Source organism: Lytechinus variegatus, chromosome 15, assembly GCF_018143015.1.
Source record: "Lytechinus variegatus isolate NC3 chromosome 15, Lvar_3.0, whole genome shotgun sequence".
In the NCBI taxonomy this organism is placed as follows: domain Eukaryota; kingdom Metazoa; phylum Echinodermata; class Echinoidea; order Temnopleuroida; family Toxopneustidae; genus Lytechinus; species Lytechinus variegatus.
In genome coordinates, this window is record NC_054754.1 from 8,747,497 (window position 1) to 8,857,916 (window position 110,420).

General features: G+C 36.8%; 3 protein-coding genes across 3 annotated transcripts; 1 reads left to right on the forward strand and 2 right to left on the reverse strand.

Moving 5' to 3' along the window:
• The first annotated feature begins 15,914 nt into the window (after positions 1-15,914).
• LOC121428792 (GTPase-activating protein and VPS9 domain-containing protein 1-like) lies at positions 15,915-78,552 on the forward strand. The gene is made up of 19 exons (XM_041625628.1): positions 15,915-16,094; positions 29,591-31,090; positions 33,496-33,627; positions 41,131-41,374; positions 43,172-43,365; positions 45,584-45,752; positions 56,470-56,697; positions 57,143-57,375; positions 58,506-58,682; positions 59,370-60,464; positions 61,438-61,519; positions 62,107-62,268; positions 63,187-63,309; positions 63,854-64,247; positions 65,442-65,576; positions 73,978-74,101; positions 74,731-74,797; positions 76,344-76,597; positions 77,283-78,552. The coding sequence occupies exons 2-19, from the start codon at positions 29,951-29,953 to the stop codon at positions 77,583-77,585; spliced, it is 5,256 nt and encodes a 1,751-aa protein (XP_041481562.1). The 5' UTR covers positions 15,915-16,094; positions 29,591-29,950; the 3' UTR covers positions 77,586-78,552.
• Positions 78,553-84,537: 5,985 nt separating this feature from the next.
• On the reverse strand, positions 84,538-95,813 carry LOC121429004 (brain-specific homeobox protein homolog). The gene is made up of 3 exons (XM_041625900.1): positions 95,759-95,813; positions 89,609-90,026; positions 84,538-85,896 (listed from the first exon to the last, which is right to left on the reverse strand). The coding sequence occupies exons 1-3, from the start codon at positions 95,811-95,813 to the stop codon at positions 85,614-85,616; spliced, it is 756 nt and encodes a 251-aa protein (XP_041481834.1). The 3' UTR covers positions 84,538-85,613.
• Positions 95,814-104,900: 9,087 nt separating this feature from the next.
• Positions 104,901-107,768, reverse strand: LOC121429005 (uncharacterized protein K02A2.6-like). Its single transcript, XM_041625901.1, has one exon. The coding sequence runs from the start codon at positions 107,766-107,768 to the stop codon at positions 104,901-104,903; it is 2,868 nt and encodes a 955-aa protein (XP_041481835.1).
• Between the last annotated feature and the right edge of the window lie 2,652 nt (positions 107,769-110,420).

Below are 110,420 nucleotides of genomic sequence, written 5' to 3' on the forward strand. Positions count from 1 at the left end.
TTGGGAGCCTAGGCAGCTAAAGCCGTGGTATAATAATAGCAGGGCCCACTAGGAGAACAGTTTTCAGAACTGAAGTGGTAAATAATAACATTATTATTATTATCATCATCATTATTATTATTATTATTATTATTATCATGTCTTATTAGGCCTTCATGTGGAGCGTTGTGGCCCAGTGGATAAGTCTTCTGACTTAGAAACAGAGGGTCGTGGGTTCGAATCCCAGCAATGGCGTAATTTCCTTCAGCAAGAAATTTATCCACATTGTGCTGCACTCGACCCGGCAGGATTAATTCCTTGAATGCATGAGCGCTGAAAGGCAGCTCGAGCTAAAGCCGGGGTAATAATAATAATAACAACGCGCCTCGGAATAGAATATTTCTAGATAAATGGCGCTATATAAATGCCTATTATTATTATTATTATCATTATTATTATTGTTATTATTATCATTATTACATGAAATTTCCAAAGTTTGAGCTCGTGATTCGCTCGCAATATCTCACAAGGATGCTCTTTTAACAGTAATTAGGTCCATAATTGACCCAAAATCGAGTTTTTTCCATACCACTTGCTCGCTACGCTTGATCGCAAAAATAAAACCTTAATATATATTTTATCGGTCAAAAATATATTAAAAAACTTTGCTCAACTTAATTACTACAAAACACACAACTTTACACAGATGATAATCTCATGGTGAAAAAATCCGTTTGCACCAAAATGCCCGTTTTGGCATATAAGTGCACCTTTTTTTTGCCCCCCCCCCCACAGGAAAATACGTTCCGCCGCCCTTGGTTGAAACATGTATCGTCTTCATGGCTAACTGTTGCTAACTGCGAAAATCCCTTAACATGTCCCTTTTGGATCAGGTCAGAGCTTATAATTAAAAATTCTGCTCGCGCTTCTTGCTCGCAGCTGTTATCTAGTTACATAGCCATCTTGTTTTGAAGATCACAAACATATTGCCCATCATATTTAAAAAAATAAAATATAGCTCGCGCTTCGCTCTCGCATTATTTAAAAAGTGCTTATGATATTATTAAACATTTACTTTATTTTATAAGAATAAAGCTGATTATTGGCTATTAGGACTACCCTTTCAAAGAAACAAACAAACAAATATCAATTTAGGTTGCTGATCGTGGAAATTATGGGTGAAAAAATTTGCCCCTCCCCCTATTGGCGAAAGTTGGATCCACCTGGGGGGGGGGGTTACAGCAGGGGGCACTCGCACCCCCAAAATGAATAACAACCAAAATGGTAAATTCCTTTTTTTTTCAAAATAAATACTCTTTTTAAAGTATACATTTTAGACTAATTTTCAGGAGCTCTTAATAAAAATGACATCCCCTCCAATACAAATCCTATTATCTGGAGGTTACTCGCACGCGACCAACACACTTAATCCCCTGCATCTTTAAACCATTTGCTTGGGCAGCGATTGATCAGATAAAATCGAAATTAAGCGTATGCTTGATCCGGGCGCCTATTCTTAAATCAATATATGCTTTGGCCACAACACACACAATGTATCATCGTTCGTTATTACTTTTATTGCATAATATCATGTTATTTTGCAAGGACAACACCGTTTTTGTTCCCAAAATGAATTAATTTCATTTTCGGAAATACGAACCTTATTCAATTTTCGGATTAACGAACCTTATTTCGTTTTCGGATTAACGAACCTTCGGAATTACGAACCTCATTTCGTTTTCGGATTAACGAACCTTCGGAACAACGAACCTTATTTCGTTTTCGGATTAACGAACCTTCGGAACAACGAACCTTATTTCGTTTTCGGAATAACGCCACAAATGCTCGGATTAACGAACCCTTTTTCGTTTTCGGATTAACGAACATCGAGGTATAGGGAATTTATGTCTTTCGGAATTACGAAGTGTAACCCTCGTTATTTTTTATCACCGGACTCTTTGCTAATTATGCAACCATATTGTGCAATCTCTTTAGTCATTGTCTTTATGTTGCATGCAGTGGTGTACCTAGGATTTTCCACAGGCACAGGGGGGGGGCAAAAACCGTCCGCCAAAAAATTTGACAAGCAAAAAAAAAAAAAAAAAAGGTCTTCAATCACAAATAAAGGATATTGTACCAGGAAAAAAAAGTGACAAGCAAAAAAAAAAAGGGTCTTCAAGCTCGTCAGGGGGGGGGGGGGGCAAAAAAAGGTCTTTCAAGCTCGTCAGGTGGGGGGCAGGGATACGTCCTCGGCATGGGTTTTGACTCGTCAAGGGGGGGGGGCAGACTGCCCCCCGTAGGTACGCTAGTGGTTGCATGTAGTTTATCATGAATAACTGCAGCAGCTATTATCCGAATGTCAACGATATATACAGGTCCAGCTTCTAAGCGTTTATTTTTTTAATTTTACGCGAAACGTTATTAATTTCACCATAGATTTTAGATTGCTATGAGTAAACCATTACATGCTGGACCCGGTCGCCCCCTTTACAAGTCCTATAGGAATTACAGATGTCAGCAGTCAACAAGTTTAATTTTTGTTTGAAATATATTTAAACTGCAAGTATTCTACTTTAATTGTTCATTTCCATAATACTTTTATATGAAGTTCATTGGGGCAGATGCCCCCCCCCCCCCGTTGTGTACAGCCATGGAAGTGGGTGTATATACAAGTAGTAAGTTACCCAAAGGGTCCCAATATTCCCACTTCACTCCCGGACTTCACTATAATTATGAATGATTGTGCATTGTAAGAAATAACTTACCCAGATAGCAAAATACAAAACAAAGCGAGCAACTCCAATTCATGATGAGAAAAGGATACACAAAATTATCAACCGAAAGATACCATTCCTGAAATAGAGAATCTATAACTATAAGAATGCGTGACGTGAATGTTTTCCCTTAAGAAAAACCTCGCCTACTACGAAGGGAGAGAGAAAGGGGAGATGTTCCTGAAATATATCATACTTTATAACTACACGATGAAATAAAATTCAATGACAATTAAATACCTTATGTATAAGAAGCATATCAGAAACTCAGATATTTTATATAGGCATGATAAGGCGTTTTAATGCTACAATCATGACCATTGTTAGGTTGTAAACTCTAGACTGTCGCCAGAAGCAAATTCATGAAGTCGAAATTTGTTGGATCGTAAACACGGCAAATAGGGTTAAATACATTTTATTATCAAATTCTGATGGTGCTGACAAGTTCCTGCTGGGAATAAAAACGTTGCTTACAGTGTGTTCGTAGTGTGGCACGCAATGTATTCAAAGTGTGTTCAAGGTGTGTTCGCAGTGCGAAACAATAATAATAATGATAAAAATAACGTAGGATTTATATTATACAAATATATCAGGATTTTGGAAAGTTAAGTCGGAATTATTTATCCGAGGTTGGACTGACAATCACTATTTTCTCCGATGGGCAAAGCCCCGAAGAAAAATAGTTTAATATTGCCAGTCCAACCGAGGATTAATAATTCCCACTATGCTTTCAAAGGAAACGCCTGATATATTTGTTTTATATCCCGCTTTGATTTGTAGATCTACGTATAGTACTTTCAAAATTTAATCACATTTTTACATATTTTCATTTATTCGACTATGCGAACACACTGTGCGTACTCACACTGCAGATGTATTTACAGTGTGACATTTCCTACACGCTGTTATATTTGAGCATTTTAGCAATGTGAACCACCTCTTCAAAAAGGGCTCTTTACATATCGAGGTGCACACAGTATGAAATTATCTTTCCACTGTTACATCTAGGTATTTTACCATAGTATCCCGTAATTAGTAACCATCTGGAATAAAATTATTGGAAATTGTTTTTTGACTGATTTGAGTAGGCATGGGTGTCAGCATTTACCAAAAAAAAAAGTTAGGAAGAATACGGGGTGGGGAAAGTGCTTTTTTTCAAGGTCAAAGGTCAATGACCTTTTTAAATATACTGTATCATGGTATCTCCCAGATAAAATACTGCAAGTTGGTGATCATGGTGTCAAAATGCACAGATTCTTACAAGAAGATAAAATAAAATAAAATCAAGTACCTACAATCCTCATTCACCGATGAAATTCAAGGTCAAAGCCTTTCAAAGGTCAATGACCTTTTTTACACTATATACCATATACGATATAGTGGTATCTCTGAGATGAAAAGGCACAGGTTGGTGATCTTGGTGTCAAAATGCAGAGGTTCTTACAGGAAGATCAAATAAAATGAAATTAAGTCCCCAGAATGCACATTAACCAAAAACATTCAAGGTCAAAGCCTTTCAAAGGTCATTGACCTTTTTAAAAATATATACCATATACGGTATAATGGTATATCTGGGATGAAAAGGTGCAGGTTGGTGATCTTGGTGTCAAAATGCACAGATTCTTAAATGAAGATCAAATCAAGTACCTACAATGCTTATTCACCCATGAAATTCAAGGCCAAAGCCTTTCAATGGTCAATGACCCTTTTTACATTATATGCCATATACGGTACAATGGTATCTCTGAGATAAAAAGGCACAGGTTGGTGATCTTGGTGTCAAAATGCACATATTCTTACAAGAATATCAAATAAAATCAAGTAAAGTACCTACAGTGCTCATTTACCAATGAAATTCAAGGTCAAAGCCTTTCAAAGGTCAATGACCTTTTTACATTATATACGGTGTAATGGTATATCTGAGATGAAAAGGCGCAGGTTGGTGATCTTGGTGTCAAAATGCAGAGGTTCTTACAGGAAGATCAAATGAAATAAAATCAAGTACCCAGAATGCATATTAATCCATTAAGTTCAAGGTCAAAGGCCTATTTCCATAGGCTATATATTGTATAATGGTATCTCTGAAATAAAATGCTGCATGTTGGTGATTTGGTGTCAAAAAGCAATTTTTGCAAGAAGATGAAAAGGCACAAAATAATCATAAAGAATTAACCTTCACCTTTGATATCCAAAGTCAAAGGTCAAAAGTTAATAAATATTAATATACATGTATAAGGCAATCATTAGAGCTGCAGCTTTTGTCATAGTAAATGAAGTTAAGTATCTCAACTTCAGCAAAGAGTAATTAAACTCTTGAAAACCTTCTGACATTTTCAGGACTTTGATCTGGCTGGCCCATTCAATGAAAGCCTAATAACGTTCTGTCAAGGGATGTCAGACCAGGGTCTCTATTATTACTGATATGTTGCATAGCTTGATTTTCAAGAACTGGACGTGGTGCTGTAGGTGTTTTGTTAGGTCAATGGATGTGCACTTTTAAGCTATTATCTCCTTTTGAATTTCTTTATCATATCATATGCCTAATTTGTGCATGATAACACTCAGTGATTCTGGACCAAATAATGATCCTTGTACAAACTGATACCTAGTAGAAATAGCATCATGGGTGACGTACGGTAGAGAGCAGATATGAAGTTTTGTCCTGCAACATTAGCATCTCAAGAGATTCTGGCAGCTCGCAATGAGAGGTAATTAATAATAATACGGGAATTCATCTTTGTTGAAGCTGATATACATGCAGCTCTAATGATGGCCTTCACTTCATCATCATCCCTCTGCTATTTGGAAATGCTCTCAGATGATGCTAGCTGTGACATGAGAGTTAGACCTATCCTACCCATTTTCAGAAGATTCTTGTGCAAATCTTTGCATTTTGGCACCAAGATCACTAACCTGCGGTGTTTTATCTCAGAGATACCATTATTATTATCTAATGTCAAAAAGGACATTGACCTTTGTCTTTGAATTTTAAGGGTGAATGTGCATTGTCGATACTTAATTTCATTTTATTTGATCTTCCTGTAAGAACACCAACCTGCGCCGTTTTATCTTCGAGATACCATGATATAGTATGGTATAAATGTATAAAATGTCATTGACCTTTGGCCTTAAATTTTATGGGTGAATATGCATTCTATGTGCTTAATTTTATTTTATTTGATCTTCTGATCAGAATCTGTGCATTTTGACACCATGATCACCAACCTGCGCCTTTTCATCTCAGAGATACCATTATACAGTATGATGTATATAATGTAAAAAGGTCATTGACCTTTTGAAAGTTTTGACCTTGAATTTTATTGGTGAATGTCCATTGTAGGTACTCACATTTATTCTATTTTACCTTCTTGTAAGAATCTGTACATTTTGACACCATGATCACTAGCATGTACCTTATCATCTCAGAGATACCATTATACAGTATGGTATATAATGTAAAAAAGGTCATTGACCTTTGAAAGGCTTTGACCTTGAATTTTATCGGTGAATGTGCATGCTAGGTACTTAATTTTATTTTATTTGATATTCTGGTAAAAATTTGTGCATTTTGACACCATTATCACCAACCTGCGGCTTTCCATCTCAGAGATATTGAGGCCGTCGTCAACATCAATCAGGTCGCTCATGACGACGGTCTCCTGCGTTCTGAAATTTAGTTAAATAATATTTTTCATATACTTTTTTATATTCAGAAAGAGATTGTAAATGATAGGTGCGTCTAAAATGTATATATATATATGTAAAATCTATGTAATTGATTATGTTGTATTATGTTGAACATGTGGAACGCAGAAATAAATTTCAAGCAAACAAACAAGCAAAAGATATCATTATACAGTATATATGAAAAGGTCATTGACCTTTGACCTTGAAAAAACCGCTTTCCTCAACCCGTATTCCTCCAAACTTTTTTTTGGGTAAATGTTGACACCCATACCTACTCAAATCAGTTGAAAAACCATTTCCAATAATTTCATTCCAGATTGGCTATTTTGAGGTCTAATTTAGGGATACTACCAGTGTGAATAAGATATTCACACATAGACCACTCTCTCCGTGTCTTGACTGCCGAGGTGGAGGTGACCATAGTGTGAAATTATCTACACACTGTTAAGTTTGAGCAAATTAACAGTATGAATGATTTCTTCAGAAGACTGTGTAGATCCGCCACTGGTTATGTGGTTCTTTACTTGCCCTGGAGGCACGCGATGGGTGTCCAAGAGATCAATAGAAGATTACCATGAAATGTGATTGCATGACCATTGCATGTTGTACAACGCCTACTTAGCTTGTTGTACGCGATCAAATGGGAGGCTGAATGTCACACATTCGTACCGTTGCACACAAAGACGTACCATCCAAAATGTACCGTCCAAAATGTACCATTGCACGGCTTTAGGAGGTGACGTCACAATGCGATTTCATTGAATAAGGTAACAATGCGCGTACAGCCCGCTGGCTAAATGCGCAATGCTGTCCAAGATCATGTGCGCTTGTGGGCCCGGCTTGTGGGATTTTGCTTTTCGCTTTCAATATTTTTGCTCCCTTTTCATAGATTACTGGAGGGAAAAACTTTTGTTTTTTTTCATATTTTCGCTAGATTCCGAGGCGTTGTACAACACAAATAGCGAATATTCTAATTCGTGCAATGGTGCGAGATTTCGCATTCGGTGAAAGAAAGAAATGCTCTATTCAACTCGGCTAACGCCTCGTTGAATAGAGCATCTTTCTTTCACCTCATGCGAAATCTCGCACCATCGCACTCATGCCTATTCGCTATTTGTATATTGTAGGGGCATTACCATTAGCGTACCTACGGGGGGGGCAGACTGCCTCCCTGACAAGTCACAGCCCATGAAGGAGACGTATCCCTACCCCCCCCCCCCCGACGAGTTACAACTGATCCCTGACGAGCCACAAGTGGCCCGCTCCTTTGAACTTTTGTTGCTTGTACGAAATCCTTTATTTGTGGTTGAAGATTTTTTTTCCTTGTCCGACCTGATTTTAGCGCCCCTGTGAACTTTTGGAAGATGGCGCCCCCCCCCCTCCCGTCAGGCAGTGGCGTGCCGTGGGTTACGGCATGGAGGGTGGGGCGGGGTACGAGCAAATTTTTTTAGTCACCTAGTGGGCGCGCAAAGCGCTCTTGATAGCCAGATATACCGACCTAATAGAGACAAATAAATTCATAAAAAATAAAGGACCGTGCCATTAAAACGATGTCTCACTGATCAAATAACGCATGCGCGAAGCTGAATTTTGTTTTTACATTCAGACTTAAAAAGGGGAAATTGTAAGCAATTTTTTTAATCATTCGTATCTGTCTAACTAAACATAAAATGCGAGCGCGAAGCACGAGCAGGCATTTTTGTATATATTGACCCCAATCATGCCAATCAGGGACATTTTAAGGACTCTTTTTATGAATTTATAAAGAGGATACATAGGCCTATCTCTCCATTGTCGTCTACTGCGAGCGCCAAGCGCTCTTTTGTTAGAATTACACCTTAACACGTGAAGAATCTTTCGTAGTCATTGTAATCATGAACATGGTACGTATCTCACTAGTCAAATATTACGAGCGCAAAGCGCGAGCTGAATTTTTTTTTAAATTCAGACCCGAAGATTGCCATTACAAGGTTTAACCTTAGGAATCCAGCAAGGCCATATTAACCAAAATGATGCGAGCGCGAAGCGCGAGCTGAAAATTCTTGATATTTTGATATTCAGACCAGAAAAGGGGACATTTTAAGGACTGTTTGTTGGAATTCATAAAGAGCAGACATATCTCACTAATGCGAAGGTAAATACGGACTGGAAATGATCCATATTTAGACCTTCAAAGGGGGCGATCACTTTAAACAGTCATGAAAAGGAAGCATATGTCACTACATAAAACAATGATAACTGGAAGTGCGAGGAAATATATTTGGTGCATATGGACTTGAAAATGGGATGATCGATGTTTTAGTAAAACAGGATTAATAAAAAATGATATATTGATACAATTTTTTCTCCCCACTACGTTTCTATTTCTTTCTTCCTCTTTTTATCCTTGTCCCCGTTTTTTGTCAACCGATTAGGGGCACGTGCCCCCCCCCCGCCGGTAGTTACACCACTGCCGCCAGGGCAATTGAAGACCACTTTTTTTTAATGTTTTCATGAAAAAAGTATCCATGAATGGCCTCAAATTTGGAAAGTATGTAAGCACGTTTGGTAATCAGGAAGGGGGGTTATCTCAACATTTTATGCGAGCGCCAAGCGCGAGCTGATCATGAATTTGAACATAAGATTGAACATGAATTTGGCGCCTCAGGACAAACATCAAATTGGTGCTCCTAAATATCGAACATCAATTCGGCGCCCCTATGCTATGTCGAACATCAATCAGGCGCGCCCCTATAGGTCGGACATCAAATCAGCGCCTCCCTATGTCGAACATCAATTCGGCATCCCTACTAAAACATCAATTCAGCGCGCCCCTAAAGTCGGACATCAATTCGGTGCCCCCCCCTATGTCGAACATCAATTCGGCACATCCCTACTAGGTTGAAGATCAATTCGGTGCCCCTATAAGTAAAACATCAATTCGGCGCCCCTAAGTCAAACATCAATTCGGAGTCCCCTTCCCTCTTCTTATTTTTTTTCTCTTTCTTTCCTTTTTTTTCTTTTTATCTTCTTCTTTCCCTCCTCTTTTCTCCCCCTCTTATTTTCCTCACATTCTTCTTCTTTTTGGCGCCCCCTTTTCGCCTACCCGGGGGGGGGGGGGGGCTGAAAGCACCTAGAATACGCGCATTTTATTATCACCCCTACCCCTCCCCATAGTCCTCTTTCAGAGTAGGCCTATGTGTATCACCACCCAAGTTGCTGGAGTAAAGGCTACTCTAAGGCCGGCGTCGGAGGCGGCCTCAAACCCGACGCACGTGTATCAGGGGCCCTGAATTTCAGAGGCCTTATACTAGTACTCGGTCTATAGTTTGCCTCCTTTTCCAGAGTTGTCTCTAACGGGATGGTTCTCATAGAATGTCATTGTATTTGGTTACTTTTATTTTTAATTGTCCTGGGGCCTGTTGCAGAAAGAGTTGCGTTTAAACGCAAGTCAAAAAATCAAACGCAAGTCCCAAATGCGCGCTGTTGATTGGTTGAAAATCAAGTTGCGCATGATTTTTAGAGTTGCAATCGATTGCAACTCTTTCTGCAACGGGCCCCTGGAGGCAAGCGGTGGTTGTCCAATTAGAGATCAATAGAACCATGAATCAGTAAAATGCGACCTGTGATCATTTCCATGAAACTCTTTATCAGATGGCATAAAAAAATTACACGTTTATTGACACCCTACCCCATTTCCCCCCCCCCCACCCAAACATACTTTCAAAATTTAAGACGGTGAAATCATTTTTTTTCGGGGGGGGGGGGCTCAATACCTTCCATCTGTATGCCAGCGCTATGCTGGAGGGGTGCTGGCGGAGCCGGTGCCCAGAACCTCTCGTGGCTGAACGTCAACGATTTAAAACCTTTTACTCCTGGTTGAGATCTATCTGTATAAATAAATATCCGGATAAATAGAGTAAAATTTTCCGGGCAATCCTCTGTAAATCTCATCAAAATCTGATAACAGATAACAAAGCTATGAATTTTAAAGTTATGCAGTATTTTGTGAAAATTGATATACATTATAATGAGTGTGACAACATGATGTTTTTATTACGATTTTTTCACCTTTTTTAATCATTTTTTTCGTGAAACGTTAATTTACTATGACTACATCAGTTTTAATTTCAGTTTCATGTATTTCTCCTCAAGAAATCAGATAAAACAAAAAAATACATAACATAGACAATAAATGACGATGTAAAAATAGCAAATGTTCATCAAACAATAAATGAAAATAAGGAGGAAAATGACCGAAAATGAATAATACCTTGTGATAGGTCAACCCGTAACAAAAAATTATAGACATAAAATACAAGAAAATCACAAATACAGGTAACCCCTCCCCCAACAAAAAAAAACCTACACTAAAAACTAGAGTGGATGGGATGGAGTGAGAGAGTCAAAAATAAGTCTAAAAATTTGACGATTAAAATGTTTTGTATTTCGTTTTCAAAACAGATACCGAAAGGCTAAATTGAATATGGGAAGGGATTGATTTCCAAATAACCGGTCCTTAATAAAAAATATGATGTTTTTAAAAGGCAAGTATATGTTACTGTCACAGTGGGATGTGAATATTTCGAGCATTTCTTATGGAATAATGTGTTTAATAGAAAATAACAATTTTCTTAGGGAAATCGGCAAGAGATTTTGTTTATAAGAAAACATGAAAGTGCAATATTCAATTTCTTCAAATCCATCATATTTAGAATTTTCACAATTTTGTTTAAAGCAATGGTCCAGAATGACATGAGGAATAATACATCATTGTTTTTTTTTTGTAAAGGAAATATTGACTGTTCAATATCACGGTGAGTTTTTCACCGTTTCTGTTCTAATTTTTATTTCCCCTCTCCCTTACAGGTCAATTCCACCCCAGAAAAATGTTAATTTAAATCAATAGAGAAAAATCCAACAAGCATAATGTTAAAAATTTCATCAAAATCGGATGTAGAATGAGAAAGTTATGACATTGCAAAGTTTTACTTTATTTTTCACAAAATAGTTATAGGCAGAACTCCGTGACATGCTAATGAAAGAGTTGGTGACGGTCCCTTTCTTTCACTTTCTTTTGTGTGTTTTTTTTTTATTGTTTTAATTATACAATATTGAAATTTTTATAAATTTGACAATAAGGATCAACTTGATTTAACCATAAAATGTTAAAACAATGCGCAATTCCATATATTCAGGGAAGTATAAATCTTTTTTCACATTAAAATGAGAAGAAAATTATAATAATATTTCATATTTCGTTTAATAAAATACAAAAGAAATAATGAGTGGGTGACGGCATCAGCCTCCTCATTTGCATAGAGACCCTGCAGGATGTGCTGATAAACTGTTGTGTAAAATTAAGCTAAACATTAAAATAACATAACTTTCTTATTTTTCATCCGATTTGATTAAATTTTCATTGGTATGCTTGTTGGATTTTTCTCTTTTTTTATTTAAATCAACTTTTTGTTGGGTAAGACTATCCTTTATTTTGTCTTTTGTATTGTGTTCTTTTTATTCTAATGATATTCTTATTTTGTTTGTTTGTTGTCTTAAGTGATGCAAATTTAGGTTAATAGTCAGGTCCAGATTTGAGAAAAGTAGACTGCCTTAGGCAAATCGTGTTAATGCTGAATTGAGAAGTGTTTTAACATAATTTGAGGGCGCTGAGTCCAAATTTGCTGTTTGCCAACCTTGATTTTGATGTTAAAATCCTCAAATTGGCAAAAACAAAATGGCCGCCATTCTACACCCATTTTTACTCTATTCTGACCCCCAAAATTTGTAACAAAAATGTTTGTCAACGGTTTTTGGTACTATTTGATCTCAAAAATAACATACTAAAAATCCACCATAATCCGTATCCGGGAAAGTGGTTATTTTCAAGATGGCGTCTAAGATGGCCGCCATCAACTGAAAATTAAAATAACAAGCGCTTTATCTACCCTAGACACCTTTTCCGGTGCATACATGTATTCAATGGAGGAAGGCGAAAAGGGAAAGAGGGAACATAAGCACTCCAGGGTACCTGAAAATCCAAGATTGCGTAAAAATGGCTGCCATGGTCTAAAAATTCATATTTCATCTTTTACGTATTTTAGTGTCTTTTATTTGGGTTGTATTCATTGGTAATTTCAAGGGTCAAGAAGTATACCGGGACAAGTTACAAGGACAGTCGACAGCCCACTATGTCAAAAAATCCAAGATTTCTTTCAGAATTGGAGTCTAAAATAGCTGTTGTTATCTATAAAAAACCCAAATCCGACATATAGTTTAATTAATACCTGCCTTGGGCATATGATGTTGGTGTCTAACCCATAGTTTAATGGGTCAATAAATACGTTGGAACAATTAAGTAAAAAGACAGTCTATGGTCCTCCATGTTAAAAAATCCAGGATGGTTTGCAAATTTAAAATGGAGTATAGAATGTCTGTCGTTAATTGAAAACCGACAGTTTGTTTAATAACCGCCTGGAGAATATGATTTTTTAGTATGACGCATGGATTAAAAGGTCAAGTATTAGATTGGGACAAGATACAAGGACAGTTAGTAGTTCCATTATGTCCAAAAATCCATAATGGCTTCCAAAAATCGTCGGCCTTATGCCAAAAGGGCCTTAACTGCTTTTGGCCATTCCGAGATAATGGCGTTTATAAAGGTTTTGGCCTTTCTAATAATCAAAAGTTTGTGGTCGTTTTTTTGCTTTTGAAGCCAATTTCGATAAACGTGTTAAGTTATTAAGTTTTACATGAAATGTGTTAAATTTATTATAAAATATTCAGAACCCCTAAAATCGGGTTAAGGACCTTTTGGCATAAGGCCGACGAAATGGAGTCTATATAGGCCGTTCTCACCAGAAAACTGACATAGTTTGTTTATTATCAGCCCGGGTTATAATTATGATTATGGTGTTATACCCATGGTTTAAAGGGTCAAGTAATAAATAAGGACAAGTTACAAGGACAGTCAGAGATCCAGCATGTCCAAGAATCCAAAAAAGGCTTCCAAAATTGGGGGTCTAAAATGGCTATTGTTACATAAAAACTGTCATAGTTTGTTTTAATAATATCCGCCTGAGGTATATGATTACATGTAGGTTGTCTAACCCGTGGTTTTAATAGTCAAGTAATACATTAGAATAAGTTACAAGGGCAATCAATGGTCCTGTAGGTCTAAAAATCCAAAATGGCTTCCAATTAAGGAGACTAATACTCAATAATTGACATAATCTATTTAAAATCCATTTGGGAAATATGATGTTGGTGTCTACACTACACTCTAAAAAATGAAGTGCTAATTCAGCTCTTAAAAAGCGTGTATAGTGACTGCACTTCGGAGTGGTGATTTTTCTCGTTCAAATTTGAATTAGACAAATCAGCACTCCGAAGTGCAGCCACTATACACGCTCTTTAACAGCTGAATTAGCACTTCATTTTTTAGAGTGTATGGTTTCAAGGGTTGAATAATACTTTTGGATTAGTTACAATGGTATGAAGCGGTCCATTTTTCCTATTATTTAAAGTTGGCTTTCAAAGTGAGTCTTAAAAGACTTCCATCGGCTAAACATAGTCATAATTAGGTGAACAAAATCTACACTACATGTATTGTGGTTTGAAGGCTGAAATAATAAATCGGAACTAATAAAAAAGATGGTCAGTTTCCTTTTCGTCGTAAAAAGTCCAAAGCGACTTCTAAAATTGCGTGAAAATGACTGTTGTCCTCTCATCATGAAACCATATAGGATAGTCCTGAGCACAAAAATGACGTGTCTTGAAATACTTATCTGTGAATTATGGAAATTTTTAGGTGAAAGTGAACCTTATTTTTCAAAGTTTGTTTTTGGATGTTTACTTATTGGTGCACCACCACCTAATTATTCACTAATTCTTGTAAAACATATTTTCATGAGTCTTAGAAACACAGACACCAAAACAGTGGCAATAGATGGAATATGAAGTATTGTCATTTTTGTAATAATGGTGGCCAATTTGAATGTAATTTTTGGAGCGTTCTTCAATCTTTTGACAAAATGGACATCTGTCTTCACCTATATCGACCCTTGAAATCATGAGAAAGGCCCAGAAATGTCTTTACATTGTAGGTAGATAGTATGTATATGAACTTTGCAGCCAGATTTTTAAGAAATAGCAACTATTTTTTAAGCCATCATTATTTTTGGGAGGCAAAACTGCACCACTGATAAACCTTGAAATGTTTCCAATGTACATGTAATTTTCCCTTTGGATTCATGATGTTTTTATATGTTTTATTTTATTCTCGGTAGACCCCAAATTTATTTCTACCAGGTGGATATTATATGAATTTGGACCATTTCAAAGTAACAACGTCCATTAGACGCCATTTTTGGAAGGTAATCTTGGATTCTCTGACACACTCACTGACTTTCTTTCTTGTAAACATGTCCTGATTCATTATTTGCGTTGAAAGCTTTTTGATTATTTTGATTTTGAGGATTTACTTGATTTTTGGAATTGATGGTACAACGACTGCCGTTGTGGACGCTATGTTAGATTTCCAGGTAACCTTGACAACGTTTTGTAACTATAACCTGTGTCAATAGACTTTGTTTATTCCTAATATGCCTAAGTTTCATGAACTAAACATCTAAACCCTAAAAGTTATAAAATTTCAAAAACTTAACCTCGGTTAAGATTTGATGTTGACTTCGCCGCCGCCGTCGGAAAAGCGGGGTCCATGTCTTGCTTCTGCTATGCAGGCTAGGAAAAAAATGGCGTACACGTTAAAGATATCCAATGTGAATATGCCAGCATCGCCCCAAATTATCAAACATTTTGCCATAATATTTATCAATCATAAGCAGCTGTGAATCATAGCAGCCATCTTGGAATTAAAGATGACTGACGAATCAATCGGACACATTATGTTTGCAACCCTGGGTATAAAAAATAACGCATAGATCCCAATTTTTAGATATAATCACCCATAAAAATCGTTTAATATGGGAAACTGCATTAAAAATGCCGTCATTTTGTTTTTTGCCGATTTGAGGATGAAAACGTCGGAATCAAGTTTGGCAAACAGCATTTTTGGGTTCAGCACCCCTGAATTACCTTAAAGCAATTGATAAATCAGCATTAACACAAAATGCCTAAAGCACTTTTTCTGAGCACATTTTCTAAAATCTGGACCTGACTATAAGGTGTTTCAACTAATCATAGTTCTATATCTATAGGCCGATGTTATCGCACCTATGTATGTACATTGGATACTTTACGTATTATATACTTTATTATCAATGTAATCTCAAACATTTTATTCATTTTGTAATAAATAATTGAATAGATATATAGATAGATAGATAGATAAAAAATGAATAAATAAATGGAAAGATAGATAGATAGATAGATATTGAGCCCATCGATACCCAAAAGCCTCAATATTTAACTACCGCCGTCTACGACGAATTACTTATAGCAATGGGAGGGGATATCGCAGCGCAGCAATTATTTACAAACACAAATTAAATGCAATTGGGACTAAGGGAGACATATGGCATAGGACTAGTATCAACATCAACAACGTATGTGACGTGAAGAGGATTCTTGTTCATTTGCATCAGAGTGAAGAGTTACCTGATAAGCTACTATGACAGCAGTGGTACACGGCAGTCAATTTGTCTTTAAATGAATGTAAGTACTAGAAGAGTCTAAATTAAATTAGGAACATAATTTCGTAAAGCCAAGCCCAAGCAGGCCCAGGCGGGGAGCATGGGGAGGGATAGGCATTGACATGATTGAATTTTGGGAAGAAGTTTTGCAACAACACCAACAAATCCATACATGAACACACAGTCAGGTCATGCAGGGATGTCAGTTTTCCGTCTTTTTAATTTTACGGAATTCTGTATTTTTCTTTCAATCTTTGATCCTTATTTTTTACCTCTTTTTTTTCATTTTGTGTAACGTAAACATTTCCGGTTTTCCCCTTTTTCTCCGTCTCTCATCTTTCATTTTTATAAAGTGCTCGCAAAACGCATTGCATTGAAGTTAATAGCGCTCGCATTCTGTTTTGTAACACATGCGATCCGCGCGCTAGGATTTTGCAGCTGTTTTTGAGCGGAAATTGCTGTGTCTATGTATGCGGGGAAGCCTTTTAGCCTGTATCCGCTTGGACCGCTTGTCAGTTGTGCGGCGTGGTTTCTTACTTGCGATCGTGAGATTTCTTTCTCGCTGTTCGTTTAATTTTCTGCATTTATTTTTTTATAAAAGGACTTAGATTTATGTGGATATGTCATGCATCTGGAAGTTGTGAACTGCAAACTTGATACAAAGTCAAAGACTTGAATTTGTGTGGATGCAAGCCTAACATGCAAAGGCCAAGAGAATGAAAGTTTTAGATTTGCTCCAAAACTGCCCGCATGAAAATTTTATTCTATTCAGGTCAGTGTTCACATGCATGCAGGGATATGAATGGAAATGACCTTAAGATGATATTCCATAATTACAGGTCAACTAGCAGAAAATATGTAGGCTATTATCTTTTAATTTTGTGAAAAGGTAGAGGGATATTTTCTTTATTTAGTCCTAAATCACATCTCTTAGTATTGAAATGTCTGTATCTTGTACCATACAAATGGGCACCCTACAATGTTAACGCATCAAGCGAACCGCAAATGATTCATGGGTCAGCGTGCCAAGCTTTTACTTTCCTTATTTTTTAATTTATTTTTTTTCCTTATTTTTTTCTCTACCCACTGGCATCTCTCGTCACATCACTGAATCACACAAAAAGACAGCTAAAATCCATCTGTTGCATTTTTTTTTCTCTTTCCCAAGTTTAGCATCCAGAATAAGCTGCGAAAGGGATTAGATCTAACAGACCAAGCCTTGAAATAAGCACCTGTGAGCCGGGGGCAATTCTTTTTTTAAATTGCCCCCGGCTCACAGGTTTTTTACAGGAACCGGGGGCAATTAAAAATATATATATATATATATATATAACGGTGAACCACACCGCAAATTTGTTTATAGTAAGCACAGCTCCTGTAATTTTTTAATTCGTACATGAATAGCATATGCTAAGTATTAGGCTTATTCAAACATTTAAGAAATCAGATTTAAATGTTTAAGTGTGTTTTGACACTCTCACTCCACATCCCCTTTACAACCACACACACATGGGCTAATTTATTTTCATCTTTAATGAACCACGATCAACGAACCCCCCCCAAAAAAAAAAAAAAAAATCTAAATAAATGAATAAAATGAAAATATAGAGAGATGGAGAAAGAGAGAATTCAGATCAAATAATAAATTTAGAAAAAAATAAATAATTTTTAAGGTTTTTTCATGGTTAGAATCATGGGTGTGGGTGAGTGTTTGTGTGTGATTGTGAGGTGCACTTGGATTGCATATAAATTATGCTAAAGAAATGAAGAAATGAAATCAATATCTAACTCAGTCTATTCAAATTCCAGCACATATAAATGTAGCAACAGGCTATGTAGGCCTACATGTATCTTGAGTATTGTAGGTTCATGTACAAGTGTACCTTAAGTTTTTCACAAGTTATTTGAAAACGCAGATCTCCACAGAAAATGCCTTTCACTCTTGGAGAGTCTAAATTTGGTGAAAATGTATTCATTAATAACTTAAATATTCATCACAATGAAGAAATCATAAAGTTTTTTGACAGCTTTCAAAAATTAACATGAAATCTAAACTCTATCTGAAACAGAAAATCACCATCACTTAGGCCATTACTGATAGAATTCTCACCCAGAGCTCTGGCAGAGATTATGAGCTCAAACAGGCTAGCTAACACCACACTCAAGTGCACGGCGGCGTCCTATTTTTTTTTTTTAGATGGAGCCTTGTTTGATGATTTATTGTCTGATATTTACCCCTCTCCAAGAAAGAAATTAAAAAGCTACAATTCACAACTATAAGCTAAGTGATTTTTTATTATTAAGGCTCCGTTTTAACAAGCAAAGTCGGCGACTGTGAGGATAAAAGACTCGCACATCTAATGCTGTGAACAGGGATTTATCTCCTGTGCAATTCGAATTACTTTATCGCAGAATTGTGATATCCCAATTGGAAATGTGTGCATTAGAAATTGCACATGGTGAAGTATGGAAAAACCGCTACCGGAAGCACGCGCGCACATGTATTACAGGAAAAAAAGACGGACGTAGCTCACTTTTTATGGTACAGAAAAAAACACGCACTTGGCAATTTTAAACTGTGTTTATCGTAAATTGAAAGTTACTTGATTTTGGCTTTTCAGATATTTAAATTACATGTACATGTATGATATGGCTTCACTGCTCACGGCGGGCGCAATTACCTGGAAAATATTTGCGCCCGGTCGTCAAAATTTTGATGATTTTGGGGCTTTATGGGCGCAACTGATGGCTTTATGAGCGCGAATTTGCGCTCAGCGCCCGCTTATTTCAAGGCTTGTAACAGACTGTTTTCAAGCAAGGTTAAAAAATCTGTGACTAGTGTGATTAATTTGATCTGCCTGTGACTTAGACAGCTGGCAGCCGTCTATTTCGAGGAGTTTTTTAACATTTTTATTTTTTTATATTTCTCCTCTCGTACACAGACAGCTCACAATCGTGCAGCCGCCATCAGGAGATTGGCAATGGAAAATCCCCCTGACAGGTCTCATTGATTTTTGTCTTTATTTCATAAAAATATATAAAAAAAACTGGACCAAAATAAAGAATATTATTCCATGTTGGCCTGAAATGCACCAAAACAGGAAAATGATAAACTTAAAAGGACAAAAACAGTGATTTACTTCGGCTGTCGCGCAGCTCCCACTTTCTTGGTTTATCTGAACTTATTACATAAACATATGCCATTGAGTCCCTGTACAGATCGAGTTAGAACTTCGGTCTCTGTATTTGGTGAGTGGAGCCTACGCAGTTCATTGGAACAACCAATTTAACAGAGACCGAAGCTCTTAGGGTTAGGGTCCGGATACTGCCTTAGATTTGGAAGCCTTCTTTTTTGTCTTTGGATTACACCAAAGAAATATGAATTCAAAGGTTGTAATCTTCTTCAATTTTGTTCTCTATGATATTGTCAACTTTTCGTATGGCAAGTTCCCCCAGTCTGCGCATTCTCACTTGTCCGCGCACATGTGTATCTGGCAACAAACACAAACTTTACAAATGCAATACATGGACAGATATTCATTAAAAAATCTGATTCAAAATGGTGGAAAAATAATGAACTTTGTGGAAAAATAATGAACCATCTTGTGACGGCCTCAAAAATGCAGCCTTTGTCATCAAAATCCCTGATTTGCGTGCAAAGTAAATGGGTGCACAGACATGGGGCACCATTTTATTGTTCAATCTGGAAAAGACTGCCCGAGGTTTTTTCCAAGAAAATAATATATTTGGTTCAAATTTTCATGAGATATTTGGCACACTAACTCATAATGATGTAAGGAACTTTATCAACTAAAAGATTTTGTGAAATAAAAAGAAATTCATGTTTAATCTTAACTCAAATCGTTAGGTAGGGACCACCATCATACTAAATGTTGATGAAACTCTGCTTGCTTTCCAAGTAGTTGTTTAACTTTAAAACCAATCGTCTGGACACACAACCTGTCTGTCCGGACACAAAACTACTCACTGGGTATACCAGACTAAAGCAGTGCGCCCAGAATTCCATATTTGTCTCCATTCGACATGTCATGGCAAACTCATTTCATAGGCCAGTATATAGCTTACTCTCCATGGAGCCATGGAGTGTGCCTATGTATCATGTGAGTATAGGCTGGACGAAATTGAAAATTTTGCAGCTTTAATTTCCACTTTCAGTACAAGTGATGCTGCTCCAAAACATGAAGCAAATGGGCGATCACGCATTTCGTTAAAGACCCTACTTTAATTGGGATAAGTTGATTTTTTGCTAGATAAACATAAATATTGATTGATTTTCGCATAAATGATTAGTTAGAAAATGCGATTTCACTCACCACTACTTACATGGTCATGTTGTTTGAGCTGATTTTCGCAACCACTGAAATGGGAGACCAATTACGGCATCGTCAAAATTCATAAGGGAAACTTTTTTTACAAAAGTATTTCAAAATTTTGACTATTTTTTTACAATGAACTCAGAAATTGTTATTTTCAAAAGAATGATTTTAATTTGAATGACATTTTAATCAAGATGTATTAACAATTGAAATCCTCTCATTTTTGGGGGGGGAGGGGACCACTAATCAAACTACCAAAAATGATTGAAAAAAGGGCATGGTTTTTTCTCTTCTGCTAGCAGAGCGAGACTATAGGCACCACTTTTCTGACGGAGACGGCAGCGTCAACATAAACTCTTAACCAAAGGTTGAGTTTTTTAAATGACATCATAACTTAGAAAAGTATATCGACCTAGTTCATGAAACTTGGACATAGGGTTAATCAAGTATTACTAAACATCCTGCCCGAGTACCAGGTCACATGACCAAGGTCAAAGGGGTCAATGAACTTAGACCATGTTTGGGGAATCAACATCAAAATCTTAACCTAAGGTTAAGTCTTTGAAATGTCATCAAAACCTAGAAAGTATATAAACCAAGTTAAATGAAATTGGACATAAGGGTAATGAAGCATTACTGAATATCCTGCCTGAGTTTCAGGTCACATGATCAAGGTCAAAGGTCATTTAGGGCCAATGAACTTTGGCCAAGTTGGGGGTACAGTAATTGTTTAATCGCCATTATAAATTTGAAAGTTCATGGATATATTTTATGAAATGTAGACATAAGGGTAATCAAATATTACTAGGTCACATGATCAAGGTCAAACATCATTTTAATAGGGTCACTGAGCGTGTTATATTAGTGGTGGGCTATACAGAGTGAAAAAATGTCAATGTTTGGGAGAGAGCACCAGCTCTATACATGTAGATAATAATAATAACTTTAACTTATATAGCGCTTTTCAAGAAATCATATCAAAGCGCTTTACAATGTAGAACATACAAAATATACAAATTAGAAATCCTTAAACTAAGAGAGAGAGAGAAGAAGAAGAAAAAAAAAAATAAAGGACACAGTGGAAGAGCCGTGGTGTAGTGGTTCTGACTTTCGCCATGTAAACAGAGGGTCGTGTGTTCGAATCCCACTGTGGTCTAGCGTCCTTTGGCAAGGCGTTAATCCACACTTCGCCACTCTCGACCCAGGTGCTAAATGGGTACCCGGTAGGATGTGAAAGATATTGTATGTTTGATTTTGCCAGCACCATTATGTGGCTGCGACGAATGCAAGGAATGCTCGCCAGGGAGAGGAAAATTGTGCACTTTTCGTGCTTGATTGAAATGAATCCAATGACCGGGGTAATATTATGCTGTAACGCACTTTGGGCCATTCTGGGAAAAGCGCTTTATAAAAATTGGCTATTATTATTATTTGTGCTCCTGCATATTTTTACACCCTTTTTTTTCTTAAATTGGTCAAACATTGAGGGGGTGCTGCCCCAAAAATGATTTGGGGCAAAAAGGTAGTTGACTCGAACCCATTTTCGTCAAATTTGTATATATCTGCTTCTGCATAGGCCTAAGCTATTTTAATGATTTTTTGCTTCAATTTCAATGTTATTTTGGACAAGGAATTCATTTTTAACAACGAAAAGATGTATAAGTGCTGTCTTTGTATTTAAAGTTTAACCCTTAATTTGGGAGGGGGTCAATTTGACCCTCCCTTGATGAATTTTGTCATTACGCGACCGCTAAAAATTCTTTGACCATCTCAAATATGATTTTTTTTGGGGGGGGCTCCCCATAATTTAAGCACAGCGTTAGACCATGGTCCAAGTTAAACCTGACTTCAGAATACGGGCCTATATGTTGATCGATGAATGCATTTGACTGACTTTATTTCACAGACTTGCACAATTAACTGAATAAGTAAGACTTGACCAACTGATAAATGTTGATTCAGAGACTCCAACCCAAAGCACCTGATCTGGAGATTCTCACACCTAGATCCCCTAACTTCGTGCATATATTGTGAGCACGAAGTGCAAAGTCCCTTGAGGTTGGGGTCCAGGGCAGGCTTAATTAGGGCCGTGGAAGTTATAGGGTTCTAGATGCTCTCTCGTGCTATCTCAGGCTCATTTTTCAATGATGTCACTAAGTAAATAACAATTAGATTTTGGCTCAATAATGAAACTTCTTTTCATATATCATTCATGCGTGCATCGAATTGATAGGCATCTACAAAACTATACATACATGTATACATTTATTTGTATCAACCAGTGAAGACAAATTAAATACTACCTCTTTATCAAAGTTGAAATTCACATTTCCATGTCCATCTTGTCTCATCCATATTTTTTTTTTATTGTTCGAAATAGACATGAAATGAAATACTCTGAAAATTTGCTTTGCCCAATTGATCGTGGGCCCGGCAGCCGCTGTGCAGCGCCAGATCAAGGAGGCTCTATCCCTTTAATAGTTGAACGCCTAACAGGGTGGCAGCAACTCCTATCTTTAACGTCTTTTGGTCTGATGCGGCTGGGGTTTGAACCCCTGACCTCCTAGTTGTGAGACGGACGCTCTACCAACTGAGCCAACACATCTGTAGGGACAGTGATTTTCCGTTTAAAAAACTTGCCTTTTCCGTTTCAGAAAATCCTAAATTCTGTTTCAGCATGTCAGAAAACGGAAATTCTGTTTTTCCCATAGACTTTGTGTACAAGCATATTAAAGTGACAATCCAAAATTTGTATCTGCCAAGTGCTGTACTAACAACGCAACAGAATCCGTTCTAAACGGATCTATGTAGGTACACAAAATAATGTGACAAACACATTTAATATGAATACATCCTCACCTTTCACTATATTAGCATTATTTTACGGTTAAATGAAATTTCATTGATAATGTTGGGGTTTTTTGGACATCGTTTTCAGTAGTCAACAGTTTTGCCTATCCGCAATTTTGGATTTCAAGACCTCGATATCGTGCTGTTATATCTTTGAACGTAGAGGGCAGCAACACACGACCGTGTTGTTCAAATGACTTGTGCTGTGAATGTTGTTTTCGATAAGCCCAACCCGGCCCGGTGCCCGGCCAGTTATGGGTAGGGGCAAGGGGTACGATCTCGTGTGATGAAGTTGAGTGCAGTCACGTTTTGTGGCCATTTAATATTCATATTTTGTTGAGATTTTGGAGTAATTTCTGTTGCTGTTCTTTGTATTTTGAGGAAAAATATGTTTTCCGTGATTTTCCGTTTCAAATGGCACTTTCCGTTTCAAAAGGCCCTTTCCGTGAATTCCGTCCGTTTTCCGAGATCACGGAAAATCACTTTCCCTACACCTGTTACTTGAAGATGATCTCTGGAGTAAGATTGCTCCAAGTTGGTTATCAGCAATTCAACTGCTTTCTCTTGGTATAATTTCACATAGTGATTGTGTAACATTGGATTTTATATTGTTCCTCTTGAAAAATATCTTTATCTGTTTTCATATTTCATAAAGCTTGTACTCTATAATGAAAGCTTATCATCAAAGGTGAAGTCCAACCGAGGAAAATGTTGATTTGAATGATCAATAAGGAAGAATCAAACAAGCTTAACGCTAACATTTTATTCGAATCGGATATGAAACAAGAAAGTTATGACATTTTAAAGTTTTTGAATTTTTCACAAAACAGTTATGCACAACTCAGTGACCTGCAAATGAGAGAGTCTTATGACATCGAACACCACTCACAATTCGTTATTTATTGTTTGAATTAAAACAATATTTTAATTTTTACAGACTTTTACTAATTTTGAACAAAACGTAATGAACCCACTGAGGTCATTCCCATAACATCAAGACCACATTGAGGTAGTGCTAGAAACCATTCACCAGTTCGGGACATGGTGATTAAAATGCTAGGCGAAGCAACACTAGCTCTAAAGCAATCTATTAAGACTGGTTTTGCAAAGTGTTTTAAGGGAAACTATTTCAGCAGAGTAGATGAGAACAGGCGAGAGACAGACAGACAGAGAATTGAGGTGGAAATGTTGACTCAATCAAGGGAAGTCGCACAGGAACCAGCTAGTGCATTTACTCAAGAAAATCTTGATCCAAAATCATAGATCGAATGTGATTGTAAAGTACTAACCATGTTCATGTGGGCTGACTAGTTTCATTTTGGCAAAGGTAATGGTAAATTAAAGGTAATGTACAGAAAATAACAAGAAAAATGTAATAACAAAAAATGTAATGCTTTGTTTGCTGTTACCGTTGTACACCAGGGTTCCTCGTTGCGGAGCTCCGTCTTACGCTAACCCCATTTGTGGACACCATTGGTGCTAATGTAAAAAACAAATCTGCACAATCATACCTATTGTGCATGTGCTTGTAAATGTAGTTGCCATACTTGACAACAGTAGCACATTAATAGCATTTTTAGTGCAATAAATAGCATGAATAAATAACAAAGATGAAGCACATTTAAAAAAACTGATTCCACACTTTTTTTGAAGTCAGGGTACAACCCCCCCCAAAAAATGATTAATTCAACAAGATAGCGGATTTTCATTCAGGAGGCTGAGGTACCAAATAGTGCACAACATAATAATGACAACAAGGGCCAACTGCGGAAAGAGATGCAATCAAGCATCTCCAAAAATCAAACAGAACTCGATTTTCAATTATATAATCAAAGATGTGTGTTTGGGATTTGTGCTTGATTTTTTAAAACTTATTGGCCCTATTCATATTTGTAGTTTAATAATGACTGCTTCTGGGTTCCGTTATAGTAAAAAAAATGTACATTTCTATAGCAAACGTACCATCAGCCTATCAGATAGAAGGATTTCAGTAGCTTTTAACGTTTATTGCAAATATGTTATAACACGTTTTATGAAACGGACCCCTGGGGAGCGTTTCATCAACATTTTCATCCGACAAGTTGCCAGATCTGACAACTTCCCTTGATTATGATTGGCTGAGAGGCACTGTTACTATGGTAACTGTCGGATAAAACTGGATTTGTCTGATAAGGCTTCTGACAAATCCTTTCATGAAACGGACTCGTGATCTTTGCTGTCGGAGGGAATACCACGTCTGTGTTCCTATTGAGAATTCAAAGCTATAATCCTTTGAATGAGAATCCGGATTGACATCCTGTCCTTGATGGTGGCTGTGGGATAGAGTGTAATTGTAGTATATTTTGTACATGTAGCAATGTTCACATGGGAATTCATGCAAGTTTAACAAGGTCAGTTGTCAGATCTCAAATCTTCTATTTGTGGCTATTTGCCATCCTCGTAAAGAATCGGCGAGTCCATATGCCGAGATTATGCAAACCTTCAAAGTTAAAATACATGTACACATGGCAAAGGTTGGGTATTACTTTTTTTTTAATACAAAATCATGTAAATGAATCATACTTTCTAACTTCGGGTCACATATACGGGACACCTGCAACTGATAGGTTTTAACCCATTGACCCGTATTCTGAAGTCGAGTTTAAGTTTATGTGGTATAACTCAGTGCTAACATTATAAGAACAAAAAAATGTCAAGATTTTGTTTACTTTGCATACTTCTTTTGTTAATTGCATTATTTCTCCATGCCTTAAACAGTTGTGCCTGATTTCAGTGCAAAATATAAAGCAGATGATTTCAAACAGCAGTCTTAGGGTGTGTTTATGCTTCCATTGCGAGGACAGAATAAGCGATTTTCAAACGTCGATTCAAAATGCCGATCGTAAACGTGGTTCTGGGAGTGCTGTTCATGCTTAACTTTTCAGAGCAAATCATGATCTCCAGCTGGCTTTGCATCGTAAAGCGAGGTCAAATTGGGCGCGCCTTTTTTCGAAAGTTGTTTCCAATTGTTGTTATTACGTGGAGATAAGCATGGAGCAGCCCGCAGATTTTCATCTCACCGGAAGCATGTACCAAATGACGTCATTTAAACACGTTTACGATCGTGGTTCTGTTTATACTTCCCCAGAAAGCCTGATTCTGGTCAAACGACGTTTACAAACGCACCTTTTTGTGAGTTTACGATCGGCGTTTTGAAACAGCATTTAAATGAAAGTAAGCATGGACGCAACCGTGTTTTGGACTAACCACATTTGGAAACGCTGATTCTGGCCTGAAAAGTGGAAGCATAAACACGGCCTTAGAGACTTGTGTCATGTTTGGCTATCCTCAACTTTAGACCAGAGTTTGAATTAAATCCAAGTTCAGAATATGAGCCTATGGACCATATTCTAAAGTCAGGTTGAAGTTAGACCATGGTCTAACTCTCTGCTAAAATTATGGAAAGCCAAAAATGTCAAAATTTTGTTTACATTGCATGTTTCTTATGTTTACTGTGATCTTTCCCAACTCGTGAATGGTGAAAAAAGCTGTCTTATTTGTCTCTGAAATGCTTAAGAATGCTATGAGAGGAAAATGAGCTGATATGTTGAATTTCTACTGTAAGAGGTTTATGCCACTATTGGCTATCCATAGTTAAACCACAACTTCAAACCAGAGTTTAAATTAAATCTGAGTTCAGAATACGGGCCATTGAGTCTTAATTATCAAAACCAAAAACTGAAATAAAATCAAATTTCACAAACTCACATGTGAACATTGCATATGATTACCTCACGTGTGATTTCCTAGATATTATCTCAGGTTTATAAATATAATATTCTGTGGGTTAAGGGATTTATTCAGAAATGCTTCCTATTGTTCTATCATGTGACAGCTGTGTTATTTGTCCATGGGGCTTGCGTAATTGAATTGATTTTCAGATGTGTGGTGAAATGTAAAAGGTTGGAATACTATCTTGGTTCCTGTATGTTCAAAACGGCCTAGCAGCAGGCGAATTGTGACTGTATTAATACTGATACTTAGTTGTGTAAAACCCCAGCTTGTAAACAGACTCAATAGTCGTCTGAATTCTTAGATGCCCCTGACTTGGTAATTTGTCATGAAGACAAGGGAAAATAAATCCTATATTGCTACTGGGCGAATAGCATTTTACCTACTTTGTGCTCTGTATATGAAATATGTGCATGCACTTCAACTTTGTGTATAATACATGCGATGTACATAGATTGAGAGTCCTGTAATTGATTTTGTTGACCTCAAATAGTGTGTTGATTACACAGCTATTATGATTTTTTATTCTTATCAGAACTTGATTAAAGTATATTTCATTAACTATTATTTTGGAAGGATTTGCTTACGGTAGTAGGGTAAGTCACCCCCCCCCCCCAAAAAAAAAAAAAAATAATAATAATAATAATAATGATAATATAAAATGAAAAAATAAGAATGAAAAAAAATAATTAAAATAAGATAAAAAAAACCTGCAGTTAATTGACCAGAGGAAAAAAAATCATACACAACACTAAAAATTCATCAAAATCAGATGTACTTAATTGAAGTACCGGTATGGCATTGTTAAATTTCACTTATTTTTCACAAGTGCATGTGAGGGACCCTATGGTCTCATACATGTGGTATTTCTTTTGTAACCAGTATTATATTAATTTAATATATCAATTATAAGGGATTTTATGATAAAATTTGCTCTTCACTACATCATTATTGATTCATTTTTTTGCAAATATGAGGAATGATATTTTGTTTTATACCTTTTAAGAGAAAATTGAAATTTTTCATGTGATGTTTAAAAACAAGATATGGTGAGTGTGACTGTCCCACACCAGCACACCTCATCATCGCTTCCACTTTTGCATTCCCTCTGTGAAGGGAATATCACTTGGAAAACTTAAACTTTCTTGTTAGGTGATTTCAGTAAATGATGATCATATTGATCTCAATAAACATGGTGATTATATTCGTGATCATGAGAATCAGAGACAGATCACCTAAATTTGTCCTCATAACGAATTAAATTTCTAGTTTTTATTAATTATACTTATGTAGTGCTTAACACCTCTGTATTGATATCAGAAGTGTCTCAAGCATTTATTTATTGATCTATTCATGTTTTATAATGATCGATAAAAACAGTGGAAGGTAGTTCGGTTCATTTAAATAACTGCTTTACAATGAAGCCCTCCATGAATAAAAGAACATAAACATGGTAAAATAAATAGCAGAACGGTAAATGAATACATGTATGATGAAATAACATAACATAGATCAAAATCTTAAAACATATTAAAAAGCATAAACATACATGTAAACCATAATTAAGTGCGGCTGCACGCGGTATAACCCCCCCCCAACTGGGCCAGGTTGTAAAGTTTATGCAAAGTTTTTTTAAGTTATTTTATAGGGACTTATAGCATTGTGCAGACAATAGTAATTTATTGAATATAGCATTTGCAGTGAATGAGAATTACTTTTTTTGTATTCAGATTTATAAAGGTATGGTATTTGTAGACGATTTTGGGCAGAATGTTTAGTATTATAAACAATGGGTCATCTTTGATAGATAAAGGTTTCAAGTATGTTGGTGCAGAATCATTCCAAATTTTGTACGTCAGAACACATGCAGCATAATGATAATATTGATAATTATACTTGCTTATACATCATTTAGCACAGTGTACTTAATAGTTTATCAGGGTCCCGTAACACAAAGGTTAGCGATTGATTGAATGCTTGATTTTTACAATTGATTGTACATTGTAGTCAATGGAATCAATCTTAGTAAAATGTTCTACGATCATTGCTAAGCTTTGTGTTACGGGCCCCAGAAGTCTCTAAAAAGCATTCTACAATGAATGGAGCATGATTACCCTGGCTTTAGGAGAACTGCTTTTATGCGCTCAATGTTTTCAAGGAATAAATTCCTGCCAGATCCCAATGTACATGTACCTCACTTAGGTCGAGATTAGCACAATATGGATGAATTTCTTGCTGATTGGTGGAAATTAATGCCTGGAGTAGTACATGTATTTGAACCCATGACCCTTTCATAAAGAGAATCGATGGGAGTCGGAACAACTACTATGACGCCTCGATAATATCCAATTTAGATGAAACTTTCGGTGTTAAACTGTTTTAGTTATTCAAGATATTCAACTAAACTTCTGTAGGATGGACTCGACCTTGAGTTGCCTGGAGTTTAGGACTTTGTTTGGTGCTATTTCAGGTGGTTGTGGGTAAAAATTAAAAACCCTATCCCTTCCTGTCCTTTTTACAGAACTAATGAAGATTTATTCCTTTTTGTCTCCTGTTACAGAGCGTCTTTTAAGTGTCGGCTGTTCTGGCTTCAGCAAGAGATGACGTCACCTGATAATACACGCATGCTAGTCACATGACTTCCATATGGTAGCAAATCTAATAGAAACTGTCTTTATGTTACCCCTGCATGAACATCGAGGAGGAACTGTGCTACTACATGTACTGTACGAGACTGCATGCTAGGTTTGAGGGTTTACTTAATTACAGTACAAACTTCGTGTGCAAAGCCAAGGAAAATTGATATATGATGTAAGCAAATGGCAATGAATGAAAGGTATTTGTACAAACTTTGTACTTTAAAATCTTGATTGACCTTGATAGTTGTCAACAAAAACCGTATCCGATGACTTGAGTAAAGATGGCAGTAACAATGAACAGCACTCTTGAGCTGCTGTCACTGGCCCAGCGGCTCAAGGAGGAGAGATTGTACATCCAGTCTGAGAAGAACCTGCTCCAGGGACTCCACGAGGAGGTAACCCAGACCTCGGACAAGCTCCACCGTGTAGCATGGATCACCCAACAACAGCGTCAGACCCTCAACAGCCTCGTCAGGGCCAGCTCCAACTCCCCTCCAGCTGCATGCTGCTATCGCGCCAACGCCCTGGAGCGGGTTGGTTTTGTCGATGGCTACAAGCAGCTCGGGTTCCAGGATGCATTGTATGGGGATGTCCTTAACTATCTGAGAGAAAACCCATCAGTCATGGCCCAGATCCTGGCTCAAGGAGAGAAGACAAACACTGATAGGGCACCAGGGTTGGTACACTCTGTTATCTCTGGCATCTATGGCAATTGTGTTGTGGATGACGATGAGCAGCACTTCTTAATTTTCATTCAATCGCTCATGAAGCACCAGCTTGCAGAGAGTGATGATCCCCGTCGATTACTGAGGAGAGGGCGCTGCGCTTTCTCGATAGCTTTTAAAGTGTTCACAGAGGCTCTGTTTAGTGGGAAATTGTACTTAACAGCTGCGTTACATGAACCTGTCATGGCTGTACTAATGAATGACGAAGTTTGCTTAGAAACGGACGTCCAAAAGGCGATGGACCACTTCTCCCCAGAGGAGAGGAAACAGCGATTTGGAATCCCAGGAACCCCCGCGTATGAACAAAGTGTCCAGAAACACATGAACGGCATAATGGACCAACTTGTGGGTCTGTGTAACAAATTCATTGTTGGACTTCACAGTAACATCTACTGTTTCCCTCCTAGTCTTGACTGGATTATCAGCCAGCTCCATAAGATTCTAGTGGATGCAGGTCAAGTGGAGTCAGCCGATATCCGCATCATGTGTGCTGATCTGCTGTTGACGTGTTTCGTTGGACCCGCGATCATTGATCCTGAACCCTACGGCATCACATCGGACATCCTGGTGAGCGAGACTGCTCGGTTCAACTTGATGCAGGTTGCTCAGATCCTGCAGGGTCTGGCTCTCCAGACATCAACGACCAGCAAGGAATCCTCCTCTAGGGTACCAGATATCTACTCAAGGTTTCCAAAGGTGAGTCCTGGGCCCCATTTTATGAAAGTAACTATTATGGTAACTTTGCCCCCCAAAATGGAATCCTTGATTTTGATTTTGGCTTTTGAGCATTGTTACAATGGGATGTACCTTTGGAGGCAAAGCTACCATTTGAGTACCTTATGCAACAGCGTCCTGCTGTTCAAATTCAATTTTAAAATTGTAATTGTGATGAAAGATAATTTTACCAAGTTGATATCAATTTAGAGTCTAATATATAGAATAGGCATCCCCCTTGCTATAGATAATATTTGCTTCTGTGTTATTTTGATAAAGCCATGAAATTTTTCCCATGGTAATTTTTACACCCTTTTATACACATTTTACACACCATTATCGATGGCCGTTGATTGGAAATTAAGCTATGTATTCATTCGAAATTTAGATTTTAGTCAAACCTTCAAAGAATTTTTATTTATTTTAAATTTTTCAAAGAATTATATTGCTTAATTCAGTTCCACTTAAAATGTTTAGGGAATCATGTGCACATCTACTACAGGTTTTATAAAAAAAATGGCAAGTTCAAAATTAATCACCATGTACATGTGGCAATGATAGCCTGATGCCTCAGGGTTTAAAATGGAATAGAATGAGAAACTTTCATTGATGCGTATGCTCCCTGTAGATGTACTTCTTGATTGTGTGGCATTTCACATTTCTCTCAATTTTTTTTCTTGCTTTGCAAACATGTAATATTTTAAAGCACATTTTACATGGATATTCAAAGAATGTTATTGTAAACTGAGATGAACTTTATGTTATTTAACTTCAGAACAGGTTTTTAATAGTTATCATACATATAATGTAAAGTTTATGAAGGGTTGAATATACATAAAAAACATTGTCTGTTTTATTTTGGGGTAATAAAGTTTCAACTTCAACTTCACTTCTACATGAACACAGAAGACAACTTTATGACACCAATCAAATATTGACTTTGTACAACTTGTATTTGTGCAATGCAAAGAATTAGGTACATGTTCATGTTGCTTCAGAACATACACTCCATGTTTATGAAAAAAAACTTCATTTTCCAGTCAGCTCTTAAATTACCCTAGAACCACTTTAGTAAACACAGCAATTTTGCCAGATGCTCTGTTGCTAGGCAATGAGATCATCATCCTACGCCATCGGTCTGGGAAGAGTGTTTTCTTCAAATTCATGTTTAAAGGGGATAATAACAGGCAAACAGATCTTGAATTTGATATGTACATGTACTTGTTTTTATGGATATTTTGCCTTAATAAATGTATATTTTTCATTTGTCTAATCTTGCTATTCGATAACATGTACATGTAGGCAAAAACCGCCAAATATTTAGTGTAATACTCAACTTTCTGACCCTATGAAATGGGGTTGACTGATCCTATTTTTGTATTCCACAAGACCACAACAAAAACATGTTGAAATTAAATATTTCACTTTAAAACCCCGAAGTCTCCAAAAAGCAAATATATGAAATATGGCTGCTGACAACTTCAAATATGCTCGAGATCACTTCCAATACCTCTGGTTGTTTTTTGTTAATGCGTGTATGTAAAATTACCAACTGACCCTATTTTTTTTTACAAATTTCATTAATTTTACAACTCAACTCTTCTCTCTTTTTTTTAGGGGGGGGGGCTTATGCTTATCTGTAGTACGTTTATTTAAAGTAGATTTATGAATCAAATATTTTAGGAACCAGAACATGGCGTATGGAGGGGGGGGGTCTAAACAGTTGCGAGAAAGAGAGTCTCACAAGTGAAAAAATTGCTTTTGAACTGAATATTGAAAACTTTTAAAGAATTACATGTATGCCCATAAAAACATCCTGCAATTGTACATATAAAATCGTAAATCATTTTGTCTTGCCCACCAGAGGTGAAGGCAAGACTCAAATCTAATGACACATAACTCCACAACCGTAAGTCGCTTTTCAACCAACTTGGATGGTAGATGGACTTGGGGGACCTGCATGTTAGGCTTCAGTCGGAGGTCACATGGTAAGGTCAAAGGTCATTTTCAGGTCAACGTTAAAGTTTACATGCAAGACTCTTATGACACCTAATTCCGCAACCGTAAGTCACTTTTCAGCAAAACTTGGATGGTAGATGTACTTAGGCGACTTGCATGTTTTGCTGCAGTGGGAGGTCACATTGTAAGGTCAAAGGTCATTTTCAGTTCAGCATAAAATTTTACGTGCAAAGCTCTTATGACAAGTGTTATTCCATCCCAGTCATTTCACAATGAAGTTTTGATATAATTCTGTTGCGTGCCCTCGCAAATCACAAAATCACTTTTGCCTTGTCTAAAGATTTGGGGTAAGACACAGTTACTTTAATGCCATGGATTTGTATCAGCTTGTATTAGCATACATATTCCGTAATCTGTTTTATTTGAAGGGCTGCATGTCAAGCTACTTGGATGCATTGATTGATAACCTGAGCTCTTCTGACATACCGCCAACCACCAGTCAGCTCAGAGGAATGACAAGAAGTTCTACCTTCATTACAGAGACAGAGTTACATAGCCTGGTGAGTACACCCACTGTTCACCCCCCCCCCCCCCGCATATACATGTAGAAGGTTCCATGACATTTGCTCTGCCGACAATTGCTCCGCTATAAATTCCACACTTATACCGGAGTGACCACCTTCAGCCCTGGGTTTAGCAATATACCCTACTGTAAGCCTAAACCTACATAAATCAAAATCCTATTGCAACCTTACCCCTAAACAATATAAAGCCTGGATCAACTGTTGCAGGAGCAAATGTTGTGTCACCAAATTCACAGAGGTGGTTTATATTAATAAAATGGACTACTGTATGCTGCAAGTCACTTGCCTATTTGTTTTTTGCCTTGTACATATACATCCCGTAGACTTTGTAGTCTGCATGTTCAGACTCAAATTTGACACTTTAACCAACATCATGTCTAGAATGAAGACTAGACTCCAAACTCTCTGTCTCTGTCAAAGCCAGCCACAGTACTTAGTGTATCTAGTCTCACTCCTTCAGACTCTGCATTGTGCACTATGCAAATTGAGAAGCCAAGGGTCTGTGTCTGCAGACTATTGACTATGTTTGAGAAATATATTGCTATATTACTTTAGTTACATAGGGCAATTTCTGAATAAGCCTTACAATGTATGTAAGTTTGCGATATCATATCTGAATGTTGTTGTTGCGATTTTTTTAAAACAAATATGTGTATATGTGTATTTTGTTCGAGCATTCTGTAGATCTTTACTCCAATGAGTGCATGTCAAAAAGCCTCTGAATGGACATGTTTAATTTCAATATTAAACCCCAAATCAAGTAGTCAAATTTCAGTCGCTCTAGTTCAGACCTTCATTTGTTCTGAGATATCACAGGGATACTCTTCTTGTTAATGATTGAGTACATTTACATAGCCATAGAGATGGACATGAGTACAAGACGTGGATGGTTATGAAACCTCTGGCTCCTATTTAGCATTGGAGAGTTTCAATCACTTACAACCACTCACTGTGTTCTATTTTTTTTCTTCTTTACTTTCATCTCTTTTGTAATTTTGCTATAAATACTGTCATTCAATGAGTTTTGAGATGCTTTGGGTCTTTCTTTAGAGGTTGAATGATACATTTAGATGTACCGGTACTTTCCCGTTTGCTATTACAATTGGCTTGATTGCACTTCAAGATCATCTTTCTCCCGAAAGATATTGTTTTGCCCCAAAGCGGGGATTTTAATAATCAGTTTCGTTCTTTTTTATTCATACACGTAAAGTCCAATTGATTATTGGCACAGTACCCATTTTATACAATTTCTAAGATCATTATTGGTATATTGCATAGTTTTTTTTAAAACTCTTTCATTATTGTTCTACAGTCTACAGCAGCTGGATGGTGAGCTGAAGACAGCCGTTTTTGTTAAAACGGCTGTTTTCAATGTTAAAACGGCTGTTTTTAATGTTAAAACAGCTGCATTTGATGTTAAAACAGCTGTGTTCGATGTTAAAACGGCTGTTTTTTATGTTAAAACAAAATGAGAGCAAATGTAACTGAGGTATCAATGAGATCATTATTGCTGAATTGTCTCTCCGATTGCAAAATGTTTCCCCTGCGTGTCACAAAAATAATGTGACACTCAAATGGTTTTATGTACATAGTATACATGTAATAATAGCCAATTTTTATAAGGCGCTTTTCCCAAAATGGCTCAAAGTGCGTTACAGCATATTATTACCCCGGTCATTGGATTCATTTCAATCCCGCAAGAAAAGTGCACAATTTCCACTCCCTAGGGAGCATTCCTTGCATTCATCGCAGCCTCATTATGGCACTGGCAAAATCAAACATACAATGTCTTTCCATCCTACCGGGTACCCATTTAGCACCTGGGTCGAAAGTGGCAAAGTGTGGATTAACGGCTTGCCAAAGGACGCTAGACAGCGGTGGGATTCGAACAAACGACCCTCTGTTTACAAGGCGAGAGTCAGAACCACTACACCACAGCTCTTCCACACGGCTAGATGTAAAATTGCAAAGTCGAGTTTACATGTAGGCTGGCTCATGCATGTCATGGTATGTTTAAAGGAAACCGAAACCCAAGAAAGGAAGTAAACTTATTGGAAAGAGTAAAATGAGAGGAACAATTTTAAAAAAGTTTCATCAAAATCGGTTATGAAATAAGCAAGTTATGGGAGTTTGAAAACTCTTGTTGTACTTTCTATGGGCATCCTCAAATTGGCAAACGTGCTTTAAAATGGCTGATTTTGTGGACAACTCTTCCATTTGTTTTGTACACAAATTTTCAGATTTTCCTCATTATCTTTCAAATTGCATGTTGCCTCCTTCTGAGCACAACATATGTCATGGGAAAATATAATCCACACCATATATAACAAGGTCAGGAGGAGATAATGTGAAATATGTAAAATAAAGGGGAAAATCTGAAAATATGTGTACAAAACAAATGGAGAGTTGTCCACAAAATCAGCCATTTTGAAGCACGTTTGCCAATTTGAGGATCCACATCGTAAGTATAACAAGACTTTTAATCGTCCATAACTTGCTTATTTCATAACTGATTTTGATGAATTTTTTTTTATTTTTCCTCTCATTTTACTCTTTCCAATAAGATTGCTTCTCTTCTTGGGTTTTGGTTTCCTTTAATGTCTTAGGACTAGCAAAGAGTGGTTCCAGAGACAGGCTGTATAGATCTGCACTGCAGTAATGCCCTGGTAGTGCATTTAACGTCATTCTTGCATTCAAACGAGGATTGTCCATAATACATTGTAATTGGTCACCTGCTGTATAACGGTGACAGTTTCCTTCCTCTTCCTGTCATATTTGACCAAACCCTTCATAAGTTTTGCAAACTACTATTACATGTAAAGCCTACATGTACACATACATGTATCACCCTGTTGACATCCTGGGCCCCATTTCACAAAGATTACAATTGATCCAATCAATCACAACTGTATGGAAATCCATCCATACCACAATTTTTTTCTTTTTTTTACACGGTAAACAAGGAGAATCAAGCTGGATCTTCAAAAAAATGATGAATGTACATCATATCGAGATTTTTTTTTTTAATAACAATAAATATGCAATTTGGTGACCTCGCTGGCCTTCCGTAGTTGTGGAAGATGGGGTCCCTGGGGCCCGTTGCAGAAAGAGTTGCAATCAATCGCAACTTGATTTTCAACCAATCAACAGCGCACATTTGGGACTTGCAATAGATTTTTTGGCTTGCGTTTAAACGCAACTCTTTCTGCAACGGGCCCCAGGTTACCTAGAGCCAATCCTGTACTGAGACACTACATCCACTAGGCTGTGTATAAATATTTTTTTGTTGTAGAATATTACACATTTTGGACAAAAATCCCAGATTTTATAGTACATGTACAATATTTTGACATCATACATGAGCACTGAGAAGTGGGTGAACATTAAATCTTTTTAATGTTCTCTTTTCCAGACTTTATGACGGCACATATGTATAAAGTAAACTGGCCTGGCTTCCAAAATTAACAATCAGATATTCAGATCATGTCTAAAACATGTTAAACAATAATTGAGTAATATCAGTAACAAACAACCCAGCCTATCGGTTGGCCAAATAGAACATGGGCTATCTACATGTAAATATGCATATAAACCTGTACATGACCCTATCTTGTGTGTAATGTATATCCCTGAATTCAATACAAAAGTACCCAAAATGAATTAAACTGACCAAAATCCTCATTTGAAATGCACCAAAATTATACTGTTTTTCTTGATTTTTAATACTTGAATAAATTACAGTGTATAATTGATCAGGGAATTGTGGGCCGTTCTTATACTTCACATTTTCAAAGTTTGTTAAATGCGTTTTGGAGTTTTGGGGCTGTCTGAACAGGGGAATCTCACTATAATTATTCCCTGGTCTGAATACCCCATGCATACATGTATGTATGAATGTATAACTTTTATGGCCTGGTTTGAGTTCAGAATGAGTGAGATCTTTCGGATGTAGGGTTTCCTCTTCGTTCTTCCACCTTTACATCATGCACTAGTGAAGACAATGGACATAGTCACTTCCCTTGAAATCAGATATGAGTTTTCATTGAAGTACCCACTTGTATTTCTTCATTAGATTTAAAGGGGAAGTCCACCCCAATAAAAAAAAGGTTATTTGAATCTTTAAAAAAATCAAAGAAGCGTACATGTACAGCTGAAAATTTCTTCAAAAAATAAATTTTTGCTTAATTTGCGAATCATGAGGGAACAGATGACATCACCACTCTCTATTTCTTTTGTATTTCAATTTTCATTTTATATGAAATGTATAACATATTTCAATTTTCCTCATGATAAGGTAAAAAAAGGTTTGATTTCTTTTTTAACATGCTTGATGACAAGTCTCCAATCAAATCTACAATTCAAACAAGAAAATAAAAAGTGATAGACACATGGCATCATCGTCTCTACATATAGTGCATACATGTGAAAACTTATTTTTACTTTGGATTTCAGTTAAATTTTCAGCTTTTATACTTGTTTGATTTGTCTCGTTTTATTTAAGTAATCTTTTGTGAGGTGAACTTGCCCTGTGACCTGGCAAATGATGGGATTCTTTTTTTTCCTGATTGCGTATTAAAAGCATGGACCAATGGCTTAAGGTCCTTTCCAAGGGACCTGTAAATAAATACTGCTGATATATTTATCCAGTCCAACAAAAAAATAACAATTTTTGATCCACTTGCCTCTTAAATTGTCTGGACTGAGCTTGGGGGGGGGGGAGAGGAAGGCAGATGGCATATGTGAACATTTTCTAGATGATTTTCACTAACAACTACCATAAGTGTATTACTGAAATCCTTGTATCTGATTGGCTGAGTGCATATTTGCTGTAAATGAAAAATCACTGATTAGATGCTTCATGATGGTGACTTTCACGGACAACTGTTAGTAAAAAAAAATACAGAAATCCTTGTATCTGATTGGCTGAGTGCATATTTGCTAACATGAAAAATCACCGATTAGATGCTTCATGATGGTGACTTTCACAGACAACTTATCTAAAAAAAATACAGAAATCCTTGTATCTGATTGGCTGAGAGCATATTTGCTAACATGAAAAATCACTGATTAGATGCTTCATGATGGTGACTTTCACCATGGGTCCATGATTCCACAGATAACTGTTATAAGTTACTGAAATCCTTGTATTTGATTGGCTGAGGGCATGTGTATCGGTGTAAATCTCTGATGATGAAATGTAATCCTTTCAGATGCCTTGTTTCCTTTCCTAGATCTTCTACCTTTGTACCCCATGTCTTGGCAAAACAATGAAAGTCACTTCCTGGTCCAAGTATAAAACTGCAGCTCTTGAAGCTGCTTTGAACGCCAAGATGTCATCGACTTCTCTCTTTAAAGGGCCAAGGGTGTCTGTGCACTTTCTGGTGTGCACTTCTTGAGTTCAGTGTATTTGAAAGTTCTGATGATAAAGGTGTAGATTTGTGAGATTTATTTGGCTCATTCATCACTCTTCCCATTCTTTTCTCTTCTGTTCTTCCTTTGTCCTTATCCCCCCCATCTGCTCCTCCCCCTCTTTCCCTCTCCATGTAAGTCTCTCCCTCCCCTGCCCCCTCCCCTCTCCCTCCCGTTCTTCCTCCCACTCTCCCCTCTGTAGCCTTTAGACAAGGCTTTCATGATGATGTTTATATTTACATCATATGCCTAGTGCTGAAAAAAAAAGGGTGACAAATTTACTCCAGCGACATTTGCTTCGGTCTTGTATGTTTGGCTTATGGCTTAATGTGCAGATTTTCCCATTGGAGAAAGAGCAAATATCATGGAACCGAAAAAAAAAACTTTGCAAAAGGCTTGGTGAATGCAAGCTCAGCCACAGAGCTTTTATGAACCTGACTTTTTTTGTTTCCGACTCGCAATTGAAATCGCTATGAGAGGTGATGGCCAATCAGCGAATGTATCGTTCGCGTCAATGATCCCCGTACCACAGATGCGAGCGTACCGGTACCATGACGTTATCAGCATCGACAGTGCAGATTGGCGCATTGGCATGCTCTTAAATAACGCATATCAAGCAGTGAAAGCTAGCATTCAAAAACCCTCCTGACTGAAGTCGCTTGATGGTACGTTCGCTCGTGTCTCGCCAACTCTCTTCGACTGCCACTAGTCTCGTCTCAGCAACTACCAGGCAATAAACATAGCCTAGTCTGTGAGGCCTTCTCAAGACAAAAGGCTACTTGCACTCACTCATTCTCCTCTCTATCCCCTTCTCACTCCCTCTCTCTTCCTCTCCCTCTCCTGACCTTTTCTTCTCATCTAGGCCAGCCATTCTTGCTCTACATGACGCTGTAAGTCTGATGACATAAACCTCAGATAGGGGATTTTTCGACATTCACCTTGAAAACGAAACAACTTTTCTTGACACAGCCAGGAAGGAAACCTCAAAATGGCTCTCAGCTGCTCCTCTATTCAGAGTTTAGGGAGAGGGAAAGGGGGTTGGGTACCTATTGAGCGGTGTAATAGAAAACAGCTCTCAGTCCTTGCCCTTTTCAAATTGTAATATTTATAATGTGGCTCTAATAAAACCTGTCTTATTTTTACATCTCATTGATATTAGCTAGGGTGTGGCAGCCAACAATCAGGAATATGTCCGTATTAATATGTATTTGGTGCAAAAGTTAATGAATTGACATATTTCAACTTATTTCATCAAATGGGAAATTGATTTTTGGCTTTAGCAAGATGTAAACATTAATCCTGTAAGAGAAATGGTATGGTGTTTGGAAATAAATTTGATTTGTAAACATAACATGACATCAATAATGAAAGCATTAAATCCACAGTAAAGATTTGTCATGCTTGCTGTAAAACCTCTTGTTTGATGAAGACAAGGTAATGTTTTGTATTAAGCAGGGAATAATTTTGCTTTTTAATACCGAATTTGAATAGCATTTTTGGTCATAATAGAAAAGTGCTCTTTGGTCATGAGAGGAAAGCACTCAACTATAAAGTTTTGTATTAGAAATTTGCTTCATAAAAGACTTGCTCAGTCTTTTTAAAAAATGTGGAGTAAATCTCAATTGATGCGGTTCCAGAAAAATTAAGTGAAATGAAACTAATTGAAATGAATTTAAATTTAATGAAATATAGTGAGAATTGAGAGTATAAAATAGAAATAGAAATTGAAATGAAATGAAATAATGGCAATGCATTATCAGAATATACATGTGTGGGACCAATAATTCTTGAACTGAATCCTTGTTTAGGCCTACCCTTTATTTTCTGATTTTGTTTTCCTTTTAAAAGGAGTACATGTATGTTTAATAGCAAAATGAGGATGAAATGGGGAAAAATGGAATGAGAGTGTAAAATAGAATCAAATGAGAGTAAATGAAATGGAACTGAATTAAAATTTGAGATGAAATGAAATGAGAATGCATTGAAATGAAAATGAAACAAGATTCTAAAAATACTGATAGTTTTTCCTTACTGTACCAACTATAACCTCTTTCCTACCTCTACTTATAGATTTCCTATGTAAGAAACGTGCTGTCAGCCAACCCAGACCAAACACTCTTCAAAGAGCTTGAAGGTCACCTTGCCAGCCTGCCAGCCACCACCCCTCATGCTCCTTCAGGGGGGCAGAGGTCCACCCCTACCACCACTGCTCCTCAAGGTAGCCAGATCACCTCTCCCATAAAGCCGGGTATTCCCCCTGGATCTACGTCCCCTAACCTGAGCGGAAGCTTCAAGGGGAATCTTGCTTCGATAGGTGAGTATGAAAGGGGTTGTAGAATAATATACCCGAAGCACAGAGTTTTATCAAATGCTAGTTATGCCAGAATTTATCATTTGGTATTGTCCCATTTATATTGCTGCCATTTTGAAATTTTGAACAAATATGGCTGCCATCATCAATGGGGGCGATATTGTAACATTAGTAGCTAATAAATTCAAGTAAAAAATTGAGAAATCCTGCACTGAAATTGTTACATGTAGTTCAAATTAAATTTAATGTTATTGTATGTAAATATGCAAGTAGTGAATATTCTGAATCTGATATGAAAACTGAAATGCATGAGATCTAAACTAGTTCAGATTTTCATTATTTTTTTAAAATCCATGCAAAAAACATACAGGGTTTCAAAAATGACAGTTACATGTATAACCTCCCTCTACTTGAAATATAGAACTTTAAGGCTCTTGGTAATAAATGTATTTCTGTATAGAATTGATTACAAAACATCTACATGCATTGCTTGGCTTCAGGCCATGTCTGGCTAAATTTAGGATGGCTTTTCCGAATTCATGATATCGGAACTGAAATTCACCTTTGCAAGTTTTTGCAAGTCAAAAGAAAAATTGAGTGAAAATGTTCATCCAGGTCCTTTAATCTTGACATAATGCCAATATAAAAACAAACATAATGTATGATAAGGTGACTTAGTATTTGGAGGATATTTATAGGATGTTGTTCATAAATAGGTTTTGAAGGTTTTGGGGATGTTGAAAAGCTCTCATTGTCATTAATGATGCATAACTAGGTCTATTAAATGATCCATAGTTTTCTTTCTATACCTTCACGGGTAAAACCAACTGAAAATATTTGCATCGTCATAATGATTCTATTATGAAGTCATGGCTTATTTCACATGATGTCATAATGATTTCATTATTATTGTGCCACTTTGAATGATGCCATTAAAGTTTATTGATCCAACTCTTTACAGCATGTTTTGCACGATTTGGGTTTATAATCGTAAAGGAACATAATTGGTTCGCATAATTAGTTTTGTACATACAATACATCCAATGTTGCTATTGAAGATATAATGATAGCTTTAGTGCACCTTGTCTGAATAAGCCTCATCATGTTCATGGCTACATGTAAGGAGGTATCATATTTTCAAGTGTCAGAATATATTCTTTACATGTTGGCTTTAGATCAGTTTCATAATGATTAGCATACAGTTCAGTTTGATACTTCAGGCAGACAATGAGCCAAATTCACAAAGGGATTTATGAGATAAGCTGTGGTAAAACAAGCAGTGTCACGCAGCCAAGAGATTTATAATGCATCCGTCAGTGTGAATAGTAATGTACATGTATGCGTTGATGTATAAGATTTAGCACCACTTGACTTTAACTGTATTTTATTATTTGTTTATATAAACATTGTCATCATCATAATTATCGTAATTGTCATCTTTATCACTATCATCATCATCGGTCGTCGTAGTCATCATCATCATCACATCATTATTGGTTTACATGTATGTTGTTTGCAGCAGGACTTGATCTAGAACTATTACCAGAATCTGGGACCTATTTCATAATGCTTATAACAAATATACAGTAAGAGTTCAAATTTAATACTAAAATCATTCAATTTGATGTACAGTTTTTTTACTATGCCCTAATACACTGGCTTTCTAGTGCTCGGGAATGTTGCATCATTTACACAATTAAACAGTTACATATGCACATGCCATTTGACAACAAAATTTAAGGAATATTTTATTTCATATTGACTAGAATCTTGAATTTGTTGAAATTATTTTCTGTCCAGTTTCGAGTAGTGTCGCCAAGAGGATGGGCAAGACAAGCACGGTCAGTCCGTCTGGTGGTGGTGGTCAAGATGATGAGAGTCTAGAGATCATGGGTCAAGCTGAATGTGTAGTGGTCACTCAGCCAGAGGATGTATTGGTCATTGGTCTGAGTAATCAGGTCAATGAGTGTCCAGGGATGATGTCTGAGACAAAGGTTTGTTCTGATAATTTTTATATAATTATTATTTTTTATATCAATGCTAGGCTTCCTCCTAATCAAAATTTTTATACCAAGTGTGGTATTACATACAAGTACATCTGAGAATGCATGTAAGTTCAAATATTTCTCATTGACATCTGATGCACAGAAAAAGTAGCAACACTATAAATGCAAAACTATTATTAAATTATAAACAACTGAGAAGTATACAATGACATAGTATAATGATGCAATCCGTCAAAATTAAGGTAAAAGCTTAATTTAAGTGAAAGAAATATGATGGGACCTACGTGAAAACAAGCTTTTAAAAATGTAATCCAATTAAATATAAGCAATTTAAGCATCTGTATTTATAAATGAAAATATGTAAAATAGGAGTCTGGTAGAAAAGTGCAATTGCTGAGATATAGATGGACAATATAACTATAGCATTCTATCCAGATGTCATTCTTTTTCCAAGCAATAAATAAGGAGTCCCATGTTTGTTTTTCTGTGTTGGTGATCTTTAGTGTGATAATTTTCAAGATTAGATTTCATATTTTGTAGTTTAATGCATAGTAACCAGATCTTGATTTATGATGATAAGGTGACAATTAACCCTGATAAATAATTGTTTGCTGCAACTACTTACAGGTGAATAGCTTTAAAGGGGAAGCTTACTTTAGAATGATTTGGTTTCAATAAATAAAAATATCAGATCAAACTATTGGTGAAGGATTGAATTTTTAAAATCTATCAAAGAATATTAAGAGAATTAAGATTTTTTTTGTAAGTTTTTAATTTGTGGCATCATTATGCTAGCTCCACCATATATGAATTCTATTTTTTTTCAATGGAAAAAAAATGATTAACAATGATATTTTGCTTATAGAAGGGTGTATAAGATGGTGTGTCTGATGATACTGTATATCCTTTGCACTAACGAAATCACTTTCAAAATTGTGAGAAAATGCCATACTGTTGAATTTACATCACACCATATATGGAGGAACTGCTCGTTCAAAAACACGTGAAATCTGAAAGTCATAACTCTGTTATTTAATGGATTTTTATCAAACCTTCACCACCAATATTTTTATGCTTTTATTAACACCAACTTTATATTGTCAGGGTGGATTTCCCCTTTTGAATAATTAAAGAGGATAGCAGTTTATTATTTATGGGCTCCTGTTGCTAGAACTACTTAATGAATAACTACTTGTACATTTTTATGCGCACTTTCACTTTCAATTCAGTGTACAGGTAAGTAAATAAGACTATGATTTTATGTTCCCTCCGAAGGTAATGATCTATATAATGAGCGTTATGATGGAGGAAAGACTTTTCCTTATATACCGTGTTTACATGTGATCAGCTTTTGGTTCAGAACCGCGAGCCGATGCAGAATCAGCTTTTTGGTTTATCTTGCACTGCGTTTACATGCTGCATCGGCTCGCGAGTCAAAAACCTGAAATGATCCGCACACCAACAATTTAGGTCATAATAAAGACTACGCTGGATCCTTGCGCTTTGAAGTACGTCGTAATGGTAAAGTAAATAAAATGCGCGCCATTTGCCGATGCAGAATCAGCTTTCTGTTTACACGTAGTAAAAAAGCCCATTCTGCATCGGCTCGCGTTTCTGAACCTACTACTTTGATGGTGCAAACTTGCCGATTCTGAACTGAGAGCCGATGCAAGTTAATCACGTTTACATGCAACAAAAAAGCCGATTCTGCATCGGCTCGGGGTTCTGAACCGCTAGCCAATGCAGCATGTAAACACGGAAATAGAATGGAAAAAAAGAGACCAAAGTTCCCTGTCAAATGAAGAGATATTTTAAACCTGTGAATGCCAAAAAGAGCAGTAGTTTTATCTGCACAGTTCAACACTGCTATGTTTGATTATATCGTAGCTGTTGTGATGAATCCTTACTGCCTTTCAGGGAAAAATTATATCGCGGCTAGGGGCGATTATGCCCCCAAAGTGCTCATCAGAGCCCCAGAAATGAAGGAAAGGATCCCCAGAAAATCCCTATTCACTGCAACCTTCAAGCTTGTCCAACATAACAGATTTAGGCAGTAAAAAAAATAGTGATAACAAATGATTTGTTCCCTGCTGCCTTTTAATTTGAATGCTTTTTGGAGCAAAAGCCGACATAAGCCAACAAGATCAGCGTTGTGATACAGCCTCATAGTCTGTAAAAGTAATCCTCATGTGGCTTCCCTGTGCAGGTTCTCAGTTCGCTACCCCAGAAGGCAAAGAAGACGAATACCATCGACGCCTCTCAGATCCGGAGCGGTGGTAACCTGGCGTCTATCAGCGAGATGCCCGAGAAGCATCTGAGATTCTCAGCCGATGCGTCGGGGAACAGCGATAACATGATGGAGGCCATGTCTATAGGTATTATGAGATGGCAAATTGTGTCCTGAGGAGTATTTCATAATCATACAGGCCTATATTCTGAGGTCTGTTTTTTATTTTGAAGTCTGGTCTAAAGTTGTGGTTTTAACTATGGATAACCAATTGTGATTTATTGATCCCTATAAAAAGTAGAGCTTCAGTATATCAGCCCATTTGACTCTCAGTTTTTACTTGAATGTCTGAGAAGGATGAATAATGAAGTGGTCTTCACCAGTGAAGAAATTTTGAAATTTTGACATTTTTGCTTCCCCTACTAATTTTAGCACATAGTTACAGTTGAGGCCAGCAGTTAACATACCTGTATGTACACCCAGGAAATTCAAAGAAAATTTCACACTTGCCAAACATCATAAAACCCTATACTGTATCTTATCAAATGTTTGTGCTGTCATGACAAATTTGATATCAAACAAATAAGTTTGTCATGCCTCTTCATCACATTGCTTTGTCATTAGTTGCTGAAAATATTTAGGTGTCATTTTTTCCCAAAAAAATCTTCATATTTTAGACAAATTGAAAATAAAATCTTGGCAAAAACATTTCATATTTGTGCTAGTTTCTTCTCAACACAAACATTTCAGATTACATTTATTTGTTCAGTGATGACATCATATGATAGATATATTTCTATGAAATGATTGAAAGAATATTAGCAAGAAATAGAATACATTTGGCACGAATATCACTTGTTTTCTTCAAAGAAAATTCCACCTGAAATCACATGAAAGAGCTTATAAATACACTCTTCATTTTATACCAAAGTCGTCATGGTAGTACTTATATAGTACATTTTATGATGTTTGGCAAGCAAACAAATTTCACTGAATTCCATGTGTGTATGAAAACTTTTGGCCTCAACTGTAGATCATGGTCTGTTAAAGTTACACCGTACTAAAGAATATGGGCCTTGTAGTCTGACAATCTGACAGCTTTCCTTCATTTTTGATTGGCTAAGAAACACAGGTGTCCGGCTGTTATCTTTTCAAACTGTCGGATTATGGCATATACTTGCCAGTGCTAACAACACCCATCAAAATTATCCCTAAATGATTAGGGACCGTAGTTTTATTATCGATGGCGTTCTCTTAAATCCGCGTGCAGGATCGTGCGTCGGAACGGTGGACGATTTTAGCCCAACCCCCTTGGCAGAGTTGAAAAGGGGGAGGAGCCTAATTCGTCGGAGTGCAGGAGAACGAATCCGTTCCGCTTCTTCCCGCTGCGCCGGCCGCTGCAATGCACTGTACTGCATGTGCTATGCTATGGCAGATCAGCGGGACACGATTCGTCCCTAGATTCTGCAATGACACACGCTCTTTGGAGCTTCTTTAAAATGGGAAGATTGCCGCGCTACGATTGAGCGTTACAATTAGTAACAATAAACTCACTATTTAATTCCGTGTAGTGAAGATCATGATTATGTGAATGGCAAATCATGAGGCGGGTCACGATGTATGAACTTCGATGCTCTCCTATTAAAACGCATGTCGACCCACTCTTGTGTAATGTGCATGTGTGTGTACGTTGAGTGAATCTCATCTGGTCGGCAGTGACTCGGCACTCGTATTTTTAGTTAAATTTAGAATGAATGTGCCATGCTCGGTATTTATAGCCTCAGAATGTGGGAGAATGTGATAAAGACCCGGGTAGACTCAATAAATATTGGGTATGTTACAAATTTAATACATACATAACTCTTGATTGATTTTAACAGGCCCATATTTCTCACTTTAACAGATCTATTTTGAGCTCTACTATCATGTTGTGTCCTTTTCCTCCCTCCCTTTCTCTCGGTGTTGAGCTTTATAGGTTTGCCCCACCCCCTTCATTTTGTCTTTGTTGAATTTGTATCTGGTCACACGATATGAATAGATAATATTGTTCTTGTTATAATTTAATATACCCGGTCAAAATATTGACCATTTAACTTATGTTCTTAAAATGAAGAAGAATAAAAATACCGCAGCATTCAAATCAGGATTCAAATTTCCACCGATAATTCACGAACCGATAATTGCAATAACACTTTTATTCACTTGATTTTCCTGTCAGAAAATAAGTACCGAATTCGATGATAGCTTGCATTGCTATCATTTAGTAAATCTAATATCTCGCTCAATAAGTTAGTGCACTCAAATCTTGTTCAATAAGTTTGGGCATGGTCCTATTTTTAATAGATCTATGCAATCCAGATAACTAGAGTTGAAGATGAACTCCGATTGACATCATTTTGAACTTTGAACAAGGGCGCATAGATAAGGCCGTAGAACGTTTATGAAGATTAAATGGCGAGAGGAAAAAGTGCAACACGCATAGAAGACGAAGAGGGGGGGGGTGTCGTTTAAGAGGTAAAAAGAGCGAAAGAGATGAAGGGGAGCGGTGTATGGGAGATGGATTGAAAGGGTGAAGGTGGAGTAAAGCGGGCCAATCTCATTAGCAATCCGTTTATTACATTACTTAATTTATAATCATATACATATTTTTTTCACAACCAGAATAATTTCATTTGTAATCATCCGACTGCATTATTTACTAGTACCTCACATTATTTTGCCATTATTACGATTAATACCTCGGTCACATTATTTTGGAATAGCTACAAATGTGGTATGAATAAAAATGGCGTAAACGGCCGCCGTGGAGCAAATGTGACCGAGGTGTAAGGGAGAATAAACCAAATGCCACGATCCCTCAATTTTGCAAATGACGTCCGCTATTTGCAGTTTATAGGCCGTCGTGATTAAAGGGATACTTCGGGCTGGAGACGTTGATGTATCACTAAAAAGAATAAAATTCAAATAGCAAAATGCTGAAAATTTGATCAAAATCAGATAAAAAAATAAGTTATCAGTAAAGAATTGCATTATTCTGATGAAACAGATCTAGGCTCGTCTTCATGAATATTCATTAGGTGGACTGATGATGCCTTATCTCCTCTGTCTTGTTCTTTTGTATTTAATTATATGAAAATTAGGTTTATAAATTCAAAAGTTTTCTACCAAGGACTTAAACAATTGGACTGAAAACTGATTGTGCACATTAGGTTTTCCATGCTGCAACCATAGAGCTAGCTCAATGCTGCAACGTATTTCATAATTGAGACACATCATTTACATATTTATGAAAAATGAACAATTATGATTTCGTGTAATGACGTATATAAGAAAAAGGAAATTACGTGGCACCAGCCCACGGCAATGTATATTCATGAAGACATGCTTTGAACTGTTCACCAGAATACTGGGGGGATGCAAATCTTTGAAGTTCATAACTTAGTTATTTGTTATCCGATTCTAATGAAATTTTCAGCATTTTGCTCTGAATTTTATTCTATTCTTCTAAATCTAAATATTTTCAGCCTACCAGCGATAAACAGCTAAGCCTTGTCCATGATTTTTTTTCTAGCGGATGTTGTCCACTATCCAATGGTAGTGACCTCCGCAAAGCATACTTTTAAAGTAATATACCAGAACTCTACTTGGCTTGAACTCAGGCCCTACGATGGATCATTAACGTTTTGTCTTTATAACCGGGGACATGAGACCAGGGATGTCCCTGGTTCGACGATGGGGACTGACCAGGCACAGATTCCACAAAAACTGGACATTCTAAGGTAAGAAACAACATGATGGCCTATCATGAAAATCATCAGATAGGCCTTCACAAGGGCACTTTTTATTATTTCTACATCTTTTTGCCCAAGATGACAAATTCCATTGCATGCAGGAACGGATCAAAGGAAGGGGAGAGGGGGCCCGGGGGCCATTTAAATTATTGATGAGTAGATACCATGCGCGACCAAAAAAGCACGTAAAAAGGATGTCCTTTTCACGATAGGGCACGTTACATACGTAACGTGATAAGGGTGTCAAAAGCAAATATAATGAAAAAAGGGTATCTATTTCGCTAGGAAAATTACGTGTTTAGGGTTGAATTTGAGGGGATGATAAAACATAATTAAAATGTTTTATAAAGGGTGTCCTTTTTGCCCCAACACTTCGTGTTTAGTCCGATTTGCGCGAGGTGTAGGTGAGGTCGTAAACCAAATAAGATAAAGCCGACGACCCGATCAGGACCCGTAACAATAAAACATTCCTGTACTTGTTTAGGGGTTCATTTCAGGGAATATTTGCAAAGAATATCGTTTTGTTACCAATACTTGTTAAGGGTAGGGTTTCACACGACAATACTTGTTAAGGGGTGCATTTTTAGAATATGGAAATTACGTGTTTAGGGTGCTTTTCGAAACCCCATGGTCGCGCATGGTATCCACTCGTGAATGGAAGTGCCCCCCCCCCCCGGGAGGGGGCACACCCCGTAATTTTGAAGGAAAAATTACACTCCCATTCGAGTGCAAAACTGCGTTCACTTGGGACGGAGGACGTTGCACCTAGCTCCCTTCTCCCTACATGTATGTTGAGCTTGTCATTTTTAAGGGATTTTTTCGGGAGAAAAGCGATCTTTAAAGGACAAGTCCATCACAACAAAAGTTGATACGAATAAAAAGAGAAAATTTAAACAAGCATAGCACGGAAAATTTCATCGAAATCGGATGTGAAAAGAAAGTTGTGGCATGTCATAGTTTCACTTAATTTTACGAAACAGTTATCTTGGTCGATATGCAAATGAGAAGACTGATGACGTCATCCACTCACTATTTTTGTATGAAATATGAATTTTTTTTTTCTCATTGTCAACTGAAACAATTCCTCTCTGAAGATGTGGAGTTAGCATTGTTGATAATATATGGTTGGTCCTTATTGTCAAACCGGTTTTAAAATAAATATTGTATAATTCAAACAATAAAAAACAATGATGAATATCATCGACTGCATGTCTCATTTGTATGTTACTGAGTTGTGCATGATCACTTTTTCATGTTTTTTGTGACAAACAATCGAAACTTTAAAATGACATAACTTATTCAACATATATTTTGATGACCTTTTCAACGTTTTGCTAGTCTGATTTTTCTCTATTTATTCAAATCAACATTTTTCTTGGGTGGTCTTGACCTTTAACATCTATTGCAGTACCCTCTTCAAAATCCTCTAACCGTACCTACGTTGCCCGCGTGTTAGGTTAATTTAATGGGGTATAGCCCGCCGGTAATTGAGGACCGCTAGTCATAATGCCCCGCTGCATGGCCAAAGGGTCAGCTATTCATAACGTACAAGTTATTTTATAACCCAATGTTTGCTAGTCATAAAAGGGAAAGTGGGTCATAGTTTATAAGGAGCATAATTATAAGGTCTGATATTCATAATGCAAAATGAATCATTCATAATCGACCATGAGGGCCACCACTCTTAAGAATAATCAATAAAGAGGGTCACTGCTCATAATACTAAAAGAGGGGCGCTAAGGAATTTTTATTTAGTCCAACTAATTCGTCAAATTACCAACTCGTCTAATAGAATTTTTTTCTACCATCAGTTCGTCCAATATCCGCTTGGTATAATTGCCATTTCGTCTAATAACCAGCTGGTCCAAAAGCCATTCAGTCTTTACACCAATATTGGTCTAAAGTGTTTATTTGGGCAAAACGAATGGGAAATCAAACGAGTATACAAACTGATCATGAGACGCAATGGTGATTGGACGAAGTGTTGATAAAACATAATGGTTATTTGACCTATAATGGTTGTTAGAAGTAATGTTGATGGACGTGTAGACAGTGGACAAATCGGCAATTTACCTTTTTTATTTAGCTCCTTTGAAAACTCGATTTCATGACCTGACAAACCTATAGTTTTGGTCGTAAATTCTTATTCACATCTAATATGAGTAAAAATCGTGTGCTATTTTCAAAGGTTTAGACCCCCAAACAGGAACATTATACTTATTGTAAAATATGAAAAGGATTGATATCTTGATGCAAGTGGGAAGCGTATAAGCTGATTTTTTTTAATGTGATATGAAAATTTGAGATTGTAAGCGCCTTTAAATAAGGAACACACTGAGTAACCCCCCTCCCCATACATGCTCTATAAATAAATAATGCGAGCGAAGCACGAGCAGAAATCATTGAATCTGTTGACTTGACAAGTGTTTTTTAAGAGCAGATTCTTCTAAGGGACGCGCCTTAGATACCGGGGGTGGAACTTTGGGTTTAAGCATTTTTTCCTTTGAGTAAATTTCTTTCCGTTGCGACAATTTGTTTTTGCCACTTTCAGATGATTTGTCAGTGGACCATTTTTTTTCTTTTACTCTGATGGTAAGTCAAGATTTTTTTTGCTCATATAACAAGTTTTTTTTTTTGAAAAAAAAAAACTTCTACCCCCCCTGGTGGGTGTTTCATAAAGCTGTTCGTAAGTTAAGAGCGACTTTAAGAACGACTGGTGATCCCTTCTTGCAGTGAGATGTATATTGAATTTGCGATGGTTTAGCGCGTAAGAAAGGATCACCAGTCGTTCTTAAAGTCGCTCTTAACTTACGAACAGCTTTATGAAACACCCACCTGGATATCTACTGGTGCGTCCCTAATTATTCTTCTTGCTCACATCAATGGCCAAGTTATCCTCTTCATGATGTCTTTATTAAAGTATGTGAATGAGAATTTACGGCCAATTGCGTTGTTTCAAAGTTTCAGGTCTGAATAAATAAAGTATCCAAAAAGAGCTCACGCTTCGACCTTGCATTTATAATTAAAACCTTTTTTCGAAATTATATAAAAAGCATGTTCAAAGGAAAAAGATACGATGCGAAATCTTTATGGATTTAATTCAAGCTATTACTATCATTATTTATTTAGAAAGTTTATGTAAAAAAAAGCAAGTTCGGAATTTTGAAAAAAAAGTGATATTCAAAAAATTATTGCATTATCATGATTATTGAATTGAAGTGATTTAGAAAAAATTGTTTGTGTATATTATTTACATGTTATTGTGAATAAATACCTCGATTAAGATGATAAAAAATTTAGACCTTTTGAGATGTCTTATTGGGGAAATATAAATATAGTTTAAAAGGATGGTCCTAGTTGAACATATTTTTATCGCAATACATAGAATTCACTGAGCAAAATGCTGAAAATTTCATCAAACTCGGAAAACAAATAAGTTATAGAGATTTATATTTCAGCAATAGTTTGTGAAAACAGTCCTCGTGAATACTCATTAGGTGGGCTGATGATGTCACATCTTCACTTTCCGTTTTCTTATTACATAAAAATCATATATTTTGTCATTATGTCATACTTGTGTGAATATGTCTCCCTTATAAATTGCAGCAATAAATATCTAATGCACTGAATCAGTTGTCTATCCAATTTTCTAGTTCTGAGGGAAAAAATGAATAAACCTAATTTCATATAATAAAATACAAAAGAACAAGTGGAGATGGGACATCATCAGCCCACCTAATGAACATTCATGACGACTGTTTTTACAAAATGTGCTAACTTTAAAATTCAATAACTTTGTTAATTGTTATCCGATTTTGATTAAATTTTCGGCATTTTGCTCAGTGAATTTTAATCTATTTATAAAGATATCCATACTTTCAGCCCGGACCATCACTTTTATAGCAATACGACCCCATACTTTTGCGACTAGCGACCCTTCGATCTCATGGGGACGGAGGAAGGCCTGCGTTATCATACCCCCCCCATTATAATTTACCGTCGATCGTGAATCATTTATCATAAACTAATAGATCATGATGATGTTCATGATCGCGCGCTCCAAGCTCCTAGATTTTGCCCTTTATATGCCATCTTGCCCCCTAAAACGTACGTGAATTCTACAAATGTCATCCCAGCCCCCAATCGGATACATGATACTTACTTTATCAATGCCAATCTGATCCTTCGTCGATCGGGCCTTCAGACCAACGATCCTTCGTCGACGGGCCTTATGATCCATCGTAGGGTCTTAGTGAAGACCAATTATGGATGGTGTAATAATGGCAACAATGATAATGGTATGAAATGAGATCTCACAAAAATCGAAAATAAATTAAAATCAATAACAAGCATACAAATAAAGATAGGGCCTAAATAAGGCAGTATCGCAGAAAATTATGTTTCATTTTAAGCATTAAATATATCAGCGATAATATTAGCATTATACTATATAGCGGGATTGCCCTTAATTTTAATTTTACATCTGTTAAAATTACAACTGAACCATTTGGCATATTTTCCAAGTATATGCAAAATAGGAGTGACGATGTAGATGGACTGTTTGTGCAACATTCCTGATTAATGGAATATCAATTCAAAATCATTTTTATTCACATGCAAAAAGGCAAACATGAATACTGTGCAAACATTTGACACAAAAGAGGCAAAATGTGTATAGAGTAAAGGAAGTCTAAGAAAATTATTGATCAAGTAGGAAGCCTCCAAGGCGATTTTTTATGTCATGAAAATTTGAGATGTTAAGGAACATGTCATTGAGTAACTCCCCTTCCAAAAATAATAATAGGTTCAAATAAATAAATAAATAATGCGAGCGCCAAGCACGAGCAGAATGCACAAATAAGTGTCAGTTTGTAGGGGTAATAAAACTTGCATTTAGCGAGTTCAATGAATGTTAAGAAGCGAATAAATGGCGAATATAACAAAGGTCTTATTTAATGAAATGGCACGTCTTGGTCATTGCAAAACTAGGGATGTAGTGTACGAGGGTAACAAAATAATAGAATACATGATTGAATTTAGGGCGAATTCTGCGCAGGCCATGCCCAAATCATGCATGGGCACTAAAATCAAACTCCATCTACGTACGTCTGTGCACTTAATTCTGTATATATGTACGTACGCGCATACGATTTCACCTAATTAATATTCATATTTTCTATTTATAGATAGAGCGCGTATACACAGCTTTGCATGCTTGATGCCATACCAGAGGCATACACACACGAAACACGCGATAGAAAAAACACTATACGTGTAATATATACTAGTATTGCATGTGGAGCACACTCGCAGGGGTCATGATCAATTTCTCGTTGATACTCGATCTCACGTACCCCCCCCCCTTATTGTGATCACTCGGGTTTACTTTTGTCGCCTTTTGAATATTATTTCAAAGTTTTAGATTCATTTGAATTCTATGACAGACTTTAAGACGTATTTCGGACACAGCGGAATGGGTATCCCCCGGCTGCTCTGTCATAATTGAGTGACGCTTTGTCTTTTTGTTTCATTTTCATGCATTTCTTGGATATGATTTAATATTTTATTGAAATGTTTGCTATGCTTATGGTCTGGCCGATTAGTCCGAAATGTTGATTTTTGTTTTGTTTCATTCGACACAAACCTACTATGATTGATTCTCTTTTTCATGACGGAGTGTGGAATTATATATAGATGGATATACACACCCCAGCCGTACTCCAACTAGCTGAAGATGTATTAAAGAGAGGGGGGGGTGGAAATTCTCGCTGGAAGTACTAGAAATGTTTGCTATCAAGGAATATTTTTTTAATATCACGAGGGAAACTTTGCTTGTAGCTCCGTTCCCCTAGTCTCGATCGCTGGATAACATTCTGGCGATGTAAATAAAAGGTTATGATTTCTACATGTAAGACAAAATAAGCCTCTTATCGTCGCCGGTCAATTCGTATTTTCATCTTAGGTTCAATTCATACCATGGAATTAATTTAAAGACGATTAATTGCAGTACAGCAAATCTAGACCATTAATATGAATTCATGTCAAAATTAATAATTGAGGAAAGGCATACAATAATTCATGAAATGCAGAAAACAATTTTACCAAAATCATTTCATATCACAATCCTGACAATGGGAGAAAAAATCTAATGACCCCACCCCCTCCAAAAAATACTACCAATCAACCAACCAAAACAATACATATTCATTCACGTCCGACGCGACACAGCTTGTTTGAACCATGGAGGTTGGATGTTTGAACTATGAACACACACCTCGCCTCCATAGTACTCGAATCCAAAACAAAATACGAGCCTCAGTCAAGTGTCACACATATCATGCACGAGAAAAGGAATAAGGGAAGAAAGGGTATTGATAACGGTGGTAAGCCTCAACTGATAATTTAATTCTAGATTAAATTAAGAAAGCGCACTTGTACTCGTGCCGCGCCGCGAGCATTCTCGGTGCACCAGTTTTGCGCGTGCGCTGTGACTAGTCCTATTCCGCTTCGTTCCGCCGATTCACACATCGCTGACGCCCGGATGTGACTGGGTACCGTTCTCCTGCTGTCCGCCGATCACCATTCCGCTTCGTTCCGCCGATGAATTCATTTCCACGCCCACAAGTTCATTGCCACGCCCACAAGTCGTCGGACGCCGTTCTTAAAATCGTCCAGCGTTCTCCTGCACGCGAACGGACCTCAATAATAAAACTACGGTCCCTAAATGATTAGTTGAGAGTATATTTATTTTTGATTACACACAATTCTACTTTTGGTCAGCAATGAGGGGGTTTTCGTGTAAGGAACAAGTTTCCACATCATTGCTATAATCAACAAAATAATGATACGTATCATTTTGTCCTCCTTTTTATTGATTCCCCTACAATAAAACCTTTGAAACAGTCCAAACACCCTTCTAAAGTGTGTACGAACTCATTTGATATTGATGTGAATTCTTCTCATTCATCCAGTCGTGTTCAGTATGAGAAATTGAATTAAAGAAATGGAAATCAACTCACTTGAAATTGTTCACCGCAACTGGCATTTACCTTCACTTTTAATTTTGTTGATCAGGTGCATCCAATTCAGTCTACTCCATGGATCTAGAGGCGGAGAATGTCAGCAATCTGAGTGGACGGAATACCCCAAGATCAGCCATCAGCATGGCCAGCAGTACCACGGAACACAATAGACCTGAAATCATTGACTCGACACAGCTTCCAAACAATACAAACATCACAGACCAGTTTGGGAAGTTTGACATCGGCACCAACCTCCAGGATGTCAAGAACATGGTGCCAGGTGAAATATGAATGTCATGGTGGAGGAGGACGGGGAGGGGGGTCAGGGAGAAAGGGGGAGGGGGTTAAGGTGAGGAGGAAAGGAAAAGGGGAGGGAAACTTGGTGGTTTTAGTTACATCTATCGCTATGGGGATCAAGACTGTTACCATGGAACGTACCATAACAAGATTTCCATTCCTGTAGGTCCATTATGAAACAGGATCGCGGTCTCGAAATAATTGCGTCATGTCTCCCATTCATTCCATATCGTAACACTCTTGTACTCATCTTCAAAGCTAGATGTATATATTCTTCTATGGTTTAACTTGCCTAACATAGCAGTCCCTTTCAGATGGTATCACACTTGAACCAACTTAACGTTACACTCCTTTTAATTAGCAAAGTTGTATGAACGTGAACGCAGGTTTACTCAAATCCTACTGATTCAAACTCGCCCATTCCATAGAAACCTTCAGCGAGACGTGGAGCACAGACGTGATCGGCAGCGACACCTCGGAACCTCTCCCCAATGATCATCTCCAGGAGATAGCCGAGGAGGAGGCCAACCTTCAGGGAGCCACAGCTTCCTTCCTGGACGTCCATCCACCTCTCAGTGATCCCCAGGAGACGGGCAGTGAGACCTGGAGTGTCGATGTCCTGCAGAGCGACTCGGAGCAAGTTGAAGATCGGCTTCAAGAGGTGAGACAAGCGATGCTTTCAAGAATATTTTGGGAAATTCCTGTCATAGGGTAGAGACTGAAGCTCGGCTTCTGCTTGCGAAAATGTAGATTGTGTTTGAGGGTAACTTGGAACATTCCTTTGCTTCTTTTGTAATTAAACACCTGGAGCATTAATATGCTTTAAAAAAGAATGGAGCTCATCAGAGATAACATCATCAGGGGCCAGTAACACAAAACTTAGCAATGATCATAGAACATTGTTCTATGATTGATTCCATTGACTACAATGTACAATCAAACGTAAAATTCAAGCGTATGATCAATCGCTAACCTTTGTGTTACGGGACCCAGGTGAGAAATATAGAGTAAGACCAAGGCAAACTAGAATTTTCGGGAGATGATATTTCCAATTGCATCTGGAGAAACCAGATAAGAAAATAATCATGATGTAGCTCTACATAAGGCCAACATCCACATGTACATTCAGAATGAACTCTGGACCACTCCTTTGACGATGTTCTTTTAGCTTTGCATGGTGGTAGAAGTAACATAGAGGAATTATATGATCCATGGATTGGTTTGTCCTGTATGGGATTGGTGGGTTGGTAGAATGAAATGAAAAATGGAAACAGTAGAAGCCGAGTGGATTTTTCTGGTATAGAATGTGGTAGCGTAGAGTATCCTTTCCTTTAAACTAGTTCTGGGAAAAGAATTTGTGTAAGAGAGAGAGAGGGGGGGGTAGTATGATCTCTCCTGTGTTTGGGTGATACCCAGAAAGGATTATGATGAGGTGCGATGGCTAGAAGCAAATGAAGACATGCAGAGATTTTCATGAAAAGTTTTTGTCAGTTACTTTCACTGACCTATTTGCTCCCAGGCGATCAGATGCAAGGGTCTGCAGTGGATTGTAACTTCTGTCAGGAAAAGTCACTGAAAGACTTTCATGAAACAGTCCACCGGATGTGTTTGTTCACACTCGGTATGACTGCACCACCTTGGTCCCATAAAACCAAACTTAGTGATTGATCACGGGGCTGGCTTCTACAATTGATCCTACATGAGAATCAGTGCATCAATCATAGAAACCAGCTCCACGATCACTCGCTAAGCTTTATGTTGCAGTGTTCTGTACCCCTCGTTATATTCCAGGTGGAAGATGGCCAGTTGGACCTAGCGGGTGTGATGACGGAGCACGAATCGGAGCAGCTCCTGGCTAAGGTTGGCACTGAGGCTGGCTCCAGGAGGAGCTCATCAGGAGAAAGCCATAGCGTCGGCAGGAGCTCCAGTAATGACAGCCCTAGCGTGGAGGAGTGTGCCAAGAAAGGGGTAAAGTCATAAACTAAAAGATGCTTCCTTTCCACATTTGGCTCTATGGCTTATTCTTTATCTTCTGGCTATTTTTTTTTTGTATTTGATTATGAATTTGAATGATTGTCATTCAAACAAGCAGATTTAACAGACAAATCCATGTAAATTTTTTCTTTTTTTGCTAAACAGCCTTTTCCTTAGCATTGTAGCCCCTCAATTGTCTACAGTCTACTGTGAACTATACATGTATTACTTAATTTTTTGCTGAAATTCCTCTTCTATTTGTATTTTTCTTAAGCACTTTATAGAGATATGCTTGTAATAAGTGCTGTACAAATACTGTTAGTTATTATCATTACTGTATTCCAATGTTAATCCTAATTTCAAGGATGAATTTTGTAGTCAACATTCTTGACATTTAACATATTACCTTTTGTCTAAGAAAGAATTTAGTAGTAAATTGATATAGCAATCTAGATATAGATGGAATAGTATAGCAGTTTTGTAATGCAATACAGCTTATCTATAATCAAGGGTCGTTGCCCCAGGAACTACCACTGCTACTATTAGAAGCAATGACTCTTACATGTATCTAAACTATACCATTATCCAGTTGTAAAATCTGTCCTTATTTATTGTTTATTTTACTTGCAGGATGTTTTATATTATTGACTTGAGTTAAGTGGTTCTTATCATGTCATACAGGCAAACCTATCACTGGAGTCAACTAGTTCTAAGCTGGCTAATCTGTTTCCATCCGATGACATCACCTCAGGTCATCTACCGCGTCCTAGAGATCCTGCCATGTATGACCGGTCAGACAAGCCACCGACCATCCCTGCCCGACCACCTAGAACACTCCCAACGGCCAATATAGGAGGGTCTTATGATGCCATCCACACTGCCGGAGACCCTGTCCAGAGGAATGGACATGGCCCAGACCTGACCAAAAGCACAAAGTCCTTGTCTGCTCTGGATGTGGACAGTGTCCTGCAGGACTTTGACCCTCTCAGCACCCCATCACCATCTACCAGCCCCTTTACCATGTCCATGAATGGGAACGTCCCAACAGTGAAGAGAACCAACCTGCCACAAGGGGCCAAGCCCAAGGTTAGACCATCGCCTCAACCTGCTCAAGGGATGCCTGTTGGTGGTGGTGGCGGTGGAGCAAGGTATAGTGACAATCTAGGTTCATTTAATCCAATCTACGAGATGCACAATAAAGCATTCCAACCTGCTACTGCCAATCAGGACAATCTATTCAATGTCAACCCTAACAGTCAGTTCACCATCATAAATCATGGCTTCTCTGAACAGGGTATGCCTCAAAATACTCAGAGGGACTCCCACTACCTATCAGGCTATGCCAACCCCTTAGCCACCTTTGACACTCTGCCATCCTCAGGGTCGCACCCTTCTCCCTTTGGACCGCCTTCCCAAGTGCAGTCCACCTCCTTCCCCGTAAGGAACTCGGTAGGAGGGTCAGACAGTGGGGTTACCTCTGGGGAATCTGCCTCCAACAGCGATCACTTCTCCAACCGAGCGGACAGTTCCATCAGTACGGCCAGCAGTGGAAGCATGTCACTCCTGATGGTGTCGTCCGATAGCTTCAAACCTGTGGAAGCCAATCAGATGTCCAGCGGTGAATGGCCCATCATGGAAAATCAGGGGAGCACCAACTTCCTTTCGTCGCCCAGCTCAAGTACCGGCGCTATCGTAGGAAGCTCGGAAGACAGCGACTCAAAGCTTGGAAGCACGCCCTCGTTTGACAGGTCTATCAGTAGTGACAGCTATGAGATGGTAAGCACACCAAGAATGAGAATATAGTTGATGTTAATGGAAATTCTAGTCATGATTGGAAATTGCACTCAAGGAGACAAACACTTGTTGCTGAAAGAGTTTTGTACAGACTCAACTCAGAATATTGAATGTAAGTCCCAAATGTGCCATTCTGATTTTCCTATATTCTCCCTAAATGTATGTTAGCACATATTAGTGTTTTCTATGGGATGAAAAAAAAACCTTAGATCAATGACATTACCAGATACAGTTCATGTAATAAAATAGAGTAAGCACTTTGAGAGCAGATCTGTTATTTGTTATATGACCTACCACCCCAAAACCACCAATAAGTCACCAGGTAAGGTTCTCTGTAAAAAGCCAAAATAGTAATTTAGTCTCCAAAAACCAAAAATTAAAAAAAATAGCTAATCTGGAAGAACAATTCTTCTTCATCATGTAACAATTTGAATTCGTGAAATTGAATAAAAAAAGAAGATACAATAGTTTCTTGGACACTACTTTTGTGGACTGCTTGGAAGTTTCATTGAGATTACACAGTATGCATTCTCATGCTTGAGTGAACCCCAAACTTCAAACTTTGTTTTCTCCTTGTTTTTTAGGCTCTTGCTGAATTTCCTCTGCATTCAATCAAGTACTTGTAATGGTTATTGTTGGTCAATTTCAACATATTATATATCATTTTAAAGCTTAGGAAATGAATTTTCAGGCTCAGTAAAAATCTCAATATACATTTTGGTTGACTTATTGTTGTTTTGAAGTGACAGGTCACGTATTGTAAAGCACTGTGGTCATGTTGATATGGAAACCACTATATATATGCTAACATAAATGCTAACATTTGTGTATGTATGTATTCAAGCAAAAAAAATTCTCAAAATTTCTCTTTTTCAATGTATTATTACTCTGTAATGTAAATATTGCTACATGTTTGCTGCTTACCCTTCCGCCTATGTTTACAATTTGATTTCAGGAGGGAGGTCCTGACAGTCCAGATAAAGGCAGATCGTGGTTCAAGAAGAAAATCAAGCAAATCAACAGGTCCATAGGGTCAGGTCTGTATATTGTCCTTATTTATAATTAATTTGTATTAATTAATTATTAAAAGAAAAATGGTGTGTTTTCTAGCCTTTAGGAATAAATGCCTTTTGAAAATATTAGCAGCAAAGTAAATACTAGTTTTAAATTGCTTGGTTAGAGATACAGTTTGTACATTTTCATTTTAAATGTAAGGAAAATAGTTGCTTTTCTAGACTTTAGTAATAAGACCTTTTTGAAGGTGTTTGCAGCAAAGATAAATATTGACTTTAAATTGCTTGAAAAGAAATAGATATGTTCTAATTTGTATTAATTGTAAGAAAAATAGTTGTTTTTCTGGCTATTAGACATAAAAATCTAGTATTAAAAATGTTGGCAGCATTAAAAATATTGATTTTAAATTGCTTGAAATTAGATCAATTTGTCCCAATTTTTATTAATCGTAAGAAAAATAGATGATTTTGTATAAAAAAAAAGAATGTTACCAGCAAAGAAAAATATTGATTTTAAATTGGTTGGAAAAAAGAGATAAATTTCAAAATCATCTGACACCATTATGAATGATATTTTAGTTTACAATACATTTTTTTTACTTTTTTTCCAGCCCGTGCTAAATCACAAAAGGACAAGTCAGGCAGTAGCAGAGAAGACTCGGCCTGGTCATCGCAGACCAACACACAACTGACCGCCAAAGAAGCTAGAGGCTCATCAGATAATCTACAAATCATTCCAAATCCTGCTCTTGTGCCAGACCTCTTTGATGCTGGTAAGCGAAAGATAAAATATTGATCATTTGGTCTTTAAAACCCATCGAACACTGGAACCAGATGGTCCTTTACAGATACTATAGGACTTTACAGTATAGTCAACTGGTTGATTGTGGTCAATTGTGGAATGTTGTGGCCCAGTGGATGAGTCTCCAGACTTTGCAACAGAGGGTCGTGGGTTCAAATTCCAGCCTTCAGCAAGAAATTTATCCACATTGTGCTGCACTTAACCCAGGTGAGGTGAATGGGTACCTGGCCGGAATTTATTTCTTGAAATGCTGAACACTGGAAAGGCTGCTTGAGCTACAGCCGCGGTAATAATATCCAAGTCCTTTGTAAGCGCATAGAGACATTATTCATATTATGCGCTATACAAGAACTGACTTTTATTATTATTAGATTTTGTTTACAAAGATGTTTGGTTTCTACTGGCAATTCCTGCGTTCCATTATACATGCACACAAGGATGTCAGGGTTTTGCATTAAATTAAATGCCAGTTGTTGAAATGATCTCAAAATGAGTTGAAAAGAGTCCAATGAAATGAGCACAAAAGTATTTATATGTATGAAGTGTAAAAAAAATTGCCAAATGATGCTAGTAGAAAAATGTGTAATTTCTGAGTAATAGACACAACAAGGATGGTATTCCACCCAGATTTCAGATTTTGTGTTCCAAGTAATAATAATAGACTGTCCCGCATGTGCTTATCTGTGCTGGTGAACAATACTTTTCAACTTAGATTTCATGATTTTCACAGAGTTTGGTTTGCAGAATTAATCCAGATCTAGATCTACCAAGATATTGTGAGTTGCCATGATTTTAAAGACTTTCTTGTTGAATCATTGTTTGCTACAACTGGAGATGGTTATTTTTATTCATCAAAGATCTGTTATTGTCTCTTTCCATCATTGAACAGAACAAAGCTTGAAGGATGGATCGGTACCGGAGACAAGCAGTGAGGATATACTTAATAAGTACCGTGACCTTGGTAAAGGTCGTTCGACTGACCATTTAGAGGCCACCGAGGATAGCATTACTGGTAAGCTGATATGTCAGCCATAACTGCTGCAATTTGAAAATTGAAACAAATACTATGGGAAAATAACCATGCAAACCTGCTACTGTTCAATGTTGATAGTACAGATATTGAAAGGATGCAGCATATTCAAAATTGCACTGCCATGATTGTATTGGAAAGTGCAGAAAGGTTTGGCTACTACTTTGTTGAAACAGCTACATCGGTTGCCTGTTGATAAAAGAATTTCTTAAAAGGTTGCATTGATTGTTTGTAGGTGTATACACAAATTTGAACCCAGATATATTTATGATATACCATACGACTACTGTTGAGGTCATTTCTCCCCCCAACCTCCACCATAAAAAATAATAAATCAGTGTTTTGTATCCTCTAGAAAAATCATGGTATAAATCCAATTATTATTTATGTAATCAATTAATTGATGAAATTTATTTAAATTAAATTTTTTTAAATGAAATGAAATTAAAATTAAGAAATTTGAAAAAATAAAAAAAATAAATGAATATACCCTCCTCTGATCTTTATTCATTTCTTTGATTTCTAGATGGGACAAATGCAGACTCTTCCACTGAAGACGACTCCGGTAGCCATGGCGACAAACCCGACTCCAACAGCACCGAACCCAGTAGCTCTGCCGACTCTGAGAACTTGGAATCCACCTACGCATTCAACGATGCCAAGCGGAAGCTGCGGATCGTGCTCCGCTCGGCCGACCTCCACACCTTCTCCTCCCTGTCCAATCCCAGCGTGCATTGCAGGACGAGAGGCGGGGTCATGGGGGACATGGGAGATGGGAAGGAGATGTCCCGTTACCCCGAGAACGAATTGGTGGCTTTTCTGAAGGTCCAGCTGGCCGAAGCAATGAATCTCCAGGATAAAGCACTGATTGCTCAGCTCAGAGAGACACTCCGATGTGTGGGCAACTTTGATAATGAAGGGTGAGTAATCATACTTCTTTTGGTATATAGAGTGATACATAGTGTAGGTGCCTTGGTCAACCAAAACTTATTTGGTAAGCCCAACAAATTGACTGACTGACTTACTGATTGATCTTTTAGCCCTTATTCATTTCTTTCAACACATTTTAAAACATTAAAAATTAGTTATTTTTGTATGCATAATATATTTACATCAAGTTATTTTACTGAAACGAGGGTCATTGTCATGTATTAAAAAAGTTATATGAATAGATATAGAAATAGAAGAACGTTTCGTCCCAAGAATCCTCAAAAAATTGGATAGAGGTACTACAATAGAATAGAGATACTCTCCATGTGAATGATGCTCGCAATGTAGAAAGCGATGGATGTGATGCCATCGATAGAAATTCCCAGTGTTCAGCTTATCAGATTTGACTCTATGACCCATATTCTGAAGTTGGGTTTAACTTAAGCTCAGGTTTAAAGTTGAGGTTTAAGTAAAGATGGCCAATTGTTACATAAATCACTAACAGTGGACATACCATATTTCAGCTCATATTGCTCTTAAATCATTCATAATTGTCTAGGAGGTATGAATAGGTGATTGTCTTTACCATCGATGAATCAGGAAAGAGCACAGTAAACATAGGAAACGTACAACTTAATAAAAATTTTGATACTTTTGGCTTCCCATACTTAAACCACAACTTTAAACCTGAGTTTAAAGATAAATTCCAGTTTTGGTAACAATCTCAAAATGACTTTTTACAGAATCTAATATAATGACCACCCAAGTGTCTGTTTGTATGAATAAAAATTATGTGCCAAAGGATTCCGGAAGAAATAAGCAAAATAAGCGCGGATTCGGTCACTTCCGTCGGGTCTTTATTCCAGCAATAATAATACACTGTCCCACGTGTGCCTATCTGTGTTGGTGATCTTCAGTGTGAACATTTTTCAGCGTAGATTTCAAGATTTCACAAAGTTCAGTTTATGTAACTGCACCAGATCTAGATCCTCGATGATATTCTGACAATTAAGCCTGGTTTTACAGACTTTCTGATGAAATCAGTGTTTACTGCAACTACTGGCATTTCTCTTTAAGTTAAACTTGACTTCATAATACGTGCCTGGATGTTAAAGTCACATCACTACCAGCCTGGAGTACCACATCATTTTAATGTGAAATTATGTTTTCCTCTTCTTTTATAGATGTCGTAAGTTACTAGCAGTACTGCGTGAGGAATACGAGGCCAGGTCACCATATATAGCATACCTGGTGAGGTCTCGGAAAGGCTTAGCTCTCTCCAAGGCTCATCTTGAGAGACAACTTGAAAGAATTCAGAGGTTAGTCCACCTTGCTGGATCCCGTACTTTGTCACCTGGGCCCCGTCTTACAAAGAGTTGCGATTGATCGGATCAGTCACAACTATGTACGGCCAGCAACGTCAACAATAAATTGCAATTTTTGTTCAAAATATTTTCTAGATATGATGTTTATTCATACACTCATCATTCCCTTGAAGATTCAGTGTGATTCTCTTTGTTTACCGAGGAGATTTGTGAAAATTTCCTGTAGAAAAAAATTATATTGATTAGATCAATAGTAGCTCTATGGAAATCCACCGGTGTCATAATTTTTTCTATAGGAAATTTGTAAATGTCCTTTGCAAACAAAGGCAAGCACACCAAATTGTCAAGAAATTATGAATTTATGAACACACGTTGTATCAAGATATTTTTCTAATAAACATGCATTTTAGATATGGGTGTTGCTGGCTTTCCGAAGTTCAGGTTGATCGGATCAATCGCAACTCATTGTGAGATGGGGCCCGTATTCCATAAACGAGATAAGCATACTTAAGTCAAAAATTTAAGCATTTTGTCTTATTTTTCTGTTTAAGATAAAACTCTTAGCCAAAACGCGTATTCTATAAAGAATTGGCTAAGAATTTTGTCTTAGAATTTGGCTAAGAGGTTTTGCGCAACTAAGACAGATATAGGATGAATGGCTAAGTAACTTTTCTTAAAACTGCAGATTCTGTATTTCATAAATACAACATGGCTAAGAATTTAGCCCTAATTTTAAGACAGCTGTGAGTTGTCTTAATTGTATTAGTTTCAATGTAAAATTCAGCCAACAAAATTTTACAATTTGTACCTATATTGCATTTCGAGCTCTTACCTCATTCTTTAAACCGATTTTCATGAAATTTTGAACACACATCGGTCTTAAGGTAAGGAGGTGGAAGATGTTTTTCTTTTTCAGAAATTGTGTTGCCATGGTAACAATATATTATGGCCAAACTATTTTGCCGTTTAAATCTTGCTGTTCCAACTACTTCCTCAGTTTTTAACCAATTTTCGTGAAATGTGGCACAAACATTAGTCTTGAAGTAAAGATGTGCAAAACATATATTATGCCTATATAAAAAAATGTGTTGCCATGGTAACAAAAAATACCTAAAATAAATGAAAATCTTGTGATTGAATTACTTTATCAGTTTTCAACTGGTCTATTCTCCTAAATACTTGACATACACATTAGTCTTGAGTTGAAGATGTCTAAGACATATTTTTGCCTGTATAAAAAAATTGTGTTTCCATGGTAACATATTATTTAACGAAAATAAGGTGAAAATCTTGTAGTTCGAACTCCATCTTTTTCAACCAATGCTCATGAAATTTGGCACACACATCAGTCTTGAGTTGACAATGTGCAAGAATATTTTTTGTCTGTATCAGAAATCGTGTTGCCAAGGTAACAAAATATTATATAATGAAATTAGTTGAAAATCTTTTGGTTTGACACCATTTTTAGTTTTCAACCAATTCTTATAAAAGTTGGCTCACACATTGATTTTGAGGTATAGATCTGTAAGACGTAGTCTATATTGGAAAATGTGTTGCGTGAACCATTTTTTCTGTGGCCGTTCGAAACAAGTATTTCCTAATAAAATCAATATTTCGCAATTGGTAGCGAATTGATCTACAAATAAAAGAAATGTGATTCGACATTGTCAAGTGAGAATCGAAAACTATAACGAGATTGCGACAAGAACTCGACAAATTTACAGTGAGGCCAGAAAATGAGATGGAGTCGATGTGGATTTTACTAAGCTGTACTTTGGAGCCAAAAAGAAGAAATTCATATTTGGCTGGATTCAACTTAATGCTAGATCCCTAGCTTACTTCCTTTTCCAGGCCTAATGTTAGATGAATAGATCTAGACTAGCCTACATTTACTATTTTTTTAGAACTAGAATCTACATTTTGATAGAGTATACAAGTCTCTACTCTAGATCTCGACCTATTACTATGTACACCTAGATTGATATAGTTCTACATCTACTAGATCTTGATAAGGTCTAACTTTTAGTCTTAGTAATTTAGTTTAGATCTAGGCCTCCGTTAGAGATTCTAGATCAAACAGTAGACTAGTCTGACTAGATCAGCCAGTCCTAAACGTTAGGGCTACCGGCTAGGCTAGAAATAGAATCTAGAATGAATAGAAGAAAGCATAGCCATAGGCTAGGCCGCCTAGATCTGAAGTGAATTTTTATAAAAAAAATCTATTCTAGGCGCCAGTCTAGACTGAGCTGTTGGTCTAGGTTTTAATTTAGGCCTGTTTTTTTTAGAAACCTAGATCTAAACAAACTCCCCAAAATGTATAAAATAAAAACTCCTCCAAACAACAGTTGGACCTAAAACAGAAGTAGGCCTAGGCCTAGATCTAACTTAGACCTACATAGATGTCTAGGTCAGGACTAGATCTAAGTTTAGGCGTAGATGGAAAGCAATGCATAGTCATAGATAGGCCTAGCACTGTCTGTAGACAGGAATAACCGTCGTTTCTGGGGATTTATTTAAAAGTTTCTGACATTTATCTACTGTCATATCACATTGGTGAGATTAGGGTCTAGGCCAACGTAATGTTGTTAGACTGTCGAGTGTCGTACTCGTAGTTAAATTAGCAGAAAAACCAAAATACAGTTGGAGACTGAAGCTTTTGGTCTAGGCTAGGGCTAGGCCTAGCTAACTCTAACTAAGTCAGATCTATTCTAGTCCTACATGTAAATCTATCCCTGTCCTAAGGCTAAGCCAGGCTAAGTCCTGAATGTTGTTCTGGTCTAGGCCCATATCTATGTATTATATGTAGCTTCAGTCTCTGTTGCTCCACTATGGCATGCCACTACTAGACCAACATTACAAAGTTACGTTTTGCAGCCTTCATCATGGAACTAGTAAAAAAACAGTCAAAACAATGTTTAATTCTCCTCCAAACAGACGGATATTATAGATCTAATTGGGCCTAGGCTAGATCTAGGCCTAATGTTAGACCCAAGACTAGTCTCAAAAGCTATAAAAGTTTTAGGGGGCCTAGGTCTATACTTAAACTGAAGTTAGAGTAAAGATGTCGAGATGAATATATTCAATTTATATTTTGACAAACAATACATGAAAAGTAATATATGGGACTGATACACAAAAATTGTGCAAGTCACTCGATTTGGGATTGAAATGTTTTGGTAATTAACAAAAATATAGATAAGTTGAATTAAAAATTCTTACCATATATGTGTGATGAATGCTCTTCTCTTACTACAATAGTTGTAATTAGTTTAAATAAAATAAAAAAAACAACTTTAGTCACATTTTTGCAAGTTTGTTGCAGTGACCTCTGCAGCAATTTATCATTAAGAAGGTCACTAAAGGTCATAGAATTTGAGACTTTGGCTTAGCCATATCGCCTAACCTGAGACAAATGTCTTAAAGTTTATAGAATATCGTTAGGGAAGATTTCTTAGACAAGCAAAATACTAAGACAAATTGCTAAGACTTAAGCAAAAACCTTGTCTTGTTTATGGAATACGGGCCCTGGTCTACAGGCTGTTATACAATCATGTTCTTGTGCATCATAAAAGTAAATATGAGTAGGGGAAGGCGGGGTAAGTTGAGCATAGGGGCAAGTTGAGCCACCAGCCCCAGGCCAATAATGAATGAGTCAGACATTGTGGTGGTGTCATGTATTGATGACCCATAGCATAACCCCTAACCCCACCACATTGTTTTCAACTTTGAAACAAAAAGTAGTTTTTTAGAGGGAAAAATATGAATTTCAGCCAAAAAAGTAAAAAAGAGTGTGAAATAGATAAGTGCTTTATAAACACACACGTCTTTAAATATAATAAAGACATGATAACAACATTATTAGTCCAGGTATGGATCTTCATACTTGTCATAGTCTTTTATATGATGGATGCATAATAAATGTGTGGATACAAAATTATCGCACTAAGTTCGGACTGGGGTAAGTTGAGCCAAACAGCATGGGGCAAGTTGAGCCATGGTAATTCCTATGGTAATGTATCTTAAAAAACAAACAAACCATAAAAATTGATTGAAATGCTGGCTGAAAGGAGCAAATTTACATGACTGCTCTTTTCCTTTTAAAGGATGTTAGTATTTATAGAGAATTAGCAAGTGAAAAAACTTTAAACAAAAAATTGACATGCTGGTTCTCCCCTCATACATTTTGTACATAGTTTTTGTGGCTCAACTTACCCCACGTATGTTCACGGCCTCAGATCAGTGGAGCGCGCCATTGAAAGGTCTTCTCGCATAGCCGTATTGTTAGAGACGTTCGTGAGCATCACTTTTTTCACTCTCTAAAATGTCTGCGACATTAAAATCATAAAAACAATGGAATCGTTAAATTTTAGTGAGGCTATGAATGTTTATCATTTACGTTAATTATCAGTGTACCAACATATACCAAATTTACAAGCACTGTGTGGGTAGACTTCGAATTATCAGTCATTTCGATGCAATCCCAAAATTGATGAAAATATAACAGAAATTTGATATAACATTGCAAAATCCTTATTTTCGAATCCCCTTAAATTTTCATTTTCTTTAAAAGCATCTTAGTACATTTTTTAGAATTTTTCATAAATGATAACGGCGGTGGATTTCGTGCTCCAGTTTTTTTAAGGAAAAGACAGGCATTTGAAATCAGGTAATTTTTTTTATATTTTCAAAAGAAAATAATTAGATTCGAACAACTTACTAATAGTTCTCCAAAATTTAGGGTTATATTCTATTTTTTGTGTGTAAATGATACATGACGCTAAATTTTACGAGTATATCAATGCATGTTGGATAACCTTTTCCACGATGAGTTTCGTTATTGAGAGAAAAATCCAGTTCTTTCCTAGCAAGCGAGCCGCAGAATGATAAATTTTAGCGTGCGCACACTGGCTGATCGCCGTGTCTGCGGGGATGGATATCTAGTCCCATACTGGTGTAAGGTGATATTTTCTACGTACCTTTTCCCTTGTAATAATCACTTTGCACTTTAATGCTTAATTCTGTGAAAATTGATGGCTAAACGATTTTGGAAAATGCTCGGAATAAACCTGTCACATGAATGATTTCATTTTCGAGAATTATTATTTCTTTCCTGAATTACCAAAAGGCAAATTTAAGTCAAGATTGCATTATGTTACATACTCACATTGACTGCATACATAGCGCATATGTGTGCATAAGGGTGTATTGTGATGTAAATATAGTCATATTGTAAGCAAAAATCATGATGGGTGTCATAGTAGGGGTAGATCCAGCTTTTTATAAAGGGGGGGGGTTGGGGTGGTATGCGAGGGAGCGAAGCGACCGAGTCCAAGCGAGCGGACCGAGCGAGGGGGAGAGTGTGGGAGGGGGTGTCCCCCCTCCCACAGAATTTTTTTGAAAATCTGTGTGTGAAAATGGCGTTTTATTGCATCTAAAACTCCACTATTTTTGGTATAGAGGTTAAATGAATACATAGAATAAAATAAAATTACAAGTAAAAAAAAAAGATTTAAAAAAATGGTCCGCGGGTTTTTTTTTTTGGGGGGGGGGGTTGCACCCCCCACCCCCCCCTCTAGATCCGCTTCTGCATAGTCTGAGTTTTCTTTGTGCAAAAGAAACAAAATACTGCATGTATGTCATTGTATGCAATGGCAATTTCAATCAGTTTATATTTTTCTTTTGTTTAGTCAGCGTTTAGTCTTCAATGTACATAATTGCTTTGCAAGCGGTGTTAATACCAAAGAGCTCGATTCCGGCACTTCGACTAAAATTGGATATGATACAAACTATTTATTTACTGCAGCCAACGAGTTCCTGACACAATTTACTTCTTTGAATATAAACTACATTATGAATGTCCCCGGAACGGTTTTAAGATAAAAAAGAATTACCTTCTTTCGCAAATGAATATATTTACTACAGTTGAAGCTGTAAAATGACTTTGTCTTAATCCTTTCCTCTTAATATATTAAGTCGTGCATCATAATTACAAAAGTGTTTTTAATGTCCGGTTTTCAAGCCATAATACTAAAAGATTTTCACGGGCTCATTAGGCTTATTACATTAATAGATAAGATGTCAATTTAATAATCACTATGTCATTTTTTAAAATGGAATATTGACAAGTTTAATTTCGCGCTTTGGAAGAGAAATATGAACATAGTCATCATTTTCATTTGATGACATAATGTTCTAAGGATGTCCGGGTGCTATATGTCAAAGCTCAAAGGTATATATTGAAACATATCAGCTTATTTCAAACTGTGATCCATATCCACCTATAACAATTTTCCCACAAAGTGCTTGAAATACAGAGCCTAAATTGTCCCTTTTACAGATCAGAATATCAAATATTTTAATCCCTTTTTGATAAGATAATTGTCTGTTCGCGCTTCGCGCTGGCAGTAATTATTTAGTTGGTGGATACACATTGAGGATCACAAACATTGCCCAAAATATTTAAATTTTAGGACAAATACTTGGAAAAAAGCTCGCTCTTTGCACTAGCACTACTTAAATAAAGATTATTATACATATAAAGCTTAGAAATGACACAAGACTACCCCTTCAACATACAAAAAAAGAATCAACTTCAAGCGGCCGATCGGGAAAATTTGGCTGAAAAAAATCATTAAAAAAAAAATGGTGCCACCCTCTTCACACACGATTTATATATCCCCGTCTACTAACAGCTCTTTATGGAGGGGGGGGCACCATTTTTTTTTAATTGCAGCTCGATACTTGTATATTGCTCTCACCCCCCCCCCCCTCCCCCCGATCAGATGATAACGCCACTTGACATACGTGATTTCAATTGCCATATGCCCCAAGATCCACTGACTATTCATCTAGCTTACACATTAAAAAAAACCGGAGAGTTGTCAAACTCAACAGAAATATACAAAGAAATAACAACAAAATGACATACTATAGAAAGAAAGTATCAAAAAAATTGAGAACTTGGTAGAATAAAGAGAATAAAATGTTGAAATTTTTTACCCCCACCCCCACACTCGATCTATTACGTATTAGACAATGATATGAAATTAGGCTGATCTGCCTTTATTTGTGCACGATATTCTGAACTAAAGTCTTGATATGACCATTGACATATGGGTTATAAATTTTCATAGTTTGATCACACCATATCCATTTTAAATTCCTGGAAATTCCAGCAACAATACATGTTGTCATGGGTACGACACACATTTTCTTTATTGAAAAGTATCACGACACCAACGTTGAAACTGTGCAAAGGCCTTTAATGGCGAACTCCGCTGGGTTGATACATAACCTATGGGTGATGAACATACGTGACCTCAGAAGATGGCTCAAACTTACCCCATATATGGGGCAAGTTGAGCCATTTGACATCGTTTTTTTCAAAGGTCACGATGACTCAGTGTGGGGATAGAAAGTTATATATAGGTGGAAAATATTTCAGAAGAATTAAATTTCAAGGCAAGGTACTTATTTCGACAAGATTATTAATCATATCAATTCTAACATGCAAAAAGCAAAAACTGTCACAACTTACCCCGCCTTCCCCTACTGTAATATCAAATCTATGATATGATGCTATTGTATACTGCTGAGCAACTTGCAAGATATTTTTAAAAATAAAAGTACAACATGTTTACTTTTCAAAATTGGCATTTTAGGGCCAGAATTACGGTCCCATTTCATTTTTTCAAATTTTGAGCCCCTGCATCTGTTTTATTGGCAATCGTAGGGCATTGTTTTACTAATAAGAATTTAACATTGGAATGCAATTATTTAAAAGCTGAGAATACAAAAATCTACATACTATTTGATTCTTTGTGACATTTAGCCAAAAGTGGGGTGCTAATTCTGTCCAATAATGTCTTCTCTGAATTCTGTGTTTTTAGGCATAGTTAGACATTACTTGTTCTAAAATAGGTGTATATTTTCAAGCATCGCCATTGGCCAATAGGCGTCACATGACATCAAACTTTTTTGTGCACTGCACGGCAGTGCAAAAGGTGCGCAACGAAAATTGACACTGCACGCTCAAGCAAACCAGTGCAGTAGAAGTCCAACAAAAGCATACTTAACATTTTAAGAATTTGTTTCTGTGTTGCTATTGTAGAAAATAAATAATGCACTTGCTCTGTCGTGTGTAAAAGTAAATGCAGAGAAAGCTCGGTTTCTTCAGATGGTGCACACTGGGCACTCGCCGCCAGCGGCTCGTGCACAGTGCAGCACCTATCTAAAGAAACCTCGCGTGCTCTGCACTTCCACTAACGCACTCGGCTGCATGCATTATTTGTGTAATACATTACTCGGGCCTATTTTCAAGCATTATAAAATGGATCCCTTTTTTTATCTGGAAATATTAACCAACAAAATTTAATTACGTTCTGATCTGTTACAGGGACAAGGAGGTGGTGAATAAGTTCTTTACGATGGTTTGTGTAAGGTTCTTCCTTGAGAGACAAGAACAGACGATCATCAAGTTCATTTCAGACTTCAAGGCTCTTACAGCCGCAGATGAAAAGGTTTGTTACAGGGAATCCAGCCCAAATGAAAGGTTGTTTTAATGAAAAAAGAATAAATTAAAAATCAGCAGCAAATACAGTATATGCTGGGAAATAAACCAGGGCTATGAATAGACCGCACCTCTGATATCTGGTATTTTCTTTACAAACAAAAAAATTCCGGCAGCCAATTAAGTTAAGAAAATTGTGGGGGATCAGAAAATATATGTATTATTATTTAATGGTTGCCTAATTTTGCACCATTTCTTTTCAGAGAAATGTAGATCATTTCTTTGTAAAATAACTAAGAAAGAATTTGGAAGTGTGTGGTTGAATGGGAACATGATCGTATAAAGAGAAAGAGAGTAAGAAAATACTTTAAAAAGAAAAGACAAGGAGGTAAAGAAATTAAGAATAATGTACATCATTCGTTGCTTATAATAATAATGATAATAATAACATATTTACCCAGGGTAGTCACTTCAGTGTTTCCTGCTTAACATGATAATGTCATTATAACTGATGATTCATAACTGATTATGATTACATGGATATTATAGAGAATATTTAGAGAAAGATGATTTGCATACTTGGGTTGTTTGAAATATTTTACTAGAACTTGTATTTGTTTTTATGTTGTATCTCTACAGACTCACCTGGTTAAGTATTATCTTTCTACATTGAATAGCTGGATTCAACAAGATCCAATATGGCAAGGTATGGATACCCTGTCAATTTTATTTCCAATTCGTCTAATGCCAATTCATCCGACTGCCAACTCGTCTACTATCATTTGGTCTACCATCAGTTCATCCACTGTCAACATGGTCTAATTGCCAATCCATCCACTCAACTTTTCGACTAAAAACCAGTTGGTCCAATATCCATTTAGTCTATATACCATTTGGTCTAATTGGACTAATTGTTAATTGTGCAAAATGAATGGAAATGAAATGGATATTAGACCAACTGGTTATGAGACGAAATGTTGATTAGACAAAGTGATGATTAGACCAAATGGTTGTTGGACAGTATGGCATTAGACTAAATGAAAGTAGACCATGTGTGTGGACGAGTTGGCAGTAGACGAATTGGCAATTTACCCCCTCTCTTGGGGACAAAATGATAAGGAAACAACGGCCTGAATTCACTAAGGTGCTTTTGCATCTGTGGTTAGAAGCAAATGTCATACTGACCTGGTTCTAAATGTTATGATTAATTGACTTCAATGGGGCTATTTATGCATTCGGGCTGCCATGGACCGATTCCCACCCAATTTTAATTATGAAGGTATTTCACCATGCCCTATTGAATGCTGAAAGAAAATGCTGAAATTCAAAAGGATTTTTTGTCACATCTTCCCTCCGGGACTCTACTGATGTTGCTAATTCAAAGAATAAACCTGCTGCAATATGGGTCAAATTGTTATTAACCCATTGATGTTGCCAATTTGAAGAATAAACCAGGTGAAATAATGATAAAATTATTAACCTGCTAATGTTGAGAAATTAAGAAATAACATCTGCTGAATTAGGGATCAGATGTGTTATTAACCTATTGATGTTGCCAAATTGAAGCATAAACCTGATGAACTAATGATCAATTTGTTAGTAACCCACTGATGTCAAATTGAACAATAAACCTGATGAAATATGGGTCAAATTGTTATTAACCCATTGATGTTGCCAATTTGTACAATAAAACCAGCTGTAAATAAGGAATGGATTGCTATGATTCATGTGAATCCATTTCATTATCCACCCACCTGCCAGTGAGACACTGAAAGAGGATTCAGAGGTAGCCTTAGAGAGAGCAAAAACTTGAATGTAATAACAGAACAATGAGAGAATATTTGTGTTGCTGATTGAAGAGATCTGCTGAAATATAGATCAAATTGTTATTAACACATTGATGTTGCCAATTTGAAAAGTAAAACCTGCTGAAACAAAGGACCAGTGTTATTAACCAATTGATGTTGCCAATTTGGAGAATAACTTGGTGAAATAATGATCAAATTTTTATCCCATTGATATTTCCAATTTTAAGAATAAACCTGGTGAAATAATAATCGAAGTGTCATTATCGCTGAGGAAGGCTGCAGTTAGCAGCCGAAATTTTAAAGATAATTCCTCAGATTTATCTTTATGTGTTGAGAACAAAATTTCAAATTTCCTTGTTATCCTGTTGATGTTGCTACTTTGAAAAATGTAACCTGCCGAGAAAATGATCAAATTGCTACTTACCTATTCATTCATCCATCCAGCTGCCAGTGAGACCCAGAAACAAGATGCCGAGGTAGCCACTGAGAGAGCCATCATGAGCCGAATCTACAAGCTCGCCCTCTACCCAAACGGAGACGGCGATATCCTCCGAGATCAGCTCTTCAATCAGCACATCCAGAGGCTCGGAAGAGTGGTGTCGGGATCCCACAAGGCCCTGCAGATACCGGAGAAGTACAGGAGAGAGTCGCCCTGGCCGGCTGCGCAGGCAGAGATATTGAACATCAATGCCTATAAGGTAAGTGCTTTGGTTTATATTAACATGGTCTGCCAGAAGTTGAAATTCTTCTCAGGTGGTCTAATACCACATTAGCTAATCCCTGTTGGTCTACTCTCAGTCTTATCTAATATGTGTTTGATCCAAATGTGACTTGGTCCAGTACTTGCATGGTCTAACTGTCCATTTCATCTCATGACCAGATGGCCTAGTTTCCATCTTGTTATCATTTTGCAGTTTTTCCATTTTTTTTACGTGCTTGGCTATTGGAATTGACAAAGACAATGGCTTAGAAAGTTGAACCACAATCAGAAAATGGGCCTTACATTTTAAGGTGCAGTGAAGAAGTCTTGTCATGTTGTTGGGAGTGTGGTCAAAACAAGTAATTTGTAAAGTTGTAATTGATATGCTTTATAAGTAAACTTTGAATCCCAATATCTAGCTGGACCAGCTGTTACCCAAAAGAATCAAAACTTTGTATTATTGGATTACCAGAAGTGTTATTTGATACCATACAATCTACAAATAATGCTGACTAAAGTTATGCTTGAAACTCTTGAAACTCATCAAACTTTTCTGACAGAACCCTCAAGCTTTTTTCCCCCCATAACTAGAAGTTTTACTCCCTTTTTTTCTTTTCTGACAGAACTCTCAAGCTTTTTTCCCCATAACTAGAAGTTTTACTCCTTTTTTTTTCTTCCACCAGACCCCTAAGGACAAGGTGCAATGTGTTCTGAGATGCTGTACGATCATCATGAATTTGCTCAGCATGGCAGACGGTGCAGCACCCCCAGGTGCCGATGACTTTGTCCCAGTCCTCATGTTTGTTCTGATCAAAGCCAACCCCCCTAGTTTACTCTCTACCATCCAGTATGTCACCAGCTTCTACCTAGAAAGCGACCCCTACAGCGATAGCGATGGGTCATCAGGCAGCGGAGAAGAGCGCTACTGGTGGATGCAGTTCAATGCAGCTGTAGAGTATCTAAAGACTATTGATGATAGAAAATAATAATTGTACCTAGTAAAAAAAATGGCTTATAATCCAGACATTGATAGTGACGGATCATCAGGCAGCGGAGAAGAGCGCTACTGGATGCAGTTCTATGCGGATGTAGAGTATCTAGAGACTTGTGATGATAGGAGGTAGTGCTTTAGTGCTTGTATCTGGAGAAAGACTGAACAAAGATTGACTTCTTGATACTGACAGCAAAAGCAACAGAGAAGAATGCTACTGGTGGATGCAGTTCAATGTGGCTATAGAGTAGCTGAAAACTTGATGATAGGAAATAGTGCTTGTATCTCAAGAAAGAATTTCTTCTTGGTGATTTAAGAATATCCCTTACTGCTCTGCTTCTGCCTAGAAAACAATCCAGTCAATTTCAGTAGATATGTCTGGCATTGGCAGTTTTTGGAGGTATGCATCCTCTCAAAGCAATCAAAGAGAGGAACCCTTTTGTAATGATGTACTATAACAGCTGTATTATTATCTTAAGTCACCTTCTACCTTTATAAGCAATTGTGTTGGAAGCTTTTCAATGAAGGTTGCCAGGATTTGTGTCATATATGTACTGTTTGGGATTTCTGTCACAATTGGTTATCCGTAGTTAAACCACATTATTTTATCCCAGGGTCAGAATACAACCAATGTTTCATAAGAAGGGCCTTTGTATGTAGCTGCCCTAGTACTTATTTTTTTTAATCATTGACCTTGTAAGACTACAGAATTATTGCTTTCTTACAACCCCTTAGGGGGAAATTTCATTAAGCAACTTGACTTTGAGGGACAGTAGTTATAAGCTACTGAAATCATTGCATCTGATTTGCTGAGATCAGATTTATCAGTGAAAATCATTAACAGTATGTTTTGTGAAATTTCTCCTAGTGATTTTTCACAGATAGTAGGTATAAGCTACTGGAAATCATTACATTTTATTTACCAAGATCAAATTTATCAGTTGAAATCACAAGGTGTTTTGTGAAACACAAGGTGTTTTGTGAAACCTGCTCCCAGGCATGAATTGATATGATAATTTTATGATTGCTAATTGACTGAAATCTAATAACCTGAAATAAGTAGGTCATTGAACTCGTTGATAATTATATGTTAACTTAAATTAGTCTGTAATTCAAAAGCAATGATGGCCTGCATAATATACATGTAAAAAATTTTATTTCATATTAAGAATGAAACCGATTTCATTCCAATTTTCTCGATACAGAAGTTTGTTAATTTTTGGAATTGATTTTATCTTTCAAAATCCGGAGACTTATCCACTGAAGCCATGACACCCTTGATGATGTAGTGACAATTCTTATGAAGTATTTAAATGACTTTATATAGCATTTTATTTTTTTTTTAACTCTAAAGTATTATTGCTTGGTTTTTGTCTCGCCTGCATAGCAGAGTGAGACTATAGGCGCCGCTTTTCCAACGGCGGCGGCGTCAGCATCAAATCTTAACCTCAGGTTAAGTTTTTGAAATTACATCATAACTTAAAAAGTATATGGACCTAGTTCATGAAACTTGGACATAAGGTTAATCAAGTATTACTGAACATCCAAGTAGAGTTTCATGTCACATGACCAAGGTCAAAGGTCATTTAGGGTCAATGAACTTAGACCATGTTGGAGGAATCAACATCGAAATCTTAACCTGAGGTTAAGTTTTTGAAATGTCATCATAACTTAGAAAATATATGGACCTAGTTCATGAAACTTGGACATAAGGTTAATCAATCATCTCTGAACATCCTGCTTGAGTTTTATGTCACATGACCAAGGTCAAAGGTCAATGAACTTTGGCCGAATTGGGTGTATCTGTTGAATTACCATCATAACTTTGAAAGTTTACGGATCTGATTCATGAATCTTGGACATAAGAGTAATCAAGTATCACTGAACATCCTGTGCGAGTTTCAAGTCACATGATCAAGGTCAAAGGTCATGTAAGGCCAATGAAATTTGGCCATGTTGGGTTTTTTTGTTGAATTACCATCATATCTCTGTAAGTTTATTGGTCTAGTTCATAAAAAGTGAACATAAGAGTAACCATGTATCACTGAACATCTTGTGCGAGTTAGAGTAGTTTTCAAAGTCAGCACTGCTGCTATATTGAACCGCGTGATGCAGGAGAGACGGCCAGAGGCATTCCACTTGTTACTATTTTCATTGCATATCTAAAACATGCATTGCGGAATAGTTGACTACTGGGTATTAATTTCATTCACAGTCGGCGCTGTAATAGTTTCAGAACTTTAACTCACTGATCTCTATATTAAGAAAACTGGAAATCTCATGGGTATTTTTTTTTTTGTGATGTGGCAGATCCACCATGTTGCTACTCACAAGAACCACTTCACATACTTAGTCTGTATGGCCCTTATTCTGAACTCGGTTTTAGATTAAACCCTGGTTTAAAGTTGTAGTTTAACTATGGAGAGCCAATTGGAGCACAAATCCCTGACCATACACATTCAATTTATTAACTCATTTGACATCCAAATTGTTCATACATGTAATTGTCAGGGAATGGTAACTGAAGTATTTTTCTTCGTTATGAAAGCAAAATGAAATAAAATAGTAAACATAAGAAATATACAATATAAAACAGAATTTTTAAATTTGTGGCTCCCCATAATTATCACAGAGTTAGACCGTGGTCTAAGTTAAACCTGACTTCAGAATACAGGCCTATGTGTTTTAGATTCCACTCCTTAACCCCCGGTTCAAATTTGATTCAAATTCAGCTCAATACTCTCTATGTATGTATCACCAGTTTAAAGGGCTGTTGAACAATATTTGACTAATCATAAAGAGTAGGTTTCAACATGAAGATGGCTGCCCACATCGGTGACATTATAATAATATAGGGTATTTATATTGCGCACATATAGGTGCTCAAGGCGCTCCTATATTACCCGGCTATTAAAGCTAGGCGTTCATAGCGCACACAGCTTTTTAAGGAATTACTTCCTACCGGTACCCATTTACCTCACCTGGGTTGAGTGCAGCACATTGTGGATCAGTTTCCTGCTGAAGAAAATTACGCCATGGCTGGGATTCGAACCGACGACCCTCTGTTTCAAAGTCCGAAGACTAATCCGCTGGGCCACAACGCTCCACAATGGTGACATGTATTACTTGTATGATGTGGACGGGCCAGTTAGATCTTCAGGGGGTGTTTTCACAAAGAGTTAAGTGCAACTTTATGCATTATATCATCACACACAACTTAGAATTTGAGTGTGACTTTAAATCACACTTGACTCTGTATGAAAAACTCTGTTGTATGCATTGGCGCTTGAGTGGGAGTTTTAGTCATTCATACAACTGCTTGTGAAATAGCTTGTGTATGCATTGGCACTTAGTAAGCACGACTTAAAATCATTCTTAATTCCTTTTCAAATGCTTTCCATAGCCTGTCCTGTTGGTTCTTAAGTATGACTTAAGTGAGTCTTAAGTCTAGTTATAATAGATTTCTTGACATGCTGGTCAGGGCTTTGCTTAATAGTTTACATACTGAAAAACTTACATAGTTTTGAAGTTTCAGATTATATTTTTACATAGTCGAGAATGTGAAAAACATTCTTTTAAACAAGTTCTTTATTAGTTACATGTCCATTTTTAGTTACATATTTTTTTATTCAGTTGCTCATTGCCTAAAAATGAAGATGTTGAAATAGGGGTTTAAATGGCTTTAAATATATTGTACTTATAGCACAATGTGTATCTGCATTACTGTGCTTATTTCTTTACTTCTGTCATCATTTCGTTATGGAAACTAATGCACAAAATTGAAATTATCGGGCTTAAACTGTATGTATGGTGAAAACATGTACAAATTGTAAATGGAAATCTCTATGCGCGTGTTTCACATTTTCCAGCATTATCAATGTTTGAGTGCTATGTTATACATGTAGGTAAACTATTGTGGTCTTTATTCTTTTGTGGACGTATCTTTTATGTAATCTGTAAGACATTGCTGCTTCACATTCTGAATGTGAATTCTTTTTTTTTTTTTGCTGTTATTGGACAAAGTGTAATTGTGTTTTAATGAAAACAATGTGATGTCAAAAAAATTTTAAAAGATAAAATTTAGAGATTAAAGTGGTGCAAGACTTCGTACTACTTAAGGAACACCAGCATGGTGTTTATTGATTTTTTTTTATTACATTTTTATTCTGGTACAATGTACAGTGCTTCTTCTGATCACTTGGAATAGATTAATTAGCTCATTGCCACTTGTTCTACCTCCAGTTGGTCTAAATAATTCCAATATTGTCTAAACAGAATACGGTCAAAACGAAGTAAAGGGGTATTCCATTCAAGTAACCGTGGCACACCAAGAAACGGCATTTGATGAAGAAATTTGAAAATATTGCGACAAGAAACATTGATTACTGCAAAACTGCCGTTTGTAAAATGCAAATTTACTTTACCAGCTTCTCATAATTCTGTGGATGGTGTACCCTTTCAGACTAAAATAATTTTTGAAATCTCACTTGTCTTTTCATTGCTAGTCCTTTCAAATGCAAGCTAATGAAAATAGTTCAAGAAATACACTTTATTCTTTCAACTTCCAAGTGAGTTTAATAAATAGTTCCTTGCAAAAGCAGTTACACTGTGGCCCATATTTGAATTGTACATTTGCAATGTTACAAAATCTATGGTTTATGCAGATTTCATGCATTATGGCGCTTTAATTGTGCACTTTGCTGAATTGTAACAACGGTCTCCCTAGTGTTCGCGATGAAATAAGCAAAATTATACAACTCCCAAGAATGTGCTGTAATCTAATTCGTCCAAATTGGATCACGTGATGTTCAGCGAATTGCACCATTGCATCCAAAATGCACTATCCTGCACTCTGACGTCATACCAAATGTACTTTCCTGTACTCTGACATCAGAGTGCAGGATAGTGCGAGTTCTGGAATTATCTAGAATTTAGATCAAATATAGCATTCAGGGCAACTCAGTAACATGGGTGAGGGGGTGTATGAAACAAACAATACACGCATTCCTAGGCATAGAGGACCTAAATAATGAACTCCGTGCTCGACTCGCCAAATGGACATCCATTGGCTCTTCTCGCACATTGTTCATTATTTGGCCCTGCATGCACATGCTTATGTGCATTATTTGTAAACTATGTACACTACCCTGCATTAATCATGGTTTTGTACTGTGGTACAATTGAAACATCTTTTGCGAACAAGGGCCAGAAAGTATGAGTGTAAACATTAAAAAAATTGCATGGCAACACCAGGGAAATTTCTTATGTATATGGTCAAGTGGGTCATTTGCAACATTTGGTCCCTGTTACACAAAGATTTTTTTTTTATCGATCACAAAGATTACAGTGGCCAATGAAGGTAAATTTTTAAAATTTATTTTCTTGAAAGCATTCATAAATATTAATCAGAAATGTCAATTTGCCAATTAGCAATCAATCTCAAACTTTTGTGATATTGTACCCTGGAATGCGTGGGTCCTAATAACACAGTTTCTATTCATTTTCATGTATTAGCAACATATATCATTTTTGAAAGTTATTTCATACTATGCCTTAAACATTAATCTTTTTTATCTATAAAGTTATCTCATTGGAAAGTTTTACATTTTTAAAAGAATATTTTATGTTTGGTCTCCACGTACGATGTGGCATTATTTACATTTCTATATTCCCATTTTAGTAACATTATACAAGGTGATATAATATTCAAGTACAAAATCTACCAAATTCACATAAACTCTTGAGTACTTTTTATATTTTTCTATTAATTAAGCATTCTTAAGATTTATTGAATTTTTACCAATCTTCAGCCATATTTGTTTGCTGGGTTTTTAAAATGAGAATGTGATATTTGTTAACTACTAAACAATGACAAAAATGGTTTATTATTTTACTGCGACTTTTTAGCAGTTATTTTCAATGCTGATGTGTATGCAACCTTTGGACTACCAAAAAAAGTAGAGAAATACCATTTATCACTAATTTACAACCATGAACCTTCAATTTCTATGATTTTGGTCTTAAAAATAAGTGATGCAGGGAAACCTGTATATAAATTCCAACCAAGTAAAGCGTTCTTTACATAGAGGAGCATGGCGGTTCTTGCTAACTTGTTCCTGTACATGTAAAATGGTGTCTGTTTCACTGAACACTATGGCCAGTATTCTGATGTCTGGTTCAATTTAGATTCTGGTCTTAAGTTGTGGTTTATCTATGGATAGCCAATTGCAACATTAATTTTTGAAGAGTAGAGGTTCAACAAACCAGCTCGTTTGACTCAATCTTTTTTTTTACTGTCCTGTAAGGGTACATAAGATAGTTGCCTTCACCATCAAAAGAAAAAAAAAGCACAGTTAACAGAGGAACTGAGCATGCAATGTAAACAAAGTTTTGACACGTTTGGCTTCCCATAAGTTTAGCACAAAGTTAGGCCATGGTCTAAGTTAAACTTGCCTTTAGAATACGTACCTATGTGTAAGGGAAATATTAGATATGAGTCCCATTTTATGAAAGCATCAGTATTCCAGGTTTATGCCACCTCGTATTTTTGATTGACGTTCAGACTGAGCGTGCATATATGTTGGGTGGCATATCTAAAGAAATCAGTGACTGGTTGATTATGGTTTAAACATCTATTAGCCATAGACACCACCCCGTATTATATGTGCGCCCAGTAACAAAAGGGTTAATGGCGAGAATTGAGCTCTTGTAATGTGGTCAATAAATGCTGCTTGATTTATAGTACAGGTTACAGTGTTCGTCATGTTATCCTAATTAGTCCATACACAATGGTAATATTGTAGGATGTGTATTTACCATTTTTTTAAAAAAAGAATGAATATATTACAAAGATATATAACATAAGGTGTAATTATGGTAAAATATATGGTCATATTAAGAGAAAAAAAGTTGCAAAGAGCACACTTAATGTTAGATTTTAACTCAAGTTGTGTAATTTTGGTTATATATTTGATGCAATTTGCAAGCATGTATAAAGAGCTGCTTGTGCTCAGTATATACTGTACTGCCCTGGTATTTTTTGGTGAAACGACATTTGCTCCTGCGACATTTGCTCCTGCGACATTAGCTCCTGTCTTAATATTTCAAAAGGCATAGGGTTAAAGAAAGGAATGTAATAGAGTTTTTTGTTCAGAATGGTGTAAAGATTAGGGATTGTGTTTATTCATTTTTGGGAGGTTAGGTTTGATGTTTGGCTCAGTGTGCCGATTTTTCATCGGAGCTATTATCGCCGGAGCAAATGTCATGGAACCATTTTACAGTTGAGTTATGAATCCAAGGTATTAATACGCAAAAGTTACAAGGCTGCTACAAATGAGGTGTGTAAAAAAAAAAAGTATTGTGACCATTGCGTTTGAAATGTACAAAATCAAAGAGTGAAATATATTCTGTTCATTGATTAAAAAATTATTATGATAAAAATAATTATATGTCCTGTTGTTTTGTGCATTTTAATATATTGTCCTGACAAACTGCCACTTGGTCTATACCCGATTGGTCTAATTTCTCACCCCCACATAGTCTAATCCTAATTCATCTACAGTACAAACGGTTCCTCCACTAACTTGTTTGGTCTAATTGCCAGTTTGTCTAATTTCCTATTTTACTTTACCCATTTTGTACGATTTCCACTTGATCTGACACCACTTAGTCTTTCTGGGTAGATGACGTGCTTATGACCTAAATTACCATTTGAGAGAGTGGAATTTAGACTGTCTGGCCATTGGACTAATTGGCAATTAGACTAAATGTGTATTAGACCAAGTACAGAGTAAAACACAGAATAAATAGTACAGTAGTATGAAAAAGTACATTGCTCAAAGGCCTTGAGTTCACTCCTGATTTGGATTAAATGATGATTTTCATTCTACTTTCACTCATGATAGTGACAATTACTCCCAGAAATTCAACAGCGGACACGTCAGTTCTTATAACTGGAAAAAAAACATCAAGCAATATTGGATAAAACTATCCTCTTCGAAATCAGTCTAACTTTATCATGAAGTCAAGAGCAAACTTCCTCTTCATCTGCCAAAGGAAAGCTTTCAGTTGAGCTTTCTTGAAATGTTGACAACAGTCCATCCTCTGCTGAGATATTCTCCTCTCCTAATTGGCTGCTGCCCGGCGACGACGACGATGACGTCAAGTTCGTTGGACCAATCAGATCAGTGCCTACCACATCGCGAACGTGTTTGCGCATGCGGCCAGGGCAGCCGTCCTCGTTGCAAAAGTGATGACGTAATTCCTCCATCCTCTCCGCTGGTCCCGTCTGTCGCTTCCATTTTGTTCTGAAAGAGATGATAAGAGAGAGAGAAGGTGAGAGAGTCAGAGAGAACAATAAATCTTCCGGATTGTATCCCGGATTTCTAGAGCCTATCTCGGTTATTTCTACCATCGCCTATAATAACCGGACTGAATTAGCACCCTGTCTCCCACCAAAAATGATTTTGTGAATTGCACGGCGGGCTTACAAGTAGCAGTCATTCGACTTGTGTCACAGCGCAGGCATTCATAATTATTTTCTCCCCTGCAAAGCAGATCGAGACTATATGCGCCGCTTTTTTTCGACAAACGGCGGCGTCGTCAACATTGAAATCCTACGGTTAAGTCGGGGGTAGTTTTTGAAATGTCACTATATGGATCTAGGTCATTAAACTTGGACATTAAGGTAATCAAGTATCACTAATCATCCTGCCTGCGTGAGTTTCAGGTCACATGACCAATGTCAAAGGTAATTTAGGGTCATTAACCGTGTTGGGGTTATTTGTTGAAATGCCATAATAACTTTGATCGAGCTCGTGAATGGTAAACATAATTAGACAATCAAGTATCACTCACTGTCTTGAAGTTGCATGAGTCTTTGGTTAGGGTCAAAGAACCTAGCATTTTATCATGGAGCTGTTCGTGATTTTATTGTCATGAATGTTTTGGGGGTGAATAATTATTCATCTTAATTTTTTTTCAAAGTTATGCACAGCTGTAATGCAGAAGTCTGCCAATGGCATTCCACTTGTTTTTCATTGATTAGTCACAAAATAATACTTTCCATTTGTTTTCTTTTACTCAATTTTGTATCGCCTATCATTTCCTCCCAACTTGACCTTTTCTTCAGAATTTGAGAAATCTATCTTCCTTTATTGCGAAACGACAAACGATGAAAGCAGCTGCTTTGTGTAACATTGGTCAGAACATCTATCCGTCAAATTGAGCGCTATAAACGTCCAACTTTAATCCATCAACTTCTTAATGTTAGCACATTAGATCGAAGGAGAGAAGATGAGAGATGTTCATAAATACTAATAGCTTCTCTGGTGCCGGGCTAGTTTCACGGTCACAATTCACTCAGCGCGCGTGTCCCCCTCACCCCAGAGAGTACGTGTCAAAAGCCGTGCTGGGGGAGGTCGGAAAATAAAGGTGTCGAGAAAAAGAAGAAAAGGGGGGCATAACATTGAGGGGCGGGAACAGAAAGTGAAGACATTTTGATACGAAACCTACTCTAACTAACTTTTGAAGGAATTATGCGAGAGGGGTCCAAATTGAAACAAAAATGTCATCGAGTCTATTTTTGAAATTATTGAGTTGACGTGTGCACTGCAGAAAGAAAATCATATTATCTCAAGAATCTAAATATATACATATAGTCCTACATCTATGATGTATTATTGTTATCTGAATTGTTATGTATTATTCGTGTTGTTTTGTGTTTCATTTTCCGAATGAAGAAAAAGAAAAAGAAGTATAGATTGTCATGAGATATCTGCATTTCGTCAACAGGATATAAATAAATCACTGACAAGGTAGCACAAGGCGTTGCAGATGAAGATATAATTAATTTAGATATTTTTCCAGTGATTTATTTTGATGAAATATCCATCCATTCACCCCCCCCCCCGTAAAATTATGTGTGAAGCAAAATACTTAATCTATACACATTTACAATGCACAAAAACCCATACGTTCATTTTCTACTTGAACTTAATATTCACTGGCTTAGCTCACTCAACTGAACATTACTCTCCACTTGTCTGGGGGGGAGACCATTTAAATGGCAACCATTTAATTTGTTTATTTGAGAGGCAATTAGCATTGGAAAGGGTGTGTGGTAGGATAAAAATGAGGGGGTTTAGGATTTATTGCGGCATTGAATTGTCTGAATTGACCGAATATCGACAGTTTAATTCCCCGAGTGACGGTTCGTATTATCATGCTCCGAGATACTGCTGATTTATATACTGTTTATGAACGTGCAAAATATGGACCAGAATCAAGGCTCCGAAAATGATGTGAACGCCCTTTTTCTCTTTTTTTCATCCTTTAATTTATTCATTCAGTCAGTCATTCCTTATATTTTATATATAATAAAACAGGGTTCTAATCCTCTTTAAAAAAATTAATTCAATGGGAGCTCATTTCCTATCAAAATAATCTATAAAATAAAGCATTAAACATTGCGCATAATGAAATATACATAAATAGTGACTGTGTGACATAAATGGGGAACATCATTTCATAAAAAAAAAGAAAATAATATTACTCATATAGGCCGAGAGGACTGATTATAACCATATTCCATCTGTTTTGCTCCGTCTTCAACAATTCTATATCTAATCAATCACATTAATATGCCTATACTGCATGGTATTTTTTTCAAGCCTTCCTCTTTTCTAAATCATATAATTTTATCGTCTATCAGTTTTGTTTTTGTCTGATTACAATATCATCATTTTCTTCAGTATGTATTCATCATCATCGTCATCATCATCATCGATATCAGTACCATAATTACTACATGTATAATTGTTACCATCATAATGACCACCATCATCATTATCAACATCATTATCTGAATCACTACACTGTAAAAACTGCGGTGTTAAAATTGACACCAATTGGTGTTAATAAAGGACCACACCCTGAGGTGTTACAATTACACCCTAGAGATTAAACATAACACTTAAGAGTGTAAATGTTACAGCAAAAGTTGTTGTAATAACACCTATAGATGTAAAACTAACACCACCAATTTAACACCGATGTAAAATAACTGGTGTGGTCCTCTATGTACACCGCTTAACACCACAGTTTTGCTGTGTATCACCAAAGCCCTTAACATCACCACCACTATCTTTATTGATATCATAATCACAGTCATTGGAATCATCATGATTGTTATCGCCGTCGTCATACTGTATTCACTGGCTCACCGTCATTATCATAAACATTTAAAAATCATTAACTTAAAATAAATCATATTTACTGATTATAAAAGTGTCTTGATATATACACGACTTGCCATAATTATTACGACCATATGTGACTTTTAAAGACTAAGATTTTTTTTTAAACCAAGCAGGTTATTTTGACTCCGGCATCTCTCGTAAGTTTCGTCAACCACCTAGCCTATACATGCGGGCACTATCACCATCATCATCATCATTATCATCACCATCATCATCATCACCATCATCATCATCACCATCATCATCATCACCATCATCATCATTATCATCATCATCATCACCATCATCATCATAATCATTATCACCACTGTGGATCATCATTATCCGCAGCAGAAAGTCAAACCGTCACCATCATCATCATCATTCCACCATCACTGATATTACCACGGTTTTCACCATTGTCTTCATCAGCATCATATATCGCTTTCGTATCCATCATGATCAGATTATCCAAATCACCATCATTGCCAACTGCCCAAAATACATGACATGTACGACCAACATCACATTCCACCAAGAACGGCTCACCTGGTAAGGATGCTAAATTCTTGATATTTTTCCGCGAACAAGGAATTGGGTATGATTTTGTTGGGTTTTTTAATCATGATGCCCCCCCGGCCCCATCCTCCTCCTCCCCCTCCAGCCCGCCCCAGTCGGGCCCTCCTCATCTTATTCATTCTTGGCTTCATTTCATTTCCTTATCTAAGTTTCTTTTGAACCATCATCCATAATTATTCATCCTTCTTCTTAATCATCTTACCTTCTATTTTGATACCACGTCTTAATCTGAGTTTCATTCAAGCCCAATCGATCGGCCAACATGCCCCTCTCCGCTACGCTCAAATATTTCTGGCACCGAAATTTCCTCTCCATGGCCGCCAGCTGCCCTGGCGTGAACGTCGTTCGTCGTCGCCTCGGTCTTCGCGGCTTGATCGGAAGAGTCGCGGGTAAATGAGCCTCAGCAGCGGACGAGGGGCGGCATCCATCGGAGAGATTCTGGCTATCTAGCGGTCTGTTATTGGGGTGAAGTTTCGCTGGTGGTACGCTGGTTGCGGAGTTGTGTTTGAGTAGATGAAGATGAGGAGTGGGCGTGGCAGGGGCGTGGTGGTGGAGTGGTATAGTAGGGGATTGGATCAGAGTTGGATACAAGATGTTGACTGCAAGATTTGCACCGATTCCTGAAAAAGAAGAGTTAACTACATGATTTGAATAATAACAAATTAAGGCGTTAATTCCAAACTTGACTGGTGGTCATCCGTCTTGGGAAGGTCTAGGCCCCATATTATGAAAGCTGATTTTAGCTTTACAATATTGTCGTTTAGCAAGAGGGTTACTTATATATTTCATATCATGTAAATTAATTTTCATATTCATTTATCATATCGATTTGCCCCCAATAATTTTTACATATTGTGAAATTCATAATATCAACGCAAATATATTTTAACAAAGCAGTAGAAAGCACTATAAAACTTGGCCTGAAGATACCATCAACATAATAATACAATAACCTAGGCAATTGTTCTGCCCGCAAAATTTTGAATAATAATTTTTGACTATTTTCTCATGCCCCCCCCCCCCCCCCCATTCCGGCTGAACGATCGACGCCCCTGTCTACAATAACTTCGTAAAATTTTGCTCTCCTTTTTAAAACAGATATTTGTCGAAAACACGATTGATCTTTATTTTGTACCACAGATTCAGAATTTTCGTTTATCACAAATATTACGTTTGGTATTTATCCTGAATAAACTTGCAATTTAATCATAAAAAACACCCTGAAAATGGTAAAGCTGCTTGTATAAATGCAAATTTTCAAGCTCCATGCATCTACCAAAGTCTTGAAGTTAAGCATGTTTAGGAATATTATGTTCTTTTCATTTTTTTTCTTTCTTTTTTTCAAAATGAATGTGCTCCCCATATTATGATACACTCTTCAAAATTTTGGGCAACATACTGTCCACACAACAATAATTTGGTTAAAACTTCATCCAAATCTTGGTAGTTTTAAACCAATTGGGTGAAACTACACAGTATTGGTTGAAAACTTCCCAGAGCTAGAGTTGGATAAAAAAATTAAACAAATTGTTTGTGTTGACAGTGTGTTGCCCAACTATTGAGAGTGTACTGTTGTAAGAACATTTAGCATAAAACATGATAATATAATCCGGTAGCCCTTCTTGTTCTGAATTCGTTATAAGGTTAGGTTTCAGGAGAAGTTTTGTCAGTACTTTTCACAGATTAATTTGTTCTCAGCCAATCAGAAAGGAGAATGTCCAGTAGCTTATAACAGTTATCGGTAAAGAACCACTGGCAAATCTCATCGTGAAATGCTAGAGGGTACAGAAGTTGAATGATAAATGGTAGACACAACAATAATTGCTTATATGGCAGCTACGGCTTCAAAATAGCCGACAATCTTCCCCGCAAACATCACTTATAAAAGACAAAAGAAATAAATTGTATGTGCACTCTAAAAAATATTGCGTAATTATGTGTCCAACAAACATCGGGCATTTCTTTGGGGCATTTTTTCATTATTTAGTGTGATGAAAATTTTGCCCATTCTACAGTAATTGCTGCCTTTTTTTACCTTACGGAACAATTATGCTTCCCGCATTAGGTAAAATACTGCCCAAAATTTGTTGGACACATAATTACCCTCGTGGTGGTAAAAATGTTGCCCAATTTTTTTACAGTGTGTGTCCGGACAGATTGTGTGTATCACCTTGTGTGATAACGAGCGAAGTTTCGTTATTTTCTAGTACAAAGTGTTAGACAATAACATTGAAAATAACATTGACAATAACAAAGTGTTGACAATAACATTGAAAACAAACATAAGAAGTTAGCACCTATTGAATTCATATTTTTCGTGTAATCCAAAGACAAAAAAGAGAAGGCTTCAAAATTGTTAAGTGTCTAGACACCCCCCTAACCTATAGCTTTAATAAACGTTCTGGCCTGATCGAAAAGGGGCATATTAAGGAATGTTTGCAGTAACCCATGAAGGTGATTCATATTTCAACAATTGAATAATGCGAGCGCGAAGCGCCAGCTGAATAATTTTGACATTTCGACCTAGATATGATAATTCTTAGCACTTTTTGTAATCATGAAAGCAAGCAATAGGTATGTAAGTAAATAATTGGGATTTTAGACCTAAAAACGGAACACTCTATTTATGTTTTGTAAATCATGAATATGATGGGGATTGGGTATCTTCCTACATTGATAATGCGAACAATTCTAACTTTCATTCGAATTCACGAAACAAAAATGTTTGGCAAGGGGGAAACAAGCCTGATGGAACTAAATCAAATATTCAAACTTACTATGAATTGACATTTTATTTGAGATTATGTATGGAACAATCAGATTTATCCAGTAAGATGATATAAAAGAACTGATTTTCCTTTCCATTATTTTGTCAAATAGAGGGCTCAAACAACTTACATTGAAAGAAGGCTTTCATCACATTTTTAAAAATGTGATCTTTACTAAATTTTATGTCACTCTTCATATTTCTGACATATTTCTATATACCATAAGACTATATGGTCACACAAAGACTGACGTTTCTAAGTTAATGTGTAAGCCTAATGTATTTTATCAGTGTGCATTTAGACTTTGAAAAGTTTAATGCAGAAATCGAGAAAAAGAACCTTGAGAGAAAAAAAAACTTTCATCCGGGAACCTTCTCGTCATCACCACCATCAATTATTTTGATCAAATGCAAAAAGTCATGATTTTTAAGGATAAGGTGACTGATTAATCGCCTTTGAAAGGCAAGTTTAAATACATTCAATGTTTGCGTTTTGCTCTCGCTTGGTCGCAAATGCTGTCTGGGGAATGTTTACTTGTTAAAAACAGAGCATGTATGTGATTATAAGACGGCCGTTAATTGAGCGTATCGATGGCGTTGAGATTGGCCGAAACGTCTCCTACCTGCGTGCCTGACATCCCCGCTACATCACTTAGCGGCTCCTAATTCGATAAAACCCAAAGACAGTGTGACAGAGTCGTTATTAATAACTCCTACCACACGCGAGCAAGGAAAAATATTTAAACTAAGCCATATAAACAGAGCTTTAGTATTACAAAGAAAATATACTTCACTTTTTAGATGTAAGTGTTTTCAAATGGATGACATTTATGAAATAGGCCAAATTCAATTTCGTTATGATCTACCTCTTCCAGCTTCGCCCCAGAACAACTGACTGATATAGAGATATATAACACGAATTCGTTTGAAAGAAAGACACTGTCTCTTTATTTCTCTGACCTAATTTTTTTTATAGCAATTGCAATGTTCCTGATTTGGTCTGAACTTTTGTCGTATCGATCTCAAATCTTTTATGGATTAAGTTGGAAGAGAATTTGAAAGAAAGAGAATAGAGTTTAACTTCAAGATTTTAAATCAGGGTTGACAACTAAACCCGATTAACCAAGCAAGGAGAGATCTGAGGAGAAATGAAATAAAAAGAATACAGAATGGACAAAAGTTACACTTGGGGTAAGGATAGGATAGGATTCTAAATGGACTGAAGGAGAGAGATGGGGAGAAGAAGGATAAAACAGAGAGAGAGGGGGGGGGGGATTGCAGAAAAGGGGATGGAGAAAAGACAATTAAAAAAAATCGCAAGAAAAATAAAAAAGAAATTAGATAAATAGATTGAAACATAAGATTGATTGATTCATTGATTGGTTGATTGATTGGTTGATTGATTGATTCATTGATTTAAAGATAGATAGATAGATAGATAGATATAGACAGACAGATGGATGGATGGATAGATGGGCGGGAGGGAGGGACATACATAGACAGCAACACATGTATCAAAGTTATTCAGAATGATAATAAACTAATACTTCAAATGCATTTCAATGTACAATTTTGTTTTAAACTATGTAAGATTGATAAGTCGTCTTAAATCGAATACGTGGAGATCTACCAGATAATTTAATAAAATTCCAGTGCAAAATGAGAATCTCAAATCCTCACAAACTACCCCTTCCAGGATAAAATTTTCTCGATTATTTCAAACTCGAGCTGACAGTAATACGATTAATAATGATTGAGCTTCGCACTATTAATCCTGAAGAGTAAACACTCGGAATCGAATGGCATGATTAAACAGAAATATTTAATCTTGTGTTCGGTCACGTGACTGAAAATTATAAGGCACCAAGAAGAGGCTCAATATGTCTTCCTCAGTATTGTAGTTACACAAACGAAACCGACTCCAACACGGTCATTGGAAATATGGTAATATCTGAGAATGGTCTACCTGAGCTATTGATCTGTGTTTGTTGTTCTGGGGGTGTTTCATAAAGCTGTTCGTAAGATACGAATGATTTTACGCACGACTGGTGATCGTTTCTTGTGCTAAATGATATCCTTGCATAATTGATATATGACCCAAGAACATGTTCCAGTATTGCGTAAAGTTGTGCGTAACTTTACAAACAGCTTTATGAAACACCCACCTGGTATTGCCAAAAGAACTTAATTTTAAAATTCGGCTATTTTCTACTTTTGAAAATAGGCCTAGTATGGTCGCTTAAATAATGATGCTCTTTATCCGATAACGACTGTAAGGTTTGGTATTGTTTCGAAGTTTAGAATGGTAAACTGCTGCTCAAACATGACTTTGTTATTGTGTTTTTTTTCGTTGTCTTTGTTTTCGTGAGTAAGGCCTATTATATATATAGCACTTAATTGATTTAACATGATTTGAGGACACCTAACTTTGTAAATTCATATTATACGCCTATGTTTGATTATCAAACCACAATAACACTAGGTAAATTCACCAAAGTAAAACACAGAAATGTCAATAAAATACTTATAATGTTATGAGTTTTCCCAAGTGACAGACATTGGAAACCAGTAAAATCGTCGAAAACACTGGATGCTTCTCCTTATTCAAAACTCTACCATTTATTGACATTTTAAACTGAAAACAAGTGTGTCAAAATTAAAGTCCTTGTAGCTCAAAATATCATCGAAAAATTATGAATATGAATATATAGCACCATTTCTTGTAAGATGTCAAAAAATTCATAGTATTCAATCATTTTGAATTGAAAGGTAATTTTGCAATCAATAAAGGATAATTAAAAAGACGAGTTTGATTTTTATGTATAAATGACATGATATGAAATGTGCAAATTTGCCATCCCCCTATACATGTATTTTTCTTCAATCAAATTCATAACATGAAAATTCAGCAGTCAAATTTACATCAACATTAAGTTTTACCTCAACAAAACTGATTGTACTCGCACCAAATAAGTGTTATATAGCAGAGACGTAACGGGGCAAAATTGTTGAGACATTAATGCTGTAATGAATTGATCAAGGAATTACCTGTCTTTCAACTGACACCATAATGAACATTCTCCACCCCCGTCATGCCCGCCTCTCTCTCTCTCTCTCCTTCTTATCAACTTACATTTCCTTTCTCTTTATGAATGATAAAAAACATAAAGTTGGAATTTTGTGGCTAAGCAATCGTTTTCCTTACATCGGTATACGCAAATAGACCACTCATGGAAACAGATTTCTGTTGAAAGAGTAAAGGGAAAGAAAGGGAGAGAGGGGAAGAGGTGGGGGGAGGGCAAGGGAGAGGAGGCGACGCCTGTAAATATCGACTCAGCCCTTTATTTTCTAAATGTTGTTTAGGGGACCACCTGGGATTTTAAGGTACATGGACAGGCAAATGGGTGAACTGTCTTTCTAAAGTAAAGGCATCTCTCTCTCTCTTTGACTTTCCAGTTGTACATTGAACAAATTCTGTCTTAATTTACCCGAAATTAATAAATAATAACTATTCTAACTTTATGGACAGCATTGTTTAAAAACATCTCATTGTGATGAAGGAAACAACAATTTGTTTGATTTTACCTGAGGTTGGGTGGTAGCCCGTGAAGGCTTTCATCATAGCGGTATAACGGCTCATGTTTGTCGGACAACCTACGGCCCCGGCAGCGGGGTGACGAAATGCCGAAAAATTCTCACTCAAGATATCACAGATTAAAAACGATTTTCTCTTCGCCTCCATGCTTGATGTCTAATTACAAACGAAAGAGGTGATGAATTAAGTTTTTCAAGATGGCCAAATCAAGACGATCTTCTCAACGACTGGATACGTCATCAATGTCAATGTCAACTTTTTGAAAAGGTGTGATACAAGTTTCAAGAAGAGTTTATTTAACGCTAGTGATGAAATGAATGGCACAATCTATTGTAGTATATTCTGGTATCATCGTGTTCATGAATGATTGTTCGAATATTCACTCTGTCTCAATATGCTTACCGTCGTCAGCAATTGGAATATACATTGGCTACCGCGAAACAAAGTCCCCGTGATATCGGACCTGTTAAACACACGAGCCATGAGCTGAAAGAGACATCCGCAAAGTCACAATCGCTGTCAAGTTGTATTCAATGCTGACGTTTACTAAAAAAAACAACTGAACTAACAGAAATAGCGAGATTTACAAAGCAATGCACTGTCTAATAGAAAAGTGTCACTCCCCTTGTCCATCGCTTAATGCAAGGGAAATTATAGCATCTATGAAAGTCGATCAACAGTGCTGAAGCACTGACCGTCCTGTCATTGATGAAGATTCGTTGACGCTCCAGTGATAAAACTTTTCCAACCTCGCTCCTCAGGTATCTACAAGAATGCTGACCAGGGTAACGTCCTAGCCCAAAGTCTAGTGATGATGTGGGCGTCGATCTGAACGTTCGGTCACCTCGAATACGACCTCGACAGCCATACGAGCTGCTAGCAGCTAGATGGCAAGGTGACGCCCGTATAACTAAGAAACAAAGTCAAAAGTTTGCACTGGCAACCGGCGATGACTAAACATCATAAGTTAGGAGATACAAATTCTGAAAACTCTCGACTCTTATATCTTTTAAATCGTTTTCATAAAATTCACAGTCGTTATATCATAATTTTTAATACCGAGGCGTGATAAAGTGTGGATCCCAGTTTTGCACGAGCCCGCAAAACAGTAACTAGCAGACGACATCCGACAGTCCTCGAAGTCAAGTCAATGAACGACCGACTGTGACGCCCAGTGATCGCGAACACCTCGGCGCGCGAAAGACACACCACTTCATCAATTTCTTGTCATTTTCCCCCCCACAAAACAGGGAGACCCTCTGTGTCCAAGTATGCTGCAGTCACGTCAATGTACCCGAATACAAATCGACCGATCGCGTGTCATTCGAAATTAAACGTAATAGCTCTGATCGGCCTCAGTTCGATTTTCTTTCTTGTGACTGCATCATTTAGTCAGGAGGTCTCATACATCTCGACACGTGACCTTGGCGAATGTAAGTGAAGCCGATGTATACACTGCTTCTTATCCGTCACCAGACTTCTCCCTTTTCAACTTTCCCTTTATTCTTTACCCTTCTTCCTCACCTTTTACGCTGGTCGATTATCACAATTTGCTGATAAAAATTAGAAACCTGACCTTGCAGTTAACTGGATCTTGTCACGTCGCCACCCAACTATAACTTTCAATCCTGCCATTTATGGACAAATTATAACATATCGTATGATTTTCACAGCCTATTATTGCCATATTGATAGATTAATAGACCTTCTCTTGCAAGTACAAAACGGACTACTTAAAAGATTAATTTTCCTTTTCCAGCTATTTATCTATTCTTCTTCTTCTTCCTCCTCTTTTCCCTATACTTCTTCTTCTCCTCCTCCTTCTTTTTCTTCTTCTCTACTTCTACTTCTTCTTCTTCTCCACTACCATTTTAAAATCATAAATTGATCAAAAGATCGTAGTTGTAAGAGCTGCGTATACACAACTCAGTTCAGGCACTTATTTCAATCCTTACATTTTGAAGGGTTTAGACAAGAAATATGAATGTTTCAAGGCTAATAGAAAGTTTACGACAGATTGTAATCGACTTCGTTCATGATTCTTTTTTTATTTCGCCTTATTATCTGGACTCAAAAAAGTTTTTAAGACCAAGCCAACAAAAAGGAAAAGATTGAGAAAAATGAAAGTAAAGTCAAGGAAAAGTGATGATGTGATATGATTTTCTGAATGATACGTAAAAAGTCTATCTCAAAATCAGAAATTCATTTTAAAAAGACCACAGTTTTCGCTCTCTCGCTTCGCTTGCATTAGACAGTTTGACTCATCATTGTTCCTTTTTTTATGATCCCGTTTCTCATGCATACCACTTTGGTTCTTTTTCTACCACATCAAATCAAGTGCACCCTTTTCGTGTACTCAAAAGAGCGCACACACTTCATAAACGCAGGCACGACCGTTCTATCATCTTTTTTCATGTTCAACTCTCACGTCGATTATGAGAACTTCATAAGACGCAGTAACTCTTCCAAATCTTCTTCATTTTCTTCATCCCACTGTCTCCGTTGGTTTTCTTATTGCCGATTTGTCACCCTTTACGGGGCTCGGTGTCAAGAAGTTTATCGCCAGGGTCACGCCGGCACTTAGCAGACAAGCCCCGGCTGACAATGGCCGAGGCTACAGCGGTGAAATATTACATCGGTTCGCCCGTTTTTCTCCGCGAAGATATCTGCTTTTATCATGCTCTTTTTCGTATCTTATTACATATCATATTTGCCAAAAATGAATCATTTCCATTCAATGGTAATTTTGTTTTTTCATGATTCTTGTTCATTTCTCATAAAGACTCAAGTGCTTGTATATGAGCATGACAATGTATTTAGTAAAATTTGTATAAAGTTTACTTCTTATGTTAAAAAACCTCTTTAAAAACCATTGAAGAAAAGAGGCGAGAAACAGGGGCGGTGAAACGTATGTTCGTGGGGGGGGGGCAAAGCCAAAAAGGGCACTTATATGTCAAAGTTGGTATTTTGGTGCAAACGCATATTTTCTCCATGAGATTATTATCTGATTGTGATTTCTGATTGCGAGTGCGATTCGCGAGCTCAAACTTTTGGATATTTCATGTAATAAAATTAAATACCCCGAGCAGTTTTTGTTATCATGAAAAAAGATGTGTATCTAACTAAAGAATTGACGAGAGTGCGAAGCGTGAGCTGAAATTTTTAATATACTGACAAGAAAAGGAAACTGATAAATGGAATATATATCTAACCATTTTTTTATTAACCAAGAGTTGTTCTGTCATCGTGTAAATCATTTTCATTTTTTTTGTGATCCCTAATGATTTTCTCTCATTTCGATGCTGAATTGTAAAATGAATTAATGATAAATTACATAAATAATTAATGAATAAATAAATAAATAAATTAATTAATTGATTAATTAATTAATAGGTTAATTTATCAATAGGGCGAATCAATTAATCAATCGATAAACCCACCACCAACCAGCTTTCAATTACTGAATAGACAAAAAAAAAATACCCAATTTACTATTAGGGAGGAGAAGGAGCGCAATATTATAGAAGAAGAGTGGTGTCTACGCCCCATAACTTCGATGGATTGGCACCCGATCACTAATGAGGTGCAACCAAGGTCCTCTTCCACCAATCAAATGAAACGTTTAAAGGCCTTTCTATCTCCAATAACTCATCGACGGTGGCGACCGTGTGACGTCTCATTCAATCCGTCTTGATGCAGAGAGTGATGAATTTTACGATCCCGTGATCGAAGCCCTTGAGCCTCATGGGACGGTCCCCAGGAGCGACTTGTCGTCACAGGCGTGTAGATACAGATAAGAGATTTGGGCCATGCTCCCCCATAAAACAAGAATAATCATGACCACGAAAAAGGGGGAAAGAAAGGGAAAAGATGAAATATGATATCATTTTCTGAATAGTAGCCAAAATCTATTACATAACTAGATTATTGTATTAAAGATGTCAAAATTATTGCTCACTCCCTTCGCTCGCTCGCAGCTTTTGGACCCCCCCCCCATACGTCATGTCTAACTCTCTCAAAACTTTGGCTCACGACACCACTTCTTGTCGAGACGGGCGTCGTCCAAAGATGAGTGAGATAGAAAGTGTCCAGAATTTTGAAAGAAAAACAAGAAGAAAATTATGTTAAACTCATAAATTTCAATTTTTATCTTTTTTTCATGTAACGTTCAAGCGATCGAAAGCTGCTAATACACTGTAAAAAACGAAGTGCTAATTTAGCACTTACAGTGCTTGTATAGTGACTGCACTACGTGTGATGATTTTTAGTTTAAATTTAAACTAGAAAATCAGCACTCGTAGTGCAATCACTATACAAGCACTGTAAGTGCTAAATTAGCACTTCATTTTTTTACAGTGTACCAAAGGACTATTTAAAAACACTTATAGTTGTTATTTGGAGAATAATTCAATAAAATTTGGGTTTTTCTCACTGCGTCGCAGTAAGGATAAAAGAAAACAGTGAAAATGCCCGTAAAAAAAAAGAACAAGGTCTTGTCGAAAATGATGAACCTGGGTAGCAGTTTCCCCCTAAGTTTCGGAGCTGACGAAAAATTGCAAAGATGTCGTTCTTTCAGAGTCCAGAACGAAACTGCCGTTTTATTCACGAATTTTCGACAAAAACTTTTTTCTTGGTTGCTCATTGTCATGAAGGGCATTTTGGCATTAAACTGTCAATGTTCTTCAGAGCGTTCTGCGTCGATCGCGATGCAAATAACCACTATTAGTAGCGAGTTTTCGCAGTCGCGATGGGGACGGATTCTACAACATACAAAGTATATTGAAATGCACGTCAAATCACAATTAACGGCTGAGAGGTCCTTGTCGAAACTTTTTGAACCGGGGCAGCTGATCGTCGTAATATTCTGAGTTGACGGAAGATTGCAAATATATAGTTTTTCGAGAGTCCAGGGGAGCGTTTCATCAACATATTCATCTAACAAGTTGTCAGATCTGACAACTTTCCTTGATTTTGATTGGCTGCAGCGCAGTCCCTATAGGATAAAACAGTACTTGTCGGATAAACGTTATAAATATGTCGAAATACTATATGAGTTTTGTGCAATTTTCTGTATAATGAATAATTATTTGACTTTTGTGAATAGTGTTTTTTTTTGTAAACATTTTGCAATGTACTATTACTTGTATGATTTTGAACTGAATAACTTTATTAAATACTATTACAAAACAAAAAAATATGTCCTGTATAAACCATAACCATGATGATGCAAGTGTAATTAAGACAGGCCTATGTCCACTGGGGTATACAGATGGTGGTATATATGTCAAAATCTATAGCAAAATTAGATTTCTTGATTAAAAAAAGTGTCATTTTTTTACCATTAATATTCAGGAGTACTACTGCCATTATTATAAAGCTTTTTGGTTTGTAAAGTTACACCATTTTTAATAACTGTGGAGTGTTCCTATTAAAAAAAAAAAAAAAACTTGTGTTTTAGATTTAAGTGACAGCGTTCGTGTGGATCGTGTTCGAATCGAGTTTTTACGATATTTAATGCTTCTCTAGACTTGAGGAGGTACTAATTTGTTGATGGACACCTCACATGTGTTTCAGGCATAGAAAGCGGCATTTAAGTACATGGAAAATTCGAAATTTTGTCTAATGGTTAATGGCCTTTCCAAAATCTGTCTGTTGTGTCTTAAAAATATTTTAGTCAGCGCGCCAACCAACCCCGTCCTATATAAATTTTGATAAAGGCATTTAGATTACCTGGTGATAAATATGAATTAGATCAGAAGTTATATAAATTATAGTACATTTGGGCATAGACTAGGCATAGCTATATATTTAGTTTTTAATCTATTTTGTATTGATCCCTATTATATTCATGCATGGTATTCAATATATGATTATAGATTTATTCAGCTACACTCTTAAAAATGTTGGGCCACATACTGTCCACACAACAATTGGTTAAAACTTTATCCAATTTTGGGTAGTTTTAGACCAATAATGTCTGCTTTGGGTGAAAACTACAATTAAAGCATTGGTTGAAAACTAGACATAGTTGGATAGATTTTTAACCAATTGTTGTGTGGACAGTATGTTGCCCAACATTTTAAGAGTGTATATAGCTAGAAAATGTAATAGATCATGTAGATTAAAATAATATTTATTCACTAACAAAATGTCTCTTGTTGCTGAAACTAAAATCGATGACAATATTTCTTGAGGTTTTCCTTTACAGCAAAATTCTTTACTGAAACAAATAAAAATGATGACAACGTTCGTAATGTCCACGGGGGTCGTTGGGCAGGGTGCATAAACAATTTTTCTCTCTCTTTTTAAATCATTTGTCCTTTCTTTTGGGGTTATTCTATCATCCCTGGTGTATATATAGGAAACCTAAAGCTAAATAAAATAAAATAAAATGAAGCCATTTTTAATATATTTACGAAACAGTCTATTCTTATAACTGTTTTGAAATTATTTTGGTATGTTTTTTTTTTGTTTTTGTATATGATTGTTCCACATTTTCATGAAATATCTGAAATCGCTTAAAGTTTAAACCCCTGATTCATCGGTGATAAAGCCATATTCTTCGTCAGAGAATTACAGCCGTAAAAGTCCGATTTCTGTCATAAATAACGGGCGTGAATAAGATTGATTGATCATAATAAGTAAAAGGCACAAGAAATGGCCGTATTGACCCAAAATCCGGAGTAATTTTGAGAGGTGGAGCGTGAGGAAATCTTGAAAAGGTGTCGGCACTTTACAGGTTCCAGCTTGGGGTATGTTGATTATCCCATTCGGGTCAAAGGTCACCACTAAATTGTTAGATAAATCATGGAAAGTTGTCTCATGAAAAGTACGAAGTGAGAGTCAATGGACAAGTTTCAGACCATTGACTTGGTGGGACGTAATTGCAATAGAAAATAATTCTGTGTAATTTGTACCATGTCGCATATATTTATATCTACCATGTGAGTAAAAATAAAATTGACACTTCACAAATCTCAAATTAATATTTTAAAGGAAAAATTTGTCAAGAAGACATAATTACAATCATTGATATCTTTTTTTGTTTGGGGGGAGTATCTTCTCTCAAAAAATTTGATACAAAGATGTGGTATGTCTCACACTTGGATAATCAGTAGCTACTCTTTGCAATAATGTAAATATTGATTTTCGCCAAAGTAAGGCATGACTGCAATGAATAATCCATCAAAGATGTTAATGATGTCATAATCCTAAAGGGTTGCATACAAAACATATTTTCAATAAAAAATATTTTTAATACACACTTTGTAGTATCAATTTTCATGTTAATTTCATTGAAAAGGGGGATTGCAGATATGTGTACTGCATATAATTATATACTGATTATGACATCATCAATGGCATCTAGATTCATTCATGCAGCCATGCCTTTACTTTGGCGCAAATCGAACTTTACATCACAGTAAAAAAAAAACCTCCTGATTACCCAAGCGTTAACAAACATCACATAGATATGGTATCAAATTATTTGGGGGAAAAATACTCCTTCAGGCCATGTATAATAAAGTTCATGGCATTTTTCCACCTTTTATTTGGGATTTGTGAGGTTTCAAGTTTTTATTTTTATTTTACTCACACGGGATATGGGACTGAGTGTCTAAAAGTGTCTAAAATAATTAGAAGGAGAGGGAGAGAGAGAGAGAGAGGGGGGGGGAGAGCATCAAGTTGATTTTAATGAATAAAGAATAAACAGGCATTGTACATATAATTTCATCAAATCAGATGCAAATTATTAGAAATTTTGATATAATGGTAAAATCTTTAAGTTTTATAGTCATTATCATCTTCATCATCACCACCACCACCACCATCATTACCACCCTCACATCATCATCATCCTTTATATAGTATCATAATAAATCTACATATTTACAATGCCATTTTAGAAGAGAATATATGTGACCGTTCGGAATTTTTCTTTAAGCAGGCCTATAGTTTTGGTTGAAGTCGGAACATTCCATGGAATCTCACGTTCATGAAAAAACAGACCTATGAAACTGTGCCCAAATACGACTCCAAGTCTCCCGATATCTCATCAGTCCCCTATGTATTATCTTTCTGTAAGCACTAAAGCATGTATACTCGGTTTCACGATACAATGTTAGAGCAAGTTCGTAACTTCAAAAACACCTGCATTGACGCCTGGATGGCACCATGATATTATAGGCCCCATATTTTTTCACAGATTAATTATCCAAATGAGAATTCATTTTCAAGATAAGCCTTTGTGTTATAGAGATGTTGTTAAGACATACGACAAAACAAGTCCATGTTTCCCTATATCTTCCTTCTCTTTATCGTTTTCTTCATTTTATTTTCTATTACTTGAAAAGTCACTTGATCGATTGCCCCTGTCCCTCTTCCTGTATCGCGCCGACCCTTATTAAATGTGACTTGTCAGCATGTATACTCATTTTGATTCGTACCTAGTATCTTGCACGGTCTTTCCACGTCGTCTCATAATTGGTTGGAACTTAGGTTATATAAATCAAAAGTCCAGTAGGCAGTTCTTTAAACGTATATACAACAGACATTTATTAGTTGAGATGCAACAACAATGATCACTACTGCGTCATCTTGGTAGCAGCCATAACTTTCTCCATGCAAGTAGTCACGGGTAATAACAAAGTATAGTCTACGCTTGCAGACCTTTATCAGTTATCACCACACCTCCCTTTCTTTAAAAAGGTTTATATACACATATATAATACTTCTTAAACTACAGAGTGACAGGGTGGACTACCTGTACACTTACGACAGTACTAGGGGATTATTCTGCCCCTTAAAGCTGGAGTACTGTCGCTGTCAAATATTTTAACATGCAACATTACAGTTCATATATATTTCATTTTTGCTGTTTGTATGATGCGACAATTCGTTGAACCGGTAGAGACATCTGTTGAGTTGAGTTTTGTGATAGCGATAAATTCAATCCCGTATTGCTGATTAACTATAACATGCAAATTTATATCATGCACATGCAATCATGCAGTTATCATGGGGTTGTATTAGAGTTCAAACCATTTACAGTTTCAAAGTTATTTTTGAACTCATGTGGCTATTTACAAAACGAAACGCGAAAGTTTTTCTGTTTAGTTCGCTTTCCTCTATTTACAAGTTTAAACGATCTGGCGGTTTAACGACTCGTCCGCTTCTGGTTGTTCGGGATGGTGACGAAGATGCGCGAACATCAGATGCTGGTTCCGCTTCTGTGCTGTCATCTAGCTCGAAGTCATCCTGTGTTGGTAATGGAATAGACTTGGCTTGGTGTCTGGGATCTGGCCTGAGGTGACGTCTGTTTCTGCGACGTATCTCGCCTGTGGCTGTTTCGATTTGGTATGATCTGTTATGATTATTGACAGATTTTATGATACCATGTTGTGACCAGGTATTAGTTTTCATGTCTTGGAGTATAACATGATCTCCAGGTTTTAGCTTTGGCAAGTCTTGAGCATGTTTATCGAATCGCTCTTTTTGTTTCACCTTCTGCTCATCCTTTCTTCCCCTCACAGATTTAGTATCAATCTGTTGGTTATTGAGCAAGGTGTCAAGCATGGGAAGGTTTGACCTAATCTGACGATTGTACAGAAGTTCTGCTGGAGATTTTCCGCATGCTATTGGTGAACTTCGATAGACTTGTAAAGCTCTGTGGATATCTTGTCCACTGTGTTGTGACTTCAGTATGAGATTTTTGACAATCTTCACAGCATTTTCTGCGAGGCCATTTGATTGTGGATAATGTGGACTCGATGTGGTATGGTGAAAATCCCATTCTTTTGCAAAGCTTTTGAATTCTTGGCTTGCAAATTGAGGACCATTATCCGACATCAGTTCACATGGTGTACCATGACGAGCAAATATTGCTTTCATGTGATTAATCACGGCCTTGCTTGTAGTTGAAGTCAAAGTACATACTTCAATGAATTGTGAGTAGTAGTCAACGACGACCATATATTCTCTTTTGTTCAAAGTGAATAGATCTACTGCAATTTTTTCCCAAGGACGATTAGGCACTGCATGAGGATTTAGGCTTTCAGCCTGTTGTTTTGGTTTGTACATTAGGCATGAAGTACAATTTTGGACCATTTCAGTGATGTCTGCATTGATTCTTGGCCAATAGATTACTTCCCTAGCACGTTTCTTACATTTCTCAATGCCTAAGTGACCTTCGTGTACTTGGTTTAGTATGTATCGTCTCATGGAAGTTGGAATTACTATTTTAGAACCTTTGAATATGATTCCATCTGCTTCAGAGAGTTCACTTCGAATGTTCCAGTACTGTTTTATTCTAGCTGGACATTGTTGCTTACTTTCTGGCCAACCATTTCTGATGGTGGCTAGCAACTCTTGAAGCTCTACATCTTTTTTTGTCTCTTCAACAATTTCTTGTCTTTTGTTTGATGTTACTGGCATTGCTTGTACTATCATATCTACATAGACTCTGATATCTTCTTCAGTTTCAACATTCAATTCTGCTTTTGGATCTACTGCTCGTGACAGTGTATCGGCAGTGAACATGTACTTTCCAGGTGTATATGACACTTTGAGATCATATCTCTGTACTCTGATTAGTAATCTTTGAATGCGTAGAGGACAATCTGCCAATGACTTAACAAACAATGGGATAAGTGGCTTGTGATCTGTTTCAACTTCTATCTTTTGACCATAGATATATTGATGAAATTTTTCACATCCGTAAGTGATAGCTAAGAGTTCTTTTTCTATCTGAGCGTAACGTGTTTCTGCATCAGTCATAGCTCTTGATGCGTAAGCTATTGGATGCCAATTTTGTTCATGTTGCTGTAGGAGAACTGCTCCTAGTCCATTTTTTGAAGCATCAGCTGATATCTTTGTGGGTTTTGTGCAGTCATAGAAATGAAGCACTGGTTGACTCATTAGAGCTTCTTTCAACTCGCACCATGCTTTTTCTTGTTCATTTTCCCACATCCACTCTACTTTCTTATCAAGCAAAATACGTAGAGGTGCTGACCTTGTTGATAGGTTTGGAATGAATTTTGCTTGGTAGTTTATCATCCCCAAGAACCTTTGTATGTCCTGTTTACAGGTTGGTCTTGCCATGTTTCTGATGGCAGCCACATTTTTAGGATCTGGTCTGACTCCATCTTGGCTGATCAAGTCACCAATGAAAGTCATCTGGTTCACATTGAACTCACACTTGTCTCGATTGAGTTTCAGGTTTGATTTTTGTGCGATGTCTAGAACTTTTCTCAGACGATCATCATGCTCTTCTTGAGTGCTTCCCCATACCACTATGTCATCCATCATGGTATTGACACCAGGTATATCTACGAACAAGTTATGTATTATCTTGTGAAATACTTCAGGAGCACTGCAGATACCAAAAGGTAGTCTCAAGAATCTATACCTTCCGTACGGAGTGATAAATGTACAAAGCTTGGAACTATCTTCATCTAGTTGGATTTGCCAAAAACCACTTGATGCATCTAATTTACTGAAATACTTGGCTCCAGCAAACTGAGAGGTTATTTCAGCTCTAGAAGGCAATTTATAGTGTTCTCGTTTGATTGCTCGATTAAGATCACGTGGATCTAGACAGACTCTGAGTTGACCATTCTTTTTCTTGACTACAACAAGAGAAGACACCCAATCTGTCGGTTCATCAACCTGTTTGATTACATCCATGTTTTCCATCTTATCTAGTTCCTCTTTTAGTTTCTTTTGAAGTGGAAATGGAACTTTGCGACATGCATGTTGAACTGGTTGTGCGTTGTCTTTCAATGTAATGTGATGTTTGCCTGGAAGACATCCTAATCCTACAAATACATTGTCATAATCTTGCACTACAGTTTTGCCTGTTTTTATCTCTGTTTGTTTATCAACATGATAGACGCGTTTTACTAGATACAACTCTTCACTCGTTCTGAGACCTAGCAATGGTTGACGATTTCCAGGAATGATGAAACATTGAACACTGTGTTTAATTCCTTTGTACTCCATTTGGACATAACAACGACCTTTTACTGGAATGTTAGTCTCATAGTAACCTGTTAACTTCACTTTGGCTTTTTGTAGTTTTGGTTTCGGTTTCAATTTGTGATAGATTGTTTCAGGGAGAGTGTTAGCTTGAGCTCCAGTATCTATCTTGAACTCAACTAGCTCATTATTGACTCTCAAATTGACTTTCCACTCTTCCTTTGATTCATGTTCCTGTGAATCAACTGAACAAATCATGAAACCATCTGAATCTACCTTCAAGTGTTGCAATTCATTGACTTTTGCTACTGGGGTACGACAACACTTAGCAAAATGATTTTGCTTACCGCACTTTTTACATGTTTTACCTTGTGCAGGACATTTTTCTTTGGTATGTCTATTACCACATCTTGTACATGTTTTATTGTTAGTACGATCTTGAGGTTTTGTTTGTCTTGTTTGGTTTGACTTTTTACCAGAAGATTTCTTATTCTTGCTGAGAGAATCAACCGGAATTGAGGCATTTTTCCCGGTGGAACTCAACGCTTGGGCCTGCGTTCGAGTTTGTTCAGCAACCCGACAAACTTGCAACGTTTTATCCAATGTGAGATCATCTAGCCTCAACAAATGCTCTCTTAGACCATCATCTAAGATACCACAGATAATTCTGTCCCGTATAAGACTCTCTTTCAACGAAGAAAACTCACACGACTGTGCACGACTTCGCAATTCAGTTGCATACTGATCAACACTCTCATGCTCTAATTGTGATCTTGTGAAAAATCTATGTCTCTCATACGTTAGATTACGTTTTGGCATGCAATATTCCTCAAATTTGTCCAACACTTTCTCAAGCTTCATGCTCTCATCCTCGGCAAATACAAATGTATTATACAATTCCAAGGCAGCATCACCAATTATGTGTAGAAGCATTGATGTTTGTGACTTGTCATCTTTTTCTGACATTCCTGAGGCAACATTGTATAGAGTGAATTTTTGTTTGAATCTTTTCCAATTCTCGGAAATATTTCCCTTTAAGTCAAGTGGAGGAGGTTGACTTAGATTTGTCATTTTGTCTGTTGTTGTCTTTGTTTCTGTGTATCGTTAATGTTAGTAACTTTGTCTTACTTTTTAGTTTAGTAACTTTAACATACCAATATCACTTGTGCATATACTCATGAACAGTATAATAATTAGCAAGTATTTGTATCTTTCCAACAATTATGTTTGCTCAATTATTACTACTCTCATTGAGATAGAATGTTCATGTCCCATAAACGTCACGCTAACTGTCCGTCATACTGTAATTTGGCCAGGCACATTCATGCACTCCAAATCCATACAACGACATAGCCAACTACTATGGACATAACATCACACATACAGCAATGGTCATTCACTGATACACAATACAATAAGCTCTTTGTCTTTCACCATCTCTCTCTCCTCACGAGGGTTAGGGAGAAAATGGAATGAACTGGCCTGATTTCAATGATTCCTCCATCTCAAAGCTCGGTGGGTTACTCAGCATAATAATGCAGGATCTGACACCATGGTTGGAACTTAAGTTATATAAATCAAAAGTCCAGTAGGCAGTTCTTTAAACGTATATACAACAGACATTTATTAGTTGAGATGCAACAACAATGATCACTACTGCGTCATCTTGGTAGCAGCCATAACTTTCTCCATGCAAGTGGTCACGTGTAATAACAAAGTATAGTCTACGCTTGCAGACCTTTATCAGTTATCACCACAATAATCATCATCATTATCCTCACCGTCACCATCATCATAATCATCACAATCATCGTCAGCATCATAATCATCACAATCACCATTAGCATCATTCTCATTATCGTCATTATCATTATAATCATCATCGGGATCATCATCACCATCGTCGTCGTCGTCATAGTCATCATCGTCATCGTTGTCATCATTGTCATGATCACCACCACCACCACCATATTATTGTCATCACAATCCTTTATAAGTTTTTTTTTTCTTTCTTTTTTTTCATTAAGTTTTTATTGATCACAATCCTTTATAAGTTAGTATCATAAATACGCCACAGCTGGGCGTTGTGGCGTGCGCCTGTAATCCAAGCTACTTGGGGAAGTTACAAATTGATGCAGAGGTTCGAGGTTCGAACCCTGGTCACGTCTTTCGGATGGTGACGTTAAAGGTCGGTCTCAGACGTAAATAATCATATCTGATTTAAATTAATCTGATTCCTACACGTCTGACAAAACTTAAGTACACACACACACTAAGAAATCTGAATCTCCATAATGCCATCATAGATAAGTGAAACTTGAACGACCTTTTATAAGGGCTAATATAGCGCCATCACTCGGGTTCTCCTAGCAGTCCATTTCATTTCATTTCGTTTATTTTCCATTTGTTACGTTTACAACTTGTGTTTTTTTTCATATACATCTAGATATACAGATTATAAACAATAAAGTAGATTTCTAAGTAAAAAAATAGTCAAGATAATATCATACAAACATTATTTATTAATGCAGCAATTTAAAGTAACCTTTACAAACAGCAGTAATACAAACCGTAAACTGACAAATAACTTCCTAAATAATACATCAAGTTACCAGCAAAATAAGTCATGAAAATATAAATATATCTATAAATCAATTAAACTGGTCCATTAATTTT

Excerpts from the sequence above, each read along its gene's own strand:
- LOC121428792 (XM_041625628.1), top strand. The coding sequence starts at position 29,951 with ATGGCAGTAACAATGAACAGCACTCTTGAGCTGCTGTCACTGGCCCAG. Across the intron at positions 41,375-43,171 it reads GGGGAATCTTGCTTCGATAG|TTTCGAGTAGTGTCGCCAAG; the intron begins GTGAGTATGAAA and ends TTTTCTGTCCAG. Across the intron at positions 65,577-73,977 it reads CAACTTGAAAGAATTCAGAG|GGACAAGGAGGTGGTGAATA; the intron begins GTTAGTCCACCT and ends GATCTGTTACAG.
- LOC121429004 (XM_041625900.1), bottom strand. The coding sequence starts at position 95,813 with ATGAGCCGTTATACCGCTATGATGAAAGCCTTCACGGGCTACCACCCA. Across the intron at positions 90,027-95,758 it reads GGGCTACCACCCAACCTCAG|GAATCGGTGCAAATCTTGCA; the intron begins GTAAAATCAAAC and ends CTTCTTTTTCAG. Across the intron at positions 85,897-89,608 it reads ACGTGGTATCAAAATAGAAG|AACAAAATGGAAGCGACAGA; the intron begins GTAAGATGATTA and ends CATCTCTTTCAG.
- LOC121429005 (XM_041625901.1), bottom strand. The coding sequence starts at position 107,768 with ATGGAGTACAAAGGAATTAAACACAGTGTTCAATGTTTCATCATTCCT.